The 136,839-nt window shown below is 37.4% G+C and overlaps 4 protein-coding genes and 3 long non-coding RNA genes across 33 annotated transcripts in view; 3 read left to right on the plus strand and 4 right to left on the minus strand.

The window, feature by feature from the left end:
- The window catches only part of LOC110398502, a 28,654-nt gene extending 24,647 nt beyond the window's left edge, over positions 1 to 4,007 (minus strand). The window contains exons 1-2 of the long non-coding RNA XR_002438423.1: positions 3,870 to 4,007; positions 2,360 to 2,479 (exon numbers count right to left, since the gene is read on the minus strand). This is a non-coding gene — a long non-coding RNA (uncharacterized LOC110398502). The remainder of the gene's footprint in view (positions 1 to 2,359; positions 2,480 to 3,869) is intronic.
- LOC110398499 lies at positions 7,123 to 18,636 on the minus strand. The gene is made up of 3 exons (XR_002438418.1): positions 18,317 to 18,636; positions 13,770 to 13,847; positions 7,123 to 7,363 (listed from the first exon to the last, which is right to left on the minus strand). It is a non-coding gene; the product is annotated as an uncharacterized LOC110398499 (long non-coding RNA).
- Positions 18,332 to 72,153, plus strand: WDR17 (WD repeat domain 17). Of its 15 annotated transcripts, XM_021396179.1 has the most exons (35): positions 18,713 to 18,869; positions 21,110 to 21,264; positions 22,544 to 22,661; positions 22,748 to 22,856; positions 26,182 to 26,285; positions 26,919 to 27,001; positions 34,450 to 34,578; positions 35,627 to 35,810; positions 37,523 to 37,753; positions 41,142 to 41,393; positions 42,080 to 42,202; positions 42,566 to 42,753; positions 45,034 to 45,202; positions 47,061 to 47,152; positions 48,287 to 48,369; positions 49,246 to 49,332; positions 50,955 to 51,119; positions 51,407 to 51,609; positions 51,692 to 51,841; positions 51,946 to 52,076; positions 53,811 to 53,936; positions 55,514 to 55,669; positions 55,940 to 56,004; positions 56,448 to 56,580; positions 58,036 to 58,127; positions 58,924 to 59,023; positions 60,722 to 60,861; positions 62,776 to 62,796; positions 63,965 to 64,076; positions 64,721 to 64,862; positions 64,941 to 65,043; positions 65,967 to 66,068; positions 67,458 to 67,553; positions 67,760 to 67,943; positions 69,571 to 72,153. In XM_021396179.1, coding segments are annotated over exons 5-35 (3,963 nt in total). In that variant the 5' UTR covers positions 18,713 to 18,869; positions 21,110 to 21,264; positions 22,544 to 22,661; positions 22,748 to 22,856; positions 26,182 to 26,284; the 3' UTR covers positions 69,691 to 72,153. The 15 variants fall into 15 exon arrangements, with proteins under 15 accessions (XP_021251853.1, XP_021251868.1, XP_021251854.1 ...); XM_021396178.1 differs by having other exon boundaries at positions 18,332 to 18,869; positions 22,544 to 22,856; XM_021396180.1 differs by lacking the exon at positions 22,544 to 22,661.
- SPATA4 (spermatogenesis associated 4) lies at positions 73,126 to 77,393 on the minus strand. Its single transcript, XM_021396208.1, has 6 exons — positions 77,237 to 77,393; positions 77,023 to 77,152; positions 76,742 to 76,860; positions 76,160 to 76,380; positions 73,958 to 74,067; positions 73,126 to 73,333 (listed from the first exon to the last, which is right to left on the minus strand). The coding sequence occupies exons 1-6, from the start codon at positions 77,323 to 77,325 to the stop codon at positions 73,223 to 73,225; spliced, it is 780 nt and encodes a 259-aa protein (XP_021251883.1). The 5' UTR covers positions 77,326 to 77,393; the 3' UTR covers positions 73,126 to 73,222.
- Positions 77,045 to 104,247, plus strand: LOC110398501. 3 transcript variants are annotated; one of them, XR_002438422.1, is made up of 7 exons: positions 77,045 to 77,133; positions 78,418 to 78,460; positions 83,794 to 83,817; positions 95,507 to 95,613; positions 96,803 to 96,936; positions 100,248 to 100,396; positions 100,956 to 104,247. It is a non-coding gene; the product is annotated as an uncharacterized LOC110398501 (long non-coding RNA). The 3 variants fall into 3 exon arrangements; XR_002438420.1 differs by having other exon boundaries at positions 95,507 to 96,936; XR_002438421.1 differs by having other exon boundaries at positions 95,507 to 96,936; positions 100,976 to 104,247.
- On the minus strand, positions 79,550 to 114,725 carry ASB5 (ankyrin repeat and SOCS box containing 5). Of its 10 annotated transcripts, none has more exons than XM_021396197.1 (11): positions 114,442 to 114,725; positions 113,570 to 113,772; positions 112,152 to 112,219; positions 106,343 to 106,436; positions 104,254 to 104,546; positions 87,139 to 87,218; positions 85,903 to 86,010; positions 84,327 to 84,477; positions 84,063 to 84,197; positions 82,141 to 82,332; positions 79,550 to 80,155 (listed from the first exon to the last, which is right to left on the minus strand). In XM_021396197.1, the coding sequence occupies exons 5-11, from the start codon at positions 104,447 to 104,449 to the stop codon at positions 80,028 to 80,030; spliced, it is 990 nt and encodes a 329-aa protein (XP_021251872.1). In that variant the 5' UTR covers positions 104,450 to 104,546; positions 106,343 to 106,436; positions 112,152 to 112,219; positions 113,570 to 113,772; positions 114,442 to 114,725; the 3' UTR covers positions 79,550 to 80,027. The 10 variants fall into 10 exon arrangements, with proteins under 10 accessions (XP_021251872.1, XP_021251871.1, XP_021251873.1 ...); XM_021396196.1 differs by having other exon boundaries at positions 113,531 to 113,772; XM_021396198.1 differs by lacking the exon at positions 114,442 to 114,725 and adding an exon at positions 114,045 to 114,160 and having other exon boundaries at positions 113,531 to 113,772.
- On the plus strand, positions 114,220 to 121,681 carry SPCS3 (signal peptidase complex subunit 3). Of its 2 annotated transcripts, none has more exons than XM_021396211.1 (5): positions 114,220 to 114,516; positions 116,857 to 116,927; positions 119,489 to 119,565; positions 120,702 to 120,817; positions 121,232 to 121,681. In XM_021396211.1, the coding sequence occupies exons 1-5, from the start codon at positions 114,374 to 114,376 to the stop codon at positions 121,362 to 121,364; spliced, it is 540 nt and encodes a 179-aa protein (XP_021251886.1). In that variant the 5' UTR covers positions 114,220 to 114,373; the 3' UTR covers positions 121,365 to 121,681. The 2 variants fall into 2 exon arrangements, with proteins under 2 accessions (XP_021251886.1, XP_021251884.1); XM_021396209.1 differs by having other exon boundaries at positions 114,223 to 114,516; positions 116,854 to 116,927; positions 121,232 to 121,553.

Below are 136,839 nucleotides of genomic sequence, written 5' to 3' on the forward strand. Positions count from 1 at the left end.
AGATATATAAGTGAGATAAACAAGTGACATTTGTAGCTCTAATAGGTACAGCACCCAGAAAAAGTCCCATCAAGGGATGACGTACTTCTTTCGCTAATATTCAAGTCAGTCTTCCTACTCTAAAGAGTTTGTAACACATATTTAAACAGGAAAATCTGAGCCGTTGCATATTTCTAGATAGGTACATCTATTATTCTTTTAAATCATTATAGATAAAGACTTTAAATACCTATATATAGATACTGTAGTATGAACTGCTACATGCTAAAACCGTATGGCCTTCTCTACTTAAAATGCATAAATGTATGCATTTATAAATAAATACATAAATCCATTTTCAAGTACAAGATCATTCTCTAAACTGCATTTTGAGTAAATCTCTTCATAGATTTTCTTAGGATTCAGAATGCAATGGCAGTAGTGATTAAGAAATAGATTCACTAGGCAAGAAAAACATTATTTTAGATTGTCAAGAAGGCAGCATATATTACATTAATAAATTAAAAATAAATACATTCTGTTTTACTCCTGGAATAAACTTAGCTGATCCTCGCTACTTAGAATTAACTTGCTTATTCTTTCGAGGCAAGAAGTTCCTGAAATAGGATTTCCACTGTAAAAACAATTTCAATTGAACAGTTTACTGAATTTCACTCAAAGAAAAAAATGTTTGTACTTTGAGGCAAAGTAAAATATGCAAGTAAACATAATTCTTTATCTAGGATATTAAAGCAATATATTTTGACATATACTTTTATTTCCTTTTATATACACCGTAGAAGAGTACATAACATTTAAAAATGTTTCAGTGTGTAATACACCAAGAAAACTCCATTCAGTAACTTAAAAGCAATTCTCGCATTCACTTAGCAATGGCTATTCTGTTTACAGTGCTGTTCTAGTAATTAAGAATATTAGTTTTAAGGTGCTACAGACTAAATTTACTCAATTTATGAGACTGTATTGGATAAAATATACATTCTTCATTTTACTTCTAAAAGGGTCCATTAGTGAGCCTGTTTGAAAGCTGAGTACAGCTGGGGTTTTCTTGCCCCTTGTAATATCAATATTTTAATAATGATAACTTTAAAAGCACATTATTTTGCTATGTATCACTTATAAAGTACTAAGGCTTAAGTTGTAGATTAAATGCCACAGGTACCAATTAGGTAATTTCAGGTTTCTTTCAGTATTCTCAGATGAATTCTATTTGATTCTTGCAATTGGTCACTGGTTAAGCATCTCTTCTACTGTATGTAAGGTTTTAGGTCTGTCCATCGTTAGGTGGGCTCTTACTCATCTATATTGATTAACAGTCCAGTAAATAGCGGTCACAATAATTTAGCTTAAATCTTATGGCTGTATTTTTCCTGCATTCGCATTTTATACCTCAGTAGTCTATCATTTCCCACTCTGGTAGTATCCTCATGACTTAAGCAAGTTTGCTGGGGGAGTTTGTGCTCATAAGAACTTGCTGCTCATCTCTCTTCTCATTTGACTTAAACAAAATACAAACAATAATATTCCTGAGCTTTTGTGCTTTTTTCTCTATCTAGATACACTGTTTTTGAGAGAAAAACTTGTATTCTACTTCCGACAGGAACCTGCTTAGGACTCCTTAAACTTTTTTTTCCTCCATCATTCTCTTAAAAATCATCAGGATCATTAAGGTTGGGGAAAAAACCTCTAAGATTACAAAGTCCAACTATCTACCTACCACCACCAACATGCCTGCTAAACCATGTCCTTAAGTACCACATCTCCAAGTTTCTTGAACACCTCCAGGGATGGTGACCACAACACCTCCCTGGGCTGCCTGTTCTAATGCCCAACCACTCTTTAGGAGAAGTTTTTCCTAACATCCAACCGTAACTTTCCCTGGTGCAACATGAGGCCATTACCCCTCATCCTGTTGCTGTTACCTGGGAGTTCACATCTCTATCAATCTGCAAATCCCTACCTTGACCTAACCACATAAGGAAAGACTATTTTGGATTCTTGATAACACAGATTATTAAAAGACAAAGACATTTCAGTTAAGCAGATTGCTGTCAGACAATTCCAACAGTTCTGATTCTTCTCATTCTACTTTACATTGCAGGAATGTATTCAGGAAGATAATGCTTTAATATAGCCAGGGCTTGGGAAGGAGAAAAAAGTAGAAGAAGGAAATAAAATATAACTGTTATTTGAAAAATAAAATAAGCGTATGCTAAAAAAGGTAAAACAACTGTTTTATTTAATAACCAAAGATCAAGATTTGGCATGGTTTTTGATGGCACTGATCATCAGCTGCCACTAACTTCCCCATTGTTTACCACTTAAATGAAAAAAGGCTGAATTTTGCATTATGACTTACCTGCAATCACTGAGCCAATCTCACTGAAATGTATGTCTACTTCCTCTGCTTTCTGTTGTGGAACCTGAGTCCTGCATGTTGCAAGATCTTCAGGACAGAAGGTATATGTGATTTCTTACTCTGTAAAGAAAAAATATGTATTCAAAGAATGTATAGGAAGAATGTAAAGACATCACTGACTTCACACTGATTTAAAAACTATTTGAAAACAAGATGGATTTTAATGGATGCTCAGTATTACAATGTGAAATTAATACATCAGCCTTGGATAAATACATTCCTTCATCAAATACACTCCCTTGACACAGATCAAAGCAGGTATATATTTAACGACCTATTTCCAAGAAAATTGAATAGGTCAGATATGATGTGCTAATGTGCTACTTCAGGATGTGTGGTAATAGAATGCCGAAGAACAAGCTGCAAGCTGTTTGTTACTTAAGATACTCAAAGAATTAATTTTATGCTGGCATATACTGTAATTAGAAATAGCTCTGTGCATCATGATTAAACTAGTAGCTATGGAAACCAAGGCACACTAGAATAAATGTAGAAGAGAATATGGAATATACCAATCACAGAACTTCTCTAATCTGTTTATTTTTCACCTTTGTCATAATGTAAACTGGAATGCTAAGGGTAGATATTACTTTGTTTTTTCTTAACCTTTTCATGTTTGGAAAGAATACTGCTTCTTATCAAACACAGATTCTGTTTTCATATTAGAATTTCTTAGCTCACACAGCCTTGGGTGTTAAAAGCACATAATTTTAATGATCCATTTTGTGTTAACTAATTGTATATGGTTATCTCTTTATAAAATAAGAGATCTGTAGTTTCAAGAAAATAAATCTCCATTGTGCTCCAGCTACTTAGCAATTTTGGTAGCTGTCTGCTGATTTTTCTCCAGTTTACCAATCTCCTTGCGGAAACAGGAGAATCTTGCTATACTAGCTACAATTACTGTGGCCGCTAGGGAGGGAGATAGCTTTCATTACGCAATACTGGTTCATATTTACTACCACCGTTCTCCAGGGCTCTCAGATTCTTTTCTACAGTGTTCCTTAGGCAGTTGCTCACCAGCTTGTGCCATTGCATGAGTTTATTCCAGCCTGGATACAGGACTTTGCATGTGCCTTTATCAGATTTCACCAAATACATTTTGACTCACTCCTACAGCTAGTCAAGGTCCCTCTGAATAGTAGCCTTGCACACAGTCCAGGGTATAGACTACCTCTCTTCTCCACCCATTTCACTGTCATTGGGTCACTGTCACTGGGTATCTTCCATCCCATCATCAATGTCAAAGATAAAAATGCTAAGCAATATTTGCAGCAGTAGCAAACCCTGAAGAACATCACTTGTAACCAGCTGTAAATTACACTTCAAGCTATTAACCTCTGCTCTTTAAGACATACAGCACAGTGGCTTTCTCAACCATCTTGTGGCCTCCAGCCTGTCTCTCTCCAATTTGGCTACAGAAGTGCTACAAGAAACCGTGTCAAAATACCTGATTAAGTCAAGGTAAACTTCATACACAGTTCTCCCTTTGTCCACAGTGCCAGCTCCTTCATCACAGAATGTAATCAGGTTAGTCAGGCATGATTTGTTCTTGGTAATCCATGCTGGCTGTTCTCAATTACCTTGTTTACCTCCTTGTGCCTGAGAATGGCTTCCAGGAAGATTTATTCCATAATCTTCCCGGGAATTGAGGTTGGTTTTCACATTGTTCCCCAGGTTTTCTTCCCAACCTTTTTGAAGGTGAGTATGCTATTTACTTCAACCATTTGCTAGAGACCTCTCATAGTGACCACATGCTTTCAGAAAAAATAGGAAATAGCCTCTCACAGGATAAAGAAATCACAACTAGCTAGAATACCTGTAAAAATTTTAGCAGCTTGGTTATCAAAAGTAAGAACTCCTAAACATAAATGTCAGTAGCAAAATATTCACTTTTTTCTACACAAGTATCTGTCCCTTCATTCATTCTTGTTTTTGTCATCCTATCATTCCCCACAATAACTTCAATGATTGCCTGGGCCGTCTCATTTGCTACCAAAGAATATCTGACAGTTCTCTGACCAGTTTCACTATTAGCAACAAGTTTCTCAACAGAAGTCAAAGAACATGCCACAAAAAGGGGTTTTTGTCATACTGCAAAGCATTTATCTTTTCAGAGGTAACTGAAGTGCTGCATATTCCACAAGCAATGTTATGGAACCACTCTTCTCCACCACACTCACTCTCACTTGCTACTTGTAAGATAGGTTATTTTTTAACAGATAAATGATTTCTGGAAGTTTGTTGAGCTACTGCTTACTCACCTTAACATCATCTGAAGCAACTGCTGCACTGCTTCACACATTTAGAAAACAGAAACAGTAATCTACCAGAACTAAATAAAAAATTACCTTGGCAAGAATCAGGGTACGTTGGCATAATGCCACTGGCACCTGCTATCAGTCAGTAGTACTTGCCTGTTCTGGACCACAACAGCCAGCATCAACAGTGAGGTTTGAGCACTCATACCTTGGCTCTGCCTCTACTGAGCACAGCTCTAATACTGCATAGTGGCAGTTTAAAATGTGCTCCTATACTGGATTATCACTCTATATGCATAGTATGATGACTGATAATAGAAATATGTACATATTGATAGAACTATGCTCAAGTTCAAAGCACTACACAAATCATCTTTGCGTTTTTTAGATCTGTTTCTACCAAACATATGAAATGCTAATGTATGCTCTGTAACTTCCAGTGCATGCTGACTGGCAGCAGCAGCAGCTGATCTCCATGAGAGAAATCATTTCATGTAGACTGAGAAGCACAGAATACAGCATGAGTAGTTTGTTCTTGAAACTGGAAATAGCTCAGATGTGACAACAATAACGCATTTGCATCTCCTTCATTACAAGGAAAGGATTTCAGAAGTTGAAGTACAAGCATGAGAACATTTAAGCTGTTCTTTTTAGGGTTCTGCTCTTGGAAATGACAGCTACAGTACCTTAAACTACCACAACTAAAAGGAGTTTCTATTTCTGGCAGCTACACCAAATTGCATTATTAAATTAATGATTTTCAAGCACACAGATACAGATATTATTTGCTAGTTGATGAAAAGAAATAGTTGAGTACTTGAGGTTCTCTACATGCTTCATGTTGAAGAACTACAAATACTCCCATTAGAAAAAAAATCACATGACAATAAATTCTTGAATGAATGAACTTGTGTTTTTCCTCTGAGTATGGCTGATTCTGTATTTAAAATAGAATCACTGATAGGCTTCGTAAGAACAACATTGCAATTATAGTTGCTTAGATTTTCCTGATGACAATATAATTTATTTTTTCTGCAGAACACAATCTGAGAAAAATTCATGTCTTCTAGAAGATGTTAAGAAAACAACTCATCTCACAGACTACACTTAAAAGAAAAAGTAATTCCCATAGAAGTGGCTTGGAAAGTTGGATGTTATTTTATTTTATTGTGGAATTGAAGATAAACCCACTTCAAGATTTTCAACAATATGCATGTCTAGGAATAAATAACAAAGTTGAGCGCTAAGCTGCCGGTCTGTGAAAACTGTGACTCTTCCACAACTGAAGAAAGAGAAGTCACCCACTAATACTAATTTAATGGACTGTTATTTGGTATTTTCTTCACAAAACTGGGGTTTGATGGCTCTGATGAACAGGAAAGTAGATTTTTTTTTTTACTCTGTCTCCCTGTACAGGTATATGTATGAACTAGTCCTTGGTAGCATAACAGACTACAGTCTCCAAACTCCAGCTTACAACACAGCATTTCTAAATAACGTGGAATTAGTAGAACCTTGATTGAAAAACTGGTCATTAACATTACAAGCACTCTTCACTCGTTTGTCAGAACTTTGTATTTTTACCCAAGTTGATGATCACATTGTAATCAGCACCATGGTCTCACATTATGTCACAGTTAAGAAGGATGTGGCATACATTTCCCTTTTTTTTCTTAGGCCATCTATCACACTGTAAAGTTTTCCTAAGCCTGTATATAAATCTGCCATCCGAAAGACCAAGGGAAAAGAGAAATCCATCCTTGAGGTTTTTGGAGAGACTGAGATTGAGAATCTGAAGCACTTGAAAAGACTTGCTGGAAATGAAGCTGAATAGAAGAACCACATAAGATGACCTTAGTATCAAGACAAAAGACCTTGTCTTATCAAGACATAATCCATTTCACAATATTTGGACTATTTGAATAACCAAGTGTCATGGTTTTATGATTTTCGGTTACTGGTACTCCACATCATAACATTATGTAGTGAATGTACCTGGTTCTCAGAAGAGAAGGACTACTACAGTCCCCACGGTACTTTTCTCCTCTGTTACCGTTTTCCAGCCGGAGGGAAAAGATAAAAGCTCGCAGTATAAAACTTGCAGATCACGAGACCTCATACCTTTTTCCACCGTCTCTCGTCTTGGCAGCACCTCGCTCTCCAGCTGTCTTATCGTCGGTAGTAGAGTAAGGCCTACCTTGATTTTGGGACATTCTCTCTCTCTCTGTATTGGATTTATCAGCTTAAATTGTAATTATATTGTATTATAGTGTGTTGTTTTGCATTCCGATATCTTATTTAGTAAATTAGTTTGTTTCTCCTCAGATTGTTGCTGCTGTTCTTTGCTCTCAGGGCCATCTCCCTACGCTTTTCCCCTTTCCTCTTTTCCCGGGACGTGGGCCCTTGGGTCCCCCGTCCCCTTTGTCACGGAATCGGGCCTAACGCCCGTGAACCGTTGACACCAAGCTGTACTACAAGCCAGCAGTTAGCACAAAGCTTCAGTTTGTAGAAGTTAATACAAAACAACTTTGAAAAACAACTCCTTAATGTGCTCTCTATAAAGTCTTTATTGTCCACTTCTTCACCTGCAGGCAGGCAGATTCAGGCACATGCAGCATGTCCTTGGAAAAGCATGACAGCCTGACTTCATTCCTCTCCTCACAGGAAAAGGATTTCCACTCACCTAAAAAACAGATGTAGTTATTGCTGGTTTGTTTGGGTTTTTGTTACTTTTTCTAAAAGTAACTACTATAGGCTAAAGGAAAGTGAAAGAACTAAAAGTAATGAAGAAAAAGCAGGATGGTAAGAAATGAAAATATTCTAGATAACGTTCTCACTTTCATTTTGTTCTGTGTTTTTAAAATGCTCTCTAGCTAGAAAATTTTACTGTTTGTTATGAATTTTCAGTGAGAGTAAGTTACCCTTAGTTAAGGGGAGATATCAAATAATGGGAAATGGTTTGTGAAAATGTGTACAAATGGAACCGACGGGCAGACTTCTGACTCTGGAGCAGAAGCGGCTTGCAGAAGCGCATTGCCCTCTGCTGGGTGCGCTGCCCGCTGAGGCTCTGGGAAACCATGAGCCGCGTCTCCTAGATACAGGCGATGAGAACACTGGGACTTAAAGGATGTAGGTGTTTGTTTATTGGTGCTTTAAATATTGAAGTCGGCTGTTATAGTGAAAATAGAGAGCTGGGTTTTTTTTTGTTGTTGTTGTTGTTGTTGGTTGGATTTTTTTTTTATTATTTTTTTTTAGTAATGAGTGGCTTCAAAGAGCCACGCTTTTTATCATAATTTTTGCCAGCTCTTGCTGTAAAACGGGAGCTTGCCATGAACCTATTATCCACGCTTCTCTGCTGCTCTACAGGATACCAAAATAGACAGTTCCTAGGACCAGAGAACCCCACTCTGTCCTCTTGAGTTCGCTAAGGAAATGGAGGAGACTCAAAACCTGAGAGGGACAGACAGCAGAAAGAAGCATTTGCAGCATTCCTCTGCTTTCTGGGACTGTTTGTTACCTCAGCTTTACACAGCAGTCACAGCATAGAAGCTTTCATCAGCTAACTTTCATAATGATCAACTGCTTCAGCAAGCTTTTTCTTTTTGTACAGGTCTGAAATAGCTGCTCAGATAAATTGTGTTACTCTCCATTTCCACACTACAAAACATTACAAAACTGTAAAGAAGGCTGAAAGAGACCCTCCTCACTGGGCAGTAGTCCAATAAATGAACAAGCCTGAATGAGGTATAGACGTGCTCATATGCAGCCAGAAATACTGTCACTCTTGCATGTTTTTACAGGACCAACTACCATCCTGCTGTGCAGGTAACATAGCCAGCTTAAGGGAAAACAAAACAGATCAAGAAAAAACAAAAAACAAATAAAGCAGAACCAGCCCATAGTTCTTGCTGATGCACTGATTCCTCTGAGAACAAGAAGACAAAGTCAGTAACTTTTATGTTCATCTTTAAGATTCCAAAAGCACTGAAAAAGCACTTATCCATCCTCCAAATTAATCTTGCTATTTGCTAGATTTTTCAGTAGTGCTGAATGAATTAGCTAGCCTCAGCAAGTAGAGTTGGTAAGGTTGGGAGATGGGATCTCTCAACAGTGAGGCAAAAGCTTTGAGTCTTTTACTGGACAATATTGTTCTGAAAGCTGCAAGATTTGCAGTCTGAGAGGAAAACTCACTTGGCTTATCTTTTCCAGAGCTACAAGTAAAAGTAGCAAGGAATAAGAAAGGAAAGCAAAAGGGAAAAAAAAAAGGATGGGAGGGAGGGAGGGAGATAGGGAAGGAGGAAAGAAGAAAGGAATGGATGGAGGAAAGGAGGGAGGGAAGGAGGGAGAAAGAAAAGAAAAAAGGAAAAGAGAAAGGAAAATAATACATGAACTGTCAATTGCACTAATACCAATGAATGAATAAGACTGAGTTTGTAGATATGATTAGGAAGAGACAGAATACATAAGATCTCCGGTCAGTTGGTTTTTGGTTCCACATTTAAAATTGTTCAGGTGAAAGCAACGTTTCCCTGCAACAGCACAGAAGTCTGAAAGCAGATACATTATTTCTACTCTTATAAAATTTCACATACAAGAAGAAAGCTATTCTTCCTGTGCTTTTGAAGGTTTCAGATTTTTTGTAAGAGCTAGTGGGAAGTTAACAGTTGATCTTTAACGCTGATGATTAACACGTCAATCCTAACATTCATCATTTATTTCTCTTCTGCTTTTTACTTAAGTAATTTAGAATCACACTCTTCAGTAGTTTGGCACTGCAGTGAAAAAAAAACCAAGCACTTGTTACGACTATATAAAGAAAATTAATATAGCTATATAAAACACAATATATTAGCTATTCTTCTAGGTTTGCCATACACCAACCCAGGATACGCTTGTGCACAAATGAAAACCTCCAAAAGGCAAGAAACTGATCACACAAATAACACAACTAGCTTGTGTCAGACAAGTTTTGAACAAATTTTGCCTTTCCCTTGCTCTGCTTTGGTTAGGATATGAAAAATTACTAGACAGATAAAAACAGTAACAACCAGACACATTTGTCTTGATTATTGTAAATCTCAGCCACTGTGACAGTTCTCAAAAGCAGAGCTCATTAATTAGAGCTCAAAAATGTACAATTTCCAAAACTTAAAATTTAAATGGTACAATGCGTTTATCTACCACAGTAGTTCTGCTGTGCTTCCCTAACAGTATGTTTGAGGTTTCAGTAAACTTTGAAGTCACAGTGCCCTCAAAACTGACCTTGATATTCATCTCTCTGTTTCAATCACCTCCAAGTGAAATCCTGTCCCCACTGAAAATGACATAACTTTTGCTTGATATAATGAAAGGCAGAATTCATTAACCCAATATCTAAATACTATGACCATTTCTAAAAGGCAAGGCTTTAGGCGCACTGCCATGTAGATATCATGATTTTGCCAATTTGAAAACAACATCATCTCAATTCTGGAACTTAGTTCAGTTCCAGTTACACTCACTATGTTGCTCCCCTGCAAAACACTGATTTAGCCTCCAGAAATGAGTAAGCGAGCATGAAGAAATTACACCTGCATGAAAGCACTTGACAAGAAATATAATATCCTATTTTATTCAATGAATACTGAAGGATTTGAATGGCACTGAGGTGACGGGTGGTGGGATAGACAGCAAGAAAGAAGTTGGAAAGAGATGTGTATCAAGTGAAATTGTTCTTTAATACTTTGTTCTCTGTGTATGAATGATTAATACTTAGAACATTGTACTACACATAAGAATGTGTGAACTCCAGCTCCTTTTCTGACTCTTCAACCAAACTGTCATAGCCTGCTATTGCATTACTTGAGGTTGAATGTTATCCCGTACTTCCAAGCTGCCAGCTTTCAACCTGTGATCAAGAGACAATGATAGAAGGGCAAAAAAAAACAACAAAAAAAACCAGTCAAGTAAGAAAACTCCTGCCAAAGAGGGGCTACAACAAGGTAGATTTAAACAAAAAGCACGGTAATGCAAGTGGGCTGGAAACTAATAATTAGCTACGGTCCTTGAAAGGCTACTCAAAACAAACAGAAGAGGGCAGGAAAGAAGTAGCAAGCAAACAGGACAGTAGGGGATGACTGAAGCACAAGGAAGGACACAGAACAGTGAAGTGATGGCTTCACAGATCCAGGACAGAGGTCAGACTCTAGCTCTCCCTCATGACCTAATGTACAGTCAGTGAACTCACAGGGCTATCTCAAAAACAAAGTTCCAGTACAAATGGAAAGCAGACTCCAGTCAACTTCCAGTCTCATTCTCACAAAGCAGTCAGGTCTGCCCCTACACCTGCCAAAGACTCTGAAGTGGAAGCATGCAGCCCACTGCATGTCCCCTGCCCCAGGGAGCTCCACAGCCTGTACGTGCATCAGTGTTAGCCATGGCACTGAATCTGAACTCACAAAATGCACCCTGTTTGGATCCAGCTGGGGTTGTTAGAGCATGACAGAAAGACTTTGCTAGCCAAAGCAGTAACTTCAGTCTTTATGCCTCCAAATTGATGGATCTGGGCCTTAGCAGTGCTATTACATCCCTGTGCAACTGTTTCTCACTCCCTGACAGTAAAACACTGGTAGCGTCAGCCTTTACAAAAATGCATAAATAAGCACTCAGAAACTACCATATATGAATGCACAATACAAGCAAGATTTCAAATGCAAGCAAGTGCCTCTGTAGCATTTTTAATAATGGCCAGACCTTTTATCCTGAGCTGAACACTGATTTTGAGCAAAAGCCATTCCACTACCATGCGGTGGCCTCCCACAGCCCTCTGAGGGTAGCCATGGTTACAGACAGTAAGGGCACAGCCAGGCTTGCTCTCTCTTCCCCCAGTCTTTTACACCAGTGTTAGGACTCACTGCGCTTCACTGAGCTTCACTGCACCTAATACTGACCTGTGGCATCTCATCCTGTCTCATGGCACCTCAAACCTCATTGCTTGTGATCTCAGCATGGGTTACCCAAATTAATTGTAAGTGACAAGAATTTGCAGCTCAAACAAGGATAAATTTAAGCCAAGGCATAACAATTGTAGTAGAGCTGACAATATATTCTTCATTCTTTCCAGCTGCAAAGAATTACTGAAAATGAATAGAAAAAATGTGTATTGTTAAAGACCTAAAATTATTCCTGTTTTCTGCCATTATCTAAGACCAAACAAATTCAGATATTCATTGTTAATAGTATATAAGCAACTCAGAAAAAAGTTTCTGAGGATACTTCATAGAATTCTTTATCTATGAATTCATATTAGTGCCAAGATAGGAAAAAAGAAACCAAGCTTGGGGGGGTTTAAATTAATGCTAAATGGAAGCTGAGAATACTTGCCTCGAGTTTAATTTGAAATGTATGAAATAAATCATTTGAGAGAAAAGAAGATTGCTGCCTGTGAAATCGGAGCTGATTTAGTGGGATTGAGTGATAGGAAAGCTAATACCTGTCTCTCTTTCTTTCTTCTTGTAAATATTAGAAGAAGAAAACAACAATAAAACAGCATTCTTGTATGGTTGGAAAAATCTGAGGTCTTATAACTACTGATCTGTTTACCTGCAATTTGTAGTGTAACACAGGGGAAAACATTTCTTTGTCTTATCTAACAGATCTTTCAACATTTTGTCTTTTTTTCAGAACATCGGTACATCACATGGACTTTTCCAGTAGTATTACATGATGTAGAAAGATGCTTTGGAAGCAGATGTTTGCAGGAGCCACTTATGATTAGCACTGACAGTTGTGTTCTGTATATATGCGTGTTTGATTATTTTTCAGATGCTTTTAAACAAATTCTGATTCTGAAGCCTGTAGAATACTGATGGAACGTTACAGAAGTTGATGGTTGTAGCAGAAATGCTAAGTCAAGGTTTGAACCAGTGATTGAGCACCTGGTGAGAAGACAGGGCCAACCCACGGAAGCTCAGGTGCAGGCAATGTACCTGAGTGTCTGGAAGGGGAGGAGCCAGGATCCACCCCTTCCCAGGCTTCATTTAAAGGTTGGCAGCAGAAGTAAGGGTATCTTGTTAGAGATTCCTGTGTACCTGAAGCCTTCTAAGGGTAAGCAGGTTTTTTCCTTTGTTTCTGCATCCCTAGCTGCTGCATTTGAGCAAATCCTCACTTGCTGCAGCCTGGGACTTTGCTACTATGCTGTCATTGCTATGCTTTCCATCAGTGTTACAGCATTACAATGGTTTATGATTTCTAATATTTCAGAACAGCTTCCCAACAATTTGTAAGTCAGGAGTAAAGTTCTTTCTCGATCTCAGTAAGAAATGTGGCTCAACATGTATAGGAGGTCATATGCTATTTACTGAATAATTAGAAAGTGAGAGTAATGAGTTAAGCTTATGTCCCTTCAGATGCTAAGATAGCTGAGGTGTGCCAGCATCAGACAGTCCTCTTCAAGGTGGCCATGCCATGCTGCATGGAGTTCCAATCTGTGGAGAGGTTCAGCACACCTTGTCACCTACCACCCTTTTGTATGCTTTTTCCTCCCCATAAACAGCATCTCTCTCAGCTAGAGGTCGTCTCTTTCCCAGGAGTACAGCCACTGATTTTTTTTTTACCTAAAATGTGCAAGTGTCCCCAAAACAGATCAAAACATCAGATGGTACAAGAGCATGTGCTGATAGTCCTATCTGTACACTCTGCACAATACCCACAAGCTAGTGTAGCAAGACATGGAGGGGGTCATTCAGCAGCTACTTAGCCTCACATACAAGCACTGGCTATGGAGGGTTAGTCGGGGTCTGCATATCTGCTATACCTGGAGAAGGGAACAAAATCAGCCTCAGCATTTCTCAGATTCTAAGGTATTTGTTTTAATTAGTGTCAACATACCTTTAAAATTACTTTTTTTGCAGTAGGCTAGAAACTCCATGTATTTCTGAGCAATAAATTAATAATTAAAGAAAATAAAAAGGAGATGTTTTACATGAGGAGGTTCTGGCCAATTATGATCCCAGTAAGAGCTGCACCAAGAGTCTGTGAAGTATCATTTAAAAGGCTATTTATTAGACCTAACACAGTAAAGAAAGAAATAATAGTATAGGTAATCTTACCTCCCTTTGGACTCTAGGAATCTGGAGTTCCATCAAAGGGGCCTCCAAAAGCAAGGCAGTACACTGTGCAGAGCCTGTCTGTAGAAAGGGTTTCCCCATGTTGGTTATTTGAGCTACTACAGGGTTTCTCTTACAAGGAAACAACTCAATTATTTCCACTGTTAAACAGAAAAGATATTAATACAATAACTTGTTGCAGTTTTAATGAAAGCAAGGCCGTGTGGGTGCTGTAATTGCCAGTACCAAGTGGGGGCTGCCTGTTACAATGAGCTGGCAGAGTTTAACCTGCTGCCAAGGGGTAGATGCCTCACAGTGTAGCCTGAAGGGACCTAGAAAACAGGTTATTTGTGAGAGACTGCAAAAGATCTTGTGAAATTCCAGAGAGAGGCTAGCTGCAATGGCAGTTGAGATACCTTGTTATGCCCCTCTTGGAAGCAGCGGTGAAAGACTTCACGTTCCTTCTGGAGATTTGAGGGAGGGCTCCTCTAGAAAGGTGGTGTGTCAGAAAGCCCAGCTGAAGTGCCTTTACTCCAGTGCATGCAGCATGGGAAATAAGCAGGAAGAGTTGGAAACCACGATGTGTTTGGAAAATTATGATCTGGTTGCTATCAAAGAAATGTGGTGGGGTGACTCCCATGGCTGGAATGCCACTGTGGAGGAATATCACCTTTCTAGAAGGTAGAAAGCTAGGTAGGAAAGGTGGGGGAGTTGCCCTCTATCTTAAAGGGTGGATAGACTGTGAGCAGGTCCCTCAGAGAAATGGTGAGGAGCAGGTTGAGATCCTGTGGGTTAGAATTAGGGATAGGACTAATAAAGGGCACCTGGTGGTAGGGGTCTAATACAGGCCACCTGATCAAGGGGAGCCTGCTGGTGAGGCCTTCTTCCTTCAGCTGCAGGAGGCGTTGTGCTTGCAGGCACTCATCCTAATGGAAAATTTAAACCACCTGGATATCTGCGAGGAAAACCAGACAGTGAGCTGCAAGAGATCCAGTAGATTCCTGGAGTGCGTGGATGTTAACTTTTTGCTTCAAGTATCAGACAGATCAACCAGAGGTGAAGTGCTGCTGAATCTGGTGGTTGCCAATACGGAGGAGATCATTAAAGGTGTTAAGACTGGAGGCAGCCTAGGCTGCAGTGACCATGCCCTGGTTGAGTTTGTGATCTTGAGGAACTTAGGCTGGGAAAAGAATGGGGTCAGGGCCCCAAACTTTGGGAGAGTGAATTTCAGGCTGTTTAAGGAATTGTTGGAGGAGATCTTCTGGGAAGTTGACCTTGGAGACAAAGGAGTGGAGGAAAGCTGGCTGCTCTTTAAGGACACCTTTCTGAGAGCACAAGTGCTCTCTGTCCCTCTGAATAAGAAGGCGAGCCAGGGAAGCAGGAACCAGCCTGGCTTGGCAAGGACCTGCTGGTCAGACTGAGGGAAAAGAAGGGATTGTACTGGCTGTGGAAACAAGGGTGTGTCACCTGGGGAGAATGCAGGGATGCTGTCTGGACTTGGAGAGAGAGGATTAGGAAAGCCAAGGTGTACATGAAACTGTGCCCCACCACATCCTTATCTCTAAATTGGAGAGATACAGATTTAAGGGGTGGATAAGGAATTGGTTGGAAGGCTATAGACAGAGGGTTGTGGTGAATGACACTGTCCAGATGGAGGCTAGTGACAAGTGGTTTCTTCTAAGGGTCTGTTTTGGGACTAGTGCGTTTCAACATTTAAATCCAATGACATCTATGACGGGTTCGAGTGCACCCTCAGCAAGTTTCCTGATGACACCAAACTGAGTGGTGCAGCTGATGGATTAGAAGGAAGGGATGCCATCCAGAGGGACCTCAACACAATCAAAAGGTGGGCCCATGTGAACCTACTGAGGTTCAACATAGCAAAGTGCAAGGTTTTGCACTTGGGTTGGAGTAATCCCAGATACGTATACATACTGGGAAAAGAACTCCTCAAGAATCATAGAATTGCTCAGGTTGGAAAGGACCTTCAGGATCATCAAGTCCAACCGCAACCTAACCATACTGCTCTAACAACCCACCACTAAATCATGTCCCCGAGCACCACATCCAAACAGTTTTTAAATGCATTCAGGGAAGGTGACTCAACCACCTCCCTGGGGAGCCTGTTCCAGTGCTTAACAACCCTTTCTGTAAAGAAGCTTTTCCTGATATCCAACCTAAACCTCTCCTGGCGCAACTTGAGGCCATTTCCCCTTGTCATAGAATCATATCATAGAATCATAGAATGGCCTGGGTTGAAAAGGACCTCAAAGATCGAGTCTCAACCCCCCTGCTAAGTGCAGGGTCACCAACCACTAGACCAGGCTGCCCAGAGCCACATCCAGTCTGGCCTTGAATACCCCCAGGGACAGAGCATCCACAACCTCCCTGGGCAACCTGTTCCAATGTGTCACCACCCTCTTTGTGAAAAACTTCCTTCTAATATCTAACCTAAATCTCCCCTGTCTCAGCTTAAAACCATTCCCCCTTGTCCTATTGCTATCTACCCTCACAAATAATCGATCCCCCACCTGTCCTGTCACCCATCACCAGTGAGAAGAGACCAACCCCGCTCTCACTGCAGTCACCTTTCAGGTATTTGAGAGTAGCCCTGTGGAGAAGGACCTGGGGGTCCTGGTGGCTAAACAACTGAACATGAGCCAGGAGTGTGCTCTTGCAGCTCGGAAAGCCAATGGTTTCCTGGGCTCCGTCAGAAGATGGGTGGCCAGCAGGGACAGGGAGGTGATTGTCCCTCTCTGCTCTGCCCTCATGAGGCCCCATCTGGAGTACTGTGTCCAGGTCTGGGGCCTCCAGTACAAGAAAGGTGTGAAACTGTTGGAAAGGGTCCAGAGGAGGGCCACGAAGATGATCAGAGGTCTGGAGCATCTCTCCTGCTGAGGGAGCTTGGATCTTTCAGCCTGAAGAAAAGAAGGCTGTGAGGAAAACTCATTGTAGCCTTCCAGTGTTTAAAAGGGGATTATACACAGGAGGAGAATCAACTTTTTTACAAGGGTAGACAGTGATAAGACAAGGGGTAATGGTTTTAAGCTCAAGAAGAGAAGGTTTAGATTGGATGTCAGGGGGACATTCTTTACAGAGAGAGTGGTGAGGTGCTGGAACAGCCTGCCCGGAGAGGTTGTGGATGCTCCATCCCTGGAGGTGTTCAAGACCAGGTTGGATGGGGCCCTGGGCAACCTGGTCTAGTACCAGATCTGGAGGCTGGTTGCCCTGCCTGTGGAAGGGGGGTTGGAACTTGATGCTTGGGGTCCCTTCCAAGCCATTCTATGATTCTATACCTATGAGTAAGCACATGTAAGTGCCCTAGTCTCAAATTGAATCTTGCTCCAATGCTGGATTTTGTAGATAGGGCCTCACTGCTAGCCCGGTCAGTGCAGTAAGCATCCTAGGTTGTTAAAAATGCTGCATTTGGAAAACTATTGATAATCACCGGCCAGAAGGAACCTGTCATCTTGGAACTCCTTAGGTCATGCAGAACCTCTATTTTCAAAATCTAGCCAGTACAAGTCTTTAAGGCAAGTACGCCTTTCTTATTTGGTTTGATCTCATTTGCAAAGGTTGGATACTGTGACAAATACTCAATTCCCAGAAATTAATTCCAGGCAGACATAATGCTGTAACTAGCAAGGTGGCAGTTCCTCTCAAGGAGATTATTCTGGATTACTTAGAACTATTGATTTTAAACATAGCAGAGACTGTATGCATCTAACAAAACAAATGCATAAACTAAGTATAATGAATATATTTCAAATATTTTCTTTTTTTGACACCTTTCAGTAAGCACTTCTCAGCAACAATGGAGAAAAATAATCCGCCTGAGTCCTACATTAAATCCTCTCCATCCTCTCCATTCCTCATTAACATGAGGAAGAAAAAAGCATGATCACTGCCAAGCAGCAGAATAATTATATCATATGATTGCTCATGAAAATAGAATATTTCTAGTGGAAAAACAAATAAAATCATGTTTGCTGTCTCCCACCGGAGGTCAGTCACATCATAGGAATGAAATGAAAGTCACCAAAGTTTTAAGTACTCATTGATTCTACATGTGGTGGAAAAGGACACTCCACTTTTGACACAATTTAAAGTTTTATTTCTACTTGTATTGTGTTATTCATATCTAGGATGAATACTTTCTGTTCTGGTTTAACAACATAAGGGAAGGAGAAAATATGGAGCTCTGGTAAGAAAAAGAATGAGCTGAGGTCTTTTTCAAGCTTGGTGATTCCATGATTCTATGAATGAAGCTGTAATTCCATAATTTGTGGGCTACTGCCTCACTGCTTGTATTGCACTAATATAACTGACAGTAATGGTGATACAGTAAGTTGAATCAGGAAATAGTTCTGCCTGAAAAATAATTCAAGGAAAAGCAGTTTTTCAGTAAACAAGTTTGCAAAGCCACCATCCAGCTGCACAAACAACCGGAGGGAGTAAAAAGTAGAAGAGAAAAACAAGCAGACACAAAGAGGCATAATTAAATGAGTGTCAAGTAAAGGTCTGCGGGTTTGAAAGCTCACGTGAAATACCTGATGATGCCAGGGTGGTGGAGGGAGGTCCAGCAGAACAAATGTGACTCGGTGATGGGACTATTCTGTGTGTAACGTGGTGTCCACAAAGGATGCACAGAGACAAGGTTCATGTCATCTTACAAATGAACACCTGTACGTTCTTTCGCCTGAGGGCGTGAGACCAGCATTCCCTGAGGTTCTGGGAGCTGCCTTTCCCTCCTGACACTGGAACCCCTCACCGCCGCCATGACGGACACCGAGAACGCCTCCCTCCCAACGGACGGGGAGCGGCACAGCGGAGCTCCCGCGCGCCCCTGGGCGGCTCTGCGCCCGCTGCCGTCAGCGGCTCCAATCGGCGCGCGGTGGGGCGGGCCCGTCGCGTTGCCCGGGTGACGAGGTTGCTTTGCCCCTGCGCTGCGGGAAGGCAGGTGAGGGCTGGCCCCCGTCAGTCAGGTCTTCGTCGCGACGTTCCTCGCCCCGCCAAGGGCGGTGGCTGAGCTCGGTTGTCCGCGAGCGGTGTTCTGTCGCCTTCTCGCGGGGAAACTGCTGGGGTTCTGGGCGCCTGTAGGAGGTGCGTACGGTCGTGTTGGGCGGGGGGGTTGCGTGTTGGGTTTTGGCGTGGTGTTCGGCAGTGTTTTGCTTTGTGCGTGTCTCCGTACAGGCATTCTCGTGTGGAAACGGGCACTTAAAACCGCGTAAATATGAGGGTAGCAACAAAAGTAGTAGTATACCTGTAAAGTAATAGTCCTGTGCAGGCGAGAGAGCTTTGGTCTTATTTGTGCTTCAGATCCTTACCGTGCTGGGTGGGGGGGAACAAAAACAAGTGTGGAGAATCATAGAATGGTTTGGGTTGGAAGGGGCCATTAAGATCATCTAGTTCCAACTCCCTGCAGGGACTTCTCCCTCTAGACCAGGTTGCTCAGTGCCCCATCCAGCCTGGCCTTGAATGCTTCCAGAGATGGGGCCTCCACAACCTGGCTGGGCAAACTGTTCCAGTGTTTCAGCACCCTCATAGTAAAGAATTTCTTCCCAATATCTAGCCTAAATCTACTCTAACCATTTCTTCAAGTACAAAGGCAATGTACAGTCTGAGCAAACAAGCTCGTGAAGATAAGCTTGAGACAGCTGGCACTGCAAAAAAAAAAAAAAAAAGAAGTAGTATTTAAAGTTATTTCTGTTAAATAAATTCCTCTGTCAGGTTGCTGCTTTATGTGGAAACGGTCACACATGATTTGTGAGACTGCTTTGGAGGGCTTGAAAATAACAAGTGTGGAATCCGAGTCTCAGGGAGCTTCTGGGTTACTTGTAATGCAGTAGTAAGCTTCATAAACCTGGATTTTAAAATCAGTAAGAAGCTTCATGTTCTTAATAGTTGTCCTAACTACAGCACAATATAAAACGTGTCTCGGGGCTGAAAACTTATTGTTGTTACAACAAGACCAGTTGTTTCAAGAATATATTTTTGAATGGCATTCATTTGGTCTTAAAAGACATCCCAAGGAATCCACTGCGTCTCTCTGTAATCACATCTAGGGTTTAAATCTTTCCTCTTTTAGAAGTGTAGAGCTTTTTGGTTACAAATGCCTTATTTAAAAACTTTGTCATGACCTCCTGCAGTTTCCTGCTGTTTGCAGAGGCATTCAAGGTGAATTCTGATAATGAGCATGTATGGTAAACAATCAAATGTTCTTCCAAATTTAACACGCTGTTATTTTGCCTGTTATTCGTGATAATGTATAGTTCTCATGTTTTAAATTAAAGTTGCTGACCTTTGCACTTACTAATTTTTGATAGCACTAAAATAATGGAAATACCATTAAGTTGTGGCATGTGGAAATAACTTTTCACCTGTGTCTTTCTTTCCTGACTAAAGGTGTAGCTATATAAGTTACAGATATATTCTGAGGTCTGTGTTAGAGAACAAATGTCTTGCATGAATCAGTTATATTAACTTTTGTGTTTACATTTATTTATGTTTTACATGTCAGAATTGTTTAAAAACTTCAATTAAGACCATAGTCAACTCTGGCCAATTGTTGTAACCCATGCGGGGGCAAGGTGATGTAAAGAACTTGTGAAGAAACATAAGTAATATAAAACATTAAGAGAACTTCCAGGCATTGTCTAACTTACTGAATTATTGCTAATGTACGTCGTGGTCGCTCTCTTTGACAAGGTCATAGAATCATAGTGGCTTGAAAGGGACCCTGAATATCATCTAGTTCCAACCCCCCTGCTAGGGGTAGAGTTGCCAACCACTAAATCAGACTGCCAGGGGCCCCATCCAGCCTGGTCTTGAATACCTCCAGGGATGGAGCATACACAACTTCTGTGGGCAGCCTGTTCCTGTGCCTCACCATCTCTGAGTAAAGATTTCCTATGAATCACAGAATCAAAATCACCAAGGTTGGAAAAGACCTCCAAGATCACCCAGTCCAACCGTACACCTACCACTAATATTTCCCCACTAAACCATGTCCTTTAGTACAACGTCTAAATGTTTGAGCGCTTCCAGGGACTCAACCACCTCCCTGGGCAGCCCGTTCCACTACCTAGCTGATCTTTTGGAGAAACAATTTTTCCTAATATCCAACCTGAAACTAATCTCTACTTGCAGTTCACTTTTGGAGATGGAGTTTATCCCATCATCTTGATTTATGTTTTTAAGATCCTCAATTTTATTTCTGTCTTGGATATAATTGTTTGCGTTACTTGCTCCCATTAGACAACATGCCTCTTACTCAGTAGCCTCTGAATTAGACATGAACTACCTTGCTTACTGATAGCCTGGGCCCAAATCTCTTTCTTCAGTTCCTTTTTCAGTTGCTACCAAATCTCTGAAAATAGCTGTGATGGAAGACTGATGATGGAATGAAAGAGGATATGTGAGATTCCAGAGATAAACTTCATAAATAAGTTTGCATGCTTAGCTATAAAAATTAAGACTTAGTGTACTCAAGTGTGAGGTAAGTGTGGAGCAGAGCTCCGTAATCATTTGTTATTAAACTATGTCTTTTTTGTTATTAACTTGTTGGTTTTGGATATGCAAGTAGCTGTATCTCATTCAGATTTCCTGAGAATGGAGTACCATTTTGTTGCAGATAAAGTTTTTTCTTCTCTGATGATAGGGTTGTTTTGGGGATTTCCTGCTGATTTTTGTGGTTGTTAGAGCACGTGGCCCCTCATGTGTGAGCTGTTAACTCTGCAAACTGTTCTGTAAAAATTCTTAGGGCAGAAGATCTCCATGTTTTAGGAGAGTATGCTAGAGACAGGTGCACCAGTGTTTCAGCTGTTTTCCTGACAAAGTCATTTTTATCTTGTCTGTTTTCAGCTTTATTTAATTTTCCAAATTTTGGTTATCAATTAGCCATTTGTATTTTTTCCACTTAACCTCACTCAGCTAACCAAAATCTGTTAATGACAGTAATGCTGAATTGCACAGGGACACAGATGAGCTCTGAGGAGTTTAAAATACTTGCCTTGAGTTTCACGAGTAGACAGGATTATTTCTTTTGGTCGTAGTTTTCTCTCCAACTTTAAATTATGTTCTTTGGGGCTTACTTGTGTTTCTGATGCTGAAAATTGCTTGGTTTTTTTTGCTACATTCTTGACACATTGAGGTAAATACACTGAGGAAGTTTTTTTTATTGTTTCTGATTTATATTTCAGTACACTTTTATGGCAGATATAAAATACAAGAAGTGCAGTTGTCTTAACATCCAAATCAGCAAAATACAGTTTAAAAACTGACCATTTAAATATTTTCTGTCACTTCACGGATGTGCATTTTTATAGTCTGAATTGTTTTGTTGATTGTTTTCTTTGAAAAACATGTTAGAATGGAATTACTTGCATGCTATCTAGACCAGGATGAATCCTATGGGTGTGGTACAACAAATATACGGAGCATATTTCTTGCCATTTTGTCTATTTTCTGACAGTCAGAAAGTGGGGTACTTCAGCTTTGGTTATATACAGATTGGATACATGTGTAGTGATTATGAAATGGAGACCAATATTTCAGCATGTAATTAGCTCTGGGTAGGGTTATAATTTTTCTCCACACATAAGCAGTGTGCCTTCCTATTTTTGTTTATTAAGAAATTTAAAAATCAAAGGTATATAATTTCCCTTTTTCTTCATTGTCACTATTCTTCATTGAATTTGAATAGAAGTGTCTGCTAAACAGGAGTAACAGTCATATTTCATATGTAATTATGCTCATTTATATCTTTTTCTTTACAGATGTTGAAGTTATTTTCTAAAAAAAGAAAATATAACTGAAAGTTTCATTGAATTTTTCAAGATCCAGTTACGGAATAACCTTAGGAAGATGTGTGATCATGTCCAATCTACTGCTACGGTTGGCAGCTAGAGCCTAATCTCCTTCATAAGCCGATAAAGCTTAGTCCTAAAATTAGCTACATTTTTGTTCTTGTACTCTTACAGGAAGGTTGTTCTAAAGTCTCGTGTCAGCACGGATCTAGTGGTGATGACGGTGTTGCGTGTCTGTTACTAGCAGCTTGTTCTGATCACTGCGAGGTGGCCTGGCTATTCTGTATGTTATCTTGTCTTGATAAATCCGTATGACTTGTTGGAAAGAGGAAATGAGGGTGAGAAGGGAAGGAGGGACAACCTGCTTACTTTTGTGCCATCAGTAATCTGGGTGGGGTGGGGGAGAAAGACCTAATTCCTGACTGACCTCATATGACATAGGATCCCTGAGACCTAGGTTGGTGTTGTCATTATCATACGGTGACTTACTGCACAGCATTGCTGTAGGCATTCTATTTTTGGGTTTATTTTAGGATATTTACAATCATTACATGCTTCATATTCTCACTGTAAAGGTTATTAAAGCACAAATTAGTACGTAAAACCAGAGGTATTTTTTTTACTATAGATACTGATATAGTGAATTTACATAATGTCATACATATTATGAAAGAAAAACAGTGAATTTCTCTAGTAACTAAGGATTTTTAAATAGTGTTTTGTTCTTTAGTGATTTTTTTGTCATAAAGACCTCATTAATTCCTATCATGAATTTTGTGGTTTCAAAATACGTGAAAAGAACTAATGCAAACTTGTTAATCTTTAAATTATTGACTGACAATATTTTATAGTAATACTATAGAATATGTTATGAAATAATATCTAGAACATGAATTGACAGATTAATACTGTGGGGAAAAAAAATCCAAGTGAATTGGAGGATGAACTTATAAGAACTTCTGAAGTCCAGTTATTTGAAAATTGTTCTTAATTCCTAAATCTGCTTAATGATGATTTGGGGCAAGAGTAAATGAAACTTGTCCATATTCTTTCTTAAATAGTCTAATATCTAAATAATTCTGACCAAGATTTTAAACAGAAACGAGCAGTTATTAGAAACATATCTGGAGAAAAACTGAACTTCCACCACACATTAGTGTTTTTGTGCTAAGGTCACAATTTACCACTGCTTCCGTGTCATCTGTCTTAGCTGGTTTTTCTTGTTGTATTTATGTCTAGTCAGTTAAACATTGGGGCCAGTCACTCATCTCCAGTAATACAAATAAACCACTTAAAGTCTGTATACACCTTAAAGATGTCTCTCTTGGTCTAATCTACTCAAATGCCTTCTTATCATCCAATGCTTGAACAAAAATTCAATTTGCTCTGTTAGGACTTCTTTATCATGGTAGCTTTTGTTGCCCTTAAAAGAGAGAATGAAAGAATAATTGCTGTATGTGTGTAGCAGAAATGCTAAGTCATGGCCTGAACGAGTGCTTGAGCACCTGGTGGGAAGGCAGGGCCAGCCCAGGGGAGCTCAGGTGCATGCAATCCACCTGTGTGACCGAAAGGGGTGGAGCCAGGATCCACCCTTCCCAGCCCTCGTTTAAGGGTTGGCAGTGGAGGCAAGGGCATCTCTCTGGAGATCCCTGCCTGCTTGAGGCCTTCCAAGGGTAAGCAGATTTTTTTTCTTTTGTTTCTGCATCCACCACTGCTGCATTTGGGCATATCCTCACTTGCTGCAGCCTAGGACTTTGCTACCCTGCTATCATTGCCATGCTTTCCATCGCACTATAGCGTTGAAATGTGGCAAGTGGAATTTTTGGTTGACTGCATACTGTGCTATTTATGAAACATAAATAACTGATGTAGGCTTTGAACAGCAACATATCCCAGTTACTGTTGAACTGCATATAAAGCTATATATCATATGGAATCTTGTGCACTGTGCCTTTATCAAGAGGCAGAGCAGCCTGAAACAAAGGTTTTCCTAAATATGCTAGTATTAATATACACAAAGCTGTGGTTTTTTTGGTTGTGAAAAGCAGTAAGAATGTGCATATGATTCATTAGCACATTCTAGAACTTTTGTTTCCAGCAGTGATACATCAGTGACTTCTTCATCATTTAGTCATAGACCAAGGATACTGTCAAGCATTTCCTCAGTTGTTTGAATAGAGGTATATGAATTAATCCTGTATTTCTGATGTAGTTTAGTATTTCATAGAATTGCGCACTTTACATTGTTTATGGTTGAAGCAAAGTCTTTAAAATCTGAAAGAACTTCAGCAGTATGGAGGGAAGCTCCTTTTTGTTCTTGTGTATGTATCTGCTGAACTGGAGAGCTATATAACAGCAGGCAATCTTTTCTTAATCTGGGAATGCTACTTCCCATAAATGTATTAGGTGTCTGGATTTTTCTGTGGTTTGATGCTTTTCCCTTGAGTGTCATAGTTCCCATGTAAGAGGTTGGAAAGCATAAGTATTGCTGTTTCTCTTCCCTGCTGTGTATCTGAGAACTTAACTTAATTACCTGATTGCCTTCATGAAAACTGTGTGCTCAAGTGGAATGGTAATGACACTGAGTTGCATACTTGTGTTAAGAGGGAATTTGGCTCTTTTGAGACAGTAAGTAGTGTTGACCACTAGCTCCAGGTTAATATTTGGGACTTCAGACTGTTATTTTCTTTGTTTATTTCTTGATAGAACAGTTCTAGCTTTTTGCAATTATTGATAGCTTTGGAGAAACAATCCAGCCTAGAAAGACATAAGTTGTCTGGGTTCTGGACTTCTTAAGAAATTGGGATTGTGTAGTTCTCGAGGATCACTCATTATGATGTGAATAATACAACTTTTATTCTTTGTTCCTTTAAGATTTAAACTGCATTGTGAAGTCTGAGATGAAATTTACTGTAGAAGGAATAGTCAGATATATGAAGCTCCTGAAGGAGAGAAAAGAAGCAGATGCATTCTGATGAATTAGTGAAAATTAGGCTTCCTAAATTTCCCGGCCACTGCTGGTGGCTGTAGCTGAGCCCTTTGGGTTCTGCTCACTGCAGTGAAGATGTGGTGTGTGTTTGTTTTGTTTTGATGTTGTTAAGCATAAGATGTTCAGCATTTGCAATCACTGCGGCCACTCCTCCCTCTGCCAGTTGAAAGCACTCCCTACATAACTGAAACACATCACACCACATGATTCTGGAGGTACTTTATATTTTAATACAAGCTCTTGTGCACTGGACCGCTCTTCTTACAGACAGTATATTTAGGGGAAAAAGACAAATCATTATTGGAGGCAAATAACAATGATTCAAACAGCACCTCATTTTCAGAGCTCGGAAGCACCCTAAAATCAAGCTTGAAGCACTAACCTGCTTTAACTTAAAATACTGGAATCCACTATCTGCTGATAGCTTTAGTGCTGATTTCTGTGTTTCAGTTCAGAATCCAGTACATGGATTGCATTTATATCGCTGCTAAAAGTATTTCAGACATATATTTAGGAATTTAAAGCTTTACTGTGGAATTATGTGACAGAGTTCAGCTCTGATCTTTGGTTAGCATGTAGTTTTCAGTAAATCTTAGCGCAGAACTCATTGTACTTACAGGTGTTCAGATTCTGTATTTTTAATTTCCATATTCAATCATGGCTTGGATGAGTTACATTTCCCGCTGGTTTGATGAAGATGATTGGCATGAAGGACAACAACGAGTAAGAATTACTTAAATTAATATTTTTCTCTTTTTAGCTTTATGTTTCTCTTCTTTAAGCTTCTGTTTATTATGTATCTAGTATCAATGTTTCCATGGTAGTACCAGGTTTGAATGGGGTTTTATATCGTAGATAAAATCTAAACTGATTTGTGTTTGAAAAATTAATGTTTCTAGGTGCATAAACGATATTAGAACTTTAGACAGCTGTTTGCATTTTTAGTTTGCATAATTCAGTTGCTAGAATTATTTAATATTTAATGAGATAGAAATCAAGCATTCAAACTTATTGTATTACAAGGAATTAATATACTGTGCATGGCATAAACTAATTAGAGGTGTTAATTGAATAAAACAACACAAAATTTGGGAGATAAGAAATTCACCTACGGTCATTTCCAAGTTTTACCTTGGATATCTATGCATTTTCTACTAACGTTTTTCTGAAGAGGAGGTGTGGTTACTATAGCAACATCTGCTGGATAGCTTGGATTTTTTTTATAACTGTGTGCCTTGGGCAAGCTTGGTCTACATCTGCTTTCATAGATTTAGGATGAGAAATCAACATCAGATTTCTTTCACTGTATCAAGTTGTTTTACGTAACTGTGTAATTTCTATTTCTCATTTTAATAGTGTGTTCTCAGCTACTGAATCAGGATGTAGGTGATGTTACTGAAACACAAAGGCCAGCAGCTTTGAAAATCATGTATCACATGGTAATGTCATTTATGCATTCATGAATATTAAAAAAATGGCAGATGCTAGTAATTCTTGCACTGTTCTAATATTACATGTGGCTCTTGCCTTAGAATGTCTCACATGTGGAATAATCTTTTAATAGCTGATCACTGGGGACTCAAAGATGAGATGCATCCAGAGGTAACATCATTTTGACAGTTAGCCAGCACAAAAGCAATCTTCAGTGATTTTGGAAACTTTGGATTGCAAGATGTGAAAAAGTTATTACGGAGTATGGTTAGGTATTTTACACTGAGATAATACACGGTTGTATGTATTTCTTTGTGTTATATAATGTATCAGAAAATTCAAGTTCTGGTACTGGATTAATAATACATCTATCTTTGTTATCAGTTATGTATGATGTCTCAAGTTGATTGTACATAATTCAAGGGTCTCGATGACGTGTTGTCAGAAGTACCAGACTTAGTCTGTTTCAAGCTGTAGTACTTGTATTTAGATTGTCTTGTTAAAGTCACACTTTAAAAGATATTCTAGTTAAGCTGTACAAGTAGCGCGTTAAAGTCAAGAACACTTCTCTGCAAGACTTCCTCCAACTTAGATTTTGTAATGTTAAATTACTGTTAAATTTTAAACATAGTATTTTAATGTTTTTCAATTTCAATTAAGGGTTTGTTTCTGCTTTATTATTCTTATAATCATGTCCCTGAGAAGCTTCTCTCTACTGTGGAATTGGAAATTGAGTAGGAATTATAGTTGTGAATTATAAATATATATACATATATCCTTAAAGATGTTTTCATAGATAGTCAAGGTGACTGACTTAAAAACGCAACATCTCCTTTATTGTGACTTCTAATTTCTAAATGCTTTGCCTTGAAGTTAGCGTTCTGTTACTTTAGGTTACCTTGACTATCATTATATACTTCTAAAGATAAGCATTTGATTAAAGTTGTTTCAAAATTTCTTTTGTATTTATTGCATATCCATGGAATCATGTCATCAGAGGTAGGCAAAAATACCAGCCTGCAGAAGGATAATTTTAACAAAAATTACATGCATTATTACGTAATAGCCTGTAAGCAAGGGATTAGGGGAGCAGGTGAATGGAAGAATCTCTGTGTATTTGCTGAGCTGTCACCAATAAGGACTGTAATACTTTTTTCTTTCCTCCTTGCCTGCTATGGTAATGTTTTCCAGGAAATAAAAATGAGCTTTGTGGGGAGGCTTGGCTGGTTGCTTTTGTCTTTAAATGGAGCTTCTGATTCCTTTGGCTCATCTTCTGAAGTCACTGTTTGTAGATCCAGTGTTATGGGGCAGAATGCACTTTCAGGCTGGTTTACATCCAGACTTAACCAAATGTCAGCCTGAGATGCAGAACATCTCTAGGACTTCTTCCCATGTGAAGTCCAATGTGCTGTAGTTAAATCGGTTCTGCTAGTACTTCAGCTCTGGGTTTATTGTGGAGGTTTAAAATAGCTATGAAAACTAGGAGAACATTGTTCTTTTAAAATAATCTTTTCTGTAAGCATTCTTTTCCTAGTCAGTGTCCAGATAATCAAATGTGCTCATTTTAAACTTGCTAGTTAGTCATAAGTTAGGAAACTTGCAGTCAGCATTTGCAGGTGATGAGTATAGCCAAGGTTTCTGCTATTCTTGAGGAATGGTGCTGAAATTCTAAGCCTTTTTCAACTGATACACTGAAACTGGCTCTCGACTTGCCACTGGTTATTCTTCTGATACTCCAGGAGTTATGTGATAACCTGTGTGCCATGAATTGTGTATGGAAGTAGAGAGAAACTTGTCTACTTCTTTTTAGAGAAGCATACAGACTGTCTGCGCTGGTCAGTGGTAAGCTAGGAACCAACCTGACACTTTAAGAAGCAGTAGACTACGTTAAATCCTGCTGGGAAGTACGAAGCGCTTAACTTCTTTTAACAGTAGTACATGCATAAACCTACATAATTATTCTGCTTTGTCACTGTCGTGATTTATGTAGGCAGTTTTAGCTCATCTTTTGCTGAGAAGCAGTCGCTTTGAAGCAGTGCACGTACAGCCTCAGTAAGACTATTCAGAGACCTAAGATAGCAACGGCAACTTGATTGTATCAGGAATTAAAATTTCTTTAGGATTTTTTGGTACTCCCTGCAAAGCAGAAAGGATTTTTGTTTGAAGATAATAGCTCAACTGATATCAATATCAGTTCTGGTCTTAAGCACTTAGAATTGATAAATAACACTGCCCTCTATTCTTTGTTTCTAACTTCTTTTCCTATGGATCTGCCGAAATCCATGACAGGTGATCTTTGATAATCATCAGTTTTTCATTTTCATAGTGTGAGATTTCTTTTATGTGCTTTCTTCTACTTTTGAAGTTCCTCAAATGTATAAATTAACAGACACAATTACATTTTAATATTAGGGATATGAAATTGTGCAAAATACTGATTCAAGCGGGTAAATATTTACAAGTATTTCCCTACTTTATGAACATCATACAAAATTTAGAAAGCTTACTAGTTTCTTAAATAAATGATCCTATCTGAAATGTTAAAGTTTTGGGGAGATTTCATTGCTGCGTTTAGTCTTAATTTATCTGTTGACTTTTAAGTTGCATGTGTAATGGAATATTTTCAATTATGCTTTATTTGATGGGTCTGGGCAGATTACTAGCTATAACTTAATTTCTTAACGTGGCTGTAACGTGCTTGGTGTTTTCCAGCCCCTTTGGAGGGGTACTGGTTAATCTTAAGGCAAGCACAGAGAGGAATTAGTTTGGTTTCTGCTGTGGCTACAGACATGGAGACTTCTTGTTTGGAAAATCTTCATGTTTTTAACCAGAAGAATTCTTTTTCTGTTCTATGATGCTTCAAACTGGCCTGATTAAATAGGGCAATAGAAGTGAAGCTCTAAGGCTTGCAGGTCACCTTTTCATCTCTAGTGGCTTTTCCCACAAATATGCCCAATGTTCTTAAGGAAACTTTTTTTTTCTATCGCTAAAGTAGATCTTTAATTATTACATTGTTGTTGACCTAGGAGCAATAGTACGGGTGGAAGATAATATCTGTATATCAAACCTACAGCTGTGGCAGCAAGCTTTTATCATAAGAAGACGTACAAACTTAACAGGAAGACAATAACAGTAGAAGCAGGGGAAACCTAAGATGTTGGTATATATAGCTGATCAGAAAACAGTCTTTTAATATATACAAAAGCATATTGATTAGCATGAAATATTGTATGCTCACTTCTGTGTGCATGCCACATTGTAAATGTACAATTGCTAATGGTATTAGCGTATGATAGTGGTGATGGTTGTGCATTTGTGAATACTTAAAACATGCAAGCACACATAATAAATAAAGGGTACTAAATGGTTGATCTAAACAGGTATTATTAAGTAAATATTATTGTACAATCGGAAAAAACAACATTGAAATTGAGTAGCTGAAGCAGAGAAAAAGGGGTTATGCTGAAATTGAATTTGTGCAGTCTGAAGACCTGCAGTTGCTAGGCTACTGACACTGCCATTGTGTGAGTCTTGTGCAACACAATGCTCAGTCTTTTCTCCTGCATTCTTTTATAACTGCATTGTTATGTGAACATCAAGGTTTAGTTCCTTCATGGTCAAGTAAAGTCATTTTACTCTACAAACAGAACAAGATTTTTGCGTTTTGGAAGTGGCAAGGTCTTGGAATGATCGTGGAAATTCTTAAATGGTTTACAAAATATGATTCTTAGGCTAAGGTAGGAGTTACTAGGCATTTATCACTAAGATATTGATATATAGCCATGTCTATGTATCTAGTCCATCCAAATGTTATTTTTAAATAATGTAATTCTATGATGAACAGAACTTCAATTTAGTGTTTTTTTCCCCCAAGATTTAGCAACTTAAAATGTTGCTGCTGCTGCTTATGCCAGTTGGGAGGAAAAAAAAGTTTTTGTTGTCCTCCCTCTTTCCCTCATCTCCTTGGAAACTGTGAGCACTCTGTTAGATTTCCAAGGGCAGTATATGTGTTTTTTACATGCACAGTTTTTTCAGTGTATACTCGACAAGATAACTACTTATATATCATTTATTTTAAAATGTGTTTTTAACCAAGGATACACATTTTTGTTGTTTAAAAATGCATTGTGTGAAGTAATATGTAGTACACTTATTCATTTAAGTTGCATTTGTAATTTTTACCAAATTGCTAAAGTGAATACTGCTTTTTTTCCCTTGTATTATAAACATGTTCAGCAGAAATCTATGTCTGAAAAACAGTCTGTTGTAAACCGCTTTGGTGCATGATGCTTGTGAGAGGCGTAGCAGTCAATGTCACAATTGCAATTTCTTCTTCAAATACAAAACCAAAACAATTAACAACATACGCTTTGAAGAGAAGTATAATTGTAAAGGATTATGGGATTAGTTACAAGGAGTTTCAAGTGCTTTCTACTGTGCAGCTTAAAATATTTTACATATATAACGTAGTTTGTTTTTCTGTGGATTATTTTATTTTGTTTTTTTTCATACACAACTAGGAAAAAACTGCCAGGAATCAAAGTTTACTAATGCTTCTTAGGCATAAATTGTGAAATAATACAATATCACAAAACAACATTTTTCATTCACGTGGTAGTCTTATTTAGAGGATGCTTTCATTTGGATATCAGACCTTAAGAAAAAAGTACATGATCACTCAGTACACGAGATGATCCAGCCGCTTAGTCATCTTCATGGCCCTGTGTCCAGGTCTCTCTTGAAGTAGTCAAGGTGTGTGGCCTCACCAGTGCTGAATGGAGGGGAAGGATCACTTCCTTTGAGCTTCTGGTAGCTCTTCTGATGCAGCCTAGGAAACCTTTTAGCCTCCTTTGCCACAAGGGCATGGTCCCTTCAGCAGTCTTATTGATTCACGTAATTGATGTATGTACAAGGAGAGCTCTAAAACTCTGATATGTTCAAGAAGTGGTTATACTTTAAGTGAGTATCTCCTTAGTGATATATCTTCCTATGTGAAGCTTTCTGATTTTATTCTTTTAAGGAAGCAGTTGTGCTTAATAAATAATAACTGAAGTTGTGCCTGAATTATTTCCTGTTACTTTCATATCTCAAAAAGAGATCTTTGGAATTTTTGTTTCATAACGACTTTTTCCTCCAAGTTTGCTTTGGTCCATAAAGGTAATTGTGGTTGAAACTATAACAGAAAATGGTTGCATTTCTGAAACATACATATAAATAAAAATTTGAAGGTGGACTAGCCTTAGATTACCAGTAATCATCACTTCCTCAAAAGTGTGTGGCTAGTGCCTATCCTGTCATTAGGATATGTATATGGAGTACCTTGTAACTTTTCTGTTGATAACTGTAGCCCAGCTATCCATAGATAGATGCATGTGGAGCTCCTAAATGACTGGCCAGGTTTTGTTTTCTACAAGAAAAATAAAAAACAACCACAAGCACTATTTTTTTTTTTAAGCAAAATAATTGAGTCTTGATGAAAAGCGTCTATTGCTAGAAACCCTTCCTAGTATGTTGTGTGTTTTGTTGCAAGTGTTTGTATCAATTTGTTATATTTCCTCTTAGTACTACTTAATATGTTGAATGTTTGTATTGATGAAAAAGTGTTTTACGGTAGTGTTGCACTTTGTTAACAATCGGTACTCTACAAGTGAGAATGAAGTGCATTGTAATATAAAATTGAGAATAACAATTCATTAAAGTAATAAATTTGCAGGGAGGAATGAATTTTAGCAAACAAGACCTTTGCTGATGTTTACATTCTTGGCATGTAAATGGATTATAGAAAAATGACCGGGCTTATGTTCTGTCTAGGCAGACGTTTGATATATAATCATTAATCAGTTATTGAGTTAAACATACAGTTCATCTGGCCCAGTAGATTATTTCTTGTGTTTTTATGTTAAAGTCAGTTATCCTCACATTCTGAGCAGGGCAAGTAGTTTGAGATTCCTTTTGTAATACTGTTTCTCATAAATAAGCATATTTTTTCCCTCTAGTATTTCTTGTACTACACCATTCTTCTAAAGGCCTTTTCTGCTACAGCTTTTAAATTCCCTGCAGATGATTATTTCTCTCATATACAGAAGAGAAAATGTGCAGTTAGAGTGAGTGATTTTGTGCAGACTTCTAATTTGCAGAGGTGATCTAGAGGAAAATCTTTGTTCAGACACTGGAGTCACAGGTTGCTAAGCAGTAATACAGTAATGTTGTAGTAAACTTTGCTTTATATTTTCCACAACTCACTTCAAATTTTGTTACATGGTAGTTAAGGAAACTTAGCTTCTCCTGAAAGGATGACGGTGATGATAGGTAATTCATAGTTGTACTAAGATAGTGGTATAGAATCGTGAAGGTTGGAAAAGAACTCAGAGATCATCTAGTCCAACCATGAACACATCACCCATGCCCACTAAGCCATGTCCCTCAGTACCACATCTACACATTTCTTGAATGCCTCCTTGGGCAGCCTGTTCCAGTGAGTTACTGTGCTTTCTGAGAAGAAATCTTCCTCATATACAACCTGAACCTCCCCTGGCACAACTTAAGGCTATTATTCCTTGTCCTATCTCTAGTTAATTGGGAGAAGATGATGACACCCACCTCACCACAACTTCCTTTCAGGCAGTTGTAGAGAGCAGTAAGGTCTCCCCTGAGCCTCCTTTCTCAAGGCTAAACAATGCCAACTCCCTCAGCCACTCCTCATAAGACTTGTGCTCCAGACAGCTCACAGCTGCATTGTCCTTCTCAGGACATACAAGACGTCTTTCTTGTAATGGGGCACCCAAAACTGAACGCAGTTGGTGTTCAGTTCAAGGTGTGGCCTTACCAGTGCTGAGTACGGGGAACAATTAGTTCCCTGCTCCTGCTGGCAACACTATTTCTGATGCAAGCCAGGATGCCATTGGCCTTCTTGGCCGCCTGGGTACACTGCTGGCTCATGTTCAGCAGGCTGTCAACACCCCCAGATCTTTTTCCTCCATGTTTGTTGGCATGTTGTTTGATGTGTTTAACACAGAAGTACTGCACGTGGTTTATTTTGTCCAGATGCCTCTGTGAGGAATGAAGAGATAGCAGAGAAGACATCACACTTTGATTTAGACAGTGTTAAAATCTGACTACAGGAGAAAGTGAAGAACAGCTTCAGCTAGTGGCAAATCAGGAACAATTAATGTTTTCATGTGCTGTTTACTACTTCCCTGCATCCCACAGCCCTAAGAGACTCTTTCAGTGTTATCAAAATCCCCTTCTTTTGTAATGCTGAAGAAGCCTGTGAACATCCACCTGGCTTTAATTCTGTTATGTTCGTTTATACCTCATAAATGCAAGATTTTACTGTTTAAAACAAAAGCTAGCTGTATTCTTAAGGTGGAAAATGAATATTTATGGAAACAAAAAGGCGTTGTTCTGTTCTTTAACACTGTGTTTTCATGTATTTTAATGATTTTCTGTCTTAAAGGCAAAAATGTCCCAGGTTAGACAAGTGGGTCTTTTAGCTGCTGGATGTCAGCCATGGAACAAAGATGTTTGTGCTGCTAGCGGGGACAGATTTGCCTACTGTGCTACGCTTGCTATTTATATTTATCAGGTAAAGACTATTTTTATTTAACAGACTAATTTTTATACATTACTGTCTATATCACTTTGAGCCCTTTCAGTATGTTTCTTTAGAAGTACGATTACTGCTGAGAAGGTATCTGTGTAGTACTCAATTTCCCATTCAAGATACCTTTTCCAAATTATTTTTTCTACTAGTTACAGTAGGTGAAAAAGTTGATTTAAATATTATATTGGAAGTTGTGTGTGTCCAGAATTATTTGCATTTAAAAAAAAAAAAACAAACAGGCTCAATCCAATAAATGCTTGAGATGAATGAAGTGCAGTAATAGAACAGGTTTTGAGAGGGAAATGAAGCAATTACACAGTTTCATTTGAATTGTAAAAGTAATCTTTTAAGGCAGCTTTAACGTGTTCTGGGGAACTTTGGACATGGATCTACCAAGTTGTGGATTCCTTGGCCGACCTTTCTTTTGTTTGGAATAAGCTATTACTTTCATTGTTTCTGAACTGCAGAGCAGTGTGGTTTTTTAATATTCCCAGTTGCTGTACACCAACAAACAAAAAAAAAATGTAAATGCTGTCATGTGTCATGTTCAGACTGAAAAATAGTGCAGGAAATAAAGGATGAAGTTATTTTAACTGCGCAGGTTATACTGCTAGTGGGATTAGAATAAAATTTTGTGTTGAGTTTAGGGATTTTTAAAATTAGACTAAGTAAAATAAGAAATGAGAAGAATTTCGTACTTATTTTTGTATTGTCTCTTGTAGATTACCTATAAAGAACGTATTTTAGAATCCTTCTGTAAAAGTTGTTTTCAGTGCAGTTATTAAAAGAAGATAATTGTGTATAAGTGAAAATAATAACATGTTAATACTGTTTGAGCTGATTGAATATTTGGCGACTTTTCAGTGGAAGATCAATTCATAAAAATATAATTGATTGAGATATCGGGTAGTCAGAATTGTTAAATCTGTCACAGTTCATCTATAAGCCCGAACTGTTCTCCTACTCAACAGTGTTTAAGGTGAGTTTTCAAAATATTTATTTCTAAAATGAATTTTTACTTTTTGTTTAGCTGGATCACCAGTACAATGAATTCAAGCTCCAAGCAATTATGTCTGAGCATAAGAAGACAATCACAGCCATATCTTGGTGTCCGCACAATCCTGACATTTTTGCGAGTGCCAGTGCAGATTGTTTAGTAATTATTTGGAATGTGCCTGAGCAGAAAGTTGTGGCCAAGCTGGATGATACAAAAGGTATTTCAGACACGGAGATCTGTTTGTTCCATACAGTTTATCTTCTACTATCGTAAATATTTGATATACAGTAAACTAGTAGTTGAGTAGTAGGCTAGGATATAACAGTTACACGACAGAATGTGATCAGATACTGTTCATTTTAGAAAATTATGATAATGTATTCAAGTAAATTGCTCCAAACTATCCAGTAATTAGTGAAGAAAAAATATAAAGGAAAGAATGAAGTACTTGACCAAGTAAGGAATTTACATTGCCATTGATTTCTTTTTGAGCAGAAACAAACATTTTTATCATTTTACAAAGGATAAATAATTGAGATTTAAACCTTAGGTAATGTATTTTCATGATAACCTTATGAAAATGAAGCCAAATAGAATGTAGCATTCAGCAAATTGAAGTAGAATCCATGAATTTGAAGAACAGTTTTTATTGAAATATTCTAATGGTTGCCCAACCACATAATATCTGAGGACTTAAAACTGCTGATTAGGAGATTGCAGAATAGAGGTGTTAAATGTCTATACCTGTTACCTTTTCCTGCCCAGTTCTGCTTCATTCAATCAAAACCAGCATGTATATTTTTGTTCTTACATGCAGTCAGTTGGCCATGTTTGACTCCTGTATTTACGTTCTTGGAAAACAGATGCAGCCTGAAAACAGTCAGTATCTCAGATTGTTCCAGGACATTTTGGGACTCACTGCTCTCTTTGTAGAGAGTATCTGGGATACCTCAGAATATCCTGTATGTCTTGCATATGCTGCAAAAGGAATAAGTAGGGATGCACGCAATGATTTGATCAAATCCAAACAGAAGATTGGCTCCAGTTATGCAGTAATGTAAAAACTGATCCTAGTTTCTCAACACATCGCTTATTGAGAAAACTACTTCAACCAGTAAATACATGTGAAGTAACAGCTTTTCTAGTTTTAAACTTTATAAAAATCACTTTATTTTTAGGATAGTCTGTTGAAGGCTCCTGATAATGTGGAAGTATCAAAGACAGCGAAAGTAGCATTAAAATGTCTAAATTGGAACAGTTACAAATTTTCAGCTTGAGGAGTTTGTCTTGTTGTTTACCCCTTCAGACAGGCATTATTAAATTTCAAGGATAATTAGTGTTGGAGTTGCTAAGTTTGAAATCCTTAACCTGCAGACCCTGTAGGTAGGTGTTATGTAACTGAATTAAAAATGCCAGATTTCCAGAGGTAAACTATCAAGAATGCGCTTTAATTTCCAAACTTTCCAGTTTTGTCACAAACCTATCTCTGTTATACTTATCTCTAAATTAAATTTCATTGTGTTTTGCAAAATAGAAATTGTAAGCTAGTTTTTACTGTGTTACTAACTAATGCAGATAGCTTGCAGTAAAACATTGTGAGTGAAATTGCAAATGAATGACAGGAATGTTTACAGGATCAAGCTTATACTCCCTTATGTGTCTGATTGTCCTTGGCACTAATGAAATCAAGTACAGCTGTCATGAATTACAGCCTGTCAAAGTAGCATTCAAATAATTTGAGAAATATTTCTACGTTATAGATATATGTAGTTTACTTTCACACCATAAAATGTTCATACAGTTGACTAAGTTTCTGTCTAATCATTCTTATTTAAAGAATAATTGTTTCTAGAGGCTTTCAAGACAATTGCTAATGCTGAGCCTGGCAGTAATGTACTGAATTTCAAATCCTTATTGTGTATGTTTCAGGAATTCCTGCGTCACTTAGCTGGTGCTGGAATGAAGGTGACACAGTTGCATTTGTGTCCCGCAGAGGTCCCTTGTACATTTGGACTATCTCAGGACCTTTCAGCGTGGTAACTGCACATAAAGGAGCACATAGTTTCTTGTCGGATATCTGTCTGTTTAGATGGCATCCGAAAAAAAAAGGGAAAGTAGTCTTTGGACATACTGATGGAAGTCTGTCTATTTTTCAGCCAGGTAAAAACTGATATGGTAAAATATGTGTATATTTTTGTTGATGATGATTTTGGTATATGCATGTAATTCTGTACTTTTTTTCATTTAGATTTTTATGAACACAAGCACGTATACAAAACTTATATACCCTTATATATCACAGGTCCTTATAATATCACAAATTATTTAGATAGAAAGCACCCAGTATTTTCTTTGTTGGTTCTTCTTTATGTGATAACACTGAAAATTTTGACAAGTGTAACAAACTTTAGGGAGTGATAACAGCCATAAAATTCTACTGAATTGTATTTCCCAGTAATTTTTTATTCTGTGTAGACCAGCTTGAATTTTTCAATAGTCTCTTACTTTGCTTCTGTATTGTTCTAGGGTTCTTTGTCTTTTTGTAGGTCAAGCTTTCTATAAGCCCAGTATGGAAAATTCTCTTTTCTTAAGGACTGTTTGGGGAAGAATTTCTCTTTATTGTCTGTAATTGACCCAACACATCTATGCATACTTTGTAGATAGCCCAGTAATCCAGTGAAAGTGTCTTGTTGAATAAGGACCCGTCCTTCTAAGATAAAATGTGGGTCAGTAAATAGTTTTCTCTGAAGACAGGTTGCTGTATGCAATAGTCTGATTTTTTTTTTCTAGGTACTTCTTTCTCCTCTGCTGAAAACTGATTTTTCAGCTTTGAAGAAAATTGCTCTTTAAACAATACACTGATTTTTCCACAATATTCCAACAGCCACTGAAAAAAAATTCTTTTTCAGTTAATTGTACTAAATTGTCACGTGCTTCAGCAGTTCTTTGCTGAATCAGTACTGGCGTAGGGAAATGAAAGTCTTGTAATAATGCCTCTAAGTATATATTGGACTGAGATTCTCTTGTTTTCTTTTCTTTAGATTTCAATATGAAAATAGAGTAGAAAATAGAAATAATTGGAAAGGGATTTCTGTTGTACAGATAGAGCATTGATACTGATGGAGATCAGTGACAAGTGGTTCCCCCCAGGGTCAGTGCTGGGACTGATACTCTTTAATATCTTCATCAATTACATTGCCAGTGGGGTAGAGTGCACCCTCAGCAAGTTTGTGGATGACACCAAGCTGCGGGGTGTGGTCAACATGCCTGAGAGATGGGATGCCATCCAGAGGGACCTAGACATGCATGAGTAGTGGGCCCCAGAGAACCTCATGAGGTTCAGTAAACCCAAATGCAAGGTCTTGCACCTGGGTGGTCAATCTCCACTACAAATACAAGCTGGAGGACGCAATAATTGAGCACAGCCCTGCCAAGAAGGACTTGGGGATACTGATGGATGGTAAGCTGGACATGAGAAAGCCAAACGTATCCTGGGCTGCATCAAAAAAGCATGGCCAGCAAGGAGTGGGAGGTTATCCTGTCCCTCTACTCTGTGCTGGCGAGGCCTCACCTGGAGTACTGCGTCCAGATGTGGAGTCCTCAGTACAGGAGAGAGGTAGACCTGCTGGAGCGTGTCCAGAGGAGGGCCACAAAAATGATCCAAGGGATGGAACACCTCCCCGGTGAGGACAGGCTGAGAGAGCTGGAGCTGTTTAACCTGGAGAAGGGAAAGCTCTGAGGTGAACTGATAGCATCCTTTCAATATGTAAAGAAGAGTGATTGGAAAGAGGACAGACTGTTCAGCAAGAACTGTTGTGACAGAACAAGGGGAAATGGCTTCAAGTTTAAAGAAGGTAGATTTGCATGATATAAAAGGAAAAAGTCTTTTATGGTGAGGATGGTGAGGCACTGGCACAGGTTGCCTGGGGATGCAGATGCCCTGTTCCTGGAGACACTCAAAGCAAGGCACCTCCTAGGTGTCCGTACTCCCTAATCAGTTGGTTGTGCTTCCTTAAAAACTGAGGTGTTTGAACATGACTGGCATTGTTCATTCAAGAGGACTTTTGGTGGGAATCCTAAAGTTCTGGCTAATATTTAATGATGTTTTTGATGATGTGCCTGATGCTTAGAAGAGACAACTGCACCTTTGTAGTTTTCCTGTATACGAACGTAAGTGGAGTGAAGGCGTCAATTTATGCAGCTATGAGTTGTACTGCAGTTTTAAATTCATTGCCCTATTTCTGGAAACTGATTTATAAGGTTAACACCAGATATAAAGTGAAATAATAGAGAATAATAGTTATTTTAATATTAAGGTTGTTCCCCAATGAACAAGAAACTTTTCTGCATTTTTGGTACTAATTTTGGTAGGCGTATTCTATATCAATCATTAAGTACGGTTAAGTGTGCATTTATCAAAATATAATAAATTAATGATATTTCTCCTTATCAAAAATGAGAAATGGATTAAAATCTGAATAACTGAAGATTTTAATTGCTAAAAAGTGATTCAAAACTACTTTCATAGGTTTTTTCTTAGTACAAGGTCACAACTTCAAAAATACAGATTTATCTTCTTGTTTATTCTTTAGGATCTTTATAAAACTAAGAGTCAGCTCTTCACGTAAACAATATGTGGGAAGTAGAGATGATTTTTAAAATGGTGGTTCTGAGTAGTATGGATTATTGAGTGAAATAGGCCATCTGTTACGCAGGTGTTAAATTAGATATTTAATCACAGGGGTGGTAGGGATTGGAAGGGACCTCCAGTGATCATCAAGACAAACGCCCCTGCTAAAGCAGGTTCCCTAGAGTAGGTTGCACGGGAAGATGTCCAGGTATGTCTTGAATATCTCCGGAGAAGGAGACTCCACAACCTCTCTGGGCAACCTGTTCCAGTGCCCCATCACTCTGACAGTAAGAAGTTCTTTCGTATGCTTGTATGGAAGTCCCTGTGTTCCAGTTTCTGCTTGTTGCAACTTGATCAATTGCTACATACCGGTGAAAAGCATCTGCACCAATCCGCTTGACTCCTGCACTTCAGATATTTATAAACTGTGGTGTGATCCGTTCTCAGCCTTCTTTTCTCTGAACTGAAGAGTCCCAGCTCTCTCAGCCTTTCCTCATAAGTGAGATGCTTCAGATCCCTAATAGTCTTTGTAGCCCTAATGACCTGTTCTGTCTTTAAAATCTATGAATGTTTAATAGTTGCCCACACAGTTTTGGGAAGTAATAATTTCTGAAGGCAGTTGTTTTGAAACTGTTGCTTTGACTGCTACAAACCTTTTCTTGTTTGCGTTGTTTTTCTTTTGCCTGTATTTTCTGTATTGTATGTATTTACTTCTTAGTAACATACATGTGTTTTAAAAATAGTCATCTGCAGAACTACTTTAGGTCAAATATTGCAAAGTCAGCTTCCTTGAGTTCACTGGTGCAAATAGAAGAGCAGACTGTAAACAATTTCAGGGAGAGACAAAAGTGAGATCTACTATTCAGAGGATATATTTGATATGACTTTGAAATAATCTGTATTCTTGTGCTCTTAAAGGTTCTAAAAATCAGAAACATGTCTTAAGACCAGAGTCTCTTAAAGGAGCAGATGAAGAAGATCCAGTTACAGCACTGGAATGGGACCCTTTGTCAACTGACTACCTTCTTGTTGCTAATTTACATAATGGCGTTCAACTAGTTGATTCAGAATCTCTGTCCTGTATCACAAAATTTAGTTTTCCCAGTGCAGCAGCATCTGTTCAGTGTTTAGCCTGGGTTCCTAGTGCACCTGGAATGTTTATAACTGGAGGTAAGCCCTTTATTTTCCAATTTACAGAAAAGTGATAAATATAGCATTTAGTCTTCAAAACTGATATCAAAGGTTTGATCTTTGTTTCTTAACGTTTTTACAAATGGAAGCATATACAGATTGAACAAAAAATACCCCTCAAATATTTGTGTGGAGAAGAACAGAAAACTATGCTGAACGGTTTTTAAATGTATTTACATGCAGGTGACATCTAACTATTTTTGCTAGATAATATTTTCCTTATACAGACTTCGGCAATAATATTTAAGTTGCTTGGGAATAAGAGTAAAAAGTGTTGTGCAAGTGCATATCACTTGCTTCTCTGCTTTCTCTATTTTTGGAGAGATTATCATTTTTAAGCTATTTCCTTCCTCTTCCTTATACCTTAGTGTCAAGGTTGGAGAACCAATGAATAAGGGAAGTCAGACTTTGAGAACATTTTATGACAGGGATTCTGAGGAGTTTATTTGCTGAATTTTAAATAACTAATATGACTAATTACTGTTTTTAATAGTGAAATTACTGTGGAGGTGTCTGTGCTTGCCTATAAGGTCTTTTAGGATAATAAGCTTAATTCATTGGGGTTCTTTTGCTTGTTTGTTTTTTTTGCCTCTATTAGTCCTTAAATAGTGTATGTGCAGTAAAACAGAGAAATTAAAAATGTGTTTTTGTATTTGTAACTTCAGATTCTCAAGTTGGTGTGTTACGTATTTGGAATGTTTCACATACAACACCTATAGATAATTTTAAATTGAAGAATTCTGGTTTCCATAGCCTGCATGTGCTAAGTTCTCCTCCAAAGAAGAAGTGTAAGTGTACTTTTGATTGTTATTCATTACAATGCATGCAAGTTAAGAGAATATTTTTTGTGAATCTTGGTGTAGTCAAGTCTGTCTCTGAGATTTTGTTTGCTCTGTGGTTCTCAGTTAAACAAAATATCCTCTGGTGCCAGTGAATGAATGTGTAAGGGATCAAGCCCTTTACAACATCCTTCTTTAGTAGACCAGGCTTTGTACTCCCCTTTATATATATGTGTGTGTGTGTGCGCGTGTGCATATGTGTATGTAAAAAGTAAACTGTTGGGAATACAAAGCAATTTTCTGTGTAACTGTTTATTAATATTTCATAAAAATTAGAAAATAATCATTTGTGTATATTTTTCTTTTATTAAGCGTTTTCATTTCCATCTCCTATTAAATATCCTCATACATCCTCGACAAGTGAGGCTGTTCCTCCTCCGACTTTAACACAAAAACAAGCATTTTCTCTTCCTCCTGGCCATGTTGTCTGTTGTTTCTTGGATGGTGGTGTTGGGCTTTATGACATGGGAGCCAAAAAGTGGGATTTCCTTAGAGATTTGGTAGGTCTTTTATTTTCTGTTTTGGAATGACAGTTTGGCTTATACAGCTTTTTCCAACAGTAAATTTGTTGTCATTAAGAAATAAAGATTTAAGAGTTTTCTGGTTGACAGTGATGTTTGTTTTAACTGAAATTTTATTAATACTTCATGATCTTCTAAGAAATATTATCTGGATGGTTTCTCATTATCTGGAATGACAGCTGTGATGTAATGAGGGAGAAGAAATGTGCCACTCAAGTGGTGAAGTTCACTCAGGTCGAAATGACAAAGGCTAAATTACATAGGTAACTCTGAAAGTAATGCCTCCTATTTATTTCCTCAGAAACTGCATCAGGTACAAAAAGCACAGTAAAGCTACTTGATAGAGCAAATTCTCAGCTACAAAACATTCTTTTTCAGTGTTGTCACCACCATTAGCTATGCGTCTTCGTCAGCAGTGAACGAGAGCCTGCATGCCATGCTCTTAAGAAAAATCCACACCAGCAGAGGTGACCTGCTGTTTTACAGCTGCTATGGTGTTGTCATTACTAGGAAGATGTTGCCCATGCAGTTCATCTTTCATTGACCTAAACAGAAGGAAGTCAGAAGGTGCCAAATCCAAACCATATGATGGGTGTGGTAGGACAGTCCTGCCAAGATTGGCAGTGTGCTCCACAGTCTTCAGACTCACATGGAGCCTGGTGTTACCATGCTGCAAGAGAAAGTCTGACTCTGGAAGTTCGAGCCTTCTGCTTAGTTAGCAGTGCTATGTAGTAGTCAGAGTTGATGGTTTCTTCAGGTTCCAGAAAATCCAGAAGGATCACACCTTTCCTATCTCAAAATACAGTGCACATCACTTTACCTGCTGAGGGCTGCGTTTGGAACTTCTTAAAGGAGGAATTCACACATCACTACTGTATGGACTGCCATTTTGACTCCTGCTCCAAGTGGTGACACGACATCCCATCACTGGTAATTATGTGATCCAGGAAGCTTTCACCTTTGGACTTGTATTGGTTCAGTTTGTCCTGACGAATTTGCATACTATGTTCTTTCTGTTCCTCTGTGAGCATTCATGGGACCCACCTGGTGATATTCCAATGCTGCCACCTCTGTTTCCAGCACAGTGAAACCGATATTCAGTTCTATACGTAGTTTCCTAGGCATAATCTACTGATTTGAGTGGATGAGTTGATTGAGTTGCTCTTCATTTTGTGGTGAGATAGGGGCTTGTCTTTCAAATCACTGTTGCTGCAGCTGAAACACACCACCCACTGCCTCACTGTGCTCATGTCTTTGTAAATGTTCTGCAAGTGTCAGTAAATTTCAGTGGGTGCAGTTTTTTCTGCGTGGAGGAATCTGGTGACTCTCCTTTGCTTCATAATCGCTCCTATGTCAGATGCAGTTTTGTCAGAGTGCCCTTCTGTTGCTATCTGTCGTGTAACAACAAAATGCAACAGAACAATGTTGGGATGGTTCAATCTCTACTGCTGTACCACCAACATCCACCTCTAACATCATGGCCTTGGTAATAAAATAGGAGGCATTACTTTTGGAGCAGACCTCATATTAGTTTGTTTTGTCGCAGAAGTTCACAATTGGATTTATCTCATGTTAGGTGAGCCTCATTTTCCCTGGTCTGTTAGTTATTCAAAAGGATTTTTCTTTTCTTTTTTCTCCACTACCTTTTTTCTTGGAAAACTGAAATAGTTCAGAGGTATGCTCCAGTATGTGTTTGAATAGAGGCTTATGTTCTGTTTTCATTTCTGTTGGTTTTTTTTCTGTAAATCAACTGAGGTTTAAAAAATTCTTAGTTATTTGTTTCTCATGTTTTGTCAAATTTAATTCCACAAGACTGTTTTAATCAATTAAGATGGGAAAGGTTGAAGGGTTGAAGTATAAACTGCAATATAACACGGACATGTTTTAGAACACAGAAAGCTCATTGGAACATTAGAAAATGTTTTAGAATATAATCAACGGAGCTTGTTTATTTCAGTCACATAGTCTTTACCTAAAAGGTAAAATTAATTTTCTGTTTCTTGTGGCATCATCCTGTTGCTTTAGGGCAACATTTTTCTGTTCTTAATAGTGTTCTTGAAAGGACGAAGTGCTATAGACCAAGCTATTTTAATGCTTTTTGATTTTGACTGAATAGTCATAATGTGCAGGGTTTTTTGAAATCATAATTGGTCTAATAGGTTTTAATGGAGCTGATCGTAGAGTTTACCAGGAGCTGGGCTTCTGGGAGGAAAAACATTAAATGTAATAAAAACGGACTCCATATTTTTTTCCTTTAAGGGACATGTTGAGACCATCTTTGATTGTGAATTCAAACCTGATAACCCTGATCTTCTTGCTACAGCTTCATTTGATGGCACGATAAAAGTTTGGGACATAAATACTTTAAAAGCAGTTTACACATCTCCTGGTAATGAGGGGGTTATTTATTCCATTTCTTGGGCTCCAGGTAAGAATGTTTTGCTTCAGGCGTTAAAGTTCTTGAATCGGCATTGACTAGCAGCACTTTGTGTTATGAAAGTATTTATTTTAGACAGAAGGGTGTCTTAGAAGTTTTTAAACGTAACTGAAATAATGTATTTAAGTCTTGTAGAGTCTAGTGCCTGTGGAGATTTACCCTTGTGAGGAATGATCTCTGCGTTTCATATTAAATCTGGAGGAAGGAAGCTGTCCAGTTTTTCTAGCATTACTAGAATTATCATCAGAGATGATGAAAAGGCTTCCTTTGCATGGGAGGCAGTTGATTTAAGGAGTAAATATTTTATTTTATGCTGAAAAAGTGGAATACGTGTGTTTAGTTCTGGCTCATCCTTATTTGGTATTCTAATCACTGAGCTCTGTTTATTAGAATAGAGACTGCCTTTTTTGCAAAGTATCTACTCTTTCTTAGAAGACACTGAGGTTAGAGGGAAACTTTCATGTTGGAACTGTTCTGCAACAGTTGAGAGTACATTTATGATAAAATTACTGATGTCAGTACTTGTTAAGTAGGGTTCTTACGACTGAATTCTTTGGATAGCAGGTACAATTTTACACATTTTTTTCTCAAGTCTAAATTCAACTGTCTGACCTTTCTATGATGTTAAACTCTTAACAAGAAATATTGTTACGGGAAGCTGAATATAGTCTGCATAAGTGAAATGAATTGGCACTTTTCTCATGTCAGAACGTCTCTTGCACCTTGTTCTTCTTCGCAGATGATTTGAATTGCTCTGTGGAAATTACGAGAATATGAAAATTGATGTTCCATCTTTTAGGTTGTTTTGTTTTGAAGTTGAAATTCAGTTTGTATTAGCATCTCATATTAAGAGAAGAACTTGTTCATGAGGAAGAGGAGTAGAACTGGTGTCTTTCAAGATTTGATTTCTGAATTTTTAAAAACATAAACTAGAAAATTTAAGCTAATTGAAAGCATGTCATATAGCTTGTGTATTCTTAACTTCAGTTCCTTATACTTCATTGTTGTCCATCCCAGACAGAACTTCTCTTTCTTCTTTCACATCCCTTACTCCCAGCAAGTTCCTCCCAACCTTTGTTTGATTGTTTAGCTTCGTTCATAAAATAGACTCCAGTATTTGTCATTATTTTTATTTGGTCTCAAAAGATTTTTCTCTCTTTTTTCCGTCTTTGTCCCACCAGAATCTCTTTCCGGTTTGTATATGCACCTTTTATCTAGACTCCCCTCATACAGATTGCCTTTTTTGCTTCTAATTGAAGTATAAGATAACACTCAAAACACACATACCTGTGCCTCATGGTTGTTTAGAGAAATTATAGCTACATCGGGCATAGACGGTTGTTGTGGTAAGAATCTTCATTTCCAGGTTCTCGCATTAGAGTCCTGTGTTCTTATTTCCCACTTTGTAGAATATGAGTACAGACTCAAGTACATTCTTGTTAGCTCAGGTGCTGCCTGGTGCAAGATTTAGGAAAACAAAAGTACTGTAGCATTCTGCATGGTTTGTCTTATTATATGGGGAATTTAACAGCAAATGATCTACTTTAAGCTTGAAACACTGAAGTTGTATGTGTTTCTCAGTTTGAGTCATATACGTAATGAACATTATTTTCCTGTAAATTTAACTGCAAAGCTTTCAGCAGGCATTGAGAATGCTTTTTTCAATTATACAACTTTTAGTTTACTCTTTGTTCAGAATAAGAATGTTGGAAAATGGATGAAACTGATATTTACTACTGAATATCAGATGCTGGCCTTAAACTGTGAAAAACTGCTGGTTTTGTGCCATTGATGACTTATTATTCATTTAATATTTATTGTGATAGCTTAAAAATGTCTTTCTCTAAAGGAGATCTGAACTGCATAGCAGGTGCCACATCCAGAAATGGTGGTTTCATCTGGGATGTCCCAAGAGGCAAAATAATAACCCGATTCAGTGAGGTAAGATGAGGTTATTTCTTTTTTTGTCTGTTGAATGTAAACTAGCCATTTCCTCTAGTAACAAATAAATACAGCATTTTTAAAAAACGTGAACAATGGCCTATAACAAAAATCAATAGAAAGATAGATGTGAGTGTCAGCTTATCTGTGAGACAGAAGTATTTTTTTACTTCCTCTGAGTAGGTTTGCGACCTGAGAATAGTGAAGAATGAGATGATCTCTAATATCTTAAAATTGGTTCTGTAGTGATGCACAGCAAAAGCCAATGGTTTCTTTCTTAAAATAGTAAATATATATGGACAAAGACTTCAGAGCTGAGGATCAAAACATAAAATAGTGAAATGATGTTCCATGTTTTCAAACGTAAGACCTAGGTAAGAATTTCACTCCTTGAAGTTTAGACCAATAAAGCTGCCTTTTGTAGCATGCTAAAACATACGGCTTATTTAGAATCTTGCCTTACATTACTGGTAATCTGTGCAGACTTCTTTGTATCCTGGGACAGTAGCGTAATTATTATTGACAGAAAGAGCATGCACATATGCAAGCAGCATGCATGGTTTTGTAGTATTCACTACTATTTTACATATTCTCAATACATAGCTCTACTTCTTGTGTTAGACGTAGTTACCTATGGCTACATCTGTATCAGGGAAAAGGCTGCTCTTTAAGAAGACAGATATAGAGAAGAACCTCCTTAATAAAATAAAGCAGACAACCATTCAAGAGTTCTAATACATCAGTAGATTGGCACATTGCTACTACTGAACATCTGGATTTGACCTCTGGTCCTGATGCACATCTCACTTAAGTTTTCACAGTTACTCATTCTCACTAATTTCATTATTTGATCAAGTAGCTAACATTTATTCAAGCTTCAGATTCATGAGTTGCTTATTATTCCTCTTAATCCAATTTTGTCTCATGTATCCTGGAGACTAGGGCAGTTTTACTGCTGTCTGTGTCTCCCATTACAATTTTACGCACTTGGGACCTCATGGCTTTGTACATTATGCTTTACTGGGAGAAAAGGGCTGAAGCCCGTAAGAGAAGAAAAAAACACAGGAGAATCGATAGATAAGAGAAAAAGGGGTGAGTTATTTCTTATTGATAGGTATTTTGCATTTTTTGAAGCATGGAAAGAATGGAATCTTCTGCATTGCCTGGAGTCATAAAGATTCCAAAAGAATAGCAACCTGCAGCGATGATGGATTTTGGTGAGTGTTACTGGAAGAAAAAAAAAAAACAACAAATGCACATCTCAAGCCAGTAGACTTTGACAGCACCATCAGTGATAATTTTAAAACCTTCCTCACTGGACAAAATTTGAAATATACTAATCTCCTTTATTTGCTAGGATATATTTTTTTGTGATTTTAAAAAATAATAATAAAGGAACTGTTTCCAAAAAGAATAGTGTCTATGGCATTTTGATATTGAAACCTGTTCATAAATTTCATTTAGCAAAGAATATTCATCTTTATTTTTTATCTGTAGATAGAGCAGACACTGTTCTAAAGCTATCACTCTTTGTCTTTGTTGTTTTGTTTGTGTTTTGTTGTTTGTTTTTTTATTTTGTTAGGAATCACTATTCTAGAAAAGATAGTATTTCCAAATTTATTATTATAGAAGGATAATAGTTTATTTGCAAAAATTATCAAATGCCGAGGAAGAATTTTGTGTGTATTGTTTCTGTACCCTTAAAAATCTTTTCCTTTCAGCTCTTTCAAATCTTTTTCTTTCAACTCAAATCTAACAAGAGGGGAAACTTCATATTGTAGAAAAAAATAAAACAATTTTTTAAAAGATCTGTTCATACCTGTTCTATCATCATGACTTAGATCTTGGGCTGTAAGAATTCTTTAGGGAGGGAAGTACCACTGTGTAAAAATTTTACAGCTCTTCTGGAGGAATGTTTCATAGATGATGGAGTCCAATTAAATGTTTTTCTGGGAAATACATAGTACTATAGCTAAGGGGAAGGAACAAAGGCTGCTTTCTGTATATTTTTGTTGCTGTCTGGCTTATTTGCATAGAATCAAACTTGACTTTTGGATAGCCTACTCATAATATTCTATTGTAATTGGTTTCAGTATTATTCGAACCATTGATGGCAAGGTTCTTCACAAGTACAAACATCCAGCTGCAGTGTTTGGCTGTGACTGGAGTCAAAACAACAAGTGAGTGAAAAATAACCCTAATAATTAATATTATTTACTATTGAAATAGATTACCAGCAACTCTACATTGATAGTAGTGTATTTCATTGCCCAGTATGATAATTTGTTGACAAAGACTCCTTAATAGATTCCTAAAGAGGCTATCTTCAAGCTAGCAGAAGGAAAAGCAAACTCTGTTTATGATGCCATATAATGGCAAACCTGTATTACAAGGCATTATGTAACCTGTTTGGAAGATGCGTATACTGCAATTAGATAAGCCGTGAGGGTCTCTTAAACTACTGTTAAACAGCCTAGATATCCAGTAGGGCACCATATTATGCCTGAGCCAGTAAGATTCAGTCTCTCAGCTGGTAATTATTTCTAGCAAAACCATTACAATGCAAAATACTTCTTTCAATTCTGGCAGCTTCTATGGTACTGCATTATATAGTAGAATCATGCTGTTAGATCCTTCCCACAAAAAAGCTAAATGTAACAAATTTAATGCTCTTCTAATACATGTCTAATCTTGCCAGTTGTCCAGTTCTGAGAATACTTTATGCTACTTTGATAGTGATAAATACCCATAAGTAGCTATAATCAAATTTGCATCTAGAGAAAGAGAAGTGTGGCTGTTCTTTAAGGTGTCATTGGAAGGAGCCCAATATGTGTCTATACTGAAGAATAGTTGATAATATTCTATGATTCTGTAAATAATAAATACAGCTGAATAAAAGCTGTAATACTACTATTAGGGTTCTTAAATTATTCTATTAATTTACATATTCAATTTGAAAGCAACTGCCTGAAGATGAATCAAAGCATAGCATGAAGAAGCTCTTACATTAAAATTTTAAATGTTTGTACATTGTGCAATCTTATAAATTGATAATAAGAAGTGTTGAAAAGCAATGTATAGCAGCATTTTTCCCTAATGTCAAAAAAGTGATATTTGAAAAACTGAATATATCAATATGAGACTTTATAATAACTTTGTAAAGAATTATTTATGAATATCCAAATTTCTAATACATATTGGAGTTTGCGTGAGTGATTTTTAAAATAATGCCATAGTAAGGCTGTTCTTTGCCTCTCCCCTGAATTTTGTCAGCTTGTTTCTTGGTGAGTTTCCTAATGTGTCGCTTGTTCTAATAGTGTCTAAGAAATTTGAAAAGAGAAGAGGCAAAAAAGAGGTTCTGTTTTAGGCCTTACCCTCCTTGAGTACTTGTTTCATTCTCCCATACTTGATATGTAGAAGTAAAACGTTGAAACCTGGATATTGAAATAAATATGAACTCTCACAGTTCATAGATTTCTTTCACGTTCTTTTCTTTTTTTCCTCTGTATTCCAGCAGTAATTCAATCTAGTAACAGTTCTATTTTGAGTTCTGAATACAATATACTAATTATATTCAGAAATGCTTGATTAGACTCCAGTACAAACACTATTCTCCATCCTTTTTTCTGATTTCACCTATTTCATGGGGTTATCAATAATGACATCATAAAAAGGCAAAAGACAAGCAAAAATTATTTTTAAAAGTAAATTGCAAAATATACATCATATTTTTTTAAACTCCAAAGCCATAAGTACTTGTGATGATTCCAGTGACTAATGATTTACTATTTTTATTTTGTAGAGATATGATAGCTACTGGTTGTGAGGATAAAAATGTTCGTGTTTATTACTTGGCAACCAGCTCTGATCAGCCACTGAAAGTTTTTACTGGACATACTGCGAAGGTGTTTCATGTACGGTGGTCTCCTCTGAGAGAAGGAATCCTCTGCAGTGGTTCTGATGATGGGTGTGTATTTTCGAACTATTAGAAGACCCCAAGCACGGGGCTACTAGAATGATTTTTAAGATCTGTACTCTTACTGCCTCTGGCACTTTAAGAAGCTCTGTGAATAATACAGTCATTCAAATCTGTCTAGGTCAGATTCAGAATGCTGGGCATTGGCTCCAGCCTCTTCTATTGTTACTTTTGTAAACATATTACAAATAATATTCTGAAGCTTAGAATATTGCTAAAGTAGAGTCACATTTCAGTAGATGATTTAATGAACATTGTTCTTTTGTGTCCTGTTTCAGTACTGTTCGAATATGGGATTATACACAGGATACTTGTATAAATATTCTTAGTGGACATAGAGCTCCAGTACGAGGACTGATGTGGAATCCTGAAATTCCATTCCTTCTAATATCTGGCAGTTGGGACTATTCAATTCAAGTCTGGGACACGAGAGACGGAACGTGTTTGGACACTGTTTATGATCATGGTGCAGATGTATATGGTAATACTTAAAATACATTTTATTTCTGTATTAAAATGAATTTTTAATATTTGACTACACTTTTAAATTCTGTCTCTACTAGGATTAACATGTCATCCTAGTCGACCGTTTACTATGGCATCTTGCTCTCGTGACTCTACTGTGAGACTTTGGTCATTGACACCGCTTATAAATCCTCTACCAATAAATGTCTTAGCAGATAGGTGTTGGGATGAGGTTATTGGTAATATAGGTAAGTAAATTGCATATATAATTGTTTTGCTTTTGTACGTGTTACTGAAATTAAAAAAAACCATATTTATACATATATAATTTATGAATCTTTTTGTGTATTAGATCGTGCTTTAGAATCTGGTGCTCCTCCTTTGCTATGTGGTAAAGTTTCCAGAGACATTAAACAAGAAGTGGAAAAAATAATAGGAAATCCTCGAGAAGAAAAACTAAGGTGGTTTTCAGAATGTTTTTCAGTAAGTATTCTACAAAATTAAGGATCTCCATGACACCTTAAGGATGTTAGACAACATAAGATTGACAGTTTGTCCTGCTTTTTCCTCTGAAGCTAATTCCAAAACAAAAATTTTTTTCTTCTACCATCCTTTTTTCTCTTTCTTGAAGGGAGCTCAAAAAACATGCAGAAACCAAATCTTGCCTTTACCAGTTCTGCATGTAAAAATGTCAGTGACAGAGCCGTTTGTCAGTTGTGAAGACTAAGCTTTCTTAAAGGGAAATAGGTGAAATATCTTAATTTTTCATAAGGATAAAAATTACAATTTTCTATTGAAGAAAATGAAAATGTGCTTATTATCAAACTACACTGAATTTTCTTATTTGAATCTGTCAGAGGGTTACTGGATAAGGTTTAAACTACCCAAGTGTCTGTGTAATACCAAACTGCTGTATTACCTTGTTGCATCTGTAGATGTGACCACTTTTGCCCTGGTGTCCATCTATTGACTTTGTTTCATTGCAAAGTAAAATTTCTTTTAAATCACTGCAGCTTTTTGGTGCAGTTGAGTTAAAATTATCAACTCCTGGATCCCTGTGACTACTTACCTGCATGGGAGCTAAAATTGAGGTAGAAGGTAGAAAAAGGGCAAAAATGTCTTAGAATTACAGTTTGTGTGAGACACTGATGTTACTTAAGTGAATACACTGATCTACGAAGACCTAGTTCATACAAAATATTTGTATGCTTTGATTTCTGTCTAAATTTTAGGATATGATGCTGAACCATTCCTGAAATTTCCTAAGTGTTCCATTAAAATGTTCATATGCCTTTCCTTGTTTTATGAAAGTGCTACATTTTGATGTGCTATGTTAATTCTAGAGTAAAACTATTATTATAAAGTATTAGAATGTTTAAAGAACCAATTTTTCTCATCGGCTATGTTTAGTGTTTTTTGAGTCCAGCACCTGCTTAAACTACTGTGGGAAGATTCCCCTGCTTTTTAGCAGCTCAGAAATAACTGGGCTTCTAAACATGTTGTTTTATTATTCTTAGAAAAGTTCCTTCAGGTCAAAGGCTTAATGATTTTTTTTTAGTAAGCTTTTAATTACTTACTGCCTTCAGGAATTAACTGAATGTTAAGCCATCATCCTCCTTTTACAGAGGAAAAGATTCAAATACTATATCAGTATAAATGGTTAAAATTTTAGGGGAAAAAAAAAATCACTGTAACCTTTAAAAATTCACGTGCACTGATACACCGTATGTGTCTCTAAAGAGATATAATGAGATTTAATGTAGTGAACTGGATTTTGTGTTGAACTTGAACTTTCTTTGTTTTTTGTTTTTTTTTTTTAACCTGGCTCATGCCTTTCTTCCACAAAAGACAGTGAACAACTTCTTGGATACCTGTTGCAACCCAACAGATATTGTTTTATGTCTTGCACTAACTACAACATAGCTTGTATCCACTTTGGAACAAAAGGGAAAGCTCTAATGGTGAGCCTTCAACTATGACTACACATAAACAAATACTTAGATTCATTCAACTTATGGTATTTTCAGTCTTCAGAAATGAAGGAGTTTCATTATCTTTAATGTCGTGTCTTCATAGCAAAGCTCCTAATATTAAAACGGTCAGGAATTTTATTTCGTGGAATCGACGGACAAGCATTTTTCAAGGTCTTTACAAGTTTCATTTCTCTTGAATATTATTATAATACAACCTTTTCTTTTTCATCCATAACAATTTTAGCCTCCAGGAGGCAGCAAAAATTTGTGGGATTTAGTTGCTGTAATAAAAGGACAGGATGATAGTCTTCTTCCACAAAATTACTGCAAAGGAATTATGCATATCAAACATCTTGTTAGATTTAGAATGGTAAGTGAAACATAAACGTTATGTGACAATTGTTAATAATGTATTTATTTCACTCTTAAAAATAGCATGCAGTGTTTTATGAAAGGGTCACAACTTATTTCATGTCGGAAGATTTTTGTGCAAGATCAGTTCTCTTTGCAGTACTGATCTGTTAGAGCAATGGCTTCTAGGTGAGTCTGTAGTGATTTGATAAATACTATGTTAAAATTCTAAGCTATATATGTATATTCGATATTCAGTAAAATAGAATACTTCTGTTATATAAACCCAAAGTTTGTAGTTGTGTCCAGATGAGGGATGAGGATATTCATGTATAAAAATGGAGGAGAGGCAGCAGTAATAGGCTGTCTGGAAGGAGTGGAAAAGCAAGAACCTGTGGTTAATGGAGATACACAGCTTTAGACTGACTTAGATATGAATGTGAAATTCCAGAACCAGGCCACAAATTTATTTGTGGGTACATATATGAATATGCAATCAGATGTACAGTTCATACAGAATGTGGAGATATGTGGTTCTTTCAAGGACTTCTCAGGGAAACTAAACAATCCCATATTCTAATGACTGAGTTGGGAATAGAGGAAGGTGATTTATTGGTGTGAATCAGGATGTGCTTAACTGCCACCTCAAAGGACTAAATACCTACTGGGTATTATGTGATTTTTTGCTATTGTATGATAACTTTTTTGCATAAGTCACAAGACTCTTATTAGAGTAGCCTTACATATCTTATGGCTCTTTGGTGATAGATTTTTTTTTATTGCAGATGTTAATTGTAATTATAGCAGCTTATAAAAGTAAGATAGTTTGGTTTAAAAACAAAACAACAAACAAAAAAAAGGTTTGCCTTTCCCAGCTGCTGATGTTACCAAAGTGAACTGCAGTGTAGACAAAGAACTGCAACTGCAAAGAATGTTCACAACTTATTCAACACTGTATACGTTGAATTATAAACATATAAAGAGCTAAATGTGCTTCCATGTGCATTTGTGGTAGGAAGAGATTAAGAATTGAGAATTCATGAAATGTGAAGTTTATTTTTGCTTTTTAATGTTAGATATTATCCTTTTGCAGCTCATTTCTCAGACTCTGGCAGATGGAGAAATTTGGTCTTGCCTCTTAAACCAATATAGAAATTGCAGTTGTTAGGAATATAAGTTATTTATTGATTTATTGGTCAGTGGGGTATGGCAGAACATTAAACCCACTGTCTTTTTTCTTTCTTTCTTTGGAAATCACTAGAAGAGTAATAAGTATAATTTCCAGGAATATTTCAGTTTCAAACATACAGAGATTTTTATAATGGACACTTGGATTTTTATAATTGGACACTAATTTACTTGGGTGAATTAGTATTACATATGAGAGAATGGTTGAGAATGAAACAAAAATATGTAAGAGATTAAAGGAGATAACAAGGAAAATCTACACTTTTCTGAGACGGATTTTTATCTTAAATTATAGCTTTTGTATTCCATTGTAATGCTTGACTGTAATGCATTCTTAAGAAAACTTGTTTTCATCATAGAAAACTAACTGGATTATTTCTTTTTTATTTAATTTACCTTTTTTATCAGTCTGAAGCACATGAACTGACAGCAGTAAAAATGTCCAAGTTTGGAGGTGGTATTGGCGCACCAAGTAAAAAGGAAAGGCTTAAAGAAGCTGCAGAAATACATTTAAGATTAGGACAAATTCAACGATATTGTGAACTGATGGTAGAGCTTGGAGAGGTAAAATATCAGAATGTTACTGGAAAAAAATTAAAAATGGAAGATTATGAAAACCAGCTGGTATAGCAACAAAAGGGAAAATAAATCTTGAAAAGTGATCTTGCTCCAGTTGTATTGCTTTTAACATACAAAGACTAATCCATAGCTTGTTAGTTTTTTTTTAACATTTTGACAAATTTATTGTAATGGAAGAAATACGAAAATAATTAAAGATACAGCTCTTTCCCAAAGTACAATCATCAAGAAAAACATATTGCTACTTTCTTCTAGTGGGATAAAGCTCTCTCAGTTGCACCTGGTGTATCGATGAAATATTGGAGGAAGTTAATGCAAAGGTAAAGTGATAAAAATACAGTGCTGAGTTGTAGCTTCTGTTCTTAAAGTAACACAAACAAGTATCATAGCATCATAGGGTCATAGAATGGCCTGGGTTGAAAAGTAGTGAGATTAAGTACTAGTATCAGTAGTAATTGGCTTCTCTTACAACACTCCAGCAATGTTGCACTTTTTTCAGTAAGCTTTGGCCTGACACTGTCAGGGATTTCAACAACAAATGTGGTTGTGGAAGTCAAGTTAAAAAGTTAAGCATAATGTACAAGTTTAACTGGAAACTTTGGTGGAGTGCAGTATCCTTACAGCTTGCATCTTCTGAGATTTGGAAATGCAGACGGGTTTCAGTGAACTTTATATAGCTTCATCTAACACCTATACCGTAAAGTTTAGTGGTCAGTTTATACATGTAGATCTTTATTGTTTATTTATTCGTTTGCTTAATTAGGAGAGCTGATCAGCTAATTCAGGAAGAAAATGATGATGTCATCCCATACTGTGTAGCTATTGGAGATGTGAAGAAACTAGTTTCTTTCTTTACTTCAAGAGGTCAGCTTAAAGAGGCTCTGCTTGTTGCACAGGTATTATTACATATAACGGTGTATGTAATAACATTTAGCTATTCATTTCTGACTCTGAAGATGACAAGCATATTTAAAAGGCTGACTGTTCAGTTGTGCAAAATTGCTAAATAATGAAACCCTACTCTTTACTTTCATGCTCTGCTGGCCAATTTTACTAAGAAATCATAAAAAAAGTATCTCATACTGATTTTAAGCCTGATTCTTCTAAATTGCAATCAGGCAGCAATAATAAAAAGTGATTAAAGGTTAAAAAAGGTTAAAGTTAAAAAAAAAAAAACAACAAAAAACACAGATTTTATCAGTCTGTTCTTAAGTCTTTTAGAGTTTCTCATGTTTTCCATCAAAGCCTTAGTTATACTTCTTCCTCCAGAATCTTTGGGTGAAATTGTTCAGCTGCAATAGCGATAAATGTAGGAAATCAGCACTTGTACTGCTTTATTGCATTAATTTAAAAGGTTACCTGAAGAGGAATACAAGTATGTGTGTAAATGCAAGTTAAAGGGTTCACAAAACTGGTAACTCATTTCAGTTTCTCCCTGTTCCTCTATTCTATTTGAGTAATTTTTGCCTGCTTAATACAGCTGATTAAATAACCTGTCAAGATTTGTCCCCGTTACATTTTCGCACGTCTGCCTAACCTCAAATGTTTAACTGGCTCATAATTGCGAACTTGAATAATGCATCTGAATTCGTCCCTTAAAAACTATCCAACTGTATGTTGTTAAATTTAACAAATTACATTGTTTGACCCTCAAAGCACCTTAAAATGTTAGAAAAATTTTCAATTTTTTTTGAGAGCATTACAAATGTTCCATATATTACAATTAATAGAGTTGTCTTTGTCTCAAAGGTTTAGAAAGATAAAAGGAAAAATAACTCCTGTCATTTTATTATTTAGTATTAACTGAGCTTTGACTTTTAATGTCATTAGCTGCGTCTTAAAGGATACAAAATTACATTTTAAGACACACTGATCTCTTTATTTAATTTTGTCTTATTGTCAAATGTCAAAAATGAACAAATGTAAAAAAATACTTTATTGACAAAAACTGAAAAGGCTTTGCTTATGCTGCTGTGGCTTTTCCAGATTTGCAGGTATGCCTACTAAAGTGTGTCCATGGAGTTCATCCTCCAGTCACAGCCACTTGTTCCTAGGGGAGTAAAAAATCAAGTTTGCAGCCCTCACTGTACATTTGAAGCTGATTCAAAAACTGAAAAAATTGTCTACAAATTCATAGGAAGGAAGAGATCTCTTGCTTCTATAGAATTTCTCATGTAGCTGGATAAAACCAGGCTAAAATTTAGCTATGAATAGGTTTGTTGATTTAAACATTTATTTTGCTATATTTGGACAGAAGAATTTTTACAGATCTCAGATTTATTCTTATTGAAGAATCACATTATTGGTTATGATTGACATTTGAATTAATCTGACACTTCATTCTCTTCTAGGCAGCTTGTGAGGGAAACATACAAATGTCACCGCTCTCCACAATGAGTGGATCTTCAAATTCTGATTTAAACAATACAGATGATTATAATGTGTAAGTTGTTCTAGTTTATAACTAAAATCGTCAAGGGGAATAAACCTTTGTAGTTTAATTTGGAACCAGCAATACATAATTTGACAAAATATCTTATCTTCTAGTATTTATCTCATGGAGCCAGTTGTCCACTAACTGATGCTGCACTGTGTAATCTTGCCCGTATTGCCCCTTTCTGACTGTTTTTTTCATATATATGTATTACAATTGCAAGGAGCATTCTTATGCACTTAAATATGTCTTTAAACATTTAGCTTTATTTCATTAGAACTTTTGGAAAATGTAAGTTTTATCATCAAGTAGTATCTGAGAGACAGTACGTTTTCTGCATCTTCTCCTAAAAGCTTTGGTGTCTTTCCTCAGAAGCTGTGTTTCTTTCCTTGTTCAGAACAATGCTCAAAAGCCTCTATCACATTGTCAAGCTGTATGTTTACTAACAAAAGCAGCTTGAAGTCTGTGTAGTTCCTTCATGTACATTCACAGTTTTTGAGCAATTGGAGAGCAACTTATGCAGTATTCACAGGCATGGAAGGAATATTCATATATTTCATTTTTCTTTCCTCAGCCTGAGGCATTTCCATACTGGCGTAGATTTTGTGAAACTGGTCCACTTGAACATACATCGGCATAGATGGATTCAGTTCAAACCAGTAGCATTTTTGACTACAGTGTCATTATTTGTAATTCAGATAATTTCAGGATATAGAAGCAAACTTGGTGATCTGTATTTAAATTCAGAGCTAAACAACTCTGACATTCAAGTGATTTTGCTGAGTTCATGTGTTATTAACTGCAGGCTTCTTCAGAAGGTCAATGAAGAACTGGCAGAATGGTATTTCCAAGATGGCCATGCAGTGCTTGCCGCATGTTGCCATCTGGCTGTTGAAAACATAGAGGTAACTTCTCGTTTCTTCTTTCCTTTTTTCCTTTTAATTCTTTATTTGCAGAAAGGTTTTACTTTCTTTTTATATCACCACATATTAATGGTTTGGTTTGTCTTTTGTTTTGTTCCTCCAAATGTGTGTGCCACATTCTAAATTCTACTAGTTAAATTGGTTTTCGCTTTGTATTTCTTTATGTGCAGAGCTTGATCTTTACAATATTAAAGGTAGTGGCAAAATCCCCTATTTATTTTTTTTAAATTCAAGATTTCTCTCTTGAACACAAAGGTTGCTCCGAAAGTAATGCTGCCTGTTTATTTCCATGGAAACAAAAACAGATACAAATAGCACAATAACACTGTTTGATAGAGCAAATTCTCAGCTACAAAACACTATTTGTGACAGCCATTAGCTGTGCATTTTCTCCAGTGATGAACAAGAGCCTGTGTGCCGTGCTCGTAACAGTCTGCACTAGTGGAGGTGACCTGCTGTCACCACTGTTGAAAAGCACCACCCAGCTCCTCACTGTGCTAATATCTGCTGTTTGGTCTCCATAAACATGCAACAAGCATCAGTGAATGTCAGTGGGTGTGTTTTTTTTTTTCCACAGGGAGGAATTAAATTACGCATCTTTGCTTCATATGCAATTCCATGTCAAATGCCATTTTGTCAGACTATACCCCTCTGCTGCCATCTGTTACACAACAAAAACATTTAATGGAATGTTGGTGGGAACATTCAACCTCTGCTGTCAGAGGAAGACGTTGGTAACATGGCATCATGAACAACATAATAAAATAGATGAGATTACTTTCAGAGCAGCCCTCATACTATGTTGTTGTTTAATTGAATTTTAGTAAAGGCAGTGTATTTTTATAACAGAGAATACACTTACCTAGGTATCCTGCATATAAACACATTCACAGTATTATTGTTTACTGTTTTTGTGATCCAAAAGACCTATTCAGAATTGGAACTTCATTGTACTATGAAGAATGTGATCTCCACCAAATTTAAGATATAAGCAAAGTCAATAGAAAAAAAATTCCTCTTGGCCCAAAAAATTGGCTGACATGTAAGATTTTCATTTTGTTTGTAATTTTTATAAATTACTACTTTTCCTTGTTCTCTTTGGTCTTTGTTGTTTCTGATCCAACGTGTTCTTACTTTTCTGTTCCCTCAAATGAGTAAAATTCGATCTTCTTTCTCTGAACAGCAGATTATCAGTTAATGTCTGTACTTCAAAATATACATGTTTGAAGTTTTGTGTAGTCTTACTGTTTAATGGTCTACAATCCCTATCAGCAACTCCAGTTACCCAGAAGATATGTACAGGAGAGTTATTCCTGTTTTTTTGAGACCCATTTTGCCAAAAAAGGGGGGGGGGAGGGGGAATATTTATTCTAAATACTATTGTCCTTACCTAGGACTTAACAAAAGTGATTCCTTTATGCATGAAGTTTAATCTCTTTTATCAAATGAAGGAAGTTTCTGCAAAAGGAAATCTTTTAGATTATTTGAAAACTGATTAACACATGGTATGCAATTACTGACTCATTCAAGAGGCCTAAATTTTATATAAAAAGTTTAATGCATTTTTTAAAATATCCTTTTGTAAAAAGGCAGTCTTGTAAATGAATGTCATGTGCTGAACATGGTGAATCCTCACAAATGATTGTGTCCTTTAATGATACAATTTTTTCATTGAGCAAGCTTGCAATGGCAAACCTGATTCGTGGAAATGAACTGGAGTTGGCAATCAGTGTGGGTACTGTCTTAGGAGAAAGTGCAGCGCAAGCAACACATTATGCCCTAGAATTACTAGCAAGAAAATGTATGACAGTAACAACATGGTAAGAATTTTTTACTCCAAAGAAGATTTATTTATTCCCCTCCCCTGAAAAAATAATGGTGTGTCTCATACTGAAACTTACATACACCAGGCCACTGTGAGTAGGTAGATCTCCGCTTGAATAAAAATTGCACCTATGAAGCACAGAGAATGCAAACATTCTACTTTAAGCTCAAAATACATTGTGTGAACTTTAAGTGAGAGAAGAGTCATTGTCATTTAGAGTTTGGAATGCTCTGAAAAAGCTAGATATGTATTTGGGCACTAATTAGCATAGTAGGTCCTAGTCTGTACTGAGTAAAAGTGACTGCTTTGGACAGAATTAGGCTCGTACTGAATTATAGAATCAAAAGGCATAGAAGCTTAAGCAGGATCTGCAAAGTGATTTTTATTTGACAATTTAAAATCACAAGAGACTGAGGAATTACTTTATACTCGGATATACAGAATAGCTGGCAAGATTGAAAGATGAAACAGGATTACTGTTTTATTCTGGAGGAGTAAGTTATTTATCTGTTGTACGTGGGGAAATTTCATCTCTGCTAATTTTTTTCTTCTTCCTTGTAGTGGCTTTACTTTGAAAGATATGGTTTTGGTCTGTTTGTTATCTACCAATAAAACAAAATGTTGCTAAGATATATTTGGCAGCTGTACAGTATTTAAGAATGTACGTACATGTGATCGGGCCTCAGTTTTGCTTCTAAACTTAGTATTTGCTCAGGCAAATAAAAAGAGATTCATGAGACTTTATATTTTGTAATAGAGATACTGACAGCATAGCATAGTGTCCTTTGGTTTTCTGTATTCATATGATCATGTGTGGGGAAGATGGAGCTTGAGAGCCTCTGAACTTATTTGTAGGGCTCACTTCTTTATGCAGGTTCTTGTTTTTAAGGATATCCACCAACTGGAAACATCTCATTGCAGAGAAACCTAATTGTAGAGACCTCAAGGAATATCAAAAGGTTGATTACTAATGAAATCAATTTCTGATTGAATATTCTTTCTAGAAACACTCAAAAATAGGAAATCCAAACAAAAACATCAAAACTAAACACGCATGCTCCTTCCCAACCCATTCCAAATCCGCAACCTCAGAAAAAACATGCAAGTGTTTGGAGAAAATGAGTGAGAGTTTATGAACACCACTGTATTTCAATTTTATTTGTGTTTAGCACATAAATACTTCTAAAACTAACTTTCTTTAGAAGGCTAGTGATACTTTACTTGAAATACTGAATTCTGCATATCCTGATTCAGTCACCTTATTTTTTCTTCATACTAACTCTTTTTTCAATTTGATTCTTCAAAAAATTAAATGTATCACAATTTGAGGCATTATTTGAGTGCTTCTTTGAATTTTTTTAATAAACATTTGATTTCAGTTTTCAGCTGAGCGATTTCTAATCACTTAAGCAGTAATTTTTTTTAATTTTTTTTTATAAAAGTGATTATTTGTTCCAGCTGCCCTGCCATAGGCAGGGTTGCCACCCACCAAGTCAAACTGCTCAGGGCCCCATTGAACCCAGCCTTGAATGCCTCCAGGGATGGGGTATCCACAGCTTCTCTGGGCAACTTGTTCCAGTGCCTTACCCCCCTCTGAGATCTTGAAACTAGACTAAAAATTTGTGAAATATTTGTGATATTCTGACTGAGCCTTTCTGTATCTTGTAAAAGTGGCTATTTCATAGCAATAATGTAGCACATCTTCCAAAGATCTTTTAGCATTAAGTTTGTTAGGTTGTCAAAAGGCATTGGAAAGATTTCTTCTGTTAAGTAGGCTAACCTGACTCTTAGATTTGCTGTTGTTATTTAGTTATTTTCTATTAGAAATTTCCTCTGTATTTGAAGTAAGAATACAAAACAAAAATTTGTTCAAGATTTGTTCATTACTGTTTCAATGTCTTCCTTTTAGCTTTCCATCACTTGGATACAGGTATTTTGCTTGTTTCTAGAAAGAGTGATAAGTGCATAGCTTTACTAATGCTGAAAATAAGACCTGTGTCTTCATTACTTAATCACTGTCAGTGCTTGAATGTGGGTTAAAAAGCAACTGTAAATACTGGGCAGGAACTTAACATTTTTAAGCCGAGGACTGCATTCTGTCTAGCCAAGGGAACTTGGTGGGAGCTTTTGCCTTACACAGGGGCAAGTCAGTCTTGTGGGTCACAGGAGAAATAGTGTTTGCATGAACAGGAGAGCCACAGAACAACCAGAATAATAAGTTATTAAAAGCTTAATCTATTTTTTTTCAAAGTAGTTGATTAATATTTTTACACGTGCTTCGTCCAGTTGCTTCTTGTTGGTGGATTAAACAAGAAGTAGAGAATATGTAAGTAGTGTCAGTTCACTAAGGACAGTTTTTCCATTCTTAAGGATGAAAATGGGTGTCCTATTCCTTTGTTGCATAATCTCTTCTGTAAAACTGCAGAAACTGTAGCCATTCCAAATGACTCAGTGATGCTTTATGCTGATGTCATGGTGCTCTAGAAGCCTTTTACCCTCCTAACTTCTCAAAGTTTGACAGAGGATATGGTTTCATGACAAAGCAACGCATCTTTCTTACAAATTGGAATGATCCCACTCTCCCTTCCCATCCCTACTTATGTATTCCTGCATCTGAGTTTGAAGTGGTTTTGATGTACAGGTGTTTAATTTTCTGTGGCTTCAGTTGGTTGAATTTATATATGCCTTCCCCAGAAATATGGGAATAGATTTTTTTTTTTTTTTTTGCAAGGCGGTGACCTGAATCTTCCTACCTTGTGATGATAAGAGTATCAGATGAAGGGATGATAGAGAGTCACATGAGAGGAAATCAGGAACGGAAAGATAGAGGAATGGAAGTGGAGATAAAAGGGAAGGAAGAAGTAGAACCTCCCTCTTTAGGCCTTTTTCCTAAGTTGCTGATTGAAATCTTAAGCCTCATTTATTGCACCAAAAATAGATGCAGAGGCTTAGTTCCTTTGTTGCTTCTGCTCTCATCTGAAAGTAGCTGTGGTTTTTGTTTGTTTGTTTTGTATCCTTCTGTAAACTGAATGTGGAAAAGAGTTTCCTCCTATTACAGACCATTAAGAGTAACTGTATGTTGTCTTGTGTTTATGCAGGGACTTAGCAGCTGACCTTCTTATGATGATTCCTGATAATAAACTGCAGTTGGTTAAACTTTGTGCTTTTTATCCTGGATGCATAGCTGAAAGAAATGACCTACATGAAAAGGTACAGTGAAAAAGAATTCACCTGAATGCTAACAAGAGCTTATGTATTGATTTGTTTCTTCATTTCAGAACATTTAAGGACAAGGCCGAATAAATGTGGAAGATGATTTTGTCACTAACAGTCTTAAATGTTATATATATAATCTTTTTTTCTATTTTGTGCAGCATTTCCTTGGCACAGGTTACTTCCACAAGTAGCTTATGATCATCGGAATTACTTGTCTTGTAGGGTTCATAGCCTCCTTATCACTGATGTGTAGCCTAACCAGGTCTTGGTAGGGCATCTTTATCTACTACCCTGAATTGTTCTACATGTTATGTCTGTAATGTCCTTAAATCCTCCCTCCCCACTTTTCAGCAGCGAAAGAATCTGTTCCACTAACTCCCTTAATGTTCAACATCTATTAAGCAGTAGTAACAAGTTCACAAAATCATTAACAACAGAAACGTATTAATCATGTTAAAGTTAGAGAACCATCTCTGTTGTTCTCTGGTCTAGGTGGATTTCTTAATGCCTATTATATGGAGGTATATCTTTCAAACAACAACTCTTTGGAAAGAGTTTGATCTTAACATTATGTATTTCTGTGCATCTTAGATAATTCTTTGAATATTATAATAATTCTTTAAATTATTGTTTTCTAGTGTAATCTTCCCAGTGTAGAAGAATGTATGCGATTGGCAGAGACAACTGAGGCAGATGGTGATATATTTGAAACTATAAAGTACTACCTGCTAAGCACTGAACCAGAAAAAGCTCTCTCTATTGGCATTCAGTATGTGAAAGGTACTAGAAGGAAGAAAATTTTTAAGCATAATTAATTTGTATAGCTTGTCTCTTCAATTTTTTTCTATTTTTCAACAGAACAACTTTGTGGTTCAGATTGGACTTTAGATTCAGTCTGTCCGTACCTTGACCTTCTAAGTTACATTCGCACTGAACAGTTAATGTTGAATAACTGTACACAGTGAGTATGTTTTCCATACTTATAAAAGTGGAAATTTCACTAAAGGAAACTTGTGGAATTAAAAAACCAACTATATGTACAAACTGTTAGTATCATTTTCATTGACGACAAGAGTGGTACAAACAGACTGCAACCAGTAGGTTAATTCCCAGCCTGGAGAACTGAATGTGGAATTCTCCTAAATTTTCAAGGTTTAGCAAAAAAAATATTTTCCTGCTACTTTCTCAGGCATTTACAATGAGTGAGTCAATATTGGTCTTATTTGGAGAAGCTCACATTGATTAGTTCTTGCTTCAGTTTCTTGAAGAGAAAGAGCAGTGGTACCACACACGGTGTGTTTTTATGTCAAAGTGTTAAGGAAATTCAAGCTGCCAGTCTTAAAATAGTTGGATTGCTGTGTTTCAGCATTCATTAAAAGATGGTTTAAACTAGGCCTTGACGTCTGAACTAAAATGAGCAGAAAGCTTAACTCTTGTCTGTGGGGGAAGATTGACAATACTTAGGACCATACAAATATGGAGCAATGTTATTTACATTTTAAAGTTTTATCACATTGAAAGGTCTGAGTACCATTGTTTTTGTAGCGTTATGTGACTGGGCTTATTAACTCAATGCTAAAATGTAATAATTTGGTTTAGTGGGAAATATTGGTCGTAGGTGGAATGGTTGGACTTGGATGATCTTAGAGGTCTTTTCCAACCTTGGTGATTCTATGATTCTGTGATTCTGTATCAGTATAAAGCAGATGAAATGTAGTAACAGTTACATCACACAAAAAGTAAACATAGTTAGCAGGCACGTATTCCCCACAGAAGATGGGCTGATAAGATAGGTTTTAAAATTACATATTTGAATGTGAGTGTAATGTTTTTTCAAATGCTTGAAATCGTTACTGTTCATGATTAATGCTTGTTTGTTCATAGATTTCGGAATGAGTTGCTAATTTTGTGTGGTTACATCGGAGCTTTACTTGCTATCAGAAGACAGTACAATAGCATTGTACCCGCGCTTTATGAATATACAAGGTAATATTAAGCTTTTGCTAACACTTTGAAATCTCAGCTCCTTTTATGGTATATGCTATAGGTAGACCACATTTCTCCACAAAAAACACGAGGTCCCTGTTCTGTGATAAAGGTGCCTGCTATGGACCTTCTTCACTCTTTTTTGTGCATTATGAAAATACAAGTTTCAGAGTTAGTTCAGTAAGTTCTGAATTCATTATTTCAGTCAAACACTTGGTTGTATAAGAAAAACCTGTTTTCAGATGAGCATTTCACTTCCATGCATGATTATATGTTATTCTAACTTTGTGTAGACCTCTTGTGAAGACTTGCTCAGCAGCATCAAGGACAAGCTGTGACTTTAGAGCTTGTGACTGGACACATGCTTCCTTTCCCACCATGAAACTTTCTGGTACTCATTGAGCTAATGTTCCCTATCTGCAAGCTTTTTGTTTTGTCTAGCCCACTTGACCCCACCTGATCCTGTCCAACCCAGTCCCTTGACTTGACCTGACTTAGCCTTGCCTGCTTGTCTTGATCTCACGAAGTTGATCTGAGTTGGCTTGACTCGGTGCATCTGATCTGATTTGGCTTGGCTTAACCTCACTGACATGGCCCCACCTACTTGACCCTAACTGATGTTGCCCATTTGAATCCACCCACTTGACTTGACTTGGCTCACTTGAGCTGATATGACCCCACTTGGCCTGAACCACTTAACCCAGCTCAAGTTGTCTTCACTTGACCCACTTGGACTTGACTGAATTAAGCCAATCCACTGGACTTGAATGGATTAAGATCAATAATCTCTGTTATCTGCTAAATAAAATGTTTATGCATAGTACTTCAATACTCCTCCTTCAAAATATAACCACTGTTATTTAGTCTTCCTCTCTGCTGTCCAGCTGACTAATTGCCATATCTAGCAATAACATCTCCCTCACAGTTTGGCATTCTCAGATACTTCTGATTTTATTCTTGCTGGGTAGCAAGGCCAGGTCCAAGATGTCATGGATTTTCTAATGCAGTTTGCTTTGGCATTGCTCCAGATGATATCGCTTCACATCAGTTGTGTATATGCACTTAGTTTTAGTCAACTTGTCATTATTAGGAAATAAAAGCCTTAAAGTGTGGAAGGGCCTGTTAAAGAGAGAAAAACAATGTTAAGATAATTGAAGATAACCTTATTTAAGGTATAAATCGAGATAACTAAATACAAGTTCAAAAGAAAAGGTATATTTTTTATATCTAGTAATTTAATATTTATGTGGCTTTGTACTGGTGACTATCACGAAGGACCAAATGCTGAAGTTGTATCAGAAATGGTTTAATATTATGTCTTATTTTTTTTCTATCAAGAAAATATTCATTGTTAGAATTAATTTTTACTTTATTTTCCTTCCTTTTCAGCCAGCTTTTAAAAAGACGGAAAGTGTCTGTACCGTTAAAAATTGAACAGCTCTCTGAGGAGTTAGGTGCATGGAGAGCCTTTACTCAATTAACCAAGTAGGTGGAAAACACAAAATAAGTATGATGAGTCTACTACCATTTAAATGTTTTGTTAGGAATACAATATTTATCTCCTTTGTAAAATCTTTACATTAATGTTTTTAAAAAATATTATGTGGATGTTAGTTTCCAAAACAAATTATGATGTGCAGCCAAAAGAAAAAGTGGGTTTTTTGATATTTTTTTTTTTTTTTTCCCCACAGACCTACCAATGAACTGCCATGCACCCCACCATCTGAATCACAGAAAAAGGTCTATTCAATACTGGTATCACGAATACGAGAGGAGCCTCTGAAAGGAATGATTGGGCCCGACTATGTCACTGGATCAAATCTTCCTAGTCATTCAGATGTTCATGTCTCATGTTTGACAGGACTAAGGATACAGGTACAGTTCCAGAGGGGTAACCTGTCTTAGTGTTCGCACTGAGTATCAATGAAGTTACCATAAATCTAAGGTCCGTACCATCATGTAGGAAGAAGAATATTTTCCTTATTGTCACAATAGCAGAAGTTAAAAATAAGGACAAGTGCTGAGATCTGCTATATAAATAAGGCTATATAAAGAGCTATCCAGCCAAATAATTGCCCAGTTACACAATCCAAAACTTCTTAATTTTCATGGGGAAAAAAAAAACATTTATTTTGCTAAATGTTCTGTCTTTTTACATACTTATTTATTTTACCTTCAACTTACTATCTCATTGCAGCTTGAGTAAAAACAAATTTTGTGTTCAAGCACATACTGACATTATTCTGTTGTTATTAATAATCATAATGGAAACACATAGTATAAAACTTACAGTTCATTAATTAAAGCCAGGTATTAAAAAAGGGATATTCAGATATTTTTACTTTTCACTTGCTTAGGGTTTTAAGATCAAAATATGCTTGCCCTTATAATGCCTTTTTTGGCATTTTTAGGAAAATATGATGGGACCTGAAAACACAACTCTGCGGCTACTTTCTCCAAGTACTGCCTCAGTGTGAGATTATTCTCTTACATGAGGCTATCTGTTTGTCCAGTGCAAGGTGCCAGCCCAAAGAGTAACGATGTTGTTCAGGGATTAAGAGGGATAGTTTTGCTTTGGAAACCGGAGATCACAAAATACTAGTTAGGTATTTAAGATAAATAAAATTAACAACTGAGCACCCTCAAGTCTAAAAGACTTGCTGCCAGTACTTCTGTGTGAGACCGGTGATCTCTGCTGTGGCCCAGCGGAAAACACATGCCACGTGTTAGAGGTTGCTAACAGCCACAGAAAGCTGCTGTTGTTATACTCCATTTGACAAGAATCACAAATATGGTGTCACCAGTTTGTTACGTACAATATCTTAATCTCTGGATTAGTGAATAATATCATAATCCCTGAATTTGTGAATATTAGGAGTCTGCTTTAGGCACGCAGATTGGCTCAGAAATCATTGAGTAAATAAATACTAAGGTATAATAACAATTGCTTGGTTTTACAGTTCTAAGTGGCAAGTTCAGAGAGCATACCACTGTAAAAATACACTTAAAATTGAGTTACAGCTTTGAGACCATATTTCCTCAAATGAAAAAACTGGCAGATACCTTTTGTCTCATCAGATAAATCAGTGCTTTGTCCTTCATGTTTTTTCTTATTAAGCAGTGGATATTGTTCAGTAGACTCCATGTCTTCAAACTATTCATGGATTTTGTTTTATTTTTAAGATGGAGAAATCAAAAACATATTACATCAGGCAATATTTAACTCTCAAATAACTGACAAATGTACAGAATACAACAGTTAATAAAATTTAAAAAAAAATGCGAAGACTAGAAAATTTTGAGCCTGTAGATTTTAGAGGCTGTTCACTTAACAGTTGCGTATTATCAAAGCTTTGAGTTGACTAGGTAATATTTTCACATGTTTAGACGATAGACAAAAACTTGGTTTGACATCCTTCTCAGATAACAAAATGTGGTAGTCTTCACACAATACACGTGTACTTACTTTTCTTTCTCTCTCCAAATGTTTCTGCTGTTCCAGGGTCCAGTGTTCTTCCTCGAAGATGGAAAATCTGCAGTTTCACTGAATGATGCTTTGATGTGGGCCAAAGTGAATCCCTTTTCACCTCTAGGAACAGGAATACGACTTAACCCATTTTGATGCAGTGTTTTCCTCATAAAATAACACTGATTGTCAAAGGACAGAAAGATGGTGGTCCAACTCTCCTGGGAGGAAATTACTAGGACTTTTAAAATTGTAAAATGAGAACAAAAAATATTTTTATGGAAATGTTCGTTGATCATCCAAAGAAGTTATTTGAGAATCCAAAGAAGAAAAATCCTAACTTAATTGACAGCCATGACTTTTTTCTTTTAATAAAAATTGTCAGTGCAGACATATTTCAGCTAAATTTGTGTAAACAAATGCCTTTTAAAGCATGTAGGCAACCTACACGTCATCAAAATACAGATAAACTCTGAAATTCATAAACACACTTCCAAATACATAGGATTAATGACTTAATGAATAGCCACTGCAGCTTGGTTTTAGAATGACTGGAATCTTGCAGCTGTTTCACACAGGGACCACTTTGTAAATTTTAACTAGTTTTTACTCAGGATTCTAAAGCAAAAGTAAAATTTCAAAAACGCATAAATGACTTTTGTGTTCATTAGTTACGTGTTTCATTAGTAGCAGTACAAAGATACTTATTAATGTTTTGTTTAGATAGATTTGAATGTCTGGATTATAATAGTCTATTTTCTAATAAGTTAATCCTTGGCACCTTGTCCCCCTTATACTCCCACTGAAAGCTAAGATGTATTTATAAAACTTTTTTTTAACAAAGGCTTTGTAAGGAACAAACAAAATATAGTGGAGTTATTAAAATACTTTATGTACATTTAAAATGCTTTTTACATTTTATATTAGTTATAAATATACACGTAGTATATGATGGACCAGAAACAAACACTTGTGCATATTTTTTGTTTACTAATTGTCATGGTTTTGTGGTTTGTTATCAGTATTCTGCATCATAACATCATGCAGTGCACTGGCAGTTAAAGAGTTAATGCTGCAGCTCCAGTCTCGGAAGAGAAGAATGAACCATGATTCCCAGAAGACTTCTCTTTTTACATTTCCGTTTTCTGTTAAGAGGGAAAGATAAAATTGGCTGTAAGTCACGAGGTTGTCCTTCTTTTTGCCTGCCTTGGCTCTGTGTGCTTGCTGGCCTTCTCACCTACATCATTAGAGTAAGGCCTTCAGTTTATAGATACAGTCTCTCTCATTCGATTTATTAGCTTCAATTCCGATTATATTCTATTATCTTGCATTCCGCTATCATATTTAGTAAATTAGTTTTCTCCCTTAGCTTGTTGCTGCTGTTATTTTTTTCCCCTGACGAGGCCCATCTTCCATACCTTTTCTGTACCTCCCCTTCCCTTTTTCTAGGGCCTAGTCCATGGGTCCCTCCGCCCCATTAGTCACAGAATTAGGCCAGACCAGGCTGGAATCATGACACTAATTCTGTGCTCAAATGAGAAGAAAGATACAGCAATAGAATACTAAGAATATTTAAATTTAAAAGTTGTGTATAGTATGCAATTTAACCATAAAAGAAATCTTATAATTGGAATTACTAATCTGTAGAAAAGATGCTTTGATTATATTCTTTTATAGTCTGATGGCACACAAGCAGAAATCTGCCTGACCTTTGTTGTAGTTTTGACTGCTGCTTTAAAATAAATTTTAAAATCCTGCTAGTTACTTAAAATATAAAGAAGTTGTAATTAGAAACTGGCAGGACTACTTCTAGAGCAATCCTTTTAAAACCAGCAGTAATACAAGGTGGTTTTCAGTAGATCTTAGCCAGTTCTCAGTAGATCTGTAAGCAGTGCCCTCATCTAGCCAGAAATAACAATGTCAGCATGCCAGAAATGTAGGATAGAGGTTAAAAATCAACAATTCTCATTCTTTTTTTTTATTTCTTTTAAAAACTTAATTTTCAACGTCTGTTCTAGAGTAGTATCACAATTTTTGGGATAAGAATATATTGGGGAAAAAAATTAGCTGCTTGTTGTTTGTACAAAAATTGCTGTACATATGTAGGTGTTGGAACATAACATCTTCTTGCAGGTATTGCTTGGAAAATGTTTTCCCTTGTTCAACCTTGTGGAGTTTGGAGTATTAGAGTTGGATTTCAGAAATAAAAATTCATAGTTCATGACAGAATTTTCCAGCATTCAGTATCTGATGGGTTGCTTCTAAGATGAAAGATTTGTCTTTTAGCACATAAATCATACAACTTTGTAATATCTGTTCATACAAAATTGGCGAGCAAAACTAAGAATTGAATTTGCAGCCTCATGCCTGATAGATAGGATCTGAAGAACTGGTGCAACTGACACTGCTGTATTTCAAACTTTTTGCTATATTTTAAGGATTTTTACCGACATTTCATAACTTAAGTATCTTAAAAATATGTAGTTTAATTGCATCCATTTGTTGCAAATAAGTTGTGCCTTAACACATAATCTTAGGCAGATTTTACTCCCTCTTCAAACTAGAGAGGGAGGGTTAATTTTTGTTTCATTGTTGAAATAAAATAAGTCGTGAATAAAACGGTTGCGTTTTCTTTACTGCAGTTTTACCCTGTGTGGTGACGGAGGGGAACATGCAAAAAAAGTCCTTCATTATCCAGCACAGCTAGTCAAATACAGGTATTTTCCCTTAATATTTCAGAATCCTTTGTCTTCAAGTCGCTGTTTAATTCTTCTGTAAAAATGAGTATTTCTGCTTGAATTAAAAAATTTAGCAAGCTCTATAATAGTGTTTTCTAATTACTATAAATCTCAGCATACCTGAGATGTTAAGGTAATTTTATCCCTACAAAATCAAACTCGTTCTTTTGAAAGAATCTGACCATTACAGACGTGTTTAAGCTTCACAGGCTGTAGCCAAATGTGAGATCATCAAAGCACAGAACTTTCTTAGGTGGGCTACATGATTATATGGAAAATAGTCATGCTATGAACTCTTCCTACTACAAAGACCACCTTTGATCCCCGTTGTTAAACTTGTTCACAGGTTAAAATTATGAAATCCAGAATTACAGCAATTTATCATTATGCTAATATGAGAAAGTACTTGTCTTCTCTAAAGAATGAAGTTAAACTACCAAGTTTAGATACCATTTTCAGCATAGGTATTAGTATTTTTTTTAATTTGAAGCTTTTACTATTATGTAGGAATGAAAATCCAGAATCTTTTCTCTTGGTTAAAATGACTGAAAACAAAGGAAAAAAAGGCACTTGTGAAGACTATGTCTTCATATCTTCACTTACTTCATGTACAATCGTTACACTTCGTAGATTCTGATCATGTATCAGTACCATCTGTGTCAGAAACCTTCACGGATACGTATCCAGTGTAGTAAGAAATGAAGCTGAAATGGATGCTGGGCAATATTACATGAACAAGTAAATTACAGTACTGTAGAAATAAATAATAACAATCCGTATTGTAGAACATAATGATATAAACTAGTTTTTTTTTATTTATTTGGCTTTAAATAAATTAGTGCCTAACCAACAGTGAACTTAGATTTCTCTTTATTGGTTATACAGCCAACACAATTGTAATTGGGATAGAGTTTGTATTTAAAAGTTCCATATCCCTCTGGTTAATCTTTTCAGTGGTATCCAGGAAGTTTCCAAATCTCTCTCCTGAGAGAGGAGTTGTCAGCTTGTTTCTCCTGAAGTTCTTCAGAATGAATGTGTTTTGTCTCTGGTTTCCGATGAATCTATATGCAAATAGGTGGGGAAAAAAAAATTGTGACACTATTAAAGAAAAGGGGGTGGAGTAAGACATTAGAACTCCATAATTGAAAATGGCAATGTTGTTTTAATCAGATTTAAACTTAGCATCGATTTTTTATGGTTAAACTCTTAAAGTGTCTCATCTCCCTTGTGAAAAAAACAGCCCTACGTATAAAGACAATGCAGTACCATTTTTGAGGGCATTATTATTTAAACCAATACAGACTATCCTTGATGGCAAAAATGGAAGAATATATACAAACAAACTGAAAGCTAATTAATCAGATCAATTTGTGACTATTGTTATCAGTGCTTTAAAGAGCCAAAAAGGATTTCAGTATAGTGACTGTACCCAAATTAAATCGAAGCACTGAGAAAAGTAAGGAAAGCATTTTTAAGTATTAGAATAATTGCTGCTGCTGCAGTATGAGGGAAAAGCTCAAAGCAATTTGATCTTAAAATATCAATTTAACACTGCTAACCCTTTCCAAGTCTCCTATTTTGTAAGAAGTTGTAGCTTCAAAGTTTTTAAACGCATCTCTTGGTCGCCTGTATAGCAAAAGTAAAAATTTTCAACAACACTTACGTGATCTGAGAAACAAACTTACATGAGGTAACAAACGCTTCTTTGGGGTACTAGCTGTATTTGTAGAGGGTGTGATGCAATCCAAATGGTGAACTACACGCTGTCCAAAACTTGGTTTAATGTTAAACCGCCCTTTAAGACAAAAATACCACATTGCTCATTTCAGCAGTATGTTGAGCATCTGATCAGTTAGTTGTTTAGTTCTCCAGTTATTTGAAAAGTTACTGCCCCCTGACCCCATTTCACTTAAATACTCAGATGATCATGGCAGCTGTATAAAAATATTACCCTCAAAAGAAAAGGGGCAACATCAAACATGCTGAATGGTAACAGTGTGCTACATCTTCTTTTCAAACAAGATATTTTGGTATGTTTAAAAACATGAAAAGGTTTCAGCATTTTTTTGGATTTAATGTGCATGAGATCATAAATAAGTGTTCAGTAAAATGTTTAAGACTGCACAGGATGTCTTGAAACCACGTATGCTCAATTTGAACAACTTCAAAATATTTCAAGACTATAATAATTAAGTCACTGCAGTTAAACATACTACTTGGCAAAGAAGGTCCTCTACTGGAGAAAACAACAACAACAACAAAAAAAAACACCCCCAAAAAAACCACTACAAATTGACTATTTATGTCCTGATGATGATCCAGAACAAGTTGTTCATTTGACATCCATTGATCAGGAAACTTTAACACCTGCAAAATGTTAAAGATGACGTTAAAAGACGTACTTCTGGAAGTCTGATGTCTAATTTCTCTTTGCTTAAGCAACTTAGTCCTCCAACTACCATTGATAACACTCCTGGTATGTGTAATACACGGTATATAAGAAGTTCAAGAGATTTTGCTTTGGTCTGTGGCATAGAAGAGATTGACACTGGAATGTTAGGTTTAAATTTAGTACTAGCATTCTCAGAAGGATACAGAAAATTCACAGGAGTGCAGCAAAAGGCTCCGAAATGAAAACAAACCAGAGAACTCAATTTAATTTTGGAAACTACGGTGGTATGGTTGAGATGTTTCTTACTGGAGATGGAGCATCCTCCATAAAAGGAAACACTTTAGTTAACACTGGTTATAAAGCTGAATGTAAGGAAATTCAAGTGAAATGCAGTGGCTTGCAAGACTGAGTAGATCAAAGTAGAAAGGCTAATGATCTCTTCAGACTCAAAAACATGCAAACAGGTTGCAGTGGAACTGATGCATGAAAAAACATCTGCCTGCAAGACTGAGGGACTTCCAAAGGTCATACAGTATGTGTCTTGCAGAAAAGTAACAAACATTAAAATAGCAGAATTATAATCATTGACTGATTTAAAAATGTCTTTCACTCTTGAAGATCATTTGATAGTATCAGTGATAGAGGACAACTGATCCAACTCCTAACACTTATGTAAGTTAAATCAACCTAATAAGTAGGAAGATGCATTGTCCTTTCACTTTCTTTTCCTAAAGCTGAAGAAACCCACTTCTTTTAGGTTCCTCATATATCACATGCACCAGCCCTCTAGCCACCTTGGCGCCCCTTCCTCCATTATGTTAATGTGTATTTGTACTGGGTAGCTCAAAACAAGAGTACTCCAGATGCAGTCTCTTAAGTGCCATAAAGAGGCTAAAAAAACACTTCCAAAAGTGCTGGTGTATTATTGTGTTACTGAGAGCCCACAGTGTTGCTGGCTGCCCCTGCTGCAAGAGCACTATTCACCTTGTCCACCAGGAACCCTTAAGTCTTTCAGTGCAAAGCTTCTCTTCAGCCAGCTGTCCACAGCCAGGAGCAGTGTGTAGGTTATTGTGTTGCCAGCACAGCACTTGTCTTTGCCTAGCATTGTGTCCTGTCATTTTTCCAGCCTGCTGAAGGTCTCTCTCAATCGGAAGCGGGGGCCTCCGATGTGTCAGTCGCTCCATTTGCTCAGTGTCTTCCATCCCCATGTCCACGTCATTAATGAAGACATTAAGCACCCGGGCCTAAGAACTGATAGCTTAGGGAGGTCACTTGTAACTGCCCATAGCTGGACTGTATAGAACAACCCTTTGATCAATCCTTTGAATCTGATAGTCTAGACCATCTTCCATCCAACTCATCAACCACTTAGCCAAGCAAGTTACAGCATCTCTGATGAGTGCCTCACCCAAGACGAGCTAAGGAACTGGGCAGCTTCTTTCAGTAGTAATAGAGATGGATGTTGATAATGGTGAAAGTTATTTATTACACTCACGTGGATCCTCTGCTCTCTCTTGCATCCTCATTCTTGTGTGCATGTTAATGATGGCAATAGCCTTCTGTCTGTTGATGCAGATGCTGGGCTCTGCCAGCACCTCTGTCAACCTGATGTTACTCTTGATGGCCGTGGAAGCTGTTGCTCTGGCAGCCACTGGTAACTGTGCCTGGTAACAGCAGTCCGTGAAGTTGACCTGCCTGTCTTGAAGACTTTCAATTCTCACAAAAAAATAAGCATTCAGGAATTAATTACGGTAAAAAACGGCTAAATATTGTTTCATTTTTACAGTTTTATAATTATTTTCACATTGAAAACAGAGAAACCCATATGCAATCAACTAGCTTAGGCAAACTGATGCATAGAGAGGCAGCGGAGGAGCCGATGGCACGAAGGAGCAGCTGTCAGCCAGGGCTGCAAGTTCAGCCCACAGACCTAGAGCTTCCCAAACTCTTCTTACAGATTCCAGTTTCACTTCAAAACACGTTTTTCACTTATGACCGCGCTCCTCCTTGCCAAACCAGGGCAGGACAGGCCCGGCGATGAGCAGGAGGGGGCCGTCTGGGGGCATTACCCACTCACCGGCTGCTGGTGAGCGCGGCGCAGAGCTTTCGCAGCAGACTCTCTGCCGCTCCGGGCTTACAGTGAATCGTTCCCTCTATCAGCTCATGGGCGATGTCGAACTCTTGCTTTGCGAAAAACTTGATGCAACGGGAAGGAAAAAACAATTACAAGTTAAAAGTTCAGGGAAGAAGCACGGCCCGTGGCTGAGCGGGGCCGCCCCGGGCGGGCGCTGAGGGGAGGAGGGGCAGCAGTCGCCCCAGTGCCCACACTAACGCTCCCCAGCGCCGCGGGGCCCTCACCCGCCTCAGCCGGGACCAGTTGCTCAGCTTGGCGGCCAGCGAGCAGCCGTTCCTGTAGGCGTCGGGCTGGACGTGGGCGGGGAAGCGGCGCGACAGTATCTCCGCCACCAGGTACCCGTTGGAGAAGTCCCTGTCGAGACAACGCGAAGGAGCGCTAGCACCACCTCCCGCTCCCGCCCCTCGGCCCGGCCCGGCCCGGCTCGGCATGGCGGACCTGCGGTAGTTCCGGGGGCTGACGGAGAGGCCGAGGCTCAGCAGCCAGCGGAGCACGGGGCGAGGCAGCTCCGGCTGCCGGAGGGCCATAGCGGCTCACGGCTCCGCTCGCCGCTTCCCGGCACGGGCGGCGCGAGGCAGTGGGCGGGGCGGCCAGCACAGGAGGCGGGGCTCGGGGCGGAGCGTGAGTGCCGTGTGGTACCTTCTGTGCTGGTCTCCAGTGCTTTATCAGCAAGCCTGCGGGATGTCACCGTTGGATTTCAGTGTGGAATTGAGATGTTACGCTATATATATATATATATATATATATATATATATGTATTTTAGAAATTGTCTTATACGGAGGTTGCTCCGAAGGTAATGCCTTCTGTTGATGAATGTCAGTGGGTGCCATTTTTTCCACGTGGAGGAATTCAGTGACACACTTCTGCTTCACTTCCATGTCGGACCTCGTGTCAGAGTGCCCCTCTGCTGCCATCTGTCACACGACAACAACATGTCACGGAATATTGGTGCGAAGGTTTTGCCTCTACTGCCTTACCACCAACATCCACCTCTGACATGGTGGGCCAACGTCATCAATAGGAGGCATCGCTTTCCGAGCATTAGTTCTGCAAGAGCCACATTGTATAAACACACAATGAGAACAAAACCAGCCCTGTTTTCTTTAATTTCTGGCTAAACAAGGCATCATGTTTTTTGGAAGAACTTTACCGAACACTCATGTCATCTATTTTGTTAGTGTGTACTTTTGGTACATGGCATGAGAGTGGGCTGATCTGCCAAAGGCCTGTTCCACAACATAGTCCTGCCACAGCAACAGCCTAAGTTCCCAATTTTGTTTGTTTCCATCCAATCTGTCTCAGTTTGCTAAACTTTTGCTTAGCAAAAGTTTAAAGATTTAGAAGTGAGTATCACCCGAGATTGAAGTCACAAAAATACCACTGCAAGCTGGATCTGGGTTAATCTGCTTGTCTACTGCTCCACAGAATTAAGGAGAAAGTAGTACCCACTAGCTTGCACCACTTAAGAGGATCGTGTTTGCTCTTTGTGTGACTGCCAGAATCAGTGGGAATAGGTAGGTAGTGCAAATGGCATGACAGCGCAAATCCACCTGGATGATGTAAGATAGTAGGGGCTCCAATGTCTAAAGCCAAAGCAACATCTGTTTTTCTCATGCAGCTTTTCCCAAGTCAAGTTTGGAAAGCAGTCTGCATATCTGAAGGTAAGAGTCCAAGAGTTCTTATTCTGTGTATACAAGTTCAATAGTGTAGTGGTTGGCTAAGCACTACTGTGTTACTTGAAATAATAACAGTAATGGCATTGTACAGAAAACAAGGAACTCTTAGTTTCTGAGTGGAGAAAAAAAAACAAAACCCCAAAAAAATCCAGACCCTACCTAACTTGCTGACTACATACTCTAAATTCTTCTTAGACTATGCACAGTATGGAATCCTAAGCAGTCTCTCGTACTTGCATCTGACTTTCCTTTACAGGGACTCCAAAAGAGGCTCTCACTAGAGTTTTTGCAAGGAGCAGAAGCAAATTAAGATTCCTTTAAACAAGGATAAGAGTCAGAAAGCTTGATTTTATTATGTGGACATAAATTAGCAACTGAGTATTATAAACTTATAAGCAGAAGGGGTCTGACTTTTTACAAGGGGAGATAGTGATAGGACAAGGGGGAATGGCTTTAAACTAAAAGAGGATAGATTTAAGTTGGATGTTAGGCAGAAATTACTTACTCAGAGAGTGGTAAGGCACTGGCACAGGCTGCCCAGACAGGTTGTGGCTGCCCCATCTCTGGTGGCATTCAAGGTGAGGTTGGATGGGCCCTGGGCAACCTCATCTGGTGGTTGGCAACCATGCCCACAGCAGGGGGTTGGATCTTTATGGTCCCTTCCAACCCAAGCCATTTGATGATTTAATGATACGATGCAGTAGCTGTCAAAAACCTTGCGGCTACCATGCAATAATTTATGTTTTTTTTCTGAGGCAGATAATTAAGATGCCCCTAAGTTATGACACAGCACTGCTACGAAAATATAAGGAAGGAGTCCAGAGAATGCTCTATTACAAGAAGGCGACAGGAAGGATCTCAGCCTTAAGGCTTCTGAGGAATATTTCCCTATAATTTGTAAACTTGTATTTTTATAAATTACTTATAACTTTTTAAATTAGAAAATCTGTAAACTAGGAATGGCTAAAAAAAATAAAAGCTCAAAGCACAAAACTCCACAGCACAGGCAGTGAGGAAGGGTAACAGAAGTTTCTCACTGTCATTAATTGTCTATATAAAGAAAAGGAAGAAAAATGGCTATCTATTTATTTTTATTTTTTTTAATCAATGTATATAGTGCACGTACCACCAAGTATTTTTAGGTACACAAACAACAGAAACTTAAAAACACATAAAATAATGACTCCAAATGGACAAACTTAACAAATAAAAATGAAGAAATGCTGCAGTTCCCATGTGCCAAACATATTTTAAAGTATAAATACAAATAAAATTAACAGCACTAAAGCTAGTTAGTAAGTGTTAAGCTAAATCTATACAATAATTTCCCAGAGTATCAGCACACTTATTCAATTCAGCCTTGTTAGCACCTTGGTACCAGTTGCTGAATGGCTCCCAATTATGATTACATACCAACACCAGGTGTCAAAGATTTGCGTTTTTTTTTAAACTAGTATGCAAAAGGCTTTATTTTCCGCCCAGCAGTTCTTTAGGTAAAATTTACAATAAACAGAAGACTTGTTATTCAGCTTTCTAAAGGTTAATTACTATGTTATCTGTACTGTAAGAAATTCTTCAGTATTGTTGGCAACTGGAGTTGTGGGACAAGATGCAGTCTAGCTCTTCCTATGTAATTTCGGATACGTAGTCGGCAGAGCTGACAAAGAGAAGATGGTGTGGCTGCAAAAGGAAAAAAACACAATAGTTTAATTATATATGCCCATAAAAAAAGATTTTAGCATATTTGCTATGGCTTCTAAAAATCCTCTAGCCTTTGATGGCCTCTAGATAGCAGACCACACCAAGTTGAGAGGGAATGTTGATCTGCCAGAGGATAGAAAGGCTCTACAGAGGGACCTGGATAGACTGGATCGAAGGGCCAAGGTAAACCATATGAGTTTCAACAGGGTCAAGTGTCAGGTCCTGCACTTTGGTCACAACAACCCCAGGGAACCCTACAGGCTTGGGGAGGAGTGGCTGGAAAGCTGCCTGACGGAAAGGGACCTTGGTGTACTGATGGACAGTCACCTGAATATGAGCCAGAAGCATGGAAGAAGGCCAATGGCATCCTGGCTTGTATCAGGAATGGTGTGGTGAGCAGGACTAGGGAAGTCATCCTGCCCCTGTACTTGGTACTGGTGAGGCCCCACCTCGAGTACTGTGTTCAGTTTTGGGCGCCTCAGTACAGAAAGGACATTGAGGTGCTGGAGGAGGTCCAAAGGAGGGCAACAAGGCTTGTGAAGGGCTTGGAGAATATGCCCTACAAGGAGCAACTAAAGGAACTGGGGATGTTTAGTCTTGGGAAGAGGAGGCTGAGGGGAGACCTCATTGCTGTCTTCAAATACCTGAAAGGTGATTGCAGTGAGAGCGGGGTTGGTCTCTTCTCACTGGTGACAGGACAAGAGGAAATGGCCTCAAGTTGCGCCAGGGGAGGTTTAGGTTGGATATCAGGAAAAACTTCTTTACAGAAAGGGTTGTTAAGCACTGGAACAGGCTCCCCAGGGAGGTGGTTGAGTCACCATCCCCGAATGTGTTTAAAAACCGTTTGGATGTGGTGCTCAGGGACATGATTTAGCACTGGGTTGTTAGAGCAGTATGGTTAGGTTGCGGTTGGACTTGATGATCTTGAAGGTCTTTTCCAACCAGAGCTATTCTATGATTCTATGAATTGAAACAACCAGTTGGTTTTAGTGTGCGGGTTTTTTTGGTTTTTGTTTTTGTTTGTTTGTTTGTTTGTTTTACAGCAGACTGTTTTGGGGGTAAGCATTGAAACAATGTCAGTTCACCTCTAAAGAGATGTCCATAGCTATTACAGTAAGTTCTTTGCTTTCCACCTGTGTCTTCACCTGGGTCTTGTGGCTTATGTGTTTTGTGGCTTATTTTTGCCCTTACGTAAATCAGCCTGAACAAATCCAGATCCCTTTGGGATATATTCACTTCCTCCCTCTCTCAGACCTTTAAAAGTTATAAGAGACTATTTGTATCAACTGCTATTTCTCAGATACTTACAAAGTAAGGGACATTTTCTAAATTTCCTTTAAAGTAAAAAACTTTATGGTCTTCGTCATACATTGCTATAAAGCATTTCATATCAGACAACTCATTATTATTTGATTTCAAAAATTCTTTGTTTTTACATTCATATACATAACTGGGAATAGACTGAAACAGTTTATAATGTTCCTTGTAAAATCTGACAAGACTTTCAAACAAAGAAAAAATGCTTCCAATACTTGCATATTTTTTGCTTACACTCAACATAAAGAGCTTTAAATGTACATTAGAAACACACATATTTTTAAATTTTGGGATGGTTGGCAAAAACTAAATACATTTTAAATCTGAAATTGAAGTATCCTGTTTCTTTATAGCAAGATCTGATACAGGCAATAAAAATGCAGTTTTATTGCAGTTTAACACCTAATAAACATAAAAAGATGTTTTTTCAGCTTGTATAAATTCTGATGCTGCTTGGTCAACTGGCTGTGGCCTGAGAGTAAATATTACTAATTACTTTTATAGCTAAAAAGGAATTTAGCTGAATGTAAACATATTCAGTTGGGTTGGGTTTTTTTGTTTTTTGTTTTGTTTTGTTTTTTGTTTGTTTGTTTGTTTGTTTTTACAAAAATATGAATTATACTTGCAAAAACATATGTAAAGCTTACCTTCGTGGAGGAGCAGCAGTCTCTCTACTAAACTGCGTGGAGCAGCTAAATCAACAGGCCTCTCAAAATCTGTGTTTTTGGCATTTATGTCTGCCCCAAATTCAAGGAGTAAGTTTATGATCTCTGTACTTGAATGCTGGGCAGCAGCATGCAGTGGAGTTTCCAAATGCTTTCCTTTCTGCACATTGGCACCTGGTATGCATGCAAACAGAGGTAAAGAAGATATTAATTACAACTGTCATCGAGTAAAGATCCACACTGTCTGGGAATACAACTGTGAATTTAGCCACTTTGATTTTATTGCATACCACTATAGCTATTCCTATCACTGAATCTTTTGATTGTATGCAGTTATCCTAGATGTTTTTACAAAAGACAACAAGATTTTAAATGAAAATACTGTATAAAAAGAAGGAAAAGAAAAAAAAAATCAAACTAAGTCATGTGAGCATTATAGTTGCCCTAATTATTAAAAAATTGCTACAGGTAAACTACACTTTCATTACTGAAGTCTTTAAAAACAATTGCTAAAATAGAGTTTTTAAATTAAAATGGACGAAACTAATTTGCAGTACTGCATATATACTCCTGAAAAAAATATTCATACAAGAGTTAAACAAAAATAGCTAGTATGAAAGAACTTCTATAAGCAAGCTGTTAACCTTTCCTCTCAAACTTCTCCAACAGTCTTCTAGAGCATCCTATTAAAAAATAAACTTATTAAGAGAACAGTACTGATCTTTTGAGACCAAAAATTGGCTTCTGTACCAAATTTTCTCACTGAATAAATTTTTTTCACCTTTTAAATTCCCACTTGAGTAAAATAACTTTTTAATATCAGAGGCCTAGCAATCTGATTCAGAGTCTAAATAGGTCATTTTTACCAGCATGAACAATTTGAGAATGCTTCCACAGTATCATTCTCTTGCCTATTTCATTGTCTGCTAGCTTTTCACCTCCTAATACACTCTGAGTAACTGATCAAATAAAAAATTCAAACTGACATAAGTAGCTACTTCTTTTCTCAATTTACATGTACTTTTTCTATTTTATGACAACAACAAATGTAGAATATCCTGTTACTGCCTTTAATCTATGGCAGTATATGAATCCCAAAACATGGCAGTTATATTTCTCGGTTTCTTCAATATAGACATTATGAACTAGAAAACTGACTTCAAGAGAAATATTTTAATTGCTTGTTTATGTTCTTGATAACCTGCAATTAACTAGAAAAACAACTGAAGTGCAATGATAACAAAGCTGTAATTATTTGAATTAATTTTTCGTTTATTATTCTGCAGGACACCAAAGTCCTGTACCTCATTACCTGAAACACAGCAAATGATCTTTTATGCAGATAGCATCACTGGACTTACGCTGACACAGACTGAATGTCCAACTTCTATTTTTGTTGATTAACTAAATAAAACAAGCTTTAGGATCAAGTACCTTTTACCTTACCTCTTCTCTTTGCAGCTCAGCCTCTATGCTTTGCAAAAAGATCAATCAGAGTATGCCAAAGAGTTAAAAAGAATGGGACTACATTGCTAAAAAAAAAAATCTGTTGCAAGCACAGCAGTTACTGTATAAAAAAATAAAAAAACAACACCTTTCTCAAAGCTAATTTTTACCTTTTTTTTTTTCCTACAGAAAATGAGTATCTACAAAGCTGAGGTAGGTGCTGAATATTTTGAAGGCCCATTCTTTTTAGTCTTGCTCCCTTTTCCCCTCATATGCTTGTTATGCCGAAAAAAAAAATGCAGTAAGTTGATGTAAGAAAACGCGCATCACAGTAAAGCTACAAGAGTCCTGCAAGCAGGGGTTCTAGTTTTGTTGACTGAGCACATGTTACTTCAAAGGTGAGTACAGTATGCTTAATTGTACAAACTAGGAATACTTTTATTTAAGTAATGACATACCTGCATAAAGAAGCTTTCGAATACAATGGATCTGCTGTGACACACATGCTACATATAGAGGTGTTCCTAAATGAGGAAGATCTTGGTCAACATCTATACCCCAGGATATCAGTACCTCCAGACATTCACTGTGTCCTGTCAGTACAAAGCATAATAGTTGGTTGACTTCAGTAAGTTGTCTCAGACAAAACTGGACACGTTTCCTAACACTGCATTATTGAGATATTTGTAAACTGCTTGTCTGCTGAGCAGGTAATTTCTTACCTCTGCTGGCTGCTTCATGAGTTGGTGATGGAAGACAGGACTCCCACTGAGCTTTGGCACCATACTCTAACAAGAGCTCAGCGCATGCTGCACTGCCTCTCGAACATGCGTTAAATAAAGGTGTCACTCCATCAATGGTTGTAGCATTTACCTAAAATATATAAAATGCAGGTAAGAAAAGAATTGAAACAAAAGTACAGTTTTAAACAGAATACAGACAGAAACTGCATTAAAATGCCAAAAAACTTACTGGTTAGAATAAAATAGCTTAACTGTTCAGTCTGTGCGCTACTGTTCTCCCGTCACCATACTCCTCAGTTTACTGTTGCTGTTGTTAAATTATGTTGAATAAAACAAAATACACTTGGTATGCTGAAGACCACATATTATCATTTGGGCAGTAAATAACTTAATTTTCAAAAATAATTAGACTTGGATCTTTTCACAGATACAAAAATTCCACACTTGAGGTAAAGGGAACCTCCTCTCTGTAGCTTTGTCAGACTGCAAGTTTCATATTAGGCATGGGAATTATTTGCCCTTCTGTGTTTTTAATCTCTGTGTTGGAGTGGTATTTCATGGAATGAGCCAAGGCGAATTGGGAGAATGATAAGCAAAAATTTTGACGATGCTAAAGGAAGGAACACAGGTATTTGGAGAGCAGAATGTTGCCTATCCTCATATAAGCATCCTCTGAACCCACTCCAACCATTAAAAGTACAACAAAAATTGAGATAGGAAAATAATTTTTTTTCTTATACATTTGTATATATTATCTATAGAACCCTTGTGCTAGCTGAAGTAGACAGACATTGCTTTTTGGAACACATCTATGTATTTTTTTTTCTATTACTTACACGTATTCCAGATTTCCAGATGTTTTTTCAAAAGTGAATTGTAAGGACAATAAATATTCCATCACCAAGATCAGAGAAACTATAAATGGGAAACTGTAACTGCTGGGGAATCTGATGTCAGCGCAGATGGTAGTCAAATGGCCTGTGAATTCTCACTTTCTATTTGAGATAACAGGTAGAGAGTCTGTGTCACAAATACAGAAAAGAGCCAGTGCTCTTTTGTACTCAGACCAAAGAATCTTAAGATCATTCAGGCACAATGTGACTGAACTTAGTCCAGAGATTAAAAGAACAGTCTCCACTCAGTGGAAGAGGAAACCAGTAATGGAGAGATGCATTCAAAAGTTTAAAAGATAAATAATGTAATGAAATTCTGGTAACGCTGCTAGCAGATTCTCTCCAACTGACTAGTCTACGTCAGTTCCTCCCTAACTCCTATCTGTTTTCCTTGCTACTGTTCTTCTGTTTGAGATTTACTCTTACATGCACACTTAGGTCATCTGTGTTTCATTTTTTCATTTAACCTAACATCTCTATAATGATGCTTCTTTGAGCCATAACTTTCCTTTGCTAGCTTTCAGATGGCAGCTTATTGTAATTAAATCAGCGTCATCAACAGAATACAGAGAAATACCAACATAAAAAAATAAATCAAGGAATATATCCTTCTCAGTTAAACCAAAGTTAGCGTTGGACTTCATATACAAAAACACCCTTACATTTGCTCCTGCTTCAAGAAGAATTCTTGCACATCCTACATGATCTCCCAGGCAGGCTTCATGAAGTGGAGTTACTTGGTCAATAGTTAGTGTGTCTACATTGTAACCCTAAACAAGATATGAATGACATATGAAGATCATACAAAAGCTGTTAGGTCACACTACTTAGTATTCAAAGGAGTAATTCATAATACTCTAAATAGGCTTAAAACTCTGTTTGCAATAAATAAATCTTTAATGAGCATATAAAAAAATCTTTAATCAACATAGCAGAATCAAAGTTGTCAGCTCTTCTTTTTTAAAAATCAGAAATATTAGATCCTGGAGTAGGGTATAAAGGGCTATAAAGACAATGGAGCATGACTCTTGAGATGCACCATATTTAGACAAAAGGCAACAGAAACAAGTTGGAATGTGGTGAAATCCTATTAGTTATATGGGAAAATATAATAATTCAGTGTGGGGATGGTGAAACCCTGGAACAGGTCTGCAGAGAGGTTGGGGCATCTTTATGCTTGGTAATCTTTAAAACTCAACGAGGCTCTGAGTTTAAATGGCACTGTGATTCTAAGATTCTCTGACTTAGGGTCTGAAATATCTAGAGACATCAGATTAATATTAGCAAGGAAAATACTTCTTGGATTGATAAAAACATGAAGCACTTGAATTTTTTGCAGTAGGTATTGTTTGATTCTTCGAAGCTAAAAATTACATTCATCAATTTTATGCTTTATTGTAGGAGCTAAAATGATACAACTAATATTAACACACAATGGTTTATAGTCTCTCCCTTTTCTATTAACAAAACAATTTTTTTTAACCACAACTATGCAAAGAACCAGAATTTTTCAGTGCATTCCCTCTAAACAAGTATCTTCCTGGCTAGCTGTCTTTCCTGAGTGGAGCAGAGGATTTGGACTCAGTGATCCTTATGGGTCCCTTCCAACTCAGGATGTTCTATGATTTTAGGATACATTGATTCACACCACACAGGAGGGGAACACTGTCACACATATAGTTACAGCTTTGGTAAAGATTAATTTTATGAAGTTTAAGACACACAGATAAAATACTTTAAATATCAACTTATTGTAACAAAAATTTGTAAATGTGTATTGTTCTCAAAAATTCTGGTGAAAAAAAGAAAGCAAAACATACTAAGTCTGCATTAATAATCTATGCTGAGAGATTAAGTAACATTAAAAAGTCAAGCGATTTTAAGAACACAGCCTTCACCTGTGACAATAAAGTCTTTAGAGAAAGAAGACGTCCTTGACTGGCTGCCTCATGCAGAGGTGAGCGATCTGCCCAAGAACCTATATAATAACAACATTTATTGAGTAAACCATGTGAATAAGAATGCTTCTGGAATGCATAGAGCAAAGCAAGAAATATAATGCACAGAATGAAGTGAAATGTCCTGTGAAAATAATTTTTGCCCTTTAGAGACTGTATTTCAACTGATTTGTTTATAGATAAAACTGTTATATTATTAACTGTAAGCATCTATAATAAATGATTATGTAGCACAGAGAACAAAATACTGATATATTGATTTCAATAACATCATGTAATAGATGCATCACTCACTATATTTCCAACTCTTATCTTTCATTATTTATTTTTAAATATTGTATAATTTACTTTAGCAGCTGGCAAGTTTACAGGCTTCAACAAATTGATATTTAAACCTAAAACAAATGTAAACGTGACTGAAAAAGTGCTGTTAAAACTGAAGTATATGAAATTCAGTCTGGAAATCCCTATGTACAGCAAGATTAATTTCAAGCTACTATACATGCACAATAGAAATACAGTGAGAATCATAGTACAAAAGGTTGCTATAGAAGAAACAGGATAGCAAGTCTAAGTTCTCATCTTGATAGGCTATCAACTCTAAGAATAGGTAGTTATCCTTAGTGCAAAGGCTTGTATTTATTGTATTTACTCGCCACCCTCAAGACAGCACAAAAAGAAAACCCACAGTGATCTCTCTACTTCATGCTCTCCCCACCCCCTTAACTCCAGCCCAAACCCCAGAGTCAGCCAGTGGTTCCTGCTGAAGAGTCTGCCCTTTCCTGTAGAAGACTTGCTGCTAATAGGGTCACAGGCAAAGCCGATACCCATTTATTGTATTAGTTCTCCAAATTAAGTTTTGAGACTTTGTAAGACAAAGAATCATCTTCAAAGTATATTATGAATTACTGATACTTATACCCGTAAGAAGAAATTACTGGGAATGTAAAGAAGCTAATACTATTACTCATGGGAAACCTGTAGCTCTTTGAATCTTTCTAACACTGACAGAGACTTTTTTCTTGTCTAGCTGTCTGGAATGAATGCTAGGGTTTGGACTAGGACTTATTTTTCTATTACTATTATGTTGAAATACAAAATGTATGGTTGTTAAATAGTATGATTCCCACTCAGTTCTTTTTCCAACACCATTTCTTTCTCTGTTCTTCTAATATTTTTTCAGAATTATTTGCACTAAGCTCTGATAATCTCTGTGTGTATGTACACTGAGTATTCGCACAAATGTTGTTCCCTATGCTTTTGATTTCTAGAGGGAATAACTAAGCTAAAAAAACATACATAAATTGTTTGGAATTTTAAGGGATTTTGCACAACAGTAACTGAGCTCAGAAATCATACTGACCTGATTTTAACAAAATAGCAATAGTTTTTCTCGGCCATCTACTATAGAACCAGCACTCATGTTGTTCTAATTCAAATAAAATAAGATTCATTAAGTTCTCCTGCTGGCAGTTGCAAAATTCCTCAAAAATAATAGAAGGGTGCATTAAAGGCTCCCTTTAAAATTTCTTCTGTCTCCATAGATAAGATTTTTTCTCAGTGGTTTAGCTTACTCACAAATTAACAGGAGGAAAACAAACAAACAAAAAAAACCCTGACACTTAACTATTGTATAGAAAGACATCTACTAATATTGTAAATGTCATTAATTCTTTACATCCATTAAATATAAATATACTTTGGACATTTTTTGTGTCCATGCATAATTAAACAGAACAAAGATGCAGACAGAACGTGAAATCAACTTTGTTTCCACCTTTCATTCCATCATCTCCTTCCCCCATAGAATGCTCCGAAGAACACCTGTTAATGTAATTATTAAAGTGGCATCTGAAAATCAGTCATGCCAGATCCCATTCTGAAGTCTGTACTGCATCTACGCCCACCTTATCTCCCTGCCCTCACGTAGAGACATCAGCAGCTAGCTGGTTCTGCTAACGCCATTCAAAACTAAATGCTTGTACCATCTCTACTAGAATAAAAATCTTTAAGCAAAATACTGCAGAAAAAAAATTGTGCAAACCAAGCTTGGGAAGAGCTTTCACATTCCTACTGATTTATTGGTAAACATAATCATGAAATACCACAGGGACAAGAATATGTTCAAAATAAACATGCAGCATTAATTAACATCAAAGTTGTTTTAAAATAAATCTCATATCAAGATTGCTGCCTTCTGCTATTCTACAAGCCTGCTATGTCTCTTATTTAAAAAGGATTAACAAGAATATAAATGAAGAAATGTTTTAACTCAGCATTGGCTGTAACAGGAGAATTAGTAACATAGTCTATTCCAAAACTGTTCATTTATTAAGTACCTACTGATGTAGTTTCTGACAGATGCTGAATATGTTGAATACAAAGCAGCTCTAACTATATTTAGAAGCCACGCTAGTCCCAAGTTCTCTGGCATTCATTCAGGAAGGGCAGCCTACATTACTTTGTAAACTCTAATATGAAAGAATAAATAGACTAATTGTATTAATGGGCAGAGTTAAAAATAAATAAATTACAAATTATCATACAATACCTAAATCTCCATCTCCCCATGGTACTTCCAAACAACTGCAATTATAAATCCTACTCATTTCTTTCAATCTGAAAAAACAAAAAGATAAAATTTAAATAAACCCGTTCTTGCTAGCTGGGCCTGTTCTTAATACACTCCAGCTATGTTTGGAAGGAGATCAGCGGCTGACTGTAATATGAACTTTCACCCTGCTGTAAACACAGCTCTGAAGATATGAGCATATGGAGTTGCCAGTTTCTTTTCTTACACCAAAGGACACTGGCCTCTTTTTTTTTTTTCTTTTTTTCCCCCACATTTCTTCTTTTAATGTAACAACTTTGAGAAGTGCCAGCATCTGTGTATTTGCCTTCTGAAACTGCTTAGCTGGAATTTCAACTCAAGAGAAACTGATAGTGAAGTCAAGAGAACCCTAAGCTGAACAAGAACAGCAAAATGAATTCTTCCTATTTTAACATCATGCAATTGTTTAGTATCCTCAAAAAATCTAAGGGAAGTGCTGCCAAATCTTCCATAAGTTATTTTACAATTTTCCTACATATAGAAAAGGAAGAAGCAGAGATCTTCTGAACATGTCATAAATGCTACTTGATCTGCTCACTTGACTGGGCTTTTATTTTAGCAGTTCACTGTAGTCTATTATGTTCTTAATAATTCTTGTGTTGTTAAACTGGGTTTTTGGTAACTACTCTAAGCAGTGAAAGACTCAGTTCACCCCCAAAATCAGGAATTTGCAGTTCTGACTTTGATCCATTTCTAAGTCATTAATGTTATTTTCTTCATGTTTTCCTATAGCCTTCACATCTACCTGTAATTACCTGTGAGCCTGCATACATGATGATAGTAATAAAATACTAACAATATTTTACTAAAAGTCATTAGTTGCAGTCATTTCATCCCTTTATTTCTAAAGATTTGTGCAGTCTTTGGAAAAAAAAATAGAAAAGAAGAAAAAGAAATGAAAACAGGAACTTCCTCACAGTTCATTGCCGAGATGAAAACCACAGACTATTTGGAAACTCTTGCTGGTACTATTTATTTCTGCAAAACTAACAAAGATTAACTATTTATGAAGCTCATCCCTGTTACCTTTCAGTTTGCAGCAACAGCTACAGATGTGATCAATACCTACATTGGAAATACGCTGTGGCATTACAGTACAAAGATCAATGGACTCACTTTGCTCCAGTTGATAAGACCTCCTGGCATTTCATATATGTAATTAAGTTGTAACAGATTTTTACTGCAGCACTACCTACATTAGAACTGTCCAGTAAAATAAAACTGTGTCAATTACTTAATTGATATTTGATACTAAAAACCTATTGAAAAGAATCATAGTATTCTAAGTCAAGCCTTTAAAAGCTAGGAATTCCATCAGTGATCCTTAACGGATATGACCAGGTCTGACCAGCTGAATGGCAGCCGCTTCTTTTTCATAAATGAAATTCCAACAATCAACACTGAAATATTCCAAAAGAACCAGAATTTAGGTCAGAGCTAAAATATATTTCAGAGAGAATCTATAGCTCAAGCGCCATTTAAGTCTTTCATTTCAATGTTTTAAACCATCTTTGTTTTAATTTGACTTTATATGTTACAACCATATATATACATACATAAGCATGTAAATATAAACAAAACAAAAAAAAGAAACCTTGACTGATCCAAATCAATATTCTTTCCAGTGCTTATCATTACCATAGACTTTCTAAATGTGGAGATTTAATTCCAGAAGCAAATGCCAGCAGTACCCCACTCCTGAAAACCATGCAAAACAAAATCTCTTTCCATGCAGCTCATGAACGTACATTATTTTCACCATTCTGGTGCTACACTCAATGAATTAAGTTATATCTTCATATCTAATAGGATATCTTAACCTATTTTGGTTGTAATAGGTTACAGTATTTGGTAATTTTGTATTTCCTTTTTCATAGCATTCTCCCAATATCACAAAAATATTTCGAAACCCTTATGTAATCTATTTTCATAGCATCCATTCATGTTATTTTATAACTAAGGAACCAAAAGACAGAATCTTAAGGTGCATTTTGTAAAACAGACCCAATAGCATATTTTTATCCAGAGCACTTACGCACTGGAGCATGCATTGAAAGTTTGGTTAAATTATGCTTATAAGAGCATGAACTGCTGAAATTTCAGGCTTAGATAATAATAACTGTGATCCACCAAGAAACTTTCAGTTTAGATGACTGGTCTTAAAATGTACAGTGGCCGTGGCAAAGATAAGAATAGAATTTTATTTTAGAGATGGCACGAAGAAGGTAGCCCTTTTTTCTTGTGGATTCCTACCATTCACTACATGCTTTCCAACCTTTGGAACCCACAAGAATATATTTCCATACATAAAACTAACACCTTCTCACAACACCATCCATCTTGCACATCACGGAAGGAGCTCTGTGGAGAAGGACAGCAGGTGACCATGTCATCAAGCACTGTGTTATAATGCATTAGAAGATCAAATCAGTGTGGCACAAGCAACAGTGCTTTTAACAATTCCTAATTGAGTGCTTGGCATTGCAATTTAACAAACTTTACGCAAAGACACATGAGCCACTAAACTGTCTTAAAATCCTATTGGAAAAAAAAAGGTGCCAACAGAAGCAATGTTATGCTACGTGAAGGCAGTGGTAGTGACGATGGCAGCAGCAGCAGCAGTTGTTGCTGCAGGCTCTATGCCAGACCTTGCACACAGAGGAAGAAGCGTGTCAAGCCCCTTCTCCTGTCACATGAGACCCCAGCAACAAGTCCCCCGTCCGTTACTCATGCACAGTTCGTTTTTTCCATCTTCTTGGAGGATCAACAGCTGGCTGGATATTTTTCTAGCCCTAAGTAGCTTGCAAACTCTGTGTGCCATAGCTACAGCACCAAAGATCTACTGCTACATTAACCTCTAATAGGGTAATCTTTGGATACCGTTAGACCCACATCAGACTTGATTTAAACATGTGGAGCAGCTGGTAGCACTCTAAGACTGCTATTGTTTCCTTAGACTAAACGCAAGAGTTTTTCAGTAGACTGCCCTAGAAGCTGACTGGGGAGGAGTGCTGACAATCTGAGCTGACCTGAGGCTTTGGAGGATTTCTGCCTGAAGCAGTTTTGCCCCTCAAACACAGTCTCAGCCTTAGTCCAGACTGCAAGCCATTTTCCCCACGGTGTGCTCAGAATTCTCTATTTTCCCAGTCTGCCAGAGTGAACGCAGTATGTGGTATAATTCCTAGCCATAAAGGCAGCAACCTGCTGCCCAATAAAGCTGGGGAACCATGTGCTAAGTAGGTTTTCTGGCAGCCAGGAGATTTTGCTAAAATAGCCTGGTTATGGACCCTCATGCTGTTAGGCTGAAAATCTTTTAATAGCCTGGCTCCACCTCTTTTTTCCACTTTTGCCAGATCTTATTGTGACATATGCCCCCTGCTACTCCATCACTTCTAGCCCATTTTCCAATTCGTGTATTTTATGAACTGATGTATGACTTCCTTTGTTCTTTGGAGAACAAAGTCAGATTTGGATACCCCCATAGACAGAAAGGAAAGGAAAGTGTATCCTTCAGATTTGATATTAGATACATTTGTTATTCAACCAGAAGCATCAATTGCAACAGTAGTCTCTTGGTACTTCAAGATCCAATACAATCAATACATACATAACCCTGGTTTGTCAGTCACAAAGAGGCTTAAAGTAGCTGGGCCAAATTAAGATGGTATCTTCAAAAAATTTTGCTTTCCATGTTTTGCTGCACCTCTCAATTTTTCAATACTTGGCTTACTGGAGTTAATTCTTTGTAAGAATGGGAAAGAGCTTAACCCTGAGGAAGGAACAGCTAGAGCCAACATTTTAGACAAAATATTTGTAAAATTTCTTTTCAGTCTTGTGAAGAATATCCTTGCTTTTCTGGGAACTGGTAACTAGATGAAACATTCATAAATAACTGTTACAATAGATTGGGAAACCTCCACCCACATGGTGAACAATAAGAGAATAAATGGTACACTGCATATTAAAACCAATCAAGAACTGTAACAGTACCACTGCACTCAAACAGCTAATTGGGAAGCTATGGTAATTGTTTCTTTAATTCTTGAATATTGCTTATTTTAGAATTGACAGTACTGAAAAGGTATTCTTATAACATATACCTATGTTTTAAATTGTAAATTCATACTTATCTTTATGCATAATACAATCAAGTCTCTCTTTCCTGTCTCCTGCACCTTTAATACTCTCTTTTTTTCCTTGACTATTTTAACATCTCCACTTTTGAAACACTTTAATTTGATATCATAGTATCAACAAAATCACTTTTTTTTTCCTTCCTTTTTTGCCTCACTCAGCCTCAGGATGTGGTCAATATTAATTAGGACTATGATCACTTTAAAAAAAATCCTATTAGGCTTTAAGCTCTCACAATTACTCAAAGATCCCTTTTACACTCTTGTAATATGAAAAAATATGAAAATACAGTTCAGATAACAGCAGTCCAAAGCAAGTATTTTATAACACAGTTTGTTCTGCATTGCTCAGAATGTCTGTGTCCAGAAATTTTATTTCTTCATAAGTATTTCCCTGTGTAAACCCTTACTGTTATAACTTTAACTTTGTCCTTAGTACCTCAGTACAGGACACAATAATTCTGTCACCTGTAGTTCTTCCATTGTCTCCTGTTTCAGTTACCTATAAACTGTTCTTTATATATAAATTACTCCTCCCCCTTCATTCTCTATTTCTCCCTTGTAAACAATTAGCCTTCAGTATCCAGTTACCTTGTGGCAGGAGAGCAAAAGTCAGGGTAAGTCAAGCCTTAAACATTCGCATAAAACAAATAGGGCAGATAAACACGAAAAGGTATTTTAGATCAGCTGATAAGAGTGCATAAAGAATAAAAATAGCCTCAACACCCTTGTGTTAACCCATGCAAGACAACAGAGTGCTGTTAACGTAAACATGCATTTATATTATAGCTGGAAAAAAAAAAGCACAGAACAGTTTAGAGCAAGAATATCACAAACTGGGTCAGTTTAGCATATTTCAGTACAGTTTCTGAAATGGCTGCTGTACTAACCTTGGCTGGTCAGAATACCCCAGCTAGCTTTTCGTTTCGCAGGACACTCCCCTATACTTTCTAGGCGTCTTTTGGGGAGATTCTGGCTCCTCTGAACAGCAGTGTTTGTTGTCATTATTTGTTTCTCGAGGAAAGCCTGTCTATCATTGGTGCAGGTGCTCTGGTCTGACGAACATTCACAGACGGATTTCTACTACCTTTTTTCCTCCTCTCGGTTTTTCACAAAGACTCTTCTTGTACTTACTGTAGAATGGCTACAACACTGAAATCCATTCAGTAACATTTACTAGCTTGGACTAGTGAGAGCATAGTGGGGGAAGGGAAGGATTGCTCTAGCATTTTCTATTTTTAAAGCAGAGAAAGAATCAGCTTAGCTACAGCATGAGTCTTAACTATTTACACAATTTAAATGGAAAGAATACATTATCTTTTCAATAATTAAATCAAAAAAGAAACAGATTCTTAAAGCATAAGTATTCAATGTTTTGTGGCATGAATAACAAGCAACCTAAAACAGGAAAACTAAATGTGTTTTTATCAGAGTGGCAATTTTTATAATAAGAGATAAAAACAATAATTATTACTGCATATGTAATTTTCAGTTAAGAGAGAAATTATGGAATCCGGAATAACCCATGAAATCATGAAACACTTCTGTTTTTTGTTTTTCCTAGATGGGGAGAAGGTATCCTACAGATATCAACTAGAAACTACGTCCTGAGTAATAACAAAAATAACTTGGCTTGACTGGTTAATTTGAAAGTCTGATCCCATTATGAAAGTAAGGCTGCACTCTTGTTATATGAAGCCTAAGTCACTAAACAAGAGCAACTAACTGCTAGTAGAATTTTCTGTTTGTTTTTATGTATCAAATGGATACTAAACAACAGAACCATAGAAATCTGCATGGAGAAGCAAACCACAATAAAATTCCAGCACGGATAAAGAGAACAGTAACTTCTTTGTTAATATGCTGCCTTTACCCCTGCCTCCTTCCCTTCTAGTACTTCTTAACTATCCTCCTTTACTGATATAAAAATTAGCCATCTGTAAAATTTTTAAAGGAAATTCATATTTCTGGTTTTTATTTGTACTGTTCTTTTCAGGTACTTAACACAAATTAATAATTAACTGGAATAATACACATTTATTTCACGGAATCCTTCTAGATTTTCCCATTTCTCTTTAAGAGAAAATCAGAGGCAAGTTTATAGTTAGGGGGGTTAAGAGAATGAAGGAAGAGCAGCCGTAATTTTTCATCTTGAAATTACAGCACATGGGAACTGCCCTACTGGAACAGTCTGCTTATAGAACAGAAGTAGGTGGGCTACTTCTATTCTAATAAGAGAGAAGAAAACTGCATTCTCCCAGAGGTTATGCTGCTTTCAGAAAGTTGTTTTCTTCAGATTTTATCTAGCTGAATCAGCCACAATAACTCACACATAGACGACTTCTATATATCCAGCAATCAGGGTCTGCAAGTAAAAGCTGGAAGAGAGACCTTGTGAAAGGCCATGCACATCAGAAGCATAAGTTTAATACTAGGATTACTTGTCAACTCGTACTATCTTCCTCAAGAAAACAAACGTGAAGATATGATGAATCAACAAGAAACCTTATTGAGCACATATATACACCTGTCTGTGTCAGGAAAATATCAGCATTTGCCAGGGTGTGGGGGCTCAACTCAGTTTTACTTTTCCTTTCCATTTGGAATGGAATCCCAGGACTTTCAGGAGAAGGTGGTGAGGATTAGGATCAAGCAAAGCATCTTGTGCTGCAGGGCGAGTATTGACAGTGGGCTAAGAAGACCTGCGTGTTTTTGTAGGACTTCCGTGGGTGAGGCTGTCAGCTGAGAATGAAGCTGGGTGCTTCCAGTGGAGTGGCACCAATGACATAAAAGTAGTTCATACTACTGCTTCCCACAGATTCCAGCCCCCACATTATTATTATTCTCACCATCCACACAGGTGCGACCATGCAGCAGCAAGGAAGACAGCAGATACAATGACAGCTGCCATGGCTTTGGAGAGGAAGACTTCCAAGAGAGTCAGCAACACCTGCTCATTCTGTTCCCAAAAGCAGAAATCAGAAATCAATGAAGGTAGACTACCCCAAAAATCTGACACCTTCCAGGCAAGAGTACCGGGAAAAGTATCTCTAGTCCATAGATGCCGCTCATTAACTTATTTTGAATAATATGTAGCTAATACTTAAATGGTCATTAATTATTTAAGTAGGAAATGCTATTTGTCTATGCCACTATAAAAAAAAAAGAAGTCCTACTACAGACTCCTGCTCATTACACAGTATCTTCACTATCTCTTAGTTGGAAATTCAAGCTATTATTATTAAGATAGCAACAGTGTATAGATAGCTACTATTTGTTCTACCTCTTCTGCTGAGGTTGTTACCATTTGTTACGCCTTACATGCCTGGATGCTGAGAATCACAACGGAAGGTTTAGAAAAGGCTTAAAATTGTGACGTTATAAATGCTTTGTCATCACAGAGTTCCGGCATGGAACACCGATCCGTTTATTACATATCTTGCCTTGTGGATTTCCTGTGCACCTGCCAGATCTCTTCATGAAGATAGTCAGTGATAACTCAGAACATTTTCTAATACATTGGTCACATTAAAATGAACCAAAGCAATGATGCTGATTAAGCTAACCAAATCAGATACCAAACAAGCCTGGGCTTCACATACTGACAGACTGCACAAAGAGACAAGGCCAAGAGACCAACGGTCCACATGGGAATGGTACAGAACACCAGAGAGTTAATCTTCAGCCAAGTACAATGAGAGAACACAGCCATAAAGAAAGAGATTGGATCTATTGCCAGAAAGACTCCAGACATAGCAAAAAGTAACAACCACTAGTGCAACAGATGGAGCATGCCATAATGGATTTATGACCAGCCAGGCAGCATTGCTGCAATCACAAAAAAAGCTCAGCACTTAGGCACGTAATGCATTCCCCTAAAGCCATCATCAAACCCTGGCAGAAGTTCACTCGCTGTTTGCTTGCATTGCAAATGTTTGAGAACATCTCCTACAAGAGAAGACTGTGAATAGCAGAACGCTGGCTATAACAAGTCTATTGGTGAGGGAAGGAACATCACCTTCAGGGAGCTATGCTATTTTGGTATTCCCCTGGTGCCTTATGCCCCACAGCTGCATAAAAGATCACTGCAAGTGGTACATTTGGGTCTGCCTCAATCCATTACTGGAGCTTCCTAATGGCATTTTATTTTTGATTTTTTTAAAAAGAGTTGTTTGTAAGACCTTGCAGGTAGGCCGCTCTATGCTTTCTTTACTGCAGGATTATCTTTTAGTCTTACTGCTATGCACCTTTAAAACTCAGGTTTTAAGCAAGCTACACCAGAGTTCACAGTGTTTCATTTGTCCTGTTTGTGGTTTGAAAGCTTGTTATTCATTCCACCCAAAAAAATAACTGATTAACAGAATTTCCATATCAGTTAAATCAAAATACACAAATCAAGCATGCCAATAGGATCAATGTTTCTGACAACTTAATGTCCACCTTCAGAAAAGATATGTATTAAGATGGCATGCATGAATTATACTGATCATAATATAGAACCTGTGGTCCTCTCAAGGAAGTCTCAATGTACAATACTAAAAAAGAATCTACACGATAGGATATCTCAGTTTCTGTCAGGAAAGCAAGCATGCAGACAGTCCCCAGCAGATATCTTCACTGGAAGTTTCTGTAAGCCTCAGAGATTTTCCTTAAGGTGAGGGAAGAGTCAGCGCTCAACAAGAGATGTGTTTGGTTTTTGCTGCTGCAGATAGGTCAGGACTCTGGCTGCATGAATTTCCATGCATCATGTAGCCCTCATCAAAATGCCTTTAGGGCAGCTTATGTTCTTCAGGGGAGAACAGTTATGGTATGTTGATACTCGGTGTGATTTGCTCCATTCTAAGCATATGTCTGGAATCTTGAGATTGATTTTTAAGTATGGCTCTTCCTTAGCAGATATTTTTCATATGAGGCAAAGTTATTCAGCATGTAAGAGGGAGTGACAAGCTCCATCATAAAAAACTCCCTTCTGAACTTTTCAAAAAGAACGTTCACACTATCTTAAGCATTTTTACACCATTAGCTTACGTGCTGCATATGAAAAACAAATGCTAAATGTGGCGCCTTACACTGAGTGGTATGGTGAATAGGTATGCCATACAATATTCCTATCATTACTAAATGAATCTCTATTGTATCCAGGAAGCAAGTAGAGGTCTTATATGGCTTTTATTAATAGAACTGTGATCTCTGTGGAATGCAAGTTGAGAAAATGCCTCATGCCTTTCTTCCCTACCTAACAACTGTTGCTGAGTGACATTATCAATTGCAACTTGTTAGAACAGAATAATAGGAAAAGTTTTCTGTAATCACTCACTGCACTTAAAAATGTAATCAAGCTTTCTTTAACAGTGTAACATAGCATTATTTCCAATTTTTGCATTGTATTCGGTGAACTTGGTTTCTTGAGTCTGCCTCAGCAGCGATCAGTGTACAAGAAAAAACGGGGAACAGAAGACCTAGAATATTTGCCAGTCTCATAATACCAAAAGATGGGGGCTCCGGTCTTAAGCAGTATGCACTCATGAGCTATGAATGGCTTCATTTAGGGTAACTAGGAATAACTGAAGTACTTGGCATTTCTACCACACGTGGCCAAGGCAGATAAAGCAAAGAAAGGTTGCTATGTTCATTCAAGTGTAGAGATGTCTTAAAAAATAGGCAGGAGAGTTGGAACTAAATGATCTTAAAGGTACCTTTCAACCCAAACCATTCTGTGATTCTGTGATCTCCATTTCTGCAAAAAAAATCATAGAATCAGAGAATGGCTTAGGATGGAAGGGACCTTAAAAGATCAACCCACTTAGTGTACTTAATTTTTAGTTATGCATATCGTGATATTCTATGAAGATTTTTGCAGAGTTTGACATAATTAAAATTAGGATATTAAAAATGAAACATTTCATGTTGTCAAAAGTACTTAGCTTCTGTACAGACCCCACATATCTGTATAAGTGCATGACTACTCGTTTGCTGTATATATTAACTTCTACCAAATGGTTCTTTCATAAGAAAGTTCCTCTGGAACACACTCTGCTTGCAGCTACAAGCATTCTGATAGTTACTGAGTATCAGTTTTAATTTTGATAAAATATTTTGCCCAGTATGCATTTATGGAAACCATAACTCCAACTTCTACTAAATTGTCTGGACTATCAACCTCCTACCTCATCTTAATGTGAAGGAAATACAAATATCAGCTGAACCTTCAACTCAGCACTTGTATGAGTATGTAGAGTACTTGATGCTACGGTCAGCTGGTTGGTATAGTAGGAGTAATCTAAAGGTTGCTTTTGATCTTTCAGGTTCTATCAAGCAGCAGCTGCACAAAAGCCTGAGGTATTAACTCTTCACAGGTCTGGAAATACAGGAAGAGAATTAATCTTACTGTGCAGGTCACTGTCACTGCAGATAGCCTATTAAGGAGCTAATTATACCCCAAATTAATCTGCAAGTAAGTTCATTTGTATAGGTCAGTTTATAGGGTGCAGAACTTTAGAAGTGAATAAATATATATGTGCTATGACTTTTTCCATGAAAGAAATTAATGATGTGTCGACTGTCATGACTTTTTTAGAATAATGAATAAATACAACTTCACTTCAACACAATAAAAAAGAAAAGCTAGGTATCATACTTATTTACAACATAGCTGTAAGTCCCTGACTGCAAAGCACTTAGTTCTGAATAACAAATCAGTCCCTTTCAATTCAATGGGCAAGTATGTGTATATGAGTAACTGTTTACAAGATCAGTGCCAAAGTTAAAAGTGATCCAGTAAATGAAACCTTGACAATAGAATGGATTCCTTTTTCATTTAATTATTTTATGATAGTAATACCATGACTTCACTGAAAATAAATAAATAAATTCTGATAGCTTATTAAGACATAGCCTTTAATGCACTTTAAACAAACATAAAAGACTGCAGAGTTCTCTCCTGCATTTGGTGCTATTCAGTGTTTTAATACTGTAGATGATAAACTACTGCATTTGTTTTTTTCTGAAATCAGTATATGACACTGAACTGCAGGTGCTCCAACTGCTCAGAGGGAAACAGTTCAAAACAGATTTAAGCACAATGGAGAAATCGTCTGCATGAAGTTAGCTAAAGGCAAGTATAAAGGAAAAGGCAAATGCATATGACACTGTTATAACATCAGGTTTATAGTTGGCTGCAGATTGAATCCATAATACTATACTGCTGAGAAAAAAAAAGAAGGAAAAAAAAAGAAGCATCACTCCAGGAGGTAATACATAGGTAATACATATCATATATATGGCACATGACATAACCGACCCACTTTTATACAACTGATATTTTCACTGGTTGCACTAATAAAGTCTCAGCTGGAGCACTCTATTTAACATGAGAAACCAGACATCAATAAAAATGTCTGTGAACTGTATTTGAACTGGCACAAGTCCAAACAAGGCAACCACAGCAATTCCAGGTCTAGAAAACAAAACTTAGGAGCGCAGACTAAGTTAAATCTTGTCTTCTTTACTCCAGAGAAGACAAAAAGTATAGTGGTGAGAAGATGCATGCTAATAGTCTTTAAATTGATCACTTTTCCTATTTGAAGAAAAATTCCTAAATACTTTGATTACATTGTATATATTTGGTTCATGGAAATAAAAATTTAGGTAGATCTTGGGATAAGTGGGAAGTATTCTACTGATGAGGACAGTAAAAATCAGCACTGGGTGCATAAGGATACTGCAGAAATCACTGTTACTGAGCATTTTAGAAACAGGTTAGACAAACATTTGACAGGCAATCCACGTATATTTGGTACCAGAGGGTCCAAATTACCTCTCAAGGTGCCTTTTAGCTCTACACAAGTGTTATTCAGACTTCATCTTCATAAACAAATTATATGATTTATAATTAGTAGAGATTTTATATGCACATTTCTGGACTTACCTAATGCTGAACACTGATCTAATTCTTATATTTCAATGCCACATACGCATTACTGATTAACTATGGGCACTGAGATTTAAAGGATAAATTTAACACAGTAGTCTGGTGACTATCTGAACAAGAGACAAAATATTTCTGAATTAGTAAGGAAGAAAATATAATCTGTTCCACTACTTCTATCCAGCAACAAGACTACATAGGCCTCAGATCCTGTACTGACCCATATACCTTCAGTATGATAAAAGGAGTTCCATCAAGTGCTACTACTCGGTACCTAAAATGTCCTCGGTTACACAGGCTTTGTAAAAACAAAGGTTTATTTCAGTTCAAGAACTCACGTTGGTAAAACTGAAATAATGCCTGTGGCTACTAGCACGTTTTCAAAGGATTTTTTCCTTCTTCAGTACTATAGCACTCTATTGTAGCCAAATCATTTTAACAGCAAAAAGTAATTCTGTAGTATTACAAGGAAACTAAAAATGCCAGCACTAACAGGATTTTAGGAGTATGTAATCAAGTTAAAACTAGAAAATGAAAACTAACATTTCCTGTAATGGAAGCTACCTTTAAGATACTATAAACTTCAATTAGGCAATGATAGCCTATTATTTTGTTTTGTGGGGAGGTTTCCTGCTGAGGCTTCTCTGTGTGCTTAATAAAAACACACAAAAAGATCACTAATTAAGTGGATATTCAATATTTAATTTTATCATTTAATAGTAGAAGTGGTGGCTTCACATAACTTATTGAACATCTTCTAGACATTAGAGAAGGATTTTTTTGCTACATGGTATTGGACAGTCTCTACTGAGGCATCTCCAAACTATACTTCACAAACAAACATAAACAAACCCAATGCCACAACGCGCAGTGAATGTAGGCACTATCATGACCCCTTCTACAAACATAAGCAAAAGTCCAGACTGAAAGATAAGGGAAGACTATATGCCTTCTGACTTGATGCATTTTATTCTTTTCCCTCTACTTTTCCCCCAGTCCTTCTCCTTCCTTAGATTTTGTGTCAGTCTTCCCAGACTGATCCACCTTAGAGCGAGCAGGAAGTTTCTGACAAAAAGTTCTCCTCATTTTCAATCAAAGACTAACATGTTCTCTTTGAGTGTTTTTGCCAGTGGGACAGATGGTCATTCCTTGCCATCCCACCCACTCTAGTGAGTACGTGAACATGCATACACCCCCACATACACCTATACAATTATTCACACAAAAACACACACGCGCAGTAATGCAATAGTTCAGATGTTCTGATTAACATACTCAGATGTAAAAGCTGTGAGCCAGAATTTTCTAAATCGTGCAGAGAGGACATGATATAAATCCACCTCAAGTAAACCTGCAATGTAAGCTAATATCTGCTTTGTCCCAGTACAGAAGAATGAAAAGATCTTCAGATCTGTAGCTGTTTCTGGCATATTTCTACAGTTTCTCACTTTGCATTTAACTCAGGTTATTTCTTGTTTTTTATGGTACCTAGAGATGAGTGGTGAATGTGATAAGGGATGAGACAACCCTTCCTGTTATGCTGTATAACTTAAAGTTTCTGTCATCTCAGAACATAAGGAGCCACAAGAGACATGCAAGGCAGCAGGGACCCCATATTGAGAAAAAACCATGGCTCAGTTGTGCAACAGGGTAGTGTAATCAAGAAAAGAGTTTTATGTGTCCTGTGACCCAGAAGAAGAATTAAATGAAAATGGCATTGGCCCAGCAGAGATGAGCTCGTGGAAACAGCATTACACAGCTCTGCCAAAGTTCTGCCTGAGCAAACAGAAAAAGGAATTTTACAAGAGCTTTCAACCCAGTAAAATGCGGTGGGTCACAGAGACACCCAAAAGCTCAACTTGACAAGCATATAGCTTCCTGATACCTGCCAAGATGCAAATTCAAGGAAGCAGAAGGACTATAGAATCTCAAATAAATTACAGGACACCCCTAATCAAGAAATAATTCTCATTAATATATGGATTAATTTCACTGGAGTGTTGCAAAATAATGAAATACAAATGTGGAAAAGTTCACCCACATATGGCTACAGTAGGATCAGTTTTAGAAGCAATTAGAAATAAAATAAATTGTACTAGAGTGGAAATATACATCAATCTTAAGTACAGCCATCTTAAGTATAGGCCTCTCTCCTAACAAGACACTGACTACAATACTTCCCTATCATTCTGAACATAATGTTGTCCTGCAAAAAATACTAATAATAATTTGCTTAAAAAATCTAACCATGTCGCTTCAGATTTTGGTTAAAAATAACAGAGAACTGTAGAAAAAAAAAATCTCCTGCAGATAAGCAATTGCCTGAAAAAATAAAAACAAAAAACACACAACAAGTAGTGATTAGATAGTAAATATAAACGTACCTTGTCCTTGAGGAACTCCGTAAAATTCAGCAGCTATCCTCGCTGCTTCCTTACGGTTCCCTTTCACAATGTAGAAATGACTAAGTATAGCAAGGCTGATCTTCACAAAAAGTTTAAAACAAAAAAGAGAAAGTATAGTAAAATAGACATTGGATAGCTGCTGGGCAAAAGGGCGACTTTCTTCTATGACAGTCATTGCTGCACGAAAATCTCTCTCTGTGTTTGGGTAGGGCTCTCAAATGTGTTGATAAGATCATATGGCTCCAGCCACGCACTCTCGGGAACAACTGGTCCTGAGGAAAGAAAATATCAGCTGGTCATGATGCTTGCTGCTCAAAATATGAGGATTATTTATACTGTACATAGTATTGAGTTCACTACCACTCCTGCTAGCCTGGCGATAGCAAGTGGGACAGAATATAACAGACAGAGGTTCCAAGACCCTGGACTGTACTTGTTCCTCTTATAAGGTCTGTTTCACTCCAAATTATGCATTTCTAATTCATTTGTTTATCCTATTTATACATGTTTTAAAAGACTCTGCCAAAAATATTATTATTTTAAACTACAATTTCACGTTCTAAAACAGCTAACTCAGGTAAATAGATCAGTTTTTACTAAAATAAGTTATCCTAATTAAGTACAACTGCTCTTTTATGTGCATTCATTTTATGTCAGGACAATATCTTTCTTACAAAACCAGAACCACATCACTAAATATCTGAAATACACTCTAATAAAGAAACATAGATTTAAAATAGACCACCTCTTGTTACTCTGTTCAGGTTGAGTGAAAATAGCTAGTATACATGACTTTTAGCATTATACAAAAATGGCATTCGGAGCAGATGATAGGAATCCAACACCAATATATTTTTGTAAATATGATCACTGTACATGTAAAATTAATCCATAAAGGCACTGTTAAATATATAGCACGGAAAATTTTTAATGCTTGTGATACACATTTCACTGTGCAGTTTGAATTATTTTAAACCAGTGACGTAACAGGCTTTATTTCTTGGCCAGTTTTAGAGAAGGGAATCAAAGTTCCTCACATTCTTTATGAATTAATTAGCTTATATACCAGAAGCTTATTACTCACAGTTATCGGAAGTTACACAAATTGTTCCACTAGTGAGTAATGAGTAAATACTGGTGTCACAACGTGACACAAACTGAGGAGCCACAGGACAGAACTAGATTCCTCAGTAAGCTATATCCCTAAAATAAAGGATTGTGGCAGCATAAGTTACGGTCCTGTTCTAATTCCATTACACTTCCTTTTAATTAAAAAAGAAATAGTATATTTACTTATTATTTTTAAATATTCTGCCCATAGTAATTCTTAAACTAAAACACCCTTTCTATTCTTCTCTGGATTCTCTTGTTTGATTGTTTTATTCTTTGGGGAAAATAAAAACAACCACATAGACAACAGTAACAATAAAAGGCAATAACAAAGTAGCTTACAGTGTAAACTGTATAGGTCTGTGAAAAAAATGCATCAATTTTCCCCTAAATTTTGTTTATAGACATCTTCTCATCCAGCCAGAATAGGAACTGCTCTCCTTGTACCATAGTTAGAAGTAGAAGTGAGTACTTAAAATGCCAAATGAAAATCCTTTTTTATATTTGGCACATTGTTATCTGACACTGAATTGAGGTGTCATGTTTTCCATAAGGATAAATAGGCATTATGTTCTGAGCCAGCACTGCCAATTTCCGTTTTAAGCATTAGCAGAAATGATATTTCCCTTAACAACATATCCAGCATAGGAATTTCATTTGCCTTCCATATTTCTGCTTCTTCCCTATTTCTCACAATTCCCAAACCACCTGAAGTACCTGTTCTTGCAAATTTGCCACGCAGAATAAGGAAGAATCAATTATCTAATGGAAACCCTTTTTTTTTTTTTTTTTTTTTAAAGTGTGTAATCTAATAGGTGTTCTTTCTCATCTGGACTTCTCCCATGTTTTGTTAAATGACAAAAGAGAAGAGCCTTTCTTTGTAGAGGCAAAAATCCAGATAGCAATTACTATAAATAACAGAGTTAACAGCAGCATTCAGAGTTAATCTTCCACTTACAATACTGTTTTCATGCTTCTTTTAACCGCAGTAGATAAATCACTGAACAGAGAAATTTCTCAGTTGTTGGTTGTCTTCTTCAGGTTGAATTTTTCTGTAAAGAGCGAAAAATAATGAGAGCCTCTAGAAAAACAGGATTATAGACGCATGTAATATTTGTAAGTGATTTTTCAAAAAATTCTCATTGACCTCTAAATCTTCTGCTTTCAGAAATAGCAAAAAGAAAAAAAAAAAAAAAAAAAGAACAGGATTATTCCTGTATCAAAGCTTGTCTTCTGTACTCTCCTAATTTTCTCTCCACGGCTACAAAGAGTATGCTAAAGAATTTAATTATGAGTTTTGAGGATTTCAGTTCACACATAGGAAGAAGATGGCAAAATTACTCTCCTGGTAATACTTCTTTTTGTTTTCTAGCCCCATAACTCTCTCACATGAAAACAGTCATGAAAACAGAATGACAGTTTACATGTTAATGCTCACATGGTATTTTGGAAGAATCAACAATGTGAAGAATGAGACTTGAACACAAAGTAGCTGAGAGCAAGCCCATGCAGACTGGGAAAATAGAAAAGGAAAGCAACAGATGTTGGAACTGAAATCAGAAAGTATAAGACTAAGTAAATAAACAAGGAATTGACAATTGATGTGACTGTCAATGTGACTGAACATAAAAAAAAGAGGCAGTGGTAAATGTTCCAAATTTTGTATTGCATGGCAGTGTGAAGCAACTGGAATCTGATCTGCAGCAGTGCAGAATAGTGATAGCTTCCAAATGGAGATCATTATGCCACATTATAACAATATGAAAGCACTTGAAAACAGCACTGACTCAATCTGGACTTTCAGATTTCCTCAAAAATTCTGACATCTGAGAAAGAAACTCCTATGAGCCTCACTTTGTCACTTTAAAAATGGGCTTAACAGGACCACTCAGTAGCAGTATTCTGAGGACATCATTGCTGTAAACATAACACTCAGAGTGAAAATAATGGGTGAATAGTGAAAACTAATTAGGTACCTTTTCTTAATGCAAAATTTGGACAACATTAAATGAAATGAATGATAATTCATTTAATGATTACAAAAAGGATAGTGTGTAAAATTATTCTAATATTTAAAGGGTTTACCACACCACAACAGACAATACACACATACAATAAAACCTTTAAAAATACTAAATGTTCTTTAGAGCTATATCCTTAATAAGTTACACATCCCAGCTTAAGCACAGAAAAACAACCAAACCATATTTCTCTGATAGCTAGGAGCTGAAAAATTGGAGGGTGTGAAACAGCCACTGGGTCCAAAGAGGAACTCAAGCCCAGTAGAACAACCCAGACACCACTCTTCTTTGTAAAATATGAAGAGATGGTACAGATTTAGTGCTACCGTTTTGGAGGAATTAAAAAAAAAATGCGAAAACACAAACTTTGGTCCAGAGAAGTGCAACACTGACTCAGATCTAACGCTTTTTCACTGCTACCTGTTGCTACCCTTAAAAATTCTACAAACTTATTCAACTAATGTCAAAGCTTGATTCTCCAAACAAAAATCTAAGACTTGTGTTGCCATTTGAAGCAAACGCAACACTGTAAAACAAACAAATTAAAGGCCTACATCTTGTTTTCACATCTTCTTTTCATCCTAAAATACCTTAAGATCACATCTATCAAGAATCTACACAAACAAAGCAGTGCAAAGTTGTAACTGATATCTGAAGTAATGTTTCTTCAAGAATTTTACAATAGTTTCTGCTAGTCTCTTGCTTGTCCAAATAATGCAATGCAATGATATTTTATGTGTTACAGTAAGAGGAAATCAAATAAGCACCATAAAACATACTACTCTCCTTCTCTCAGTAGACATGCTCTGATTTCTGACATTCTTTCCACTCAAGGGCTTTGTATTTAGACACCATCCTCTCTCGTAAGACTATGAAAGACATCAGCTCATTTAAAAAGCTTTACTGCACAAAGATCTGCCTTCAGTTTTGTTAGATAACTAGTTTCTCTCTATATTTTGCTATAGAATGTTATTTTGACCAGTTCTTGAATTGCTCAAGAAGCTACAAATTCATGCCTTCAGTTGCATAATTTTTTCCTCCCTTTGTATTAAAATCAGTATTCTGGTAAAATTTAAGTTCTATATAAATGAAGCTCTTCCAGTATTGAACCACACAAATTATGCAACTCTGCATTTGTAACATCATGAAAATTTTATTTAATGTATTGATAACTTTTAACAAATTTAAACTGGTTTTATTCTGGTGTTTGATCTTTCCTTTCTGTTGAAAATACTACTCTCGTCTTTGGAAAATAGTTCTGACATACAGATCAAATCTGGATTTACAGAGGATGGAATTACTGTCCCGGGATGGAAACATCAATCAATATATTTTGACATTCCAGATGCTCTTCACATCGCATATATTTAAAACCATACAGAGTAATTGAGATATTTAAATGAAATTCCAGTTTTCTAATTCTCTCAATCCTTTGAAAGAATATACAGAAATTTTAAAGCCATATCACTTTGTTACACACCCAGTGTAGAGCTGCTTGTCACAATGATGATAGATTCCACTTCAACTATAAGTCTAATATCAAACAATCTCTGCTATCAGCAACATTATTTTGGGCACCACAATATAAGAAGGACATGAAACTATTAGAGACTGTCCAAAGGATGGCTACAAAGATGCTGTAGGACCTATAGGGCAAGACACATGAGGGATAGCTGAGGTTCCTTGGCTTGATCAGCCTGAAGAGGAGAATAAGAGGAGGCATCATGGTAGCCTATGGCTTCTTCACGAGGGAAGCAAAGGGGCAGCTGCTGATCTCTGCTCTCTGGTGACAGCAACAGGACCCAAGGGAATGGAAAGGAACTCTGAAGGATCGGGTTGGGTGTCAGGAAAATGTTCTTCCCCAAGAGGGTGGTGGGCATGGAATAGGCTCCTGAGGGCAGTGGCGCAGTCCCGAGCAGACAGAGTTTAAGGAGCATTTGGACAACACTCTCAACAATAGGGTTTGAATTTTGGGTGGTGCTGTGTGAAGCCACTGGTCAGACTCCATTTTCCCTGTGGGCCCATTCCAACTCGGGATATTCTATAATTACCATATGAGCACGTCTGATCTGCTTAATCACTCCATCCGCTCACTGACAGCAAAGCCAACACTCATACTACAGAAGTGAAGCATGTGTAACTGACCGGCTTACAAATAAATTCAATCTGAATTCTGCTAAGAAGCATTTTGCATTTGTCCTACAGTATCTCTTTCAGTCCTGTTTGGACAACCGAATTATTAAGAGTACTGCAGCAGAAGATTCCAATAGAAGTCACGTATCTACTTGGAGACATTACTAAAACCAGAAACATGTCAGATAGCAGGCACACGCAGACTGTTGACAGATAAAAGTCTTGCCCCATGGAAATGTAAAAAGTTAGCACATCCAGCTGCTCATTCCATTCCTCCACTCTAAGTTCTTACCCCTCTTTCTCCCTTCCTGGCAATCAACAGGAAGGAATGTGTATTGGCATTTATCCACCTCAGTTCAAAATCTGGCAATTTAATTTTAGCTTTTCATTAAACTAACCTACTGGACATTACACTGAAAAGCACTTGCACACCTTATCACCCATTCTGCTACAGACATACCAACCTGCAGTTTATGAGTCGTGGACAATAATGTCAAAACTCGTGTACAAGCCACCTATTGATAAAGAAGTTTCGGTGTAATTTTTGACAGCTAGATTTAGAGATATAGCTGTATTAATTAATCTTTGAAGAGTCTCCTCATTTTGTATACCTTTCTCTTTTTCGTGGTACCTTTCTTGGGTCCAAAAAAAAAAACTTTCATTACCAACCACATGTCTATATAACTTCACAGCTTGCTTCTTCCGCAGCTAATTCACCTTCTTCCATAGGTATGTGGTACCTGTAACTAATGCCTCTCTGCCTGCATTTTGAAACCTATACAGACCTCAGCTGTTTGAATTAATATTCCTTGAAGTTATTAAACTATTTCAGTTCTATAGGAAATCGTTATTTATTTATTTATGCATAAGGGCTTCAAATTATGTCATCAAGACGACGACTGCTGATTATTCAAAAGTAAAAAACTTGCTTGAAATAATATAGCTGAGTTGTGAATGTTTTTTGTCATCAATTTGAAATCCTTTCGTAATTACTAGTTTTTATTCTACATTATGGCCTGTCTTTTAATTTTGCTTTAACCTTTTAACTGATTCATTTCTTTATTATCAATTCCTTTTAAAGGAGTGAAATCATCTCTTTAATCTTTATATTCTCTTTCTTCTTTTTTTTTTTTTTGCCAGATTTTATTCTAGACTAAGTAAAAGTGACTTAATTTATCTCCTTTTTGTGTAAAGCATATTTCTAGCGCCTATGAAAGGTCTTAATAAAATGAAACTGCTAAGTCAATTGCATGACTTGGAAGCGCTAAGAGTTAAAGGATTATACAGTAAGCATATATCAAGGAGTCACTATGCGCTGACTCTCATGGCTAGTGCTAATATCAGAAAGGTTTTTCCATCCACTAAAATTGGTATCAGTTAAATGATATCATCATGACAGAGCTAGCAAAACATTCTTTTCCTCAAGCTGAGGCATGACAGTCTCTGCTTGGTGCTTTTACAAGAGATGTAAAAATACTTTGTGATGAAGAACTTGTAAATGACTTAGAGAATGAGGTAAAACTAGGGTGAGGTGGATCAGTAGCACACATGCTTCGCACCACAGAATGCAAAGCACACTGCACAGTGAAAGCTTCAGCCAAACCAGTGACACATGAAAGGACTTTACCATACATGGCTTTGTATGTCATAGAATGGGCGATAGCAGGTCTGCTAAGAGCCAAAAATGAACTGAACTGGGTGCCAAAACAAACTTAGCTGGTTCTGGAATCGAGTCTGTCTGGTCCCATCTCCAATGCAACATACTAATGCATTTCAATGAGACACTGTTATAAAACATCAAGTTCATCCTGAATTAGGAAATTTTAAGTTCCCTGCCATTTTCTGGCTGAAGCATTAGGAATAGGAATATAGATTCAAGTGAAAATTCATGCACAGCTACCATGGTATTCTCCATAATTTGTATGTCCATAATGAAGAAATGGATGTCAAAAGAAGGTTTGATGAAGTCCAGAAGCACTACTTCTTTTGGCCATGCGCTGTCCACACCAGGTGAAAAATGACCAAGCCAGAAGAAGAGCTGACTGAAAGGGGGGCTGTTGCAACAGTAACAAAAATTACCCAAGCTGCTGGTGGCCACATTTACTGTAATATTTGACAACATCTATTTTGATTTTCATCTGCAAATCCAATTGCCTCTGTGTGTTCCTAGTGCCTGCTGAAGAACTAACATTTCAAGAATCAGTAAGACACAAATTCAATAAAGGATTTAGACTTTTATGGTAAAATTTAGGAATTATACACATGGCCCTAAATCAAAATAAGTTATCTATAAAGCCTTCATTTAACTACCTAGGTGCCATAGGCACTTAAGCTTTCACCTGTATGATCAGTTAGAAACTTAAGGCCTGAAAAATCTCAAAGTTCTACCACCAGAGCTGAAACAAAGTGAGCATCTCCCTTCTCACCTGGAGTTTGCAAAACATACACCCAAAACTGTCAGTCACTGTGAAAGATCTATCTAAGCATACCGAAAGCGCGCCGCATTAGAACCATCCTGACTTCAGCAGAAAAAGCACTCGTAGCAATCTTTGTTGATGATCAATGTCAACACCTGCCACACTGTTTATACAGATACTTGCAGGAATAACTCACAAAGAGAGTTCAAAGCCGTTCTCTCTCAGAAGTCCACCATCAGCATGAGCTGCTCACTGGGATCAATCCTGTTGAAGTGCCGATATTAGACAAAAAGAGCACATGATTAATACATCAGAGAGCGCATATTGTCACTTTTAAGTGACACGTAATTAAAGGTTCTCTTAAAATAAATTCACAGCCTCATGAGTAACAGCCATATTTATTCATTTCTCTTAAGAACACAGAGCTAACATGAAGTTGGCTAGACCTTTTGATTTCAACTGTCTGCATGTACTTGACTGCTGCTTTGTAAATTTTACTACATTATTCCTAAAATTTCTCCCTCGATTACCTAAGTTTTTCCCAACAGCAGAGTTTTCTAATATCTAATGAGAAAAAAACTCTAAAGAGCAACCAGAAGAACTATAGATATGAAGAAATAATATTGTTCTTATTTGGAACTATCTTTTCCATTCTAACAGAGATTTTTTTTTACTTCTGAAATGCTTAATTTCAATCGTTTGCAGCAAATTTCCATTTTGGTGCTACGTCTTCAAGTATTTTGGTGGAAAAAATCCACTTTCCAGTAACAGTTATCCAAGGTTTCAGTAGCACTCAATTCTAAACCATAAATCAAAAACCTCTAACTCCCAACAACTGACGTTTTGAATAGCAAATCAAAACATCAAACAACAACAAGTTGATATAAACCTTAACACAAGAAAGTCTAGGCTCTGTATTGCTGGAATTCTGGAATTTCTGGAACATGAAGAAGATGCAGAATTATCACATGCAAACTGGCAAAGAATTTAACACACTGCTAAGGAGACTATCCTGTTTGGGTCTGCAGGTTATTTAATTATGGGAGATGCACAGACACATGGAAAACAACAGCATGTCCCCATAGATACCTTCACATCCTAAAGTTAATAATCTGTAGCACAAATCTGTTGATCACTATATTTAAGCTGTGTATGCACGCAGAATTAGTACTCTCTTTATCCTCTTCCCTACCTTTATCAGGAAAAGATTTCTTTTCTTCCCTGAATCTCAGACCTGACTCTGAGATACAGGGGAAGGAAAGAAACAACACCACAATATTCCTATTTCAGAACGGCCTGGCAGTTCGCTCCTTCTTCCCACCATCCCTTCAGGTGTGAGGAGGCCTTCTACCTCTTCAGACCCCTGCGTGTTAGCTCCTGTGCCAACTCCTAGTGCTCGCTGTGCTGGACTGCTAGGGTTGGGAAGTTAAATATAACTGAAGCACTGCTGACACCTGTTGTCCACCCTGCGGAATTGGGATTAATCAGGCCTAGCATACATAATAATACAGTTAAACACACAAATGCCATTTTACAGACTGTACAGAAACAAAAGCATTTATCAGTCAGGCTTACTGTACAATGTTTTAGAAGGAAACGGAGAGAAAACCGTACGCGCTCTCCCTCTCCTGGGACTCGCAATGGCCCAGGTCCGCAGGGCAGGAACGGGCACTGAGCAGGGGTCTGCGATGACGGCTAATGAACCACCGCGCTGCTCCAACTCCATTGTGCTGGCACCAACTCGCAGCGGAACATCAACCTACTCGCGGGGGCAAAGGACTGCCTTGCGCTGCAAAACGGTGTGGGATCACGGGGCCCTTTGGTAAAGAAAAGCACAGGAATGTCAAGATGACGTACATGCTAAGTATACAGGTAACAAAATGGGGACGGCAAAGAGCAGCCCTCCATGGGGACCACCCCACGCGCCTCCATCACACGTAGCTCAAGCGGGAGGCGACTGTGGCTAAGCGCTGCCGGCCTCCCCGAGCCGCGCAGGACGCAGGCGGACACGCTGTCAGGATGTCTGCTCAACACAGACAGCAAACACACACACACAAAAAGCCACACCCACAACCACACGCAGACAAACCAAGCGGGCAGGACTTTTCTTTCGGCATCCTTCCCCCCTCGTACACGACGCTGGCCGGGAGGCGGAGGCAACCCCGCTCCACCCCGCCGCCGGCGCCCGAGGGAAGCGCGGCGGCCCGGCGCGCAGGCGCAGTGCGGGCGCAGGGCGTGCTCTCGGCGGGGCCGCGCCTCTCCCTGCCGGCCGCGCGCCCCTTCCTCCGCGGCCCAAGGAACGGCGCCGCTGCCGCACGCCCCTGCCGCGTCCCAGGGCCGGCGGAGCCGCTCCCCTACCCCGCCCCGAGCAGCGGCTGCAGCCCGGGAGCCCGCACGGCGGGCCGAGCGGGGGGGGAGATGAACACGGTGCTGTCCCGGGCCAACTCGCTCTTCGCCTTCTCGCTGAGCGTGATGGCGGCGCTCACCTTCGGCTGCTTCATCACCACCGCCTTCAAGGAGCGCAGCGTGCCCGTCAGCATCGCCGTGTCCCGGGTCACGCTGTGAGTGGGGGTCGGTCGGCCGGCGGGGCGGGGCGGGGCCGGTAACGCCCGGCACCGGGACCGTGAGGGCGGGCCCTTCCGCTCCGCTCGTACCCGTTAATCCCTGCTTTCCGCCCGGCGGCTGAAGCAGCCGCGGACGCGGGGGTCACCGCTTCCCCCGGCGGGGCCAATGAGGGAGCCCCACGACGGCGTTTCGCCGCCTCCCGCCCCGCCGGGCGGGGCTGCCGGGAGGGCCGTGCCGTGCCGTGTCCAACAGTGGCGGGCGGCTATGCCGCAGAGCGGTGCGTTGTGCCGGGTGGTCGGTGCGAGCACGAAGGCTCCGTGCTTTGGAGCTGCCCGAGGGCAGGCTGGATGGGGCCCCGGCAGCGTAGTCGGGTGGGTGGTAGCCAGCCCGCGGCCGGGGGCTGCCACGGGGTGGGCTTCAAGGTCCTTTCCGACTCAAGCCGTGCTGTGACTGAACTGGATGTGAATGAACTGGTAACGCAGTCTCCGTTGACCAGCTTGGATATTTTGTCTTCCTGTGAACCCTGCTGAAAGCCCCATGCCCGCAGGACACAGTGTGCTGTTGTAACCTTTCTTCAGGGTTTTGGCTTTTTTTTCTTTTTTTCTTTTTTTTTTTTTTCATGAAAGTTTGTCACAGGAAGCTTGCATCAAGTTCACTGTGTGCAACATGGAGGGCTGTGGTTTCACCAGCAGCAAAGTTCCTGCCACAAAGAACCCAAAGCCTTGACTCCTGCCTTTGGTGGCATGGTTCTTTCGCAGAGTTGCACCTGAGAATGGGACTCGCTGCATAGGGTTCTGGTCTGCTTTAACTTACCTTTGAGTCAAAATGTGTCTTTTTTTAATGTTTCTCTTTTTTTTTTTTCTTACTGGGCTTGCTTTTGGGCTTGTCAGTGAGTTAAAGCAGCTCTCAGAGCTGTGGAGCCACCGCAAGGTATGTGGATGGCTGGCAGCAGCCTTTGGAAGATGAAATGATCCCAAGAAGAGTGGGAGCTACATTCACCTTTTGGATTGCTTTAACACCTTAAGCAAACAAGCCCTGTATATATACTGGGTAAAGAATTGCAAAAAGCTTAAAACTGGCACAAGGAGAAATTTAGAGTGTTCTGAACTTCACGGACATCATGTAGCGCGCTAATGCCTAACTTAGATGAAATGTGTACTGCCCGTCCCTTCAGTGATGCATGGATCTGCTGTTAATGGAAGAAGAGGCATTATACCTGAGCTGTTTCTGTTGAACTTGTTAGAAGTTCTGCGGGCCCCCAGCTTCAGTAGACTGACAGACAGTTATTTGGAAATGATGTCAAGCGCTTGACAAGAATTATTACTTAAAATGGTGTTTGCATAGGCATGGAAATTCTTAACAGGTCTTAAATTGGTACATTTGGGTGGTGTTTTTCTTAATTACTGGCTCCAAGAGTGTTTTTTTGACCGGTAGATACTTTTTTCCTCTGGGATTACTGAATTTAGTTTATATGAAATTACATTTTAACTGACTAATTTTAACAGCAGAATAAATGTAACTGGTAAGTTCACAATTCCCAAGATCTTTGTTACATGAGGAATTAGGGCTCATGGTTCATTGCCAGCTTGCTTATGACATTCCTCATTGTAGAGGGTAAGTTTGGTAGGCTGATGAGTTTTAACAATATGTGTGAAAATACCTACTGTGTTATTTTCCAGTTTCTTTTTTTAACACAGTTTACTATGGCAATGTCAGATATTTCTCAGATAGTGGATTTGTAGGAAAGTCTTCCAAATCTCGTGTATGATTTTCACTATGTGGAAGAAAGTAAGCATTTTCCTTCTACTGCTCCTTAATGACTGAACGTGCAAAGGAGAAATTCTCTAAGTTGTGTAAACTGCAAACATAAATGATGATTTATCAGGATGGTTGGAGTGTCTTGTATGAGCACTAGAGGCTTTTTAGTGTAAAGTCAATAAATATTATTTAAAATGATTGCCAGCTATAGAGCTGGCCTTCCAATCGGCTTTACATATTTGGGAATGGGGAGACAGGTAACACCCACTTTGCTAAAAATGAAATGTAATGTGGTTTATGTACAGAGAAATACAAATTCTTGTTAACTGGAGCATAATTGCAGGCTACTTGTATAATTTTCACAGACTTCTATGGGGGTAAAACCTATCATTTGAGACTGGGGCTCTAAACCTGGAAGGTGGGCTTTATTGTATAATGTGGTTATATTTTAGCCAAATGCTTCTGTAAGGAAGTACGGGGAACACATGGGAAAAGTATGCGGTAAGAATAATAATTAGTGTGAAGTGTGAGAGAGAAATAAAGAAAATATAATCTTGTGTTTTGTTTTATCTTAGAAGAAATGTAGAAGATTTCACTGGACCTAGAGAAAGAAGTGATCTGGCATTCGTCACATTTGACATTACTGCAGATATCCTTAATGGAAAAAATGGTTTGAGAACGTTTTGAAATAAGATCTTGACATTTATTTTTGTTACCTTAAAATCTTGATATTTGGGACTTGAGGAAAACCAGCAATTTGTCTTAAAATCTAAGTTTAAAGCAGTGAGAAATAGTATTTTGCATATGTAGGGCATGAAAATAGAACCTGGAATAGTTGTTCTGTAAATGGGACTGGGTGAGCTGTTTCCTCTGGTTTTTTTATGCGTGCTCTTAAAATAAAGCACTAGAGAAGTGCAGTGCATCTAATAAAGAGGAGTGCATTTTAATGCCAGGACAGTATTAGTGTTAAGTGAAGATGGTATTTGTGTTCTGAGGTGTGAACTAGTTGCAGGTTTTATATAACAGTAATTTAGACTGTCATACTGAATCTAGGAACTCCGATGTAACTTTCAAGCTTAAAATTCCAGCTGCATAATAGTTGTATACAAGTACCTGTCTTCCTTTCAAAAGAAGTGGTATTTGTTTACTTTCTCAGATGCTAAACTATCAAATCTCTAATATTTAGTACCATTCAATTCATTGGGAAGCATACAAGGTACTGCAAAATTCACCATATTATTTTTTTGTCCTCCTGTATTTTTGTTGATACCTTTATTCAGCTTTTTGTGTGTGTATGTGTTTCTCTTTTCGTCTTTCCTGTAAGTCTGTTTTTTATTGAGAAGGGAGGTGAGTTGTGGGTGTTCTTTGTTTTGTGGATGGAAGGAAATCATTCTTGGCATTAAGGATCTTGATATCAAAATCCTATTTTTCTGCAGAAATCACTACAAAATATAAGGTATCGTGTTTTAGCGCAAGTGATTACGCAAAGCTTTGCTTTGCAACTGGGCTGAAATTCCTGTAATTTTTCCCCATCAGCTGTTTTTTGTCACTGTGTTAGACAAGACACAGATTTCCTCCCTGCTTCAGAGGAAAATGATACATTGAGTAAGCAAATCAACTACAGTTCTTGAGTGGATATAGAAGCTGGATAAACAGGTGAACTGGATTGTTGCCTGTGAGAAGGCTTTGTTTTGCTGGCTGAAAGCGGGAGAGGTGAACTCCCGAGTCTCTTTCGTATCTCTGAAATCTCATATTTATAAAAACCAGAGACTAAAATGGTTCTAAAGTAGATTCATTGAATTGTATACGGAAAGGAGACAGGGCAGGACCCCTGGAGGAGATGTTCTCATACAGTGTCTGCAGTATGCGGATGTTAAAGACTCCAAGTTCTGTTAACTTTCTTAAATACTAGCAGTAGTTTTAAATTTGCTTTAAAAAAAAAAAACTGACAATCTTTCAGGCCTGACATAAACAAATCTCACAGCGTGTAGAGTTGTAAAATACAGCATTCTAATAGGTTTTTTTGGATAAAATCTGTATAGAGATATTGGTACATTGGCTCTCAACTAGTGGACATGATTTATTAGTCCCAATGAGAATTAAATGCAGTGACTGTTAGAAGAATCTAGGGAAAGGAGAGGGGAGGAGGAAGTTCTCAGCAACTCTCTTGGGTGTACTTCATCAATGGCTGGCTTTAGGAATTATTCTGGAAATCTTTTTTGTGGGATTTCTTAACTTTGTGGTTTTGAGTTAGCTGGAGCTATTTTACCTGAATATTTTAGTCACCTATTCTTGTAATAACAGCTGCTAATTATTTAATTCTTTCCTTTTGAACTAGAATCTTAAAAATGTGATTCAGACTTAGGATGTGTGGGACAAGATAGATTCAGCCTCAAAATCTGTTCTATTTCATTTATGTTTTGAGATAAAGAATAGAATAAAAAGGATGACATTCTCGTAGGCTGGAGAAATAGAATGTTACAGTTAATCTTTATTGTTAGTAAAGAGGTATTTTCCTTAGCAATCACAGTGCATTTTATTGCTAAATGAGCAAGAAACACTTAAAATTTCAGCTTTATTGTAGTGATGGTATCAAATGGAAGTTATCAGTATTTTACCATTATTCAAAAATTATGGGCAGAGTTCTGTATGTCAAATAAGCTGATGTTCTTTGTTGTAAGTAGATAATTAAATTTGATAATTCCAGATGTCCCTTCCAGTATGATAAGGCTTCTAGTATTCTGATTTTTCTAATGTGGATATTATAGGCCCTTTGAGCCCTCTGCACTCTGTAAATTTTGTATTTATATATTGATTATTTCTATTATATCTTGATCCACAGTTGGATGCTAGCGTTCTGTGATAGCATAAATCATTGTTTTAAAGAGTTGCTGAAGAATTCTGTCTTGCTTTTTGTTTAAGGTTTTATAATAGACTGACTAGCAGTGGATCATAGTAACTGACTTGTAATGTCAAATGTACAACTCCTAAGTCATTAGATGAAATAGCTGTTAATTTTTTATCTGATTTATGAAATTTGTCTTGGAAGTGATTGAAGAATATGCTGGAACTCTCGGAAAAGCTCTGATTTATAAATAAAATAAGATATATTGAAATGTAAGAACTTGCTGTAATGATTGTAGTCTAGATAGATCTAGTGGAAAATAAAACAGGCTTACAATGTGATAACCTTTTCCTTAATGTGCATACATCTGCAGAGTATATTTGACTGGAATGTTAAACAATTGTTTCTATATTTGTCTGCAGAATATACAACAAAAAACAATGTAAGTATGAAAAAGAAGTTGAAGTAATTACCCATTTTGTACTGCATTGATTTTTAACACTTTGAAGTTCTGCTGGGAAGAATTAAGACACCAGAGTTCCCTACTAGCTCTGACCATTTTCACTGGCTTTCACGGTTATTTTCTTGACAGTCTAACTGCATGGTGGGAAGCTTCTTAACTTGATATGTGCCTAGCAGACAGAAAGAGAAGTAATGCGTGCCTTATAATTGAATTATTTTCACCTGTTTGTGCTGATTTACTTCTCCCTAACTTCCTGCAATTGATTGCTGTTACAGATGGGATATAGTGGCCTTTGGTTTGGCCAGGCGTAGTGGGTTTTCTGTTCATTGATTACATTACTAATATGTTTGCCCATGTCAGCAAGGATATAGTGAAGGCTTTTTTTTATTTGCTACATGAAACTATTTTTAGAGTTCTTTTTAAAGTTTGTTAGTTATTTTGTAGATGCTGTGGATATTGCATTTGCATAAGAACAGTTTTTAAGATTTCTTTATTAGAGACCGGGAATCTTTTCTTGTTTCATCTTAGTTTTGTTTATGTGTAAATCTCCAGTTCTCACTTTAGCCAGATACTTTGGCTAAATGGTGCTGTATTGTACTGTACAAGACTTTAACTGTGTGCCATTCTTAATACATAACTCCTTAGAGCAGTATACAGTTTAAAATACTTGAGATCTTGGGATCCATCTTTTTGATGTGTTCATACAACTATTGGAAGTATGCTTGCAATGGAAGTAGAGATTTTCTTTTTCCCATTTAAATACCTGAGCAATACAGCTCAACTTGTCTTTTGTTTGAAAGTCTAAATTTTTCTCTAAAAACAACTTCTGCGATTCTGAAGGAACACCTATCATTCTTACTAAGCCTTTGAAGTCATCTGACTTAAGATAGCGTTGTGGTGTTCTGCTGTGCTGTTCTTTGTTGTTCCATGTATTGTGCCACACTTCAGTGTATAGTAGCACCAGTTTTCCTGGTGTAAAGCATTGTTTTTATTAAACTGGTTGTGTGCGTTACAAACGTGTACTTCAGGTTTTTAGTGGATATGCCTTGTAATTTCAGTGACTGGATATGCTCTGGGAAGTTATTTTGTTAACTTAATTATAACTGTATTTTTAGGCTCTGAACCAAGTGGTCCTTTGGGACAAGATCATTTTGAGAGGAGATAATCCAAGGCTGTTCTTAAAAGACATGAAGTCAAAGTACTTTTTCTTTGATGATGGAAATGGTCTCAAGTAAGTAAATTGCTTTTTAGTTTTTGTGTTCTTTTTTCTTTTTTTAAATCCTGACATCTTGATTTACTTGCATGCTTCTCATTTTACATGTATTTGTATTGCTATGATAAGATATGTATATTCCATCAGTCTATTGCGTCTTTGTACGTGTAGCCCAAGGTCATGCTTCTCATGTCCTTATTGTTCTACAGAATTGGTTCTGTGCTGCACTCAACTCCGAAAAAGTAGAATAATTAATAAATAAAATCTTACCCGTAAAACAGAGAATATTTCATGAAGTAACTACGTAAAAGTAAAAATCCCTTTTTTCTGGATCAGGAAAATTATTCTTACCCTGTATTAACGTTAGTATTTATTAAGTAAATGGGTTAATTTCAGTACTTACGCTGATTTTTTTCTTTCATGCTTTTGCAGGGGAAACAGGAATGTCACTTTGACGCTCTCCTGGAATGTCGTACCAAATGCTGGCCTCCTACCTCTTGTGACAGGATCAGGACATATGTCTGTACCTTTCCCAGATAGCTATGAAACAACAAAAAGTTATTAAATTATAATACTGAAGCAACATATTTTTATACTTGTATATTGTGAATAAATTTTATTGCGGTTTCTTCACACATCCCACGCAACTCTCCCGTGAAAGGTACTTAATTTCCTCAGGTTCAACATCATGGAAAAAGGAAAAATTCCATTTTTTAAATAAAACATTGAAACTGAAACCTAAAGGAAAGGTAAATTGTGGAGTACTGTTTTTTGGTGTTGGGGGGGCAACAGTTTTTTGTGGGGTTTTTTTGTTGTTTTCTTTTCTTGGCCACCTGGGTATAGATCTACCTTTCTTTTGAATAAACATTTTTACACCAGAAACTAGTCTTACTGGTTTTTTTTTTTTTAGGGTACTCTGGGAGTTATTCAATATGCGTAGAACGCAAATTCAGAACTCAAATCTGAATGAAATTTCTGTGAGTACCTGAAAGAAAGGGCTATTCTGTGTAACAGTATCTTTGCTGAATGCATGCTTAGTGTGTTGCAGTAAGGTGACTGATCTTAATACTTCCAACAGCTACTCATAATCCACTGTAGTCAGCCCATAGACCTTCTTTTCAGTGTCACTGATGTGTGGCATAATCGCAATTCTGAGGTATAAAACATTTTAATAGTTGCTTATAATACAGATAATGCAGCTAATTAGAACAGTCTGTGGAAACATCTAAGAAATACTGTTCCAATAGGAATGGAGGAATTCAGGGCAGATGTACCAGCTGGTATTAATATAAGCATATCTGTAGGCTTTCCTGATTACACCAACCAGGAAAGGAAGAAATGAGTAGTGGTTTCAGTGCATCTGTCAGAACTGTTGTGGCTTCTCAGTGGTTACATGTTCTTCTCTGCCCTTTCTCAGCTACAGGCACAAATGCTTGTAGCTGCAAAAACAAAGAAAAAACACATGGTGTTAGGACTATCTCTTGGCAATAAAAATGATTTATACCAGTTGTAGGGGAGCTGTTAGGTCAGGGCTTGAACTGGTGATGGAGCACCTGGTGAATGGCTGCGGCTGGCCCAGGGAGAACAGGCACATTGTTTGCACCTGTCCTCCCCAGGTGACCAGAAGGGGTGGACCCAGAGTGGAGCCATATTGGGCTCATACAAGGGCCAGCTATTGAGGGGAGAGTACCTCTTGGATCTAGGCTGCTTCTTGAGAAGGAGTGCTGTGTAGCCGGAGAGCTCATTCACCAGTTGGGTGAGTTCAGCTTTTCTTTTTATATGTAACTATTGGCTTACTTGTGAATACTTTGCCTGGTATTGCCAAGAATCTGTCAGAAGCAGTTTTACTTCATTGTGTGTGGAACACCAGTCAAATGGTATTTCTTGTTCGTCCTGTATCCAGGGGACAGAGCGTGTGCTGTTTTTGCTTTTCTGATGTAGTTATTAATGTCCATATTCAAAGCATGGTGTAAATTAATATACTGTGAAACTTCAAATCTTCTCAGTGTGCTGAGGGTTTTCAAAAAGAGCAAGCAGAGATTGAAGTTGTGAAGGACTTTATTATCTTTTTTAAACCATGAGAAATAACAGGAGAAAATGTTGAGAGTGGTAGAGTGACAAACTTCTGAAAAGAAGAGGCTCAAAACATTAAAAGCGAGGGGAGCGAAAGAAAGGAAAACAAATAGATAATGAAAAAGATGAATGCTAAGTGGGTAGAAAACTGGATGTTGGCTTTGATTTGCTTAAATGCTGAAGTGGGAAGACTTAATTCAAAACACAGTTGTAGTTTTTGCAATATATATCTAAGTTGCGTGGATGTAAAACTACATGTGAGTTGTCTTTTAACAATAAACTAATCTGTGATGGGACAGCTGCAAGTAATGAGAAACATCCCATAGGAGAGGTAATTCTTCATAGTCTGCTGTTCTATTGCATTGATTTTATTCCAAAAGATGTGATGTCCATCATCAGAAATGTAACAGAATAGAAAGAGATGTTTCATTTTTAACCATTAAAGGGTACTTATTAGGTCTCTTTGCTCTTCTTTGTGTGTAATACCTTACCCCCAAGGGCAATAATACCAAAAGCAACTAAGAGGAGATGTGTCCCTCTGGCACGTGAAGATAATACGGTATTGTTGATTTGGGATACAGATACTGTTGCTCAGTAGCACTGTTGGGAAGGGAGACCCAGGATGGCTGTGGCACTGTCAGTTTGGAGTGGCTTCAGTTTGTGGCTGGATGAGCTTGGATCCTATCTAGTGCAAACTTCAAAATCCAGCAGAAGGGTTGGATATGTACCTCTGTGACCTCACCTTCAATTTTACACTGTGAAAGCTATATTGCTGTTATTAAAAAGCCAGCTAATTGCACCTGCTGGCATTAGGACACAATTGGCATGTGATTACTACAGGAATAACAGTGTTTTGAGTATCAATGTGACACACAAAGGAGAGGAGGTCAGAGTCAGCAGTAATGCAGTACTAACAGTATTCCCTGGGTAAAGGGTAACTCCTAACTGGTACAGAGCCAGAGGCATGGTCTTATCCCTTCCTCCCTAGAGGAACTACAGAAAATCCTTCATATGAGGACAAGTAAATTCTAATGTGTTCTATTACAACTTTCTCTGAAAAGTTGCACTGAAAGTAGCACATTTTTTGTTTGTCCCCTGCATGCTTATGTGAGTTTCACTTTTCCTCACCTGTGCTGTTTTCCACAGGTAAACATAATCAGCACCCTGCAATGCATCCTATTTTTTTCTGTGCTTTGTTAGGAAATCAGAGTAAGTGCTTTAGGGGGATAAAGAAGCAACCGCCATTCCTGCGTTTATGTTCAAGTTCTTAGAGGGAGGAACTCAGGTTTATCCTGAGGGAAAGGTCACCCTAAATGAGTACTTAAATGGCACTGTAATTACTTCTCAGCTACAGAGAGGAACGGGATCCTCTGTTCTCTTCTTGGTTCAGGGAGATAAATTTATTGGCTGATCCTTTTTAAAATCTTTCAAAAAGTAAAACGTCCGTTGTATTTTGTTGTGGAAAAGAACACTCTTTCAGGGAAACGAGCAGCACATAGCTCACCTTGTCTCTTCTGATACATTGGAAAAAAATTGCTGTTGCTAGCAGCTGGTTGTTCTCTTACAGGTGTTACTAATTAATGCTGTCTTGTGCTGTGATGTGTACAAAAGTTGTACACATTAGCAGCTGATTCACTTCATGGGAAAGGGCTTGAAAACCTTTTGTAGGACATCTGAACCAAAAAGGCTTCTGAGGCATTTTGGATAGCAGTTTATCGAGGTGCTGGAGATAGGAGTTCTTGTCAAAGGACAAGAAAATACACTCTTAAAGCAGCTTGGGTTTCCACTTACTGCTTAGAGTACACAGCACAGAATGGAAAGTGCTATGAGCATGAGAGGAAAGTAACTATTTAAAGTTTCTGTTGAAACTTCTACTCCCCTGCATATTCAGCCTTACTTTATGGATTAGTGCGATAGATACTGAACATAGAAGGTCATGTAGAATACAAATTGCTAATCCTTGTTTGCTTTTTGTTATAAGCTCCTTCTGAACAATTAAAATAAAGCTGGTGGTTTTACTGTGGAAGATTCCTGCATTCTCTCCAGATTACAGATTGAAAATGTTATTTTTTTCTGGAAAAGAAGTTGAAAGTACACCTGGCATTTCTATAAAATGAAAGTAATTTAAATTGAAAATTCAGGAGTTGGAGGAGCAATCATTCCAGATTTGCATCTGAAATACATAGAAAATAACTTTGAAAATCTTGAATTTAAGGGGTGCCACTTAAGTTTATTTGGCTTTTTTTTATTTTGGAAGACATTTGAGATTTTCCTCACTAAAAAACGATTCAACTCCGTGTTCTTCTTAGCATGAAGAATCCCATTCTAAGAATACATGTAAATATTTGTGTTATGCCATTCAGATCAAGCATATTTGTATTTAAAAAAAAAAAAATTAGACTTAGCTTGAACAACTGAAACTTCTGGGTCTTTTCCTGGAGCAAGCCGCCATTTCACAGGGAGTGCTCTCAGCTGCATTCCCTGGCATCATCAGCTCTGTGAGCCCGCACTTTTAGAGATGGACTAAAAGTAAAGTAAGCATACTGTTGTTAAGGACCCTTTTCCCTTTAATATAGTGTGATATTCTTCTTATCCAAAACTAGTTTATCCACTAATAATTGTTCTTAATTTGTTTGTATTTACCTGAGAGGGTAATTAGAATCTTTGTTTTGTTTACTTCAAACTTCAACGCTGTTGCATTTCTGATATCTAATGATCTAATAGCAAAAATCTTAATCCTCTATGTAAGAGCTTTCTTTTGTCTAAGGTGGTAATGGAAGGTTAAGATGAAACTAGATTGTGAGTGGGAAATGAGTGTTGAGATTTGTTGTGGCTGCTTAAGTCACTCTTATATTTCTTTTATCTTCCTTTAAGAGGTAATTTTCTTCCTTTTTAACTCTTTGGCTCTCCTAATTGGGAAAGACAGCAGGCTCAGAGTCTGTCTTCCACCTCCCATCTCTCCTTAAGTACTGTTTTTTGTTTTTGGAAACAACATAGTGGAAAACATGGGGAGTGCAGAGACGGGAGGTCAGTTGAAGTTGTGTCTTCCTTGTCATGAAGGCAGGGTGATGAATGGTTAATGCAGCAAGGGGATGAGGAGGAAAAGACTTTGTGGCTAACAGCAGGCATTTATGCAGTCTTATTAAAGTAAAAGAAACTATCCGAGTTTACCTGAATCAATCCACCAGGCTGTGAATTCATGTTCACAGAGTAGGGATTCCAGGTAGCTGTTTCAAAATGGCAGGCCATTGTGAAAGGTAAGAAAGCAGTTGCCTGAAACAGGCATAAGCTTCCAAGATTTAGGTGGCTTAGTTGCCTGAGCTTAGACAATTACTCTGATAACACCATTTTGGAACAGGCTGCCCAGGGAGGTGGTGGAGTCCCTGTCCCTGGAGGTGTTCAAGAAAAGTGTAGATATGGCACTGGTCTAGAGCTGTCACAGGCATGGGTTGATGGTTGGACTGGAAGATCTTAGTGGTCTTTCAAACCTTAAAGATTCTATGAATTCTTCAGATATCTGTAGTGGATATGACTTTGTAAAATGCTTCAAGAATATAGTCTTAATTACTACATACAATCTTAGGAACATAGAGCTGGTAGCAGCAGCTCTAGACACTGAGAAAATAATCTGAGAAATAAATCTCTAACGAAAGTCTTATTTTTTTAGTTTTGGGATAGCTAGGGGAGAAGGATAGGTGGAGGCATTATTGCCAAGGGGACACTTTAATATTCTTTTTTTTAATTGCTTTCTGGATTTAAAAATTGTATACACATGTAAAAACAATGTAATATGAGATAACAAAAGTAAGTTGTTTTATGAAGTATTTGTGAGTGAGCATTTAACCGTAATTTCCCCCATCCTACCCAATTAATCTTTATTAGAAATCTAAGTACTAATGTCCTGAACGACTGATTAAATGAATGACTTAAAGATGGTTCTGCCTGCTTTTATAGCCTTTCTGATACTTTATGATAAATTGATAATTTATTGCTCAGTAGGATTATGTGATATTTATTGTAGTTACTGCAAGGTTCTTTTATTGTGTCTAATTTAGTCTTGTTGCCTGTAGGTATCTTGTTGCATAAGTCCATGCAGTTAAGTGCACGAGAAATTGTATCTGCGTAATCTGAAGTACAGATCAGAAACTGGATTTCTGTTGAATAACTTAATGAGGTAATTGGCCTGGACTGAGTAGGAAGTGTTACAAATACTGCTTTTGAAAGATGTTCAAAGTGCTTGTTGCCAATAATTATATTCAAAGGGAACTTTCTGAACTCGAGCTGAAAATGTTTGGAGAGTCTATGTATGATTTTTAGCATATGTGACCAAAACAGTTTTTAAATAAGTCCATTAAAAATTTTACACCTTTCATGATTTTGTTGTTTCACCACTGGGGTTGGATCTAAGAAGTGCATTGCTTACGACAGGAGTCCACAAAGGCAGATGGGATAATGGTTCTGAGCAGCTTCAAGCGAAACAGCCCTATCTCTTGGGAAAGGGGCATAGTAGTCTGAATGGTTCTGGCATCTAGAATTGCCTCCTTTCTGTCAAAAGAAAAATATAAAAATCTCAGATCGAGAAACTAACTTTTGACCCATGACACTATGCAAGGTCTGCAATCATTCTTATTCTGCATTTGTAGAATGGCTGTATGACAGGGTGATGTTAATTTTGCCTGAAAGAAAAACATGTTTCTCATACTTTGTTGGAAAGTCTAAAATCAGAAGTCTGTGCTGATTCAAGAATGTGGTGCCACTTAGATTTAGAATTGAAAATATCATCATCCCATCTTGAACTGGGACATAGAAAATGTTTGTAGATGTTAGTAGTTTCCAACAAGTTTACTTTTCATGAATTTCCTTTTATGTAAATAAACAACCTCATCCTATGTACTGTTTAGAAGTGCATAACAAATGAGTTAAAGAACCTTAACAAATTGGAAACACTGGCAAAGCAACTCTCTGCCGTGTTAGTTCAGATCAATGTTAAGCTATACTATAAATTGTTAAATTTGGAAGTCCTTATATTTATTCTTCCCCCCCCCCCCCTTCAGCTTTTTCAGATACAGAATTTTATTTTCTATGTCTATATTAAAGATTCCAGAAAATATTTTTCAATACTCCTTTTTCACGCGTATATTCTTCATGTTTCACCTTTTTTCTGGCTACTGGATTTCTTCATGCACAAAACTAGTTTATAAATAATGTTTTACCAAGATGTAGTGTTATACAGTTGCTTCATAAAATCAGAGGGGCTAGGACATTGTGAAAATGAATCATCTTGATATTCTTGGGGGGAAAAAAAAAACTCTGCAAGTCATTAAAGGGTGAAACACTGAAAGTCTTCATCAGTTTGGGGACAGTTCTCTTTTGGTACATTTTTTTTTTTACTGCAGTATCCTTCATTTTCTTCAGTCTTTGCCAACTCCTAAGAGGTTTCCCTCAATAAAGACACTGTAGTTGTTGTCGCAGATGAGACTTTTCTAGGTGAGTGTCTTAGTGGGCACTGCTGCAGTCCTGCTGGCTCTGTTAGCAGATGCATATGTTAGTATAGGATTTGATCGCTCTTGCAGGAAAATCTTGTTGGACTATCTTGCATTTAAGCATTAAAAGTAATTTTGGTGCAGTTCAGTTCTGAAACAACATCATGTCATGACTAATAATTCAAATGTCATCTTATTTGAATAATGTATGCATCCTAAAGCATCTTCCTTTATCTGAAAGTTGACCTAAAGATGGTTTATTCAGCAACCCAGTTTACATAATTACCAGCAGATGTCAGAGATTTACTTTACAAAACAACTGAGCTTGAGAAGTGCCCATGTTCACAGAAGGATAGATGAAGCTTTCATTTTCAATTTAGGCTCATAGCAGTAGTATGCATCTTCTTACCTGTTAGTTGAGAGAGAGTTTGAGTGGCTTTTCAAGGTGGTTTGTTTGATTTGTTGTTAAACTGAGGTGAGCTCCATTTTAATTTGACATTTCTGAATATATGGCACAGTTATAATGCCATATATAATATGGCATATGTAACAGTTAAAAAAAAAATCTGCATGCATATGTACATAAATGATGTCCTTGCATTTTTCTTCTTTAGCCACAAAGTGTCTGGTGAAATTTAGAGTGGTACTTCTTAGTTTAACACTGGGACTTAACCGGGAATCTAGTGCAAATGAAGGAATCTTTATGGTTTAAGCCCATGCCTGGAGTGTGTTGTTTTTTTTCTTAAAAAACAAAACAAAAACAAAAAAACAGGATATTATTCCTGGCTCTTCTATCAGCCTTTCACAGACCAAAGAAGGGCACTGGTTGGTTACCTTGTGAACTGTATGGGTAGAGGGTTGCTGTACAGAGTGACAAGACATCATTCATCTTGTTATCCTGATGGTCCTCTGTTCTTGTGAATAGAGTCAAGGCAATTTTCAACATATTATAACTGCCTACTAAATATTTCCTAGAAGAAACAAAAATATTTTTTCTGACATACTTGCATGGTTGAGCACAAATAGCTTTTTGAAGCAGGGTGATATATCTATACCGATAACCATAGTGACCCTGTTCCTTAAGGTAAATTTCTGTGAGCTGAGCATCTACTCATGCTAAGTGGGAACAGCTGCACCCCTTAAAGACAAATCAGCTGTGAATGGTGCAGCAGTGAGAGTCAAAGTTGTCTTGGTTAAAAGCACCAGGAGGGATTCAGCATAAAATGAGAACTGCTTTCTTGGCAGTTCTCACTATATTAGAAATAAATCACTATTTTTATCTGCACTCTACCAACTTTAGCAACTTAAAAAAAAAAAATGGAGAGAAATAATTGGCCTAAAGAAATATTATATTGTATGTATGTTTGACAGAAAGAGGGAGGACTATGCATATTGGGCATAGCTGTACCTATTCGAGAAAGCTGAGTTTTTATCTCACAAGCACGAGAAAGACTTTTTGATCAAAAGCAAAATGGAAAGACAAAGATTAGCTCTGCTACAAGTAGGGGTGAATAGTGTTTGTAAAGTCCTTTGAAAGTGCAGCATTAGAGTTAAGCTCAGATAAGATATGGTATAGGATGACCTCCTGTGAGGGTTCCTGGTTGTGGAATGGGGCTGGGCTCTGCCTAGGAGCAAGGCTATGACCCAGCAGTGGTGCTGATCTACAGCCTCTCAGGTCTTATTTTTATATTTTTAGGAGTATCTAGTATTGATGGAGGTGATGGCAGATGCATCAGAAAGTTCCCTTTTAAATGGAATACGTGCAGAAACACATGCAGATGTACAGATCACTATCAGTATGATCCGCAGCTGTGCAAATAGTCCTTTGTATTCTCTTTCAAAAGCGAATATACCAGCTCCTGCTTCCCACTGAGATAAAGGTATTTCTCATTATCAATATTACACCGTGCCAATGGGACTATGGAAGAGCTAATCATGAAAACGCAATCACACAGTGGAAAATATTCTAAAGTGGATCGAGTAATAAAATTTCTCATGCTATTAGGTTACATTAATGATTCAGATAATCTTTTATTAACACCCTCCACTAATATACTGAGCAAAATTTATTTTAAAAAGGGATTGAGAATCGGTTGTCAGCAGGGAACATCCTTGCAGAGCGTCACTAGATGGCGTTCTTACACAGAGCTCCAGGAAGTTAGTGTTAAAGCTGATTTTTAACGTTGAGAAATCAACTTTTTGAGACAGTTTTCACAGATTGAAGTGCTGCAAACAGTAGAGTTAATCCTATCTCAGTGCTGTTCCCTAAAGACTGTGTACTTAAGATCCTGAAAACAGACAAGTGTTAGAGATGCTTGTGGTCAGTTGTCTTTGAGGACCGTCAGTGTGAAAATGAAGTTGCACTAGGTGTCTATGCAGAGCTTGTGTTACAGTGCCCCTGCATGGAAAAACACATTGAAAGATACTGGCACCTGCTGCTTCAAGTAGCTGAGCAACACTGTGTCTGGCACTTGTGACATGCTAAGGCATGTAAGGCCATTTTCTTACTGTTGTTCATTTGTTTGTTGTGGTTTTGTTTCTGAACTTCTAGATCTACTTCAAAGAGGATCACTGAAATGGTGAGAAAGCAGCATTTGGCAGAGCTTGATGTGAAGATACTGCACTAGAAATTCCCCTGGCATCACAGAGAGCTCCACAGACAAAGCACGTGAAGGGTCCACAAGGCAAAGATTGTATGCAATGGATTATAGAGAGGAAACTGAGCTCAGCAGTCTCCTTCATTTATCCCGGTGTGTCACTCTGTTGCACAACAGATGGGGTCAAGTAACCTAATGCACGTACAGGCCAGTACCCATTAATCTTGAAGGGAGTTAAGATTTCATGGTATGTAAAGACGTTTTTTTTCCCCTTGCGCTGAAATACAGATGCGCAGTGGGGAAATGAAGCCTTGATGATGCATTCCCTTTGCATAAATGTCATATTATTTTAAGATAAAATCATATTCCTTTTCCTTTTTATTGGAATGGAACATGAAACAATGTTGCATGTGATGTGTGCATTTTATCTGCTGCTATGAGGTCACGTCACCACAGTGTTTAAATAAGCTTGTATCTAGCAAGGAAACAAATTTCTTAATTCCTGCCTACTATCCAAAACATTAGCAACTAATGTTAAATGTCAACTTTGTTGACGAGGCGTTTGAAAATCTACTGCAATAGTTTTCTCAGTCTTTATTATCAATAGTTTTGTTTCCATTACTATTGCTCATTCATGAGAACAAGGGAAATGATGCAGGATGAGCTGGTGAGAAAATTTAGAGGAAACAATAGTAATGAGTCACAACTGAACCCTATGCTTTAGAAATTCCCACCTTTCAAAGAAGGTCTGCTAAAGAAAACTCAAAGTAATGTTCCAGCGCAGTCAAAATTATATTGAAGAAATGCTATGGCATGCAAAGCATTGTTTTCAAAGAGTCAAACCAATCTGCTTGCCTCTTTGCTTTTGAACTTTTTTTAGATTGATGGAATGCTAAAAATTGTTTGCCCACTACATTGTCTTGAGAGACAATCTTTCTTTGAAGACTTACAGGAGCTGAGTTCTACAAATAGCAAGCTGCTTTCTCTGAGGTTGAGTTTCTCCCCTCTTTGGAGTTGTCCTTTGAAGTGTTTAGCAGAATATGCTTAATACTTCAAAGGCTTAGATCTTTAAACCGTTACATTCAGCACAACAATATTACAAAAGGTAGGGCTAAAACATGAACACAGTGGACAAAAGAAAAATATGCATTTCAATATGATAAGCAATAGACGGTGATGGATTTTCACGTTCTAGTTGTCACGCGCTTTATGCATTTGTGACCAAGGAGAGTTTTTCAAGCACCATTCTCCACTTTTTTTTTCTGATTCCCTCTCCCTCCAAGTTCTTCTGTAAAAGCCTTTTTCCCAGCTAGTGTGCACAGTTCCTCTGGAGTTTCCCAAACATTCCCCATTGTGGCTACACTTGGGAACAAACAAAGTTGCACATTTTGTTACACTAGTGACAAATGTACTGACATGAATAATTGTTCCTTTGTGTTGGAAAACGGGATGGTGTCATATCTTGGGGAAATCAAGTTCAAAGTAGCAAGATTTTTATCCGCTGTTGGTATGTGCCTCTGCATATGGCTCCTGTTACGTGACTGCTTGGAAGACGTATTTTTCTCATGAGTGCTTCTAGCTGTCATGTTAAAGGAGTCTTTTGTTTATCCGAGAGTTGAAGTTAGAATTACAGAAGTTGTATTTTTAGTGGTGACTTGATGTGTTTATAGCACCAAGAACACTAATAGGTTAGAGTTCTCTGTTAATCCTCTAAACAGAAAACATAACATGTCGCACACGGTCATTTTCATGTTAATTTATCAGTGCTCCTTAACTGTGTCTGGCAAGATCTTGAAACTGCCATCTGGACAAGTTACTTCTAAATGTGTATGTGTTCCATCTCTTTTTACAGTGAAAGCCATAGTAAGCCTTTTCTTTTATACAGGTATATTAATGTTACCAGATATTTCTGTTTCTTGTCAACTTAAAATCATTAAATATGTAGTGAAGTGAGTGACAATAAAAATACAGGCTCAGATATGAAAGAAGTTAACTTTCAGTTGATCTTCTCCCCATTCTTAGTGTGCTGTTATAAAAAATACTTTGAAATGACCACATAGACATTTGATTCAGAATGACTGATCTTCAAAAACAAAAGTAATAATATGAGGACCAAGTGTCACCCAGTTTTTACTTTTCAGGACTAAGTGTCACTCATTTCTTGCATTTAAAGAAGAGATACCTTCGTTTCCATCTCCATATGCCGCATGTGGTATTGTGCAGCTTCTTGTGATTCCATCATGCTCTTTTAACTGGTCATTTCTTTACTGTTAACTACTTTAAGGAAATAAGATGATGTTTGCTTTCTGCTTGGTCACAATTTGCTGCTGAGAGATATACTCTTTCTCAAATGTATAGCTTTATCCCACTATCTTTTGTGCTGCTGGTCTGTAGTAACCTGAAGTACAAAGCTTTCAGCTTTATCTCTAGAGGAGTAGTGGTTGTACTAAGGTTTCAGTTCCTACACAGTAGCACAGAGTATAAACTCTGTTACAGCAGCTCAGTTAGTGGCTCTTCCTAGCTCCTCACATAGTGCAGCTGTCTTCAAGAAGATTAAACAAGCAGTTGATCTGCAGTCTGTGCTGAACTTCTGGATGTGGTTTGATAGCATCGCAGGTTATCTACCAGGCAATGTACTGCTAGAGTCTAAATCACTTAGGCTGGAAGTGCATTATAGAGTTAGCTGTCCAGCTCCTAGGAAAATGACTTCTTGCCTGTGAGAGGTAGTAGAGTGTGGTGGGGAGATAAGTTGCAAATGTGAGGGCTGATGTTGTCATGGCCTAGAAACTTACAGCAGTAAGTCTCCCCATTAGTGAAAAATTATTTTGTTCTGAGGCACCTGTCCTAGACCCAGCTCAGGGATTTCTGCACTGCGTTGTACTGTATAATAGGTGCATTATTCTGTTCCCTTGTGAGGTTTGTATGTGAATCTGTGTTAAGTGTGCTAGCTGGAAGCGGTGGGAGACTAATCTACAGTTTCTACCAAGAAGTAGAGTGGGATAGAAGCCCTTAGAAGGGAACACGTAAACATGGGAACTGGTATTCTGTTTCTGGAACTACTGAAGTCTCTTTGTGACTTCAGACTAGTAATTTATCCACTATCTTTATTCACTCATTTGTGAAAGAAGGATGATAATTGTTTAGCTCATTTGAAGTTATGATGGTTCATTAGCTTGTTTCCCAAGAGCTTTGTGCCAGCTGAGGCTGACCAGTGCACATGAATGTCCCGTGGCCAGGGCCTAGCAGCTCAGTTATGCTGATCCTTGCCCAGCCAGCTGTCTCCATGTCTTCTGCAAGAACGCTAAGGCTGGATTTGACCTGGACACCTTTGATCTCTTTTTTTTTTTTCCCATGCATGTGTTAGATTTTTATATTTATATGTATATTTTCCTACAGAACCTGCTCTGTAGTGTCCACTGTGAGTGTTCCCCAAAAACCTTACTAAGTTGAACTGAAGAGATTACTATAGGAAAATGGTCCTGTGCAAATGACCTTTAAAGCCATTAAAGAACAGAGTTTTTCAAGAAATGTATGATTCATGTTTTGCAGCAGGAACATGACAGTTTGGTCTGCTGGCAGGGAAGGGCTAGCTACCAGCAATGGTAAAAAATGGTGACTGGGAAGATCACCAGAGCAGTGAAGCTAATAGAATATAAATAATAGCATCATTCTCTGGCAAGAGTGAATAGAAAATCAGAAAGAGGTCTGGATGGGGCATATTTCATTGGCGAGGTGAATGAAAACATAAGATGCATTTGATTAGCAAACTGGGTAGTCTTTTCCCACCCATTAGGAAATGCAGTTTTCTAGGTAAGTTATGCAAGTTCTATTGATGATGGAATTATCTATTACATCTGTCTACCACAAAAACTTACTACTGGCCTGTCAGATTACAAAAAAAATAAATAAATCATGAGGTTACCATATTCAAATTACCTTTGCTTATCAAATATGGACATGGATTATATCTCAAAATATGCAAACTTAAAAAATAAAGGAAATACAGTTTTGTATGTTTTTGAAATACTATCTGTTTGTCTGTTTTTTTTTTCTCCTTTTACAAATGGGATTTCAGGCTATAAATAAAATATTTTTATTACTTTGTCCTATTATAAAAAAAAAAATGTTTTTTTTTTCATGTAAAGAGTCTGCTTTATTTTTGCCAGTCAATTTCAAAAATTTGCCTCAGGGAATAAAGTAAACCTGTATATGGAAAAGTTGCATCCTGCAGTAAGCTGTAATTGATTATTTCTAAAAGTGATAATACTAGGTGAGAATGCAGTATTGATTAAATTGTGGTATCCACGTCGATTTGAGATAAATATTACAAAAAAAAAAAAAAAAATCAAGTGCTACTCTTTGCTGACATAATACACCAGACGTTTGCTTGTCCCATACTTCAGATTATCTATTAAAATAGTTGTGGTTACAGATAAGTTAAAAGTTGCTGAAACATTAGTATAAAAAGAGTAATGATTGATTTTTATATTTTCTATTCTGTTCTATTAAATAGTCCTTAGGTTCTTTCACATATGAGAAACTAGTGAGCACTTCAAATTCTTGCAGCTGTAAGTTCTTCAATTATTTTTCATACATTAATTAAAACATATTATCTCGTACTTCTGTAATCTTTAAGCCGATTGATTTAGGTAAAGTGACATAAGGCCCCGTTCTCCCCTGCCCTTCTATCCCTTTGAATTTTAAGGTCTTCTCATTACTTTAAAGATAGGTGAGCAGAATTGTGCCTTGGAATCAGCTCTGTCATTCTAGACCTTGATCTGAAGTATTTTGAATGTATTTGTATGTTCTTAACAACTGTAATAGGAAGAAAAAAAATCAGGTTAAAAAATATTAAAATCATATTTTGTCATGAGGTTTCTACTGGCAGTGGTTTTGTATATTTTGCTATAAATTCTACAGGACAGTTTCTTGACAACCACTTCTGCATGGAATATGCTTAGGATATTGTCAGCCACTTAAACTGCATGAAAGTTTAGTAACAATGTGCATATTTGAAATAATGAAAGATCTTCAGGTTCAAAGGTAACTGGTAGCAGTTTGGTAACTGTTCATGAATATTTCTCTGAGAGCAAATTTTGACTTCCCCCTGCTTTGTATGCAAGCATTATTCTTTTAGGCTTTTCATAGACATATTTTATTCTCACCTAATACTACAACTTTTAAAAGTCATTCTCTCACTCCTTACTATCTTTAGAACACTGAATCCTTTGTTTATGCAGAGATTAATTCTCTGTAATTTCAGAGCCCAATGCTTTAGAAATGTTTCAGCTGGAAGCAGTTTCCAGAACTATTTGCAGAACAAGGACTATGCTTATGAATGACACAAAAAAAGTATTTGCTTGGGTTCAAGGGGTGATGGATAATTAGTTGAAAAAAAGGTTTGTGCATGCAGTTGCTAAACAAAAAACTACATCAACCTTGGGATAAACTTTGAGATTAAAATAACTGAGAGAGTTTTTGCTCACACAGCATGTATATCTGCTCTGTTCTTCCTTTTTTTTTTTTTCCCCCCTAACCATGGAAGATCAAGGTACTTGTCTGTGTGGGCATTTGGTCTCACCTAGTACTCCTTCTATGCTTCGCTTGTTATATTACAGAACATGACTTTGTTATCGCATTTCACTCACATGTACTTGCATAATTAAGAATTTAATCATAGAATCACAAAATCATTTCTGTTGGAAAAAACCTCTAAGATCATCATATCCAACTACCAGCCCATCCCCACCATGCCCACTGACTGTGTCCCTCAGTGCCACATCTCCAAGGTTCTTGAACACCTCCAGGGACAGTGACTCCCCCACCTTCCTGGGCAGCCTGTGCCTCACTGCTCTTTCTGAGAAGAAATTTGTTCTAATATCCATCC

The sequence above is a fragment of the Numida meleagris genome, chromosome 4, assembly GCF_002078875.1.
Source record: "Numida meleagris isolate 19003 breed g44 Domestic line chromosome 4, NumMel1.0, whole genome shotgun sequence".
In the NCBI taxonomy this organism is placed as follows: Eukaryota; Metazoa; Chordata; class Aves; order Galliformes; family Numididae; genus Numida; species Numida meleagris.

What these genes read in the sequence shown, in the direction of transcription:
- WDR17 (XM_021396178.1), top strand. An exon ending in ATCTTGTTAGATTTAGAATG is followed by an intron (nt 53,937 to 55,513) that starts GTAAGTGAAACA and finishes CTTTTTTATCAG; the next exon opens with TCTGAAGCACATGAACTGAC. An exon ending in ATGTTGAATAACTGTACACA is followed by an intron (nt 65,044 to 65,966) that starts GTGAGTATGTTT and finishes GTTTGTTCATAG; the next exon opens with ATTTCGGAATGAGTTGCTAA.
- ASB5 (XM_021396199.1), bottom strand. Translation starts at nt 104,449, where the DNA reads ATGACTGTCATAGAAGAAAGTCGCCCTTTTGCCCAGCAGCTATCCAAT. An exon ending in TAAAGACTTTATTGTCACAG is followed by an intron (nt 86,011 to 87,138) that starts GTGAAGGCTGTG and finishes TATCTTGTTTAG; the next exon opens with GGTTACAATGTAGACACACT. An exon ending in ACTGCTGCTCCTCCACGAAG is followed by an intron (nt 80,156 to 82,140) that starts GTAAGCTTTACA and finishes TTCCTTTTGCAG; the next exon opens with CCACACCATCTTCTCTTTGT.
- SPATA4 (XM_021396208.1), bottom strand. Translation starts at nt 77,325, where the DNA reads ATGGCCCTCCGGCAGCCGGAGCTGCCTCGCCCCGTGCTCCGCTGGCTG. An exon ending in GCCGCGCTCACCAGCAGCCG is followed by an intron (nt 76,381 to 76,741) that starts GTGAGTGGGTAA and finishes TTTTTTTGTGAG; the next exon opens with AATTGAAAGTCTTCAAGACA. An exon ending in AGAAGCGTTTGTTACCTCAT is followed by an intron (nt 73,334 to 73,957) that starts GTAAGTTTGTTT and finishes ATTTGCATATAG; the next exon opens with ATTCATCGGAAACCAGAGAC.
- SPCS3 (XM_021396209.1), top strand. Translation starts at nt 114,374, where the DNA reads ATGAACACGGTGCTGTCCCGGGCCAACTCGCTCTTCGCCTTCTCGCTG. An exon ending in CACATTTGACATTACTGCAG is followed by an intron (nt 116,928 to 119,488) that starts ATATCCTTAATG and finishes TAATGTGCATAC; the next exon opens with ATCTGCAGAGTATATTTGAC. An exon ending in GATGATGGAAATGGTCTCAA is followed by an intron (nt 120,818 to 121,231) that starts GTAAGTAAATTG and finishes ATGCTTTTGCAG; the next exon opens with GGGAAACAGGAATGTCACTT.